The following is a 144,179-nucleotide window of genomic DNA, read 5'->3' on the forward strand; positions in this document are numbered from 1 at the left end:
AAGGCCTGGGATCTTAAAATCCTATTATATTACGTCGTGACCGGGGTTCCCCGAGGGCTGTGTTCTCGGTCCGTTCCTTTTCTCCCTGTACACCAAAATCTCTCTGCGAAAATAGCCGATCTGCTACGAGCTCAAAACGCTTGAGCTCGTAGATCGGTTGTTTTTGCTGAATGTCCGCCCCCAGATTAGGGGCGCTTCAGTTTAATTAATGAATTTGAATTAAGGAAATGATAGCATGGGCGTTGCGGTGAAGGTCAGGGACAACAGCAGAGTAGAGGAGTGCAGAGAGAAGAGATCCGCTGGGGAATTCCTCGCCAGGTTGTTGGAATTACTGGGATCGTCCGCTTGAGGATCCTGAGGGAGGCAAAAGATGCCAAAGTTTAGATTTAAATAAAGAGTCTGAGGTAAACACACTTTGAAAGTAGGCCTGGGCAATATATCGATATTTCATGTTGTGATATGAGACTAGATATCGGAATTGTCGTATCGTAATGATCATATGGCAAACTGTCAGTGTTGTCTCTGCATGGTTTCAATCAGTCTCATTTTAGACTTGCAATAATTGGCAGAAACGGTCAAAAATGGCTAAATAGCTGATCTAGATCAGCCCCCCCCCCCCTTTCATTTTTTTTTTTTGCCCATTTTTCTCCCCAATTTCGTCGTTATGCCAATTAATCACATTTGTGTGTTGTCAGTCTACCACTACCCCTAGACTTTGTGGTGGTGGGCAGCTACTTTACCATTGTGCCACCCGAGCGCTAGATCAGCAATTGTTTTCTAAATGTTTGAAAAATGAAAAAGAACGTTTTTATTATTATCACCATAATTATCAAAATCAGGGCATTTGGTCAAAGATAATGATATTTGATTTAGCCCATAATCACCACACAGCATTATTTGAAACTCATTAATGTATGTATGTTTGCTGTTGATGCAAATTGAGTTCGGAAATATCTGTCAATCAAACCTGTTCCATACTGTTTTACTTTATAATGACTTTGTGATAAAACAAATAATAACCTGAAAATGTTATATATTTCAAAGAGACAACCATGCACATTTGAATGACAGAACTATCAGCAGTAGTATAAGTTACAAACAAAGATTTTACATAACATAATGTACATAATAAAGAACAACAAATCAATAGACCCAATAACACAATAACACAATCTAAAAGAATAATATGAAAATGATCATAAGAGAAGAATTCTTACCACACAAAGACCACTGTCCACGGTTTGATTGGACTTCAGTTTCTGAGCCTAGGAAGGAAGAAAGAAAGAAAGAAAGAAAGAAAGAAAGCAGAGAGAGAAATAAATCATGAGGTTGTTTTATATGGTGGCTACGTAGGATAAAGTAATGTGTACAGTAAGGTAACCTTTTCTCTTTGGCTTTGATGGCAAACTCAGTGAGTTGTGAACGTTCCATTTACTTATTGTGAGAAAGTCACCGAGTACAGAGAGGCAAATGAAATTTATGATAATACGCTCTTTCTCACACACCTTTCCCGGCTAAGAGCAATGTGCACCGCACATATTGATCTGCTGTGTGTGTGTGTGTGTGTGTGTGTGTGTGTGTGTGTGTGTGTGTGTGTGTGTGTGTGTGTGTGTGTGTGTGTGTGTGTGTGTGTGTGTGTGTGTGTGTGTGTGTGTGTGTGTGTGTGTGTGTGTGTGTGTGCGTGCGTGCGTGCGTGCGTGCGTGCGTGCGTGCGTGCGTGCTTGTGTTCAATCAGCTTTGTGACAGTTCAATAAATTAAATTGTTTTTCCCCCCACCACCATCTCTTTAACCCATTCAAACCGGGAACGCATCGTTGTAACCACTTTAACCATTATTTTATACTTTGGCTATTCAAAAATAGCAGATCTACAAGCTCATGAGCTGCTATTTTTTAATAGCCAAAGTATAAAATAAAATGACACAGATGCGTTCCCGGTCTTAATGGGTTAAACCACACACACACACACACACACACACACACACACACACACACACACACACACACACACACACACACACACACACACACACACACACACAGATAGGGAGATGGGGTTCAGGGGAATGATAAACCGACTGCGGAGCACTTGGGGGACATAATACACAATAACCCACAAAAATGGTTCCTGACCAGAAATACTTGGACCTGGATAGTGAAAGAATGATTAATGGCTTTTCTAGCCACTCTCCCCTTTTCCTGGGAGAATCTCTTCTGCGCTGATAAATCATATTATCGCTATTAAAAGCCAATATGATAAATAGCCCTCCTTATAAAGAGTGTGATATCATCTCATTTAATAAAACTAATATATAAAGCCTATTGTATTTATCGGGGGGGGGGGGGGGGGGGGCTGGGTTGTTTGGTTAAAGCCATAAAGTTTTGGTCAACCCGAGTCTATTGAAAACAAGCCATTTAACTGTACTATGCAAGCGAATACAAGTATATTACTGTAAAATACATTTTAAAAAATCATGACTTTAACACATTAAGACGGGGAAAGTATTTGTGCCATTTCTTTAGATTTCTTTGGCACTATGAGCTTGTAGATCTGTTTTTTTTTTTTTTTTTTTTTTTAGCTTTTTGCCCTTTTGATAGAATACTATCAATACTTGATTGATAGGCTGACAGGAAATGGGGGAGAAAGATGGGGGGGTGACATGCAGCAAAGGTCATCGGGATCTGGAGTTGAACCCGCGACACTCTGTCAGGCTGGCATTGCAGCCTAGGGTGCCTGGACCGCCACGCTGCGGCCCAGCCCAGATCTGCTATTTCTTTGAAAAATCGTGAAAATGTGTGCAAATCTTTGAATATATATGTTTTTTAAAGCAAATTTTTTTACTCAAATCTTTGCTTCTGGGGATTGTACATATGTCTTCTAAAATCCTAACAGTTAAAAAATGTAATATCAGTGGTGCTCAAACTTTTTCATGTCAAGGACCCCCCAAAATTATAATGTATTTGGCCGCGGACCCCCGTCTCAAAATATTTAGTTCCAGACCCCCATGAAGCAAATATTTGAGTTAAAATTTTTCACTTTAAAAATGTATATGTTACAGGGTGAATGGAGAACCAGGGTGATTGAAGAAGGCTCGCTCGTTTTTACCACCCACCCAGCAATTCTGTAGAAGCAACACTAGACACTAGAGGGAGCCACAAGCCAGGCTTGTGCACAAGCATATATGGCCGCTACCACACACACACACACAGTCACACACACACACGCGCGTGCGCGCACGCACACGCGCACATGCACGCACACGCGCACATGCTTTCAATGGACTGTTAAGATACTTTTATTGTGTTCTGCTGGCTTTTGTTTTAGTTTCTCCCTGACACACACACACACACACACACACACACACACACACACACACACACACACACACACACACACACAGTGATCCATGAAAAGAACTATTCTGTCCCTATCGGTTTACAAATCAAACGGCGCTGAGTCGACTAGTGGAGCGTCGGCCGGTCAGTGCGGGCACTCGCGCCCGGAGGCGCGAGGGCGCACTTCCTCGGCCTCAAGCTCCACTAAGTCGGCGCGCCGTGCGTGTGAACGCGTGTTCAGCGTTCCCCTCATAGATATTATGGTTGCTATGTGGGGGGGAACAACAAAAGACAGGTCTCCACTCTCCGTCGGCGCATCAAAGCCCCGCCTCTCCGCGCTCTCCTTCTCCTCCTCCTCCTCGGAGGAGAAGGAGAGAAGGAGAGGACGGGACGGTTTAAAACGCGAGGAGGAGGAGGAGGAGGAGGAGGCTCCTCTTCCTCGCGAGCCTCGCGTAATAACCCCCCGCATCGCAGCGCCGTCCTCCTCCTCCTCCTCACGAGCCTCGCTAATAAACCCTGTCTCGAAAAGCCCCGCATCGCCCCGAAGCCCCGTGCCTAAAAACAAGCGCTCTGTCTTCAATCACCCTGGCTCTCCAAACACCCTGTGACATATATATTCAAAGATTTGCACACATTTTCACGATTAAAATAAATAAATAGCAGATCTACAAGCTCATAGCGCGGCACTCAGTAATGACTATCCCTTTAAAGTCACTTAAAGTTAGTTAAAGCTACTTAATGTTATTTAAAGTGGTAAAACCTCACCTGTAAGTTCCCACAGAAGTGGTAGAGCGGGTCGGCCTGCGCGTCTAGGCTGTTGGAGAAGGAGTCCAGGGTCTTGCTGGTCCTGTCTCTACCCTTCTGAGCGGTGCCGGGCTCCGGCGCCGTGGGCTGGATGGGAGGCTGCGGCTGCCACACGCCTACGTCAGTGCCGTTACCAAAGGCCTGGATGGCATTACCTGCAAACACACACACACACACACACAATATTCATTCATGGAGGTTCGCTATAGACACGTAAAAACACATTCAACTCAACTCCAAATACTCCATTATACTTTGTCGAAAGACGAATAGCGAAAATAGCCGATCTCCACAAGCTCACAATTTGTCGTTGTGAGCTTGTGGAGATAGGGGGGAGTGTTTTTTGTGCACTTTTTTGCCTAAAATGACATGCCTAAAATACAGTAGACCAGTGGTTCCCAAACCTTTTAGCTCGAGACCTAAAAAGGAAATGTGATGTCTCCCCCGGGACCCAAACTAGCGAAAATAGCAGATCTCCAAGCTCACAACGCTGCGTTCACGCTGGCAGATACTAAAGATACAAAGCTAGCATATTTGTAGCTTTGTATCTTTGTAGCTGAAGTTGAAACCAGCTCAACTGTTTTTGTAGCTTTGTAGTTGTTGTAGCGGCTACAAACGTCTGATGTATATCGTTGTATCTCCATGCCGCTGGCTTACATTGAAAACGAATGGTAGCCTATATCGGTGTAGCTGCCAGTATGAGCGCAGCATTAGAGGCTTTATGTGGTATGCATAACCTTTAACCACTAGGCCATCAGCGCCCCCAGGGTTAATTTGGTTAACGGCGTGTTCCAGACGGCAGTCAGTTGGAGTAACGTCATTGGGTGTTCTATATAATGACAACATCACGCAACAACATCACAATGTCGTCATCACAACCATGTCCTTTCAAATGAAACGTTTAATAAACAAAAAGGTCACTTAGAAACGTTTACCAATGAGTTAAAGCTGCCTGTATCTAGCACATTCCTCTGCCAATTAGCTGTCAACACTGCTGAACAATTTTCTAGTTTGGGAGATCAACAGTAAGCAGCTTCCTTGTTTGACCAACCCAACCCATCGGCTCTGCGGACCTTGTCGTGTTTGTGTCACTGAGCCAGGTTATTGTGCACACAATTTTTTACAGAGCAAAACTTTACGAATCCAACGTGATCTGTGGTGTGAGAAATGTTCCGCTGGACGGTACATCTGAATGTAGCACGACCAGAAGGATGGTGTTATACTGCTGTTGCAGTGGAGCACAAGGTTTACACATTTGGGAGAAGAAGTGACGCTGCCATGGAGCCGATTGATGTGAACGTCTTCAACACTGTGTCTTTACTCTGGATGAAGTTGCCTCCAGTGGCAACTGGGAGAGGAAAACGCCCTGGCTACGGCCACACATCTGTGCTGGTAGAAGATGTCATCTACCTCTGGGGAGGGCATTATTTCAGCAACGTGCTTTATGCATTTGATGTGGACACCCACAGATGGTTGAAGACCAATATGTCCGGGACAGTTCCAGAGGGGAGGTACGACCACTCAGCCTGTGTTTTGAGGAAGATCATGTATGTGTATGGAGGATGCAAAAGGAATGGATTCACTGATGACATCTACAAGTTGGACACCAACACAATGGTCTGGTCTTTGATTGACACCAGAAGCACTACAGCAACCGTTTCATCGGGTCACTCTGCCACCATCATCGGGACCAAGATGTTTGTATTTGGGGGGGAAAGCGATGAGGACGACTACAACAACGACATCAGAGTGTTTGACACAGAGACCAACTGCTGGCTGAACACATCTTCTGCACAGCTTCATTCAGAAGAAAGCTGGCATGACTCAGCCTTTACATACAATGGAGAGCTGTACATATTTGTTGATGGAAACTAACACAGGATCTAGCAATTATCTATGTAAATTCAACCCAGAGACCTTCTCCTGGAAGAAGGTTGAGGTCAAGGGGAAAGGCCTGCCTCAGATTAATTGTATGCGCTGTTGCATGGTTGGAGATCGTATCATCCTCATTGGAAGATGGAACACACCTGATGACCTGTACATCTTGGACGTCAGTCCTAGTCTTAAGACGTTATGCAAGCTAGTAGTTATTCAGTACAGTCTGGAGCAATCTGGACTCCCACACAACATCAGGTGGGAACTGGCAGCCATGACAACCAACAACAACAGAAACAAAAAAAAAAGAAAAACATAACAATTTAACTATTATAACGGCCAAGCCATGGTATTTGTGCCTTGATTAACAACAACTGGTGCAAAGATGTTAAAATCCTTGACAGCCACTGCTCACCAGACTTTAAACTTTTAATAATAGCCTGCCGTCCGTTTTATCTACCACGTGACTTCAGCATTGTGATCGTAACCGTCGTTTACATCCATCCTGGAGCTAATAAGGACACAGCAATGAGGGAATTACACCAGGCTATCAGTGCACAAGAGAATCATCACCCGGACTGCGCAGTCATCTGCCTAGGTGACTTCAACCGGAAGGATTTAAAAAAGGTCTTTCCCAGATTCCACCAGCATGTCACCTGCAGTACCCGTGGTGACAATATTCTTGACCACTGCTACACGCCCTTCAAAGATGGACACAAAGCTCTCCGCCGCCCACCGCTAGGAATCTCTGACCACTACTCCATCCAGCTGCTACCGGCCTACAAACAAAGGCTCAAAAAGGGAGCCAGTCGTTGAGAAGGAGATCCGAATCTGGTCTGAGGACACAGACGCTATGCTGCAATCCTGTTTTAGCAGACTGACTGGGGGATGTTTAAGAATGCCGCTGGAAATAATATCAATGAACTCTCAGACTCAGTCACTGGCTTTATCAGTAAGTGCATAGACAACATAGTAAAAAAAAAAGGCAGTTCAGATCTATCCCAATCAGAAACCATGGATCGACAGCGGAGTATGTGTACAACTGCATGAACTGTTTTTGGTTTGAACTGGTTTCAGATCCTGCAACGTGGAAACGCACAATGCAACACGTGCGGCCCTAAACAGTGCCACCAGGAAGGCGAAATAGGCCTACACTGAAAAGATGCAAGACTCAGCAGTGGCTACTCAGCAGTGGTGACATCAGGGGCACGTGGCAGGCGGTACACACCTTGACGGATGGCAAAGCGAAAACCAGAAGTGAGGTGAACCCGCCTGCCTCCCTCCCCAACGAACTGAAAACGTACTACGGCCGGTTCGAGACCAGCTCGAACCGCGGCAGTCAATCGGGGCCATCAGCAGCACCAGCAGAGGAGAACCCTCTAACCATCTTGGAGAGAGACGTGCGTACAGCCTTCGCACGGGTCAACATCCACAAGGCGGTGAGACCTGATGGGATTCCAGGCCGGGTCCTTAAGGCATTTGCAGACCACGTGGAGGGTGTTTTTGCTGACATCTTTAACCTCTTCCTCTCCCAGGCTGTGGTCCCTGGAGGGTTCAAAATGTCAACAATTGTGCCCATTCCCAAAAAGGCCAAGGTGACATGCCCGAATGACTGGAGACCTCTCGCTCTCACCCCGATTGTCAGCAAATGCTTTGAGAAGCTGGTGAGGGAATACACCAGTTCCACGCTACCTGCCTCGCTGGACCCGTGGCAGTTTTCATACCGCAAAAACAGATCCACCGATGACACTATTGCCATGGCTCTCCATACCGTCTTCTCGCACACTAGCTGCTGGAGGACAAATATGTATGTATGCTGTTCGTGGACTACAGCTCAGCATTCAACACCATTGTCCCAGCAAAACTCGACACAAAGCTCCGAGACCTAGGGCTACACCCAAGCATGTGTGACTGTACGGGCTCCGCCACCTGCAGAAGTTCGGAGTAGGACACCGCATCCTCAGGCTGTATTAAAACAGCTCGATTGAAGGCGTTCTATCAGGCTGTGTTACGGCCTGGTATAGGAACTGTACTGCCAGAGAAAAGATCAGCCTACAGTGAATAGTACGATCAGCAGAGCGCATAACAAGCTCCAAGCGCTCCAGGAACTGTACAAAAAGTGGTGTGTAGTCAAAGCCAAGCGCATCATCAAGGAGCCCCTAAAAAATTTAAATGTTTGGAAACTTTTGAATATATATATATATTTTTTTTAACATAAATCTTCTCTTCTGGCAGTCCCTTACGCAAAACATTTTCAGATGGGGGTCCGCAGCCAAATATTATATATGAGAAGGGGGATGCAAAAAGATGTTTATTAAAGGACGACTTCACCCATTTCACCCAGTTCATATAATTGGTCCTCATTAATGCTCTTTATGATATGGCACCATTTTTGTCTACTCGGTCTGTGTCTCAGAGGAGGGCTGTGGACAGTTCAGAAGCCTGCCTACCAGTGACATCATTGGTAGGCGGGTTTGGCCATTTCAAACCAGATTTCAAATGTGTTATTTTATCTGTTATTAATGCATGAACAATGGCTTCTATTATAGCCTGCTAACTTTCCAGGAATAGAAAGCCTGCAGTTCCTGTTAGCTTAGAATCCCCCAGCGAGTAGTAGGGCAGGTTTCTGAACTGTCCACAACCCTCCTCTGGGACACAGTCCAAAATAAACAAAAATGGTACCATATTATAAAGAGCATTAGTGAGGACCAGTTATATGAAGATGAAAATGGCTGCAGCAAACATACAGCATATTCACCTAGGCAAGGCCTCAGCCTTCACCTCACCTGTGTCAGTCTGTCAGTGCATCCCCCCCAAAGTCGCTTTCCTACCGGATCGCTGTAACCTGGCAACGCCCCTATGTGACGCATGCGGAACTGCATTAAATTCCAGGAGGATGGCACCATAATTTATGATTCTGTCCCTATCAGCACATAATTCGAACGGCGCTGAGGCGGCTGAGGCGGACTTGAGCAACGAGGGGCACCGCCGAGCAAGCCGTAGGCGATACAAATAAAAAACTAAGACAGTGAACTAAGACATGAAAAAAAGCTGTAGGCGATTAAAAAAAATAAAAACTAAAACATGACATATGGAGATACGTTTCTGTGCTCTTCTATTTTCAGTCATATGTTGATGAAAACTTATTAAACATTTTTTTAGGAGAAAAAAACTTTATAAAGGTGTTTGATGTAGAGCACTGAGCAAGTCACACTATTTTGTTTTAAAGAGCAATGGTTCTACAAGTGGTGGAAGAAGACACTTTTTTACTTAACCCATTAAAGGGATATTTCACTTTCAAACATGTTTGGGGTACTTTTAACGTCTACTCGGGCATAAAAGAGCACCTCAGACAGTTTTTAAGTTGCTTGATTCAGTATTTAGATATTTGATATTCATTTGATCAAACACGCGCCTTTCCTATACAAACCCATTGTAACTTCCAACTCCATTATAGCCACATGAAATTCATTGAAAACACCCGTACTTGGTGCTGGAGATTGATATTGTCCTTCTAATGTGTGAGGAGACCGTGTTTTTTTCCCCACAAAAATAAAAAAATGAATGAAAAACACGGAAATAAACTAATAAAATAAAGTAAAGTAGTTATTTACCACCCACCACTCTCTACTGGTGACATCAAAAAGGTATTTGAACACCATGTGAACCTTAGATACCCCACAGTGTCTGTGTTCAATATTCTAATGTGTTTTTAATATAGCAATCCATTCATTATCTCAATTATGCATGCAAGCCCCGAGAGCACGAGGGGAAGTGAAGGGGGGAGAGCAGCATCAAATAAATAAATGAATCATATTTACAGTTATCTTATATTTCTCTAAATATTTAGGCCTTGAATTTTATACCCTCAGGGATCAATAAAGTGAAATCTAATCCAATCGAATAATATTTACAATTCATGTGAGCCAAGAATTCCTTTTTAAAAACCAACACGAACATGAATAAATCATCGATTTAAATACATATAATTTTGGGGGTCCTTGACATGAACAAAGTTTGAGAACCACTGATATTAGAGCAACACAAGTTTTTTCAAAAAACTGTTAGTATTTAGAAGACATTTGTAGAATGGCCCAGAAGCAAAGATTTGAGTAATTAAAAAAAATATATATATTCAAGGATTTACACAAATTGTCCACAATTTCCCCAAAAATAGCAGATCTACAAGATCATAGCGAGGCACTCGGTGCTGCGCTATGAGCTTGTATATCTGCTATTTTTGAATAGCCAAATAAATCTATAAAATCACACAGACGCGTTCCCGGCCTTAATGGGTTAACCCATTTAGACCGGAGGCCGATTCTAAAAACACCTTCTAAATCCTGACCTGAAGTTTTCTGAAAAACGTCAAATATTTATTAAAAAATAACAACAAATGTATGTTGCCAAAAGGGGTTCCCGTCCTGAAAGGTATAGTTACAAATAGGGGTTCCCGCCCAAAATGGGTTAAAACAATTAACCCTTGTAAAACCCTTGTAAAACAATTAGCTTGTACATCTGCTATTTTTTTTGACATTTTAGAAAAATCTTGATAGTGCGAGAACTATTGATTTAGAAGGCATTTGTAGAATTGGCCTCAGGTCTTAATAGGTTATTAAACCATATATTTTCTCTACAAACGAGAGCCTTGAAGGAGGGTTGAGACTCACGCAGACATCGGTTGCTGGTGAAAAACTCGGCGAACTTGTCACACTCGGCCTTGCTGTTGCCTGCACTGCTGCAGTCGCACCAGGGCGACACGTGGATGGACGGGGACCGCACGTAGTTCGGGGTGATCACCGTACCTGGAGGAACATAACAAGAGTAGAACATATACATATTGGTTCCAGGGGTGGAAAAAAAGTACTCAATTGCTTTACTTAAGTAAAAGTATCAATACTGCAATGTAGAAATACTCTGTTACAAGTAAAAGTCCGGAATTCAAAATTCACTTGAGTAAAAGTACAAAGGTAAAAGTACTCATTATGCAGAATGTCCCATTTCAAGTTTTCAAATGTATAAAAATCTTTTGAAAATAGCTGATCTACTATTTTCAAATGGCCGAAATGTATACAGAGCTGAAGTGGTTAATGTAGGTTTTGTAATAATAATCAAAATCTACAAAGTAACTAGTAACTAAGGGTTTTCAAATAAATGTTGTGGAGTAAAAGTACAATATTTGACTACGAGATGTAGTGGAGTAGAAGTAAAAGTATTGGAAATTGGAAATACTCAAGTAAAGTACAACTACCTCAGAATTGTACTTAAGTACAGTGCTTGAGTACAAGTCTTTAGTTACTTTACACCACTGATTGGTTCTCAAAACAGGCCCAAAGCCTATTGTGTTTGCTGGAGCGCCGCCGAGTCAAGCCGAAGGCACCGTGACAGAATCAAACCCCATTCTCCACAGCGGCGAGACAGGAACTTTACCCCTGCGCCACCCAAACACCCCAAGGGCCTCCTAGTTTCAGGACGATAAAACTGGTGCTTTCAATCAAATCTCACGTCAACACAGACAGAGACATTCCCACGTAACGTGAGCCCAGAGCACTGCCGTGGATGTGGCATTCCTCGTGTGGTTTCCAATGACAATGTGCAAGTCTGACCCATGACACAAATACAGGGATTAAAGAACCCCCCCCCCCCCCCCACACATATGCACTTTAACCATTTTATTTATGTCCACATAATGGAGAATACAAACAGGGACACAAATATTATAGATGCAGTAGGGTTGCATTCACAAAATCATGTCATATGTTTTCATGATACAATATAGGCATGTCACTCAGTACTCTATGGGTGTAAGTAACAGCGTCTCCGCCGTATATGGCGGCTGCCAATTATAGCAGAGATAGCACAATACTTTGCCAGCCTTTTTGCCTCCTTTTTGGGCGTCCTAAGTTGTTGAAGCCCTCTAACAACTAATCTGTGGGTATGTCCCAGGCTGCCGAATATAAAAACAAATGGTCTGCACCTATAGCCCAGCTCTGAGATGGTAGGTAGGAGTGGTTGGTATTTAATGACCATGGTCATAAAGGCCTCCTCTAGGCTAAGGTCAAAGGTGCACGCTATCTCTAATAACACACACACACGCACACGCACACGCACGCACACACACACACAGGCCAAGTCATATTTCCCCATCTACAATTTGAGAGAGAAATAAATCATGGTTGTGTGTTTATTTTTGAAATGTGTTAATTTAAAGGAGAATTCCGGACTAGACTTTTTCTTACCGTTATCTGATGTTATTATATCCTAGAACGAGTGGTACAGTAGAACATTTTCATAACTCCATCCCGAGTCCACCGCAGCTAAAAACGTGAGCGGATGATCCTTGCGCTAAATCAAGAATTATTATTTTTAAAATCTGATTCCAAATGGGCTGCCGTAGTGTTTACAAGCGGACTTGGATGAAAGCACGGGTGAAATCTTGCATCTAACACAAACACTGTGGAGAGTTTTCTGTCAATATGAACTCATATGAATTTTCAAGCGTTAAAAATACGCAATTTAGTGCAAGGACCATCTTTCACGTTTTTAGCTGCGGTGGACTCGGAATGGAGTTATGAAAATGTTCTACTGTACCACTCGTTCTAGGATACAATAATACATAATCAGATAAAGGTAAGAAAAAGGCTAGTCCGGAATTCTCCTTTAAGGTAAGTCTAAAATCACAGGGATACTTGAAGTTATATTATGTATAAAGCAGGGGTCTTCAAAGTTTTTCTGGCCAAGGACCCCCTAGCTGAGAGAGAGATGAAGAAGGGAAAAGTTTCATCTGCAACACAATTGTGTAGTAGGGGGCTACTACACAATTGTGTTGCAGATTAAACTTTTCCAGAGATAGACTTGTTTGACAACACCATCATCAGTTATTGTTTGATTCATGTTAAGGTGTATTTTCAGACATTTAACCACTTAAACCCTCAATACTTAGTAAACCTGACCTTTCTCACTCTGTCTGCTCTTTTTTCCCTCTACACCAAACCTCTTTGCCCTAAGCGTGGTGAGCTTGTAGATCGGCTATGTTTGGCTAAAGTTCTCCTAGAAATAGGGATGCTAGGATTTACATTAGTTAATGTAAAAAAGGAAAAGTTCCTATCAAAGAAAGACAGGGCAGCCCCCTTGTAGTAACTCTGAGGACCCCCTGTTGAAGATCCATGATGTAAAGCATAATGATGTAATGTGTCTTATTTTGCTAGCCACAAATAGAGGCTTGCCTCAGAAAATAATGAATGAATTTAGGGGTGCAAACAGTAAATCTAACTAATTGACCAATTGGGTAATATTACTTTGGTAAAGGGCTTTTGCCTCAACAGAAGAACAGTTTTTAATGGTAACTTACCAATGAGTCCAGAGTAAGCCAGCAGACAGTCAGCATAGCTGTCTTTCAGACAGCCTGATATGGAGCGACTCTCCGGTTGACAGTTGCTCAGAAAGTCTGCAAGTCTTGACCTAAGATAGAAAAAAAACATACAATATAGGAATTGCCTAAATGACTTGGCTTATATGGGGGTCCAGGGGGGACCCGCAGGAGTCCTTGAGAGGGGGTTCCAGGTGGTCCCACCAGGTAAATCATTGATAATTAGGGTAGAAACGGGATAAAACACGAACATCTCTACTCCCTCTTCTTTCAATTGGCTCTATGCACAGCAGCCATATTGGAAAGAAATTGGGACTCTTTCTGACTTCCTTCACATGTCTTACCCAAGGCTCTGTTCCATTCAGGTCAAACAGAGTCAGGGTGCTGATATTGTGCATGTTGGCTCACTGGAAACACTCTGCTACACCAGTGGGTCTCAAAGTGTGGTCCAGGTACCCTCATGGTTCCTTGAGGGGGTTCCAAATGGCCCCTTACTGGTGTGTAACTCTACAAATGGGACCAAATGGACCTGCAAGGGTCCATATTTGGTGCCATTTGTACACTCTCAGAGTTATGGGGGTCCTTGAAATTAAAAGGTTTGAGAACCACTGTGCCACACTAAATGGAACAGAGCCTTAATTAGTATAATTGGTAAGACCTGTGAAGGAAGTAAGGAAGAGGCCCAATTTCTTTATTATTACCTATTACCATGATATGCGTTTTTGTAAATTATGGTCCCATTAATTAAAACATGTATGATAAAGTAGGGTATGCTTCTAGGGCTTCTACTGGCTCTACTGGGTGAAGACCCGCCCTCGCTGCCCTTCCAGCCAATAGCATAGCGTTTCCTGTTACTTTTCCCGGACCGGAAATTACAAGATGGTTGAAAGCTAGATACAGTAGATAGATACATAGATACTTTATGAATCCCTGAAGGGATATTCAGGTATCCCATACCTGATACAGGCCTACAGTAAGGTTAGTTAAAAACACAGCACAAAAAGAGGAGGCACAGGTCAAAGGGATAGTTCACCCCCAAAAGGACTTTTTTTTCCTACCGATTTAGTCACCCCATGGAGACTTGAATTCATGATTTTTATTTTTTTCCCCGCATTCCTAAGCCAAAAATGTGATGACCGGCAGCGGTTCCGGTAGGAGACACAAAGAGTCTCCTTTGTGTCTCCTACCGGAACCGCTGCCTACCGGTCCGCTGGTCATCAAATGATTGGCTTAGGAATGTGACAAAAACAAAAAAATACCCATGAATTCAAGCCTCCCTGGGGTGACTAAATCGATAGAAAAAAAAAATGTTTTGGGGTGAACTATCCCTTTAATAGTTGAATTCGCCGAAATAGTGGCTTCAAAACGGGTCTGTAAAAACCAATGGATGACGACAACGTTCCCTGTGTGGTGTGTGGTGTGTGTGTGTGTGTGTGTGTGTGTGTGTGTGTGTGTGTGTGTGTGTGCGTGCGTTCATGCGTCTGTGCGTGCGTGCGTGTGAGTGAGAGAGTGGAGCACAATGTAGAAAGACAAATTCCAATAGCTTTGTGCAAATGGACAATGAAGTCATCCTCTTTCTCTTTGGAGTCAAATAAATGTTTCTCTCTCTTCCTTTGAGCTTGTTCAGTGGATAATAAACAAGAGTTTGATAATGAAAACATCCATTATAACTTCCTGCATGCTGGCTCCAGTATTTGTCGAATTAAAACTTTGAAGAGAGGATGGGAGAGTTCCTACAGACAGCCTATTCCAGATGGTTCTCAAAGTGAGGTCCGGGGACCAACAATAGCCGATCTACAAGCTCACAACGCATCTGTTATTTTTGATTTTTGAAATCTTTTCAGGAAGTGAACCTAGTTCATTTGGTTCAGTGGTTCTCAAAATGGGGTCCGGGACCCCCAGGGGTCCTTGAGGGGGTTCCAGGGGCTCCCCAGCAAAATGTTTTAACTCTTTAGCTGCCATTTTGCTGTGGCCCACACCGTCAATGACGAGATTTTGTGTTTTCAGTGGTTTTCCACCAGATGGCGCTGTTTGCTTGCCTATGGGTCACTGTTTGGATCTCTGTGAAGGAGTGAAGCAGCGGGTCACGTGATCGCAAAACAAACCGTTCTCTCGATTGTTGTAATTCGATCTGGAAGAATGACTTTTCCGCTGTTTCTGTTGCTTTTTGGCAAAAACAGCCTACATTCAACTGCCCACAACTATGGAACGGATGATCGTGGCGGCTCGAAAATGTGTGTGGGGAGGAATCAATTGGCATAACGACTAAATTGGAGAGAAAAAGGGGTAAAAAGCTAAAACAAAACAATGGCTGAGGAAACCAGAACAAAATAATTACTCTTATATACCCCTCCCCCTACGCAAGATGTAAGAATGAAGATACCTTGAACCTTGACTTGAGTTGTGCCATCTCCACCACAAACACACACTGGTAGGTGTTATCATCGTAAAACAGCATATATCGTTGCTGTCGAGCAGAAACCTCGTAACTCCATATTTTAACTTGTGTTTTTTTTTGTAAATTAACGCCCTATACTACAGCGTCACATAAAAGTATCAAAAGTAGCAGATCCACAAGCTCGAAACGCGTCGCGAAGCGGCGAGTTTCGAGTTTGTGGATCTGCTACTTTTGATACTTTTGAATTTGAATCCTGAAAAGTAACAGTTTTGGACTATATGAGGTTTCCACCCGACAGAGATGATATGCAGTCTGCAGCCACCAGGTCACTGTTGCAACGGGCTCACCGTGATTCCATTTCAGATTGTACAACCCAGCAATAATACCGCTTTTGTCTCAAAAGAAATAAAATAATTGTAGACTTTTAGGGTTATCGTAGTTAAAGTCGTATTAGGCAGGTGAAAAAAAATAGATTTTTAGCAACCTCTGCTGATTACCGTCACTGCAGGTCTTTCGTTTATTATTTGTTTTCACCGGAAGAAGGAAGCGTTTCAAAAAGCGTTCTTTTAATTGTTTTATACTATCTGCGGATCGTTCCTCTTAGCCAGTGGAGCTTTAGTTACAGTGAGCTGTGCTTTCTTTTGCTGTTGTTTTTCCATCTTCAAATCCTATAATTCCATAAAGACATCGCAAAATTCCTTTTAGTTACTGCTTGGTAGTTCCGGGCCAAACAGGAAACCGGTGCATTTCCGTTTCCGGCCAGATGACGTCATTTTCGCGGGGAAAAAGCCCCTGTCCACTTTCAATAGAAAATATATTTATAAAAGGCTTTCGGGGGTGAAATTCATGGAGTGGGTGTTGTGAAACATTTGCCACTCACAAATGATAACGTCAAAACGATAAAAAAAATTTAAACACTTAAAATAAAATAACCGTGGCAACTGAACAGGCCGTTGCGCAACGGGCTCGCCGCAATTCCATTTCAGATTGCACGCCGCAGCAAATAACACCGCTTTCGTCTCAAAATAAATGAAAATATTCCTCTACCTTTTAGAAACCTCAATGGATCTGCATGGGTGGACACATGTATAATAATAATAATAACAATAAATTTTGTATGTGTACCTGTAAACCACTCAGAATGTTCATAAATTGATCTCACAGCGAGGTTTGCCTTGAAAGAATAAACCGCACACTGTAAAAGCTTCTATAATGACCGGGTCTCAAATAATAATCTCTTCAGCAGTACGTGCAGATTAAAGCCGTTCCGTCCCCCAATAAAAAGCCGGAGGAAATCTATTTTGGAAATTACCATGAGGGGCTCTGGCGGACAATTCAACACCAATTAGCATTTCAACAGCATGTAATTATTGGTAGCACAACAACGTTCACATGTGGCTGAAGGTGGGTGTTCCACAAGCGCAGACGGCTGGCGAGATAAGTCATCATCCAAAAAAAAATCTGACTAATGCCTTTTTTTTTTTCGGTGTAGCCGCTCCTATAAGTGGGGTTGGGGTCGCTGTACTGTGATTGGCTGATAAGTATTCATACCCTTTGCTCAGTACTGTGATTGGCTAGCGAGACGCATGATGGAATTCATAACCTGTACTGTGATTGGCTGATAAGTATTCAGACCCTTTGCTCAGTACTGTGATTGGCTAGAGAGACGCATGATGAAATTCATAACCTATAAATAGCACCACGCACTTCAAAAAAAATAATTGTGTGTGAGCTTCCATCACTGTGATATACACTGCTCATTTCACACTGGGTGTGATTTTTGGGCGGTGAAACCGCCCCTATATGTGAGGTTTGGACATCGACATTCGCTGCACTGTGATTGGCCACCATTGTACCCCCCCCACCTATTGCACCCCCCCAACCCTGCGCTGTGATTGGCCACCATTGTACCCCCCTAACCCTGCACCGTGATTGGCCACCATTGCACACTATGGTGGCCAATGCAGGACTATTCAGGACTGTGATTGGCTAGTGAACACATGACACATGTGCATAGCCCTATAAATAGGACTATGCACTTAAAAAAAACACATTTGTGTTTTTTTAAGTTAGGGGTGTACAATGGTTGGTCCACAATATTACTTTTCTTTAAGTGAACTTCCATCACTGTGATGACCACTGTGACCACACCGCCCACTTCACACTGGGTGTGATTTTAATTTTATAGCTGCATTCTGACTCTGATCCATTGTTAAAACACATTCACTGCCATTGACGGAGATCTCTGTTTTTCACACTGAACCAGGAGAGAACGCGATCCAAAGATTTACTGCTCCATTCACTTCCTGGTTAAAGTATTTGGGAAATATTCTGTATCTGAGCTTCTGTGTTTTACCATGTATTTTTGACAAAACATGCATTTTCAACTGGGTATAAAAAGCGAATGGGAGGTCAAAATGTTTTTGATTTTTGTTTTCACGGAAGAACAGTGAAACCCCCCGTGATTAGCAACCATCAGGGGATCGATCATACTGGAGATAAATATTCTGTGGTTCTTGAAAGATTAGTCAGAATGCTTAAAATTGCTGTCAGAAGCTACAGCCTGTTTAGTCAATACCCCTGGCAGTGAATGTGTTAATTTTTTTACTATTATTTTTTTCACTGACGAAAACCAAAAACTAAGCTATGATGACTAAAACTATGACTATATTGACAATTTTGTCAACAAATAAAATCTAGACTAAAATGTAATGGAGAAGAGATCCAGTATAAGTAAGGCAAGTCAATGTATGCTTGGTTGTGTGCGGGTGTCGCGCTCCGAAAATAGACGATCTACAAGCTCACAAAGCATGAGCTTATTTTTGGCAGGCAGCTACAGTAAGTATAAATTAGGCATTACGATGCCATAATGGCCCACCAAAAAAATATACAGTATTAGTCGACTAAAATGTTATGATATTTAGCAAATATCACACGGGGGATGTGAGGACTTGTCTGTTAGGAGGTAGTCCAAAATACTAAAAATGTTGCACAAAATCATCACTTGCTTTCATCCACTGTCAACCTGGCATCCTTATGTTTTGGCATATCATTATTATTGTAAAAAAAATCTCACAGGGTGAAGTAAATGCTGCCTTCGATGAGGTTATTACTTTGAACTGTACATGAACTAGAGCGGTGTTTCCCAACCTTTTTGGTGCCAAGGCACACCTGGCATAGCCAAAAGATCCCAGGGCACACGCGCGTGTGCGTATGTGTGTGTGTGTGTGTGCACGCAATGCACATTGTGTGACCACCCGCTCACCTCTCCCACCCCGAGGTCTGAACTCTTCTACCCCAGGAGAACGGTGGGGCCTTGTGGGAGAGACAGTGGTACTTGGCGGTGAGAGAGTCTCCCCTGACGGACAACCTGGACAGCAGGCAGTGGTACCGAGCGGACGGCTCGTTCAGTTATTTAGCAGCTTGATTATGAATGTTCTATACATATTTAATCCATAAATAGGTTATGTAGTTACTAGATATAGACAAGGGTCCTTCTGGCCGATCCACACGGTCACAACTTTTTTCTGTTCTGGCCCCACAGTGGTGGAATGAACTTCCCAATGATGTCAGGACAGCAGAGTCACTGCCCATCTTTCGCCGCAGGCTGAAAACCCACCAGGAAACACTACCCATCCTCTCTACCCATCTGGCCTACTTGTTGTTAACTAGTTGTACGAACGCTTGTTTTATTGTTGTATTGTTTTATTGGATCTTGTTTAGTCGATACACTTATTTGTTTTAGCTCCTGCTCATTTGATTTTGCTATTTTTGTCTCATCTGTTTAAGGAAATAGGTAGCTGATATAATGCACTTTTACCTTAGCGCTAGGTATACTCTTGGTTGCTTGTTTTTGCAGAAAATGCACTTAAGACTTCTGGTGATTAGTAGTTTTCGTTCCCTACCTATGTTGAATGCACTTATTGTAAGTCGCTTTGGATAAAAGCGTCTGCTAAATGACTGTAATGTAATGTAATGTATTTCTCATCTACAGCCGCTGTTTTAAAATTTTTACTTCAAAATGCGCATCTGTTCAAACAGCCCGTTTTGTCTCGGCTCAAACAAGCATACTAGCGGCGACTTGAGTGACAGGTACCTTGGACACGCCCAGTTTGATAAAAAAAAAGCTAATCCAAATGGATTTCTGCTTTTTTTTGTGTTCAGGTCAGAAAGCAGCTTAAGACTTTGTTTTTTTCTTCATAATTGATGATGTCATTATTAGGGGTGGGACGATATGGGTACCTCACGATACGATATATATCACGATATTAGGCCCATGATAACAATATATATCACGATATTCGACGATATTCGATATATTGCGATATCACGATATTCAATATATATTGCAAGAAATTTCACCAACGATATATCACGATATCTGAAAATATCGATATATTGCGATATCACGATATATTGCATGAAATTTCACCAATGATATATCACGATAGTCCTTGTATTCAATTCATAAACACATAAAATAGCACCAAACAGTTCAAAATCATCATTACACAAATACAGAGTAGGAAAAACAACGTATCAAAACAAAATAATAATAAAAAAAAAATGTATATCGATATTTTTCGGCAGTATATCGATTAGTTATCGTGGGAGAAAGTATCGCGATATATCGCGATATCGATATATCGTCCCACCCCTAGTCATTATGTCCTCCACTGTAATGACCAAATATGGACATCCATGACATACTGTACTATGACATATGACTTCCTCCCATCACGGGGAGCATAGTATAAAAGGAACGTGGAATATCTTTCACAGATCACATGAGCAATCGTTAAGACCTGACAACCAAAGTGCTCAAATAGCTGTTTTTGAAATCACATTGATAACAACATTTAAAGTGAATTCCCTGAACTTTGCATTCCTTTGTTTTCACACCCTCAGCCTGAGTATTGGTAAAGGTTGTGAGCTGAAACCCCTGAAGTGAAGTTATCGCCGCAACACACGCCATTGATCTAAATCCATTCCATCGTACAGTGAGTGGTAGGTGTGGGAATGCTGCACTGGACAGTTCATCTGAAAGGAGGACGGGAGATGAATCATGTTGCTGTTGCAGTGGAGCACAAGGTGTACTCATTTGGAGAATGCTCCAACAAGTGCTACATGGCCAACAAGTACCAGATGGAAGTGTACGTCTTCAACACAGTGTCTTTGGACTGGATGAAGATGCCCCCAGTGACATCTGGAAGAGGAGAACGTCCCCCTGAGGTTCCCTCCAGGCGTGTGGGCCACACAGCCGTGCTGGTAGAAGATGTCATCTACATCTGGGGAGGGGTTCCTTTCTGCAACAGGCTTTATGCATTTGATGTGGACACCCACAGATGGTCGAAGACCAAGGTTTCTGGGCCGTTCCAGAGGGGAGGTACAACCCCTCAGCCTGCGTCTTGGGGAAGGTTGTGTACATCTATGGAGGCACCAGCCAGCAGCAGACTATCCCTAATGACATCTACAAGCTGGACACCACCACAATGGTCTGGTCTTCAATTAACGCCAGGGGAATTCCACCACTTGTTTCAGTATTTCACTCTGCCAACATCATCGGGACGAAGATGTTTGTATTCGGAGGCGGGGGAGGACACAACAATATCAGAGTGTTTGACACAGAGACAAACTGCTGGCTGAACACGCCTCATGCACTGCTTCATTCAGGAGAACGATGGTTTATTTCAGCCTTTACCTACAATGGAGAGCTGTACATACTTGGTGGCTATAACGCTGGACAGACCTTTTATGATCTGTGGGAATTCAACCCAGAGACCTTCTCCTGGAAGAAGGTTATACCCAAGGGGAGCCGAAGGTATTGGAGGTCTGTTATGTGCTGTTGCATGGTGGGAGATCGTATCATCCTCTTTGGAGGATACAAACGCATGAACTCCACACACTCTGATGAGGGCCTGTTCATGCAAGCTAACAGTCATTCAGTACGGTCTGGAGCAGTCGGAACTCCCACACAACCTCAGGTGGGAACTGGTAGCCATGACAACCATCAACGACAGACAAGAAAGTTCCATACAAGAGATCAAAAGAAAATGATCTGTGGACTAATGCATGTCAAATTGGTTCTCCTTGAAATCAAAATGTGTGACAACCACTGCAATGAGTTGCAGGTATGTGTGTGCAACGCTATTCACTATCCTCACTCCTACAAGGTTATGTAAAGAAGGAATGCACATCTATATCAAGGTTATTATGGATAACGAAAACGAACAAAATAACGAAAACTAAAATGTAAAAAACATTTTCCTTAACTGAACTAAATAAAAACTATAATACAAAAAACGATAACTAACGGAAACTGTATTGTGTGTTTACAAAACTAACTAAAACAAACTGCCCTTTAGTCAAAATGCCCTTTGTTTTTGTTTCTCTCAATATTTATAAGCCTTTGGATTGAAATTAATTCGATTCATTTCCCCTACCAGTTTTATGGCAGTTGCAGGCACGTCCTCTGACGTAGCTCGCCCCAAAACACAGTCGTGTGGGGTCGTAGTAACGGTTCAACATCGGGGCGTAAATTACGAGGGTTGTCAGACGCAATCAGGACCGTCAAAAACCTGGTGCTCTGTTTTCAGCTTGCGCTGCACCAAAAAATGTGACGGAGACAGCAGAATCTGTTCTGCTAACAGCAGAATCTCTCAGCATCACTGCCCTAAACATGTAGTGTCTTTGTTAGTAGGAATAAAGAAGTCCCAGGGAGGAAGTGGACTAAGGACTAAGAAGGGGAGGAGCCAAACCCTAGTTCCTGTTTCTACACAAAAAAGGAGGTGGTGCCCCCAGAGGCAAAAAACAAAGGGAATGGGTTCCCAGGTTGGGGTTGGGGTTAGTGTTAGTTTTCGGGGAACATAGGGCTGAGGGAGCATAGGTTTACGTTCCCCCACAAAACAGGGAGCACTGAATTGTATGCTCGGGTGCTTGGGAAGAGGAGCGCACCAGTGCATCTTTACCAATCCAATCCAACTTTATTTATAGAGCACATTTAAAAACAACAGAGTTGACCAAAGTGCTTTACAGAAAATGTCGAAGACGCACAAATAAGAGTTCAAGAGACACAATAAAGCAGAGAGAATCGTATTAGTAAAAAGAACACAAATAAACTCATGAAACACAAATAAAACTCATCAAATAAAAGTAAAACTCAAACTGGATTAAAAGCTTGGGAATAAAAATAGTTTTTTTAAGGCCAGTCCACCAATGCAACTGCGACTCCTTGCAACTACTTGCAACCATTATCCCCAAATGGCAGTTTTAAGTAGTTGCATTGGTGAAAGGCATAGTTCACCCCAAAAATGACTTATTTTCTATCAATTACACACCCCATGAAGCCTTGTATTCATGGAGATATTTTAGTTTTTGTCACATTCCTACGCCAATAATTTGATGACCGGCGGAAAGATGCTAATGTCTCCGGTAGGAGACTCAAAGTTGACTATCCTCACTCCTACAAGGTTATGTAAAGAAGGAAAGGACGTCTATATGAAGGTTAAAGGTAACGAAAACGAACGAAATAACGAAAACAAAAATGTAAAAACATTTTAGTTAACTGAACTAGATAAAAACTAGAATAATAAACAAAATTATAACTAACTGAAACTGTAATGTGTGTTTACAAAACTAACTAAAATGAACTGAAATTATAGTCAAAATGACCTTTGTTTTAGTTGCAACTCGTTTGTTAACCACAAAAATGACTTATTTTATATCAAATACACACCCCATGAAGCTTGAATTTTTTTGTTTTTGTCGCATTCCTAAGCCAATAATTTGATGACAGGCGGAAAGATGCTAATGTCTCCGGTAGGAGACTCAAAGTTGACACTTTGTGTCTCCTACCGGAGCCGCCGCCACTCATCAAATTATTGGCTTAGGAATGCGACAAAAACAAAAAAATCTCCATTCATTCAAGTCTCCATGGGGTGTGTAATCTATAGGAAAAAAGTCAATGTGGGGGTGAACTACAGTATCCCTTTAAGAGGAGTTTTAAAAACAGAGAGTGAGGGGGCCAGCTTGACATGGAGGGGGAGTTCATTCCAGAGCTTTGGGGCAGCCACAGAGAAGGCTCAATACCCCTGAGTATAAGCTTAGACCTGGGGACTAAGGTGGAAAAAGTGCAATTTAAAGTAAAAGTATCAGTACTGCAATGTAGAAATACTCGGTTACAAGTAAAAATCCAGAATTCAAATCTCACTTCAGTAAAAGTAGGCTACAAAAGTATTGGTATCAAAATTTACTTAAAGTAACAAAAGTAGAAAGTGCTCATTTTGCAGAATATTTTCATATGTAAAAAATGCATATATATTTTTTTGTTGAAAATAACAGATCTACAAGCGTGAGCTTGTAGATCTGCTATTTTCAAATAGCGAAAATGTATAGGGCTGAAGTGGTTAATGTATGTTTTCTAATAATAATCAAAATCTACAAAGTAACTTGTAACTCAAGTTTTCAAATAAATGTAGTGGAGTAAAAATACAATATTTGACTCTGAGATGTAGTGGAGTAGAAGTAAAAGTATTGGAAATTAGAAATACTCAAGTGAAGTAAAAATACCTCAAACATTACTTTTTACCACTGCAGAGGAAGCTGGAGGCCATCAGGGCCAACCCCTCCACACGGAGATTGAAGAGCGAGTGAGCAATAGGAAGGACGTATTACTCTATTTTTGACATACGTCTAAGTATAAATCAGGCATTATGACACCATCGAGGCCCGACAAAATACAATTTTAATCGACTAAATCAGCTGTCAATTTAGTTGACTAAAACTAGACTAAAACTAAAACATTTCAGGCGACTAAAATAGGACTACAACTAAAATGAATATTGACATATGACATGACTATGACTACAAATAAATAAAAATTTGCTGTCAAAATTAACACTGTTTTCCAAACACAAGATGTCATTAACGATCTTGTGTGGAGAGAGATAGAGAGAGAGAGGAAATGTATTGATACAAACATATTAATATTAATTCAATATGTCAATGTCACCACGGGTTACCGTGTGAGCTAATATCCAATGAGTTGCGTCAAATATTTATTTTCAACCAAGGAGCAGGGAAACAGCAAACAAATTGCAGCAAACTACCAATGCACAAAACTATGAAGAAATTTACTTATATTATTGTTCTCTGTCACAATCAATGGCTGTATATCTGTTAACATCTTTTAAAACGTTGTTTTCAGGCCCCTTTAAGGAACTGTAACAATTTGGCGGCCGTGGAATCATTGCTAGTACTCCTAATTCTTGCCATGATTGATGATTTCATCATGTCCTCCACTGTAGTTGTTATGTGCTAGCACATATTCACACCTCAGTCTATCTTCTTTGCTGATGTGTTCACTAATGCTTATTTGTCCTGTGTTTAGTGTCTATCCTGCCTTGCTGGCTCTACTGCCCTGGTCTGGCTAGACACCTGTCACTCACCTGGGAGTGCTCTGGCTGCCCCTCCCCTTCTCAGCTGTGCTTCATGTGTGATTAGGGCTTCACCTGTTTCCTAGGCTTAACACTTCCTGTGTGTTTTCCACTTCCTGTCGATTTGATCCAATGAAATCCAATGAAACTGGTCAGATGACTAATGATATCCAATGAAATCCGACAGGAAGTGGAAAACACACAGCCTAGGAAACAGGTGAATAAGTGGAGCTGTAGCCAGCTCTCAGGGATCTCCCCAGCCGAGCACACCTGTGTATTTGATCCCTTGTGTTTGTTTGTTTATTTGTAGTTCTTTATTTCAGTTCAAATGGGCTGGTTGTGAGTATTGTTTGTTATGATTTTCGGTTTCTGGTTAGTTTAGCTTATTGTATGTTTTGGTAGTTTATGGGAGTCTGGTGAGACGACGGGCACATATTGCCTGGCTCCACTTTTTAGTTTGGCCAGCCCATTACTACTTTTGTTTGGTTAGGACATTTATTTAGGTCTTTGTTTTGGTTAATTTATTATACCTCTACCCTCCTGGTATATTTATTGACCTGGTTGCTCACAAGAACCCATTGCACATGTTTTTTCTGAATATAAAATAAATGTCATTTCTATTGAGACCTGATTTTTGTCCTATTATTATGTTATGGTCACTGGTGTTCGAGCCAAGTGTAGTGGCCGTAACAGTAGTGACCAAATATGGACATCCATGACATCCTATGACATATGACTTCCTCCCATCACGGACGGGGAGCATAGTACAGTACAGTTATAGGAGTGTACTAGAAGAAGTAGTTGGTCTAGTACAGTCATACAGTTATAGGAGTGTACCTGCAGATGTAGTTGGTCTTGCATGAGTTCTGCACGGTCATACAGTTGGGCGTGTCCTTGTCCTCGTAGGAGCAGATGGGGACGATGGTTTGTCGCCTGCGCTCGGCGCAAGCCGACAGGTCCCCCGGTGGACACGAGCAGAACAGCATGCCGTAGCTGTGTTTAGGAGGGACCTGGAAAGACACACACACAGAAAAATAGACACTTATACCCTATACTTAGACTGGGGCCAAGTCCACAGAATTACTAGTTTATGTCTTACTTTAAAAAAATAATAAAGCGCTCTAGGTAGCGATTTTTCTTCTTAAAAGGCAGCCAGTGCGAACACAACCAAAGCCAGTGGTTCTCGACCTTTTCAGGCCGTGACCATAGACTGTATAAAAGAGATGGACAAAGTGACGCCCCCAGACTCTACAGACCGTAAATGAAGCCTATTTTTCAACGATTTCAAATCCGCCATCTTTAATATATACCAAAAAGCAACCGGAAATCAATCGCTAAATGAATGCTATTGGTTGGGTAGCTTGTCAATCAAATCATCCCGTCAATTTTAAAATAAATGGGTCCATAATTTACCAAAACGCATATCATGATGATTGAAAGAAGACTTTAAACTAGCGACTGGAAGCATATAGTATTTATGACAATGTTTATTAAGGTAAGAAAATCAAGTCTAAAGTTTGTCAAAAACCCACCCACTTGAATGGAGAAAAATTCTTTCTGACACTAGCAGGGGTAAAACAGCAAAACTACAGGCCATTCATATGAACTGTCACTTCCCATATAGACTGAATTTTAAAGCAGGAAGCTGGGCCCTTGGCTGTGACCCCCCAAAAACAATCACATTTGAACTGGGGACCCCCCCCCCCTCTCACCCTGACAAGCACTTGGAATTGTAGGAGTTGAGGCATTACATTCAGTTTGACTCTGTTCCACAGATAAATATTGTGAAAATAGCTGATCTACAAGCGCTTAACGCGCGAGGCGTCGTGAGCTTGTAGATCCAGGGGGTCCCCAGCAAAAGTAGTTAACATAGCATCACAATCATTTTAACCACTTTATCCATTGGCTATTTAACAAAGGAACCAGGAGACCTGGTACTGCCAGACCCCTAGTGGTTGAAAGATCAGAGCACTACGTCACGCTAAGCTTAGCCAATCAAAAAGAGGACAGAAGACAGACCTCTTTTATGCCCATGTATGGATGAAAACGTTTGGAGAGGGGGACCGACAAAGCCTCATGTAGGCCCGACCCCCTCTTTTATGCCCATGTAGCCTATGGACGAAAACGTTTGGAGAGGGGGACCGACAAAGCCTCATGTAGGCCCGACCCCCTGGGTCTGGCAAAAATAGCAGATGTGCAAGCTCGCAGCGCGGCACGAAAGAGCTTGTACATCTGCTACTTTTGAAAATATCGGAAATGATTGGAAACGTATAAAAAATATTATATTATATATTTGTGCCAAACATTTTCAGATGGGTGTCCGTGGCCCGAATAAATATACATTTTGGGGGTCTTTGGCACAAACAAAGTTGGATAACTACTGCGTTTACCTTGTCAAAGAACTGTCGCAGGGCCTTGTGGCACTTGCGTTTGTTGCAGACCTCGGAGGCGGACACCCGGGTGGTGCAGGGGTTAATGTAGGCGGAGCGGTACTTCTTGCACGTGTCGTTCAGGTTGCACGCCTTGGCCGCGTTCAGACAGTTGTTCTCCTTGTTGGACGCTGGCTCTCCTAACAGGGAGGGAAGGGCAGAGGTGGAGAGAGGTGTCAGTGTCACTTACATTATGTGGTGACTATTGTCTATTGTAAGTCGCTTTGGATAAAAGCGTCTGCTAAATGACTGTAATGTAATGTAAAAAAAAGAATATTTTGGGGGAACTATCCCTTTAAATTATTAAGACCGGGGAGAGCATTGGTCATTTTTAGATTTCTTTGGCTATTAACCCTCCAAGACCCGCAGTTGTAATATTACAACATTTGTATTTTATCAAAAACATGGTATAAATCATTTGTTTTCCTGTTATTCTTTCACCTAAACATCATCATTGGATCCTATTGTTTAGTCTTGCAATGTCATTGGCCGGGATATTTGCATATAAATACCCCCCACAGAGGCAGGAAAAGTCACAACTTGAAAATCCTTGAAGGAAGAACAATCTCTTTTTCACTGGACAGGATTTCTCACAAAAAAGTAAGTAAAATGTCTGCAATAATTTTTTTGGTGATCATTAGAATGTCTAGAACATGTACATATGATATTATTGGGAAAGATATCCCCCAAATGTAAATTAGAGCATGCTTTATACTTGTTGTTTTTTTACAACTCTGGGTCATAGTGGTAGCAAATAGCAATGCCACCTGTTCACCTGGCTAAGTGGAGTCTTATAGTTTTCACAATACATTTATACAATTATGTGTATTTTCCCCACATTGCATTACTATATATATATATATACCACAAATAACCACAAACATTACCAAAATGTTTTGCTAAAACATTATAGGCAATGAAATGTTATAACTTATAAGCTAAAGCAGTATATTTGTCTTCGAGTACAATTGGTTAAAAACATACAAATTGGTATGTGTGTGTGTGTGTGTGTGTGTGTGTGTGTGTGTGTGTGTGTGTGTGTGTGTGTGTGTGTATATATATATATATATATATATATATATATATATATATATATATATATATATATATATACCAATTTGTATATTGTAACCAATTGTACTCGAAGACAAATATACTGCATCATTAGCTTATAACATGTCATTGCCTATAATGTTTTAGCAAAACATTTTGGTAATGTTTGTGGTTAGCAATCAGTGTATGGTAATTGTTCATATGGGAGTCGCCCAGTTAAGAATCTCTCATCATTGTTCATGTGATGGGTGTTGGGATTGCCCACTTACAGTCATCCCCAATCCCTTTGTTAGGCTAAGCATCATCATTCATCACTGATGGTGCTAAGTACCATCATCACTGATGCCACTTGTGAGGATAAGCAAAGTACAATAGGTTGGCCAGACAGTATTGTGTGACTTGTGAAATATGTACCTGCAGTGAGATGTGCTAGTACTAATGTACTAATGGTATTTCTTTATTTTCATTTCAGAATGCCACAAGCAAGGAGAGAGCCCTCGCTTCACTGCAAGGGATGTGTTAGGATATTGTAATGAATGGAGAGAGTGATGTGGACATCGACTTTACTGAAACTGATGAAGAGTCGGATGAAGAGGCCTGTGGAGAGGAGTCCAAAGAAAACCATCCACCCAGTGAACCCAGTGAACCCACTGACCCACTGCCCCCCCCCCAACCGGCCAAACACGCCAAACCCAGTGAAAGATATCAGTGGCAGAAGAAGACCTTCATCAGCCCTAATACAGACTTTTCTGGTCCACCTTTGACTGAAGATGTGAGTTCACTCCACACACCACTGCAGTACTTCCGCCGGTTTGTGTCCGAAGACATGATTGACTCCCTGACAACAAACACAAATGTGTACAGCCTTCAAACAACAGGAACATCAGTTAACACAAGTGGAAAAGAAATAGAGCAAATGATGGGCATGCATCTGAACATGGGCCTTGTACAAATGAATGGATGCCGAATGTACTGGGAAGCCAACACACGATATGCCCCTGTAGCTGATGTGATGCCACGCAACAGATATCAGTCTTTGATGACCTCGTTACATCTAGTTGACAACTTGACAGTGCCAGAGAGTGAAATATTAGCCCAATATTATTCATAATGTATACTGTTCTGAGGCCAAATGATAAACCATAACCATATAAATGAACCCTTAAGTTGTTTTAGTGAAGTATATAGACATTTGCCATGCTATTCTGACAGTGAGTAAAATGGCCTATAGGAAATTCTGCTACCCGTTAGACCCACTGTTGTAATATTACAACATTTCAATAAAACCTTACGAAAACTATTTTTTTTAAAAAACATTATATTTTCCTCTCCAAAGTACTCCTAAAACACCATCTGAAAGGTTGACAATTTTTTTTTGTAAGTAGAAATATATCCGGGTCTTGCAGGGTTAAAAAAAAAGAAAGAGAGCAGATCTACAAGCGTGCTATGAGCTTGGAGGGGGAGAGAGAGAGAGAGAGAGAGAGAGAGAGAGAGAGAGAGAGAGAGAGAGAGAGAGAGAGAGAGAGAGAGAGAGAGAGAGAGAGAGAGAGAGAGAGAGAGAGAGAGAGAGAGAGAGAGAGAGAGAGAGAGAGAGAGAGAGAGAGAGAGAGAGAGAGAGAGAGAGAGAGAGAGAGTATTAGGTACCCTTGTCCAACTGCTAATTAATGCTTACGTGCCAGCAACTGCAACTTTGACGCGTTGTGAGCTTGTAGATAGTCTACTTTCAAATAGCTGAAGTATAGGGCTGAAGTGGTTAATGTATGTTTTGTAATAATAGCCTAATCTACAAAGCAACTAGTAACTAAAGTTTTCACATAATTGTAGTGGAGTAAAAAGTACAGTATTTGCCTCCCAGATGTGGTGGAGTAGATGTAAAAGTATCTCAAATTGTACTTTATAGTATATAAATAGTACAGTACTTGAGTAAATGTACTGCAAAAACAAACAAAAAAACAAAGCAGTGCAGTAAATGTACACTATTTGGAACAACACTCCTGTGACATTCATAATTTGCATTGCAAAGTAGAGCTGAAGGGGGATATCCTATGTAATACTCACTATAGTAGTGGTTCCCAAACTATTTAGCTTGAGACCAAACACTGAAATTAGACATTTGCCTGGGACCAAACTACTGAAAAATCTATTTTTTCAAAAATATTTTCACTATTTCCTCGTTTGAATTTTTTTAATTTATGAAATACTTTAGAAAAATGCTGGAATTGTTTTTAACTGATGAAACTTGTTTTAATCTTTTGAAATATATATATTTTTTTAAATACAAAAAGAGGGATATTTACACACGACCAATACAAATTGGTCCGCAACCCAAACATGGGTCCCGACCCACTGTTTGGGAAACTATTACTATTACTGCTTCTGAGATCTTGATAGGTGGCGAAACTGGTGGAAAATGAGTCTACAAAGGAACGTAAAATGTCACCTGCATCTCCTCAGGTATAAACACAGTGACCTTTCAGAGTGCAGCAACCACCGGTTGCCATGTTGTACACAGCTCTGCGTCAGCGCCGCCTCCTAACCCATTAAGACCGGGAACGCATCTGTGTCATTTTTTTAAATTAGTTTTTTTTTTAAATCTGTGCAAATCTGTAGTTTGAATATATATATATTTAAAGCGAACATTTGTAACTAAAATCTTTGCTTCTGGGGGATTCAACACATGTCTTCTAAATTTTAACAGTTTTTGGAAAAAAATTATGTTGCTATAATCAGTGGTTCTCAAACTCTTTCATGTCAAGGACCCCCAAAATGATATGTATTTGGCCGCAGACCCCCATCTCAAAATATATTGTTCCAGGAACCCCTATAGAAGCAAAGATTTGAGTTAAAAATGTAAAAATGTATATATATTCAAAGATTTGCACAAAATGTTCACGATTAAAAAAAAAAATGCAGATCTACAAGCTCTACTAGCGCCGCGGCACTCGGCGCTATGAGCTTGTATATCTGCTATTTTTGAATAGCCAAAGTGGTTACACAGATACGTTCCCGGTCTTAATGGGCTAATCCACTCAGACTGACGCTAGTTGTGTAGTTTAAGTTTATCCTTTCTTTCCTTGTTCCCCTCACACTCTAATTACTCCCAACACTTATCCTGTCACCGCTTGACAAATGCTCCGGTCGCTTGCTCCGACTTTGCACTTTTGTAAGTCGCATCTGGACGAGAGTACTAAATTGGAAATGCAAATTCAAAACAAGCGTTCCACCTCTGTTCTCTAGCTTGTCTAGGCTCTATGCACAGCAGCCATATAGTAAAGAAATTGGGCCTCTTCTTACTTCCTTCACAGGTGTTACCAATGATTCTAACGAAGGCTCTGTTCCATTTAGTGTAGCACAGTGGTTAACAAACCTTTTAATTTCAAGGACCCCCTAGCCATGGTTCACATGACGCTTGTATACAAGCGTCATGGTGCCGAGTCCCCCTGGTCTAAAGTTGTGTTCGATTTTTTCACATTGCCATCTCTCACATAAACATAAACGTTCAGATTTCAAATATAAAGTGCTTACCACCGAGCCACGGATGTTACAAGGCGATGCGGACCGCGATGAGTACCCGTATCTCCCGTATTGTTCAATAAAAAGCATTTTAATCCCATCGCCGGCCATTTTCTTTTTTGTTTTATTTTTGTTTTGTCATGTATCAGAGTGCAATACACCTCCCAACCATTAGTGTCGCATGGTTGAAAGTATCGGAGACACTTTCTTTTAAACATACATAGACATACCAGTCCGCATTGGACTGGTATGTCAATACAAGCCTCTTCCGCAGGGCTACTTGACTACTGGCCAATCACAGCGCATTGACTACTGGCCAATCACAGCACGTCTAACTGACTAGTTGCTGCGCGGCTGCCTCTAAAGAAAAGACCCGCCCCACCTGCCTCTGATTGGCCTACCGAACGCCCCCTTATGTGACGCACACAGAAGTTTCCAGCTTGCCCTGCTGAAGCGGAAGGAAGTGGAAGCACGGCCGAGATACGCACGCCTCAGAGCCGAAGGAGGCGTCTACCTTTATATGTCTATGAGCCAACATGCACAATATCAGCACCCTGACTCTGTTTGACCAGAATGGAACAGAGCCTTCATTAGAATCATCAGTAACACATGTGAAGGAAGTAAGAAGATGCCCAATTTCTTTCCAATATGGCTGCTGTGTGGCGCCACAGAAAGAAAACCCATTCATTCTTTCCCATGAAATTTCCGGAAATTATTTTAAGCCTGGAACCAAGCCATCCAGGCTCCATGGTGAATCAAGACCATAACACTTGATTTGATTCCGTGTCAAAAAACTAAATTTAAACCGCAACATTTTTTATTTATTAAAGTATAATATAATTAAATATTCAAATGTTTTTTTGACACAGAATCAAGTGTTTTATGGTCTTGATTCACCAGGAGACTGCATGGCTTGGTTCCAGGCCCTCACATCTAGAGTTGGGGCCGCTACGTGGCCCTCACACCTACGTCGCACTGCCGATCCGACCAATATGTCATAGTGTCAGGGGCTTTATCACAGTACCCGTTACCCGTTTTTCGGTGTCCCCTTCATGCCTATATATTGAGATCACTGATGTCATCAGTATATGGTCATATTGCCATATACTGTATGGGCATGCCCCCTTGTGCCCATATGGAGCTAACTGATTTGTTTGCGTAAATGGGCCAAGGGGCAAACCCCCTTCGCTGGAATTGAAGCTCACTTCCGGGTTCTCGTTCTGCCTGCTGGTCCTATTAATGGCCCAGCCGCCCAGCAGATGTCGCTATTTCAACTTCTGCCGTTTGCAATACACTATAATCTCAATAGAAGTCAACGAGGTTTGGGGCGAATTTTACACTTAATTTTATTACCTTAGTAAACCTTTTCATAAACACTTTATGTTTTCAAAGTTTTTTTTTAAAATCATTAATAATGATAAAGTAGGGCTGAATCTGTCTTGACAGATTATCATATAGTAGCTGACTATAGTAGCTGTATGGAGTGTGTTGTCTAACCTCAACAAATCAGTCAGCTCCAATGACATCAGATATCTCCATATAAGGGCATACAAATGGACGAGGACTGACGGATACAGAGATCTCCATATATGGGCATATCAGCATGCCCAAAAAGTTAGAATATGGAGATAAGAGGACAATATGATCGTTTGTGTCCGTACTGTTTGTTAGAGTGTGAGTGTGTGTGTGTTATTCGAGGCTTTGACTGACTGCAGTCCTTCTGTTTTGTCCTCATCATGTCTAACCTCCACACATGGGAGGATTTTCTGTCCTGTCCCTGACACCATCACACACACACACACACACACACACACACACACACACACACACACACACACACACACACACACACACACACACACACACACACACACACACACACACACACACACACACACACACACACACACACACACACACACACAAATCATATGTGCCTGGAAATGCACGCATATGCAGAAAAAAAACACTCAATTACTGTGTACACACACGTTTGCATTGCTATACTTGTGAGGGCCACAACATTTGTGTGTGTGTGTGTGTGTGTGTGCATATCATTGGCTGCATACAGAAACGCACACATATGTGTGTCTACATACTGTAAGACCAATGTGTCAAGTCAAGTGTCAACATAATACACAATAGCTCAGGGCAGGAACACACACACGCGCACACACACGTGCACGCGTTGTGTGTTACTAGACTTATTTTATATGACAATTTCATGAATGCCAATTTTGCAATGTTTGGCAATCTTTAACCTCAAGTCAGTAGCCAAAAAATAGCTGATCTAGCAAGCTCACAACACGCCGCACAGCGACACGTTGTGAGTTTTTAGATCAGTTATTCTCAGTTTAAACTGGACATAACTCCAACCTCTAAAGGTAACCTCTAAAATGTCTAATCCTAAACCCCAACCTGAATCTATTTCTGCTTGTAAGTCTAACTTCTTTTAAACCATCATCAACTATCAGTCATAGTTCACCCCAAAATGACCTTTTTTCTATCGATTAGCCACCCCATGGAGACTTGAATTCATGGAAATTTGTTTTTGTCACATTCCTAAGCTAAACATTTTATGACCAACAGTGGGTTCCGGTAGGAGACACAAAGAGTCTCCTTTTTCTGTCTCCTACCGGAACCGCTGCCTACCGCTCCGCTGGTCATCAAATTATTGTCTTAGGAATGGAAAAATATATCCATGAATTCAAGTCTCTATGACTAGTCGGTGACAAATGACTAATGACAAAAACAGATTAGGGTGAACTATCCCTTTAAACAACCATTTCTCTTGTGAAACGGAAGCCCGACACGGGCGTCAGTACAAGGGCCGTCACCAGAGGGGATTGTGAGGTGCAGTCTAGACCAGGGGTGGGCAACTTTGATGATGGAGAGGTCCACTATATTTCCACACTTACTCCAGAGGGCCACATTGCATACACTGTCGGGCAGACACGTCTTATATCCGTATTTTTACTTTTTTCGTAAATTAATGCCATACTTCGCCATTCTATGTCACACAAGTAGTACACAAAAGTACCACAAATAGCCAATCTACAAGCTCAAAACGCATCGCACTGCGACGCATTTTGAGTTTGTAGATCGGCTATTTTTTTATTGGAATTCTGAAAAGTATTCTTTTTATTTAATTTCAAATGCATTTAGTTATACTTATGACAACTTTATGAACTTAAATACAAATACATTGGACATAAACAAGACAATAGAATTTTTATAGTCATTAAGCTACTAATATAGACTGAAGTAATTAAAGCGGGTCATGTTTGTATGTTTGGAATTGTAACAGCTGAAATGAATAATACATCAGTATTCCGATATTAACCTGCGGGCCGCATTAAGTGAAGGTGGGGGCCGCATATGGCCCCCGGGCCGCCAGTTGCCCATATATGGTCTAGACGCACAGCCTTTGCGCAAAATTCCATTTCAGTTCAATTTGGACACACACACACACACACACACACACACACACACACACACACACACACACACACACACACACACACACACACACACACACACACACACACACACACACACACACACACACACTCTTATTAAAAAAAGACAACCGAGCGTGAATGTGAGAATTACTATGCCATTTACCAAGGATAGGCAGCAGTTCTGCATTGTGTTGTTTTGTTAATGTTCCTGGGCGTGTGTGTGTGTGTGTGTGTGTGTGTGTGTGTGTGAGCGTGCGTGTCACAGTAAATCCACGTTGAACAGGTTTCATTAACTTTCTGCACGCTGCACATTTTCTATACCTTATAAACAGCTTCATAGCTCATCGATGTTGTCGGGTTGAAACCTTGTATGTCCAAATCTATTACTTTTCATGAAATGGAAAAAAAGTCACAAGCTCTTGTTAATACTTTTCATTAGTTCAATATTTATAAAACGATTTACTTTCACTTTCAAAATCTTTTGAGAAAATGAGAAAAAGCATCGCAAACGTGTCGCACCATGACTCGTTGTGAGTCAGAGAAAATGTACTGAATACTTGAGTATTTACTTCAGCAGTGGTGGACAGTAACTAAGTACATTTACTCAAGTACTGTACTTATGTATATTTACTTTACTGGAGTATTTCCAATTTCTTTTACTTTTACTCCACTACATATCAAAGGCAAATGTACTTTTACTGAACTACAATTATTTGAAAAACAAGAATGTTTTTGAAAACATTTGAAGTGAGAAATAGACGATGCAATAACCGAAAAGTGATTCTATTTGATCCACAACACTTCCTTGTTTATCGTGGCGCACCAACGCAAGCATAACAAAACACCCGCCCCAAAACACAGTCACCCCGGGGCAAATCCAGCGGTATCATACGCAAATCCGGTGGTAAAGAATGGGGGCGAGTGTGTTTTGGGGCGAGTCTTCCCGTTACCTTATGGACTACTGTCATTTGTTTTCCGAGGCGAACTTGTCCGCCCAGCCCAATACTTTCTTTGCCGTAAGCAAGGAAATACTTATTTTTGTTGTTACTTTTGGGTCAATTTATTAATGTATTTATTATGTTATGTTAGGACAGCAGAGTCACTGCCCATATTTCGCCGCAGGCTGAAAACCCACCTCTTCAGGAAACACTACCCTTCCTCTCTGCCTGACCTACTTGTTGTTAACTAGTTGTACGAACGCTTGTTTTCTATTGTTGTATTGTTTATTGGATCTTGTTTAGTCGATACACTTATTTGTTTTAGCTCATGCTCATTTGATTTAGCTATTTTGTCTCATCTGTTTAAGGAAATAGGTAGCTGATATATTGCACTTTTACCTTAGCGCTAGGTATACTCTTGGTTGCTTGTTTTTGCAGAAAATGCACTAAAGACTTCTGGTGATTAGTAGTTTTCGTTCCCTACCTATGTTGAATACACTTATTGTAAGTCGCTTTGGATAAAAGCGTCTGCTAAATGACTGTAATGTAATGTATTAAGTAGCCGTGTAATAAGCGGGATAATGTATGGGGAGGGGGTCATTATTGAAATTTAAAGCCCTTCAGGGTGATTAGATAAGATAATCACCCAATAATACATTATCCTTTGCTTATTGCAAGTCACTCTGGATAAGAGCGTCTTCTTAAATACCTACATTGTAAATTGAGCATTTTTATTTTGGCTGATTATCCTCCTTATCAGTGCTTTTTTAGCTCGAGACCCAAAAGGGAATTTATACGTTTGCCCGGAACCCCAGCTAGTGAAAATAGAATATCTACAAGCTTGTAGATCTGCTATTTTGACACTTCTTAAACGTTATTCTTTTTTATTTTATTTTTTTAATGGAAATGATTAGATTTTCTGATTTGATTCATGAAATACTTTTGAAAATGTTGTGATATTTTTGGTTTAAACATTTGTTTCAAAGTTTTCTGAAATATATATATATATATTTTTATATAGGAAACCAAAAAAGGGAATATTTACTCGCGAGCCACAAAATGGATCCCGGCCCACTGTTTGGTTATTATGATGACCTTGCTTATACATTCCAGCCCCGTAATCTAATAACAACGCTCATTACTGCACCAAATCAAATCATGAGAGAACTCCTCATCACCCCCTCTCCTCCCATCTGCCAGTAACTGTGTCCCTCTGGTGCAGGGGGGGGGGGGCAACCCTTAGGCACGGGGTGCCAACACTGGCACAGGGGAGGGTGATCGCTGGCACACTGGCATTAGTGTGAGCAGTGGTGGAAAAAGTACTCAAATGTTTTACTTAAGTAAAAGTATCGATACTGCAATGTAGAGGTACTCTGTTACAAGTAAAAGTCCGGAATTCAAAATGTGCTTGTGTAAAAAATACAAAACGTATCAAAATGTACTTAAAGTACCAAAAGTGAAAGTACTAAAATGTTTGAAAATAGACGATCAACCAGCTCACAACGCGTCGCGATGCCCAAGAGGGAAATAGCAAGAGTCGCATTCTCCGGTTTACTTCCCGTTTCCTTTTTAGGAGACAGGAAGCAAGTTGGAGTCTATTGATTCCAATGGAAGAGCGAACGTGAACACAGCTTCTGAACCATTCTTTAACTCCATGGTCACTGAACTAAATATTGGACCCAATCATCAGAAGCCACACAATATGTACAAGATTTTCATACTAAAATGGCTTTTTTTATAGACACAAATGAGGGGAAAATCAACTTTGTTATCGACTTTTCTCTATCCCAGCAACACACTCTTTGTGTACTACTTCGCCTCTAGTGGCTCCAATAGAGATTGTGTATCGTGTCCGGGTAGCTCAGTCGGTAGAGCTCTCGCCTTCAGACCACAAGGTCATGGGTTCGATCCCGGGCACCGCCAACTCAGCGCATGAGTAGCACGGCTTGGGTGCGGTAAGTCGTGCGGTAAGTACTGGGAGCTGAGGATAGGTGTGGCGCTCCACCTCAGCAATCCATCTCCCAGGGGTCTAGCGCATAGTAACGGGGACAGACTCCCGCGTGTTACTCGGCTGATACCGACAATAAGCCATCTCCCGACCTACTTATTGCTATATTAACAATCTTTGGCGATGCGACGCGTTGTGAGCTTGTAGATCTGCTATTTTCAAATTTAAAATAGGGCTAAAGTGGTTAATGTATGTTTTATAGTGTAATAATTTATATCTGCAAAGTAACTAAAGTTTTCAAATAATTGTAGTGGAGTAAAAGTATAATATTTGCCTCTGAGATGTAGTGGAGTAGAAGTAAAAGTATAGACAATTGGAAATACTACAGTAAAGTAAAAGTACCTCAACATTGTACTTAAGTACTACATTTATTTAGTTACTTTACACCACTAGAGGCAACCCTTAGGCACAGGGTAGGGTGATCACTGTTACACTGGCATTAATGTGAGAGAGAGTTTCTTTTTTCTTTTTTTTTACCCATTAACCCAGTGATTTTCAACCCCTTTCAATCCATATCAAGGTCCATTATTTATTGGGCATTTGAGCCATCGACCACCATTTCTCCACCAGCACACTGTATCTCTGTAGTCATGTGATCAAAACATTAGATTTGTCAGACTCCATTTAAATTGCCTACAATTGGCTTCGAAAGTTTGTGGCAGAGGCCCGATTTGCAAAAAAACAAACAAGAAATTACGCAAGCAAGTAGTTCGTTCGTTCGTGTAGGGCTACACAGGCAAATGGGACATCAGCCAAGAAGTGGTATCATCATCCAGTTCAATGAGGCCGCTGACTCCATGTGGTGATTTGAAGATTGGGCATTCATCGATAATATGTTCAACAGTCTGTGGTTTTCCGCATTCACAGAGATCAGTGACAGACACTCCGATCATATGCAGGTAGATTTGGGTCTTTGCTACTCCAGACCGAAGTCTGTTGAGGTTGACCCAGGCATTCCGTGGTAGGTCACACCCAGGTGGGTTGGTTGAAGGAGAGTTGATGAACTTCCTCAACGTGGATGTTGACTTGGACCATTGCTTGTTCCAGCAGTCAAGGATCCATCCAGGGTGTGGAGGGCTCGTGGTAAGGAGTCTCCTAGCTTCGGTGGAGAAGTGTTTGCGTCCAAGCAAGTAGTGAAACCCCTTGAAAAGTACTGTCTACTACACTGTTTCAGAGACATAGCGAATATCGTTCTTATTAAGCTCTTCATATTTATGTGATATAATCCTGACCTGAGCGCAGAGTTTCTGATGATCTAATAATTGAAGTAGGCTATTGTATCAGACAGAGCGCTGACAATGTTGTCAGATGGGGGAGGGGTGGTCTCCACTGGTGTAAAGTAACTAAGTACATTTACTGAAGTACTGTACTTCAGTACACTTTTGAGATTTTTTTACGCTGCGACGCGTTGTGAGCTTGTACATCAGCTATTTTCAAATGTTTTAGTAATTTTACTGTTGGTACTTTAGTAAATTTTGATGCCAATACTTTTGTACTTTTACTCAAGTAAATTTTGAATTCTGGAGTTTTACTTGTAACTGAGTATTTCTATATTGCAGTATTGGTACTTTTACTTAAGTAAAGAATTTGAGTACTTTTTCCACCACTGTGTCAGAGTGAAATCACAAGAGTTATGGCTTCATAAGAGGACCCGGCTGGCACCAATATCCATTTGATGATGGGTCTATGTTTACACACCAAAACAAAAAGAGTCCTTGTAATGCAGTCCGTTTGCATTTCAGGCGTCCAAACAAACATTGTAACCCTTATTTCCTATAGCTTGGTAGCGTTGTCCAGTCCTTCTGTGCCGTGGGAATGAGCGGGCTACACTTCTTCTTTGAATGGTATCTTCTTTATTCGACTCGAACCAACACAGCAGCACAGTACAATAATAGACATGAGTCTGGCCTGTCCCACCGCACTTTTATTTTACCTCTGGGGTGGAATCTGCCAATGCTTTGTCAATGTAAATGCGTGGATTCGCGCTCTTGTGCATATTTCCGCGTGTCGCGCACATCTTGAATTTATGCGCGCTATGCTGATTTTCCTCCTCTGTCCAATCGGGTGACTCAAAGGCGGACCGTCCCAAGACCGTCTACCAGCTACCACTTGCTTGTCAGTAATGAGCGAGCCACTTGAGATAATGCATAATGTTTGTAGATTTGGTATGAATGTTGCCGTTGCAGCCTAATTGTTTTAGTGCCTCCCACAGTTTTTGTGGGTGGCTTTTGTTTGCCTTAATGTTCTCATTTAAGAAATTATTTTTGGCATTTCTGATCAATTTAGTAACTATATTGCGTAGTTTTCTGCACTTTTCAAGTAGCTGCTCATTTTTGTTTTTCCTGAACTTTCCTGAGCTAATATCCAATGAGTTGCGCACAATATTTATTTTCAACCAAGGAGCAGGGAAACAGCAAATACCAATGCACACATTTTTTTTGAAGAAATTGACTTTTATTTGTATATTTATTATATATATTATTGTTCCCTGTCACAAGCATGTATGTATAAAAAAATCACACCCAGTGTGAAGTGGGCGGTGTGGTCACAGTGGTCATCACAGTGATGGAAGTTCACTTAAAGAAAAGTAATATTGTGGACCAACCATTGTACACCCCTAACTTAAAAAAAAAACATAAATGTGTTTTTTTTAAGTGCATAGTCCTATTTATAGGGCTATGCACATGTGTCATGTTTCCCTAGCCAATCACAGTCCTGAATAGACTGTGATTGGCCAATCACGGTGCAGGGTTAGGGGGGTACACTGGTGGCCAATCACAGCGCAGGATTTGGTGTGCAAATATCCAAACCTCACATATAGGGGCGGTTTCACCGCCCAAAAATTGCAGATCTACAAGCTCACAATGCGTGCATTGTGAGCTTCTAGATCGGCTATAGCCGAAATGTACATACGGCTGAAGTGGTTAATGTATGTTTTGTAAACATCAAACATCAAAATCTACAAAGTAACTAGTAACTAAAGTTTTTAAATAATTGTACTTGTACAATAAAGTAACAGAGTAAATGCACTTAGTTACTTTTCACTGGCAAACAGGCACGGCCAGCTCTATAACCGCTTTTTTACAGTATGGACCCCTAATTGTTAAAAGACAGTTGTTAAATGTGAGTGACGTGTGGTTTTTAAAAAGTCTGCTGATGTCTGGAGGCCATTAGGTCTCACATCACCTTACTGTACATTATACTGTAGGTCTTACAGTATGCCATGGTCACCACATCATAATTAAGGGGGAAAGGTTAATTGTCGCAATTGTACATTTGCACACATCTGCAATTTGAACCCATCCAATCTATTAACCACTTAAACCCTATAGCCTATTCTTAGTCGACCGGAATCCCCCAGGGCTCTACAGTATACTAAGGCCCCCTCTTTTTTTCCCCCTTTACACTAAGGGGCCTATCTTGCATGCTGCCTTACCCCTTATCCTTAAACGTTTTTGCTATTTTTTTGCTATTTTGAAAAACATTTTAAAATAGTTAACACATTCCCTGCCATTGGCGTAGATCTACATAATTTCAAATCCAACTTTTGACTGCCATTGAAGTAGATGGCAACCTATGCTCTTTTGCAACCTATGAATGATCCCTCGACTGCGAGAGAAGGAATGGACGGATATGACGTCATCCCAACAAGATTCACTTCCGTCCACTCCTATGTTATGAGATGTAGAAAAACACATCTAGCTCGGAACAATTAATCAGCTTTTATTTTCAATGTTATCTCTATGCAAATCAGCTTTATAATTTTTTAATGAGCTTTTAAAAGATCAAATAGAAAAGCTTGCATTTTTTTCTCCCTAGACCTCATTCTTGAAGCTGCTTTTTTTTTTGCCTTTCGAGACGTCAACTTTTTAAAGCTGAATTCTAGCCAATCAGAACACAGCATGATCTGAGTAGGCGGGGACTAGCTCATTCAGCCAAGAACAATTCAACCCATGTCTCGCAGCAGACGGAGGATGGAGGAGTTCCGAATAAAATTTCGATTTATGTAATATTAATGGTGATTTGGCAAGAACATGGCATATTTATGGTCTGAAATAAAAGGATATACAACCAGTCGTGGAAGCGGTGAAAACCGGTTATGTTCCGGGAGGCCCCTCTCTCCACCAGCTCTCCCGGGGTAGATGAGAGCGGGCTGGGGGAGGACTGTCACACGGTCCGCCGTGCCTGGTTCACACCGGGCGGAGCGGGGTATTGCAGCATATGTGACCATTGAACACCGGAGGCCGAACACACACCCACAAAAGCGAATATTAAAGTTACATACTACTACATACTGTCATTAACCCATTAAGACCGGGGACGCATCTGCGTCTCATTTTAAGATTTCTTTGGGCTATTCAAAAAAAAAAATTATTATTACTATTTGAAAAATCTTGAAAAAATATTTTCCAGATTTTTTTCAAAAAACTGTTGAGATTTAGATTTTTTTAAGAATGGCCTCAGGTCTTAATGGGTTAAATGAATGATTATTTAATTATAACCAGGGGTGAAAGTGGGCCGGAATGGTCCGGAACAGCGTTCCGGTAAAAGATTCGGTACCGGAACGCCGTTCCGTTAAGAAGAAGTCGAAGGCAGCTGTCAAAATCCCATATTAAATAACCTGCCACAGACCCATAGCCATGTTCAAGAAGAAAACATAATCTACTAACGTCAGATTAACATACACAAGTGTTATTAGTTAAGTTTTCTAATAAAGTGCTTTTGAATTGTTCCACTGTGTATTTGTGTCAGCTTAATCCGTGCCATTTTTACGGTGTTATTCTACGGAGCCGAGAAGCGTCTCATCTTCTCCAGCGAGTCGCGTAAATTTGCGCATGCGTGCGTGTGGTATATGGACAGTGTGCAAGTTAAAACATATTAAGAAATGATATAAGTCAGTTTACTAAAGTAAGAGAATCATGAATGTGTTGTGAGCCAGCCTGCCATCTGCTACTCAGAGTGTGACTGGTGAAATTGCTATATTCTAACGCAGCAACAGCTGCAGCTGAGCCAAATGGCCATTGTGTTGCTCTTATTTTAAGTACATACCTTATATGGCTATTTAGAATGGCATCTGTGGTAAATGCTCTACTATAAGAACGGTGTAAGATGTTTGTTTGGGATGATGGTCGTGCCCAGAGGAGGCTGTGTGCTGGAGAGGGCTCTCTGCCCTGGATTCTAGGATGATGCTGTACTTGAAGGAATGCTGAATAAATGAATGATTGGAAACCTGGAAACCCTGACGTCGTCTCTCTTCTATTCTCCTCCATATTATTACCACCAACGGGCCTGATAACACGCAGTTTAATGACTCAAATACACGACATATTAATGTGGTATCTGAGTCATAAGGGAACCGGCAGAAATACGGATCCATTTCCGGAGGCGGGGAATAAAGAATCATCGCTCAGAGACCGGAGCTTTTCTTTCTTAACAATTCCATTTTATTGTCAGAGTTCTCAGCATCCCATACATACAAGTCAATTCGACGTACAGTGCATAGTCCATAGATCCATTTTATCCTGTTGGACGCGACATCTGTGTGTAGCCCAAAAACACAGAGTCCTGTTTGCTTCCAATGCGAGCCATTATATACAGACAGTTTAGTATAAATAAACTACCTGCTGTCTGTGACCGTCAATCACAAATAGGCTCCTTGTCTAAACAATGCTTGGCCCGCCTTCTCCTCCCAGGACACTGAAAATAGCTTCTGCCTTGATCTGAACACATGACATCATTCCCTTAAACCTTATCTATAAGACTGTACTTTTCCATATGTTCACATTATGACATTATTCTACAACATTTTATTAGCTTTGAAATAAGTCTAAACAGTAATATATCCGACGTTGTATGAATGGCCTAGATGATTAAAGTTACTTAAAAGAAAAGCGCAACAAACCTGGGACTGGGATCAATTCACTTTGCAGGTTGGAGATCCAGGATAGGACGGATAGGGAAACTGCCTTTGTCCATGCCTATGTGTGTGTGTGCAAATGACCGGATAAAGCAGGCGGGCTCTATGACAAATTAAATTCCACCAACGTTCAAAACATGTTTCTGGTTGGCTGACAGACTAGCATAGTTGGTTCTGATTGATTCAACATGTCTTTTCTGGAAAAAAGGAAAATAAAAGAACCACGAGGGGAAATGAACACGGTTATGATGAAGAATGCAATTTAAAAAAGTAAATGAAGCACAATGCAACGAAAACTAACTGAGACGTTCAAGAGAAAAGAAGAGAGAGTTGAAGAAGCTGATAATGTGGTTAAAAACAAAGTTTGTAGAACAACGCCCAGCAGGTACAGTGGTGGAAAAAGTACTCAAATGTATCAATACTGCAATGTATGTATGTAAAGCACTAAAATGTTTGAAAATAGCAGATCTACAAGCTTGTGAGCTTGTAGATCTGCTATTTTGAAATAGCCTAGGTATAAAATAGGGCTAAAGTCTGGTTAATGTATGTTTTATAATTTAATAATTTATATCTGCAAAGTAACTAGTAACTAAAGTTTTCAAATAATTGTAGTGGAGTAAAAGTACAATATTTGCCTCTGAGCTGTAGTAGAAGTAAAAGTATAGACAATTGGAAACACTCCAGTAAAGTAAAAAATACCTCAAAATTGTACCCATAATCTATAACTTATAGGTATAACTGTGCCCAAATCAAAATGCAGTTTTCTATGAATTTTTTTAACAATGTTTTGGGGGTCAGACCCCAGAAAAGGGCCACTTTCACCCCTGATTATAACCTTTATCACCGACACACACCGGTGTGTGTGATGATGATCACTCTGGCCTGCTCTGAAACGACATGTGTCTCTCCACCCGCCGTAGCACGTCTTCTGCGTGTCTGCGTGTGTGTGTGTGTGTGTGTGTGTGTGTGTGTGTGTGTGTGTGTGTGTGTGTGTGTGTGTGTGTGTGTGTGTGTGTGTGTGTGTGTGTGTGTGTGTGCGTGCGTGCGTGCGTGCGTGCGTGCGTGCGTGCGTGCGTGCGTGCCCCAGTGGTGGAAAAAGTACTCACATGTTTTACTTAAGTAAAAGTATCAAAACTGCAATGTAGATATACTCTGTTACAAGTAAGTCCCGTATTACATTTTTTATTGAGTAAAAGTACAAAGGTATCTGCATCAAAATATACTTAATGTACCAAAAGTTTAAAAAAAATACTCATTATGCAGAAAGTCCCATTTCACAAGTTTTCAAATGTGTAAAATGAATACAAATCTTTTGAAAATAGCAGATCTGCAAGCTCACAATGTGTTGCATCGCCACGCATTGTGAGCTTGTAGATCTGCTATTTTCAAACGGCCAAAATATATATATACTGTAGCCTACGGCTGTAGTGTTAATTAGTGTTTTGTAATAATAATCAAAACCGACAAAGTAATAGTAACTAAAGTTTTCATATAATTGTAGTGGAGTAAAAGTACAATATTTTCTTCTGAGATATAGTGCAGTAGAAGTATTGAAAATTGTAAATACTGAAGGAAGTAAAAATACCTCAAACACTTAAGTACAGTTACAGTACATGTACTTAGTTACTTTACACCACCGCTGAGCACAGAGGACTAAAATAAATCGGTTGCAATGCACATGGTCTCACATTGTATTACTGTATAGTAGTAGAGCTGTTTAACTCCCGTTTTTGAGCAAATCGTGCACTTTTTGAAAGAAGCGTGAAACTTTCAGCATAGTTAGTATATGCCATAATGTTCATTTTCAGACGGGTAGGGAAGTCAGATTTGACCTCTGAGGACCGTGAGGTCAAATCCAAAATGGCCGCTAGTCCAACTTAAGTTTGGAACCAAACACAGTAGAGAAACGTTTAAAGTATCATTTCCAACTAAATAGGGGATGCCTTTTCATGTGATAATACTATCGAGATCACCAGATTTCAAGGAAATGCAATTAGGTCGAGGTCAAGGTAAAAATGTGCCCAAAAATGCAGTGATTTCCTCAGAATCAACAAATGGCAGTGTAACAATCAATGGTCTCATATATAGGCAACACCAACAATGACACACCTGATGTGGTTCAGACAATTAATTTATTAACATTCCTCTAGTAGAGGGCAAGGAACTTCATGCAACCAATGGGAGTGGAGTCCTCAGTTCTCCTGCTGATTCAAACTTGGCCTGCCTTGCCCCATATGCAGATGCAGATGCTGTGCAAAAGGGGTGTAAGAAAGTGACCATACACACTGTTGATACTGATGTGGTAGTACTGGCTGTGGCTTCATTCATCAAGATAGGTCCTGATGAGCTGTGGGTTGCCTTTGGTGTTGAATCAAGCTTTCGGTACATAGCTGTTCATGAAATGGTTGCCACAATGACTCCAACACAGTGTCTGACTCTCCCAGTCTTTCACGCTTTCACCGGGTGAGACACTGTATCTGCGTTTGCTGGCAGAGGAAAGAAGACTGCCTGGGAAACTTGGAAGTCATTCCCAGAGGTGAATGAGGCTTTCAGTGAACTCCTACAGTTGCCAAGTGAGGTCAGTGAAGGATCAATGTTCCTGCTAGAGCGATTTGTGGTGCTCATGTATGACCGAACCAGTGAGTGCATGGAAGTGAATGATGCCAGGAAACAGCTCTTCACGAAGAAGTCAAGAACACTAGAGAGCATTCCTCCAACCCAGGCAGCACTCAAGCAACACATCAAGCGCACTTGCTACCAGGCAAACTGCTGGAACCAGGCATTGGTACTGGAACCAGAGATGCCAGAGTCATCTGAATGGGGCTGGACAAAGGAAACAACTGGGTGGCAACCATTTTAGACCACTCTCTCTGAAGCTTCCAAATCGTGCCATGAATTAATCCACTGTCGCTGCACGATAGAGTGTACTGGACGATGCAAGTGTGCCAAAGCTGCACTGAAATGTACTGCACTGTGCCTCTGTTGTGGAGACTGCTAAATTTTGATTATTACCATTATCATTATCACAACTTTCTTGTTGAGATAATCTTGTTTTTCTCTTTCCTGTATAGAAGATGTGACAATAAAGAAGCCTAGAACCTTGAAATAGTCTGGAGAATAAAAGAGTGCCTGAGTCGTGGAAGGGTGCTCTCGTCCACAGAATCCCCAAAAAAGACAATATCCCGGACAATCCATCAACCTGGAGAGACATTTCACTTCTTCCTACAATCTACAAGGTGTTTATGAAATGTATTCTTGCACGTGTTTTGCCTTGGCTTGTAGATGAAAATATTTTATCTCCCAAGCAAAAGGCTTATATTAACAGGCAAGGCATGAATGAACATGTGTTTTGTCTAAAAACAGGTATTGATGATTTTAAACATGGGTCCAGTAAATTGTTTACAGTTTTTTTGGATTTCCGTAATGCTTTTGGAACCCTAGCACATAATGTCATGTTGAGAGCCCTAAAGGAAATACATCTACCCCAGGTTTTTATTGACATGGTTGGGGATGTTTACTCTGGTTCATATATAATGATTTGTGGCAAACAGCTCACAGTCCCAATCCCACTCCAAGTAGGTATAAAGACAGGCTGTCCCTGGAGCGGAGTCAATTTCGTACTCGCTATCAACCAATGGTTGAAATGGCTTTGTAGTTGTGCTCCCCCCAATGTAATTTCCCCTAACCCCGTCCAGGGGTATGCAGATGATGTACTGTAGTAATAGCCTCCACGCAGGAGGATGTCATCAACACCATGCTCTCCAGAACTGACTCTTTTCTAGAGTGGTCTGGATTAGAGGTTAAAGATACAAAATGTGCTGTTTTCTATGAGCGACGGAGCGGAGGAAACCGCTGGTACAGGACAAAAACAGATGTCATTCCCACATTTACAGTTAATAACAAGCCACTAAGAGTCTACGCACGTCATGAAACATATAACTTTCTGGGGCATACATTTAACGTGGCAGGGGAATGGGAGGAGCAAGTGAATGAAATTGTCTCTGATTATTCCGGGAGATTAGATTTAATTAATTCATCACCCCTGCCACTCATCATGAAACTTGAAGCAGTCAGACAGATAGCCCTGGTTAAAGTTCAGCATTTGTTTTCCAATGTACATATTCCCTGTAAGTTTCTTTGTGAAATGAACAACAGGACTGTGCATATGGTGAGAAAATGGACCGGACTGAACACTCACTCAACACGAGACATCATCTTCCATACCAAGCAGGAGGGCGGACTGGGCGTTCCCAACTTTGAATGGACTTACATTGCCACGAGACTCAGCCATCTCCTCAACATGCTGAACAGTGATGACCAGCACGTCAGAGAGCAGGCCAGAGCCTCTCTGTTTCTGGACCTGCAGAGGCGCAAGGTCCCGCTGGCACGTGGGTCGGAACCAAGCTTCCTGGGCAACCGGAAGAAACTGAGTGGCAAGCTGGACAGCCGCGCCGCCGGATTTGGGGTGTGGTCAGATTGGCTGGACTTGAATGACCTCTGCGGCTGGTCAGATGTGACCCTGGAGTGGGTGGGGCCGGACTCCGAGGCGGTCAGCGCATCCGAGGAGGTAATCTCTGACCCCAACATATCTGTAAAGGCCACTATCAACATCTGTGGATCAGGGTATGAACTGTCACTCACCAACGCCCGTGGTCACCTCATGTCAGCGCAACAACAACGTCAACGGAAGCACTGGACTGAACTTAGACTGCAAGGAAAGCTTGCCTGTCTCCTGGCCACTGACCACTCTGTGTCTCATACAGTGTTTAAAGGTGTAGCTCTTGATGAGGCCATCATCACCTTCACCTTAAAAGCTAGGCTCCAGGTTTTACCATCTAAGCTTAACCTTTCCATCTGGCTCCCTGACAGCCATAGCCCACACTGTATACATCACGACCACGCACAGATTACTGAAACCATGGCCCACATCCTCAATGGTTGTCATGCATACAGAGGGCTTTACATTTGTAGGCACGATAGAATCGTGGATCTGATTGCAGACAGTATCATTTCCACATTCAGGTCACCTGCACCAATGCTGTATAAGCACTCCACTGTGAAGCCGAGTATGTTCAATCTGTGTAGTGATGTCTCAATGTTCTCTGATATAGCAGCAAACACCCCCGATATTGTTGTTGTTGATGAGAATCGTAGAGAGGTTCTCATTCTAGAGGTTGGCTGTACGTTTGACCACAGCCTAGAAGAAGCCTTTATAACTAAGGTGATGTTGAAGTATCAACTGCTAGAGCAGACCATGTCGCAACTGGCAACTTTTAGTTTTCATATTTGGCAGCCTGGGCCATGTTCATAAGCTCGTTGTTAGAGGCCTTCAGATGGCTGGTCTCTCAAAGAGAAGAGCCAAACAGCTAGCAAAATATTGCTCAGTGTCAGCTATCATTGGCAGTCGCGCTATTTGGAGACAGCGCTGCTATCTGCAGGGCCGTAGGAGACGGGGGGGACGGGGGGGACTCGTCCCCCGCGGGCCGCGGAGCGGCCTCGCGTGGGCCGCGAACCGGTATTTGGGCCGCGAGGCCACGGGGAAAAAGAGGAAGAAAAAAAAGTCTCAAATGAGGCCGGCACTAGGACCCCGCGGCCGCTGCCTGGAAGGGAGGGCTGCTGGCTGCTGCTGTGAGCTGCTGTGAGCTGCTGTGAGCTGCTTGAAGGTGGAAGAGCGGCACAATCACATTTATTAAGAGTTATAAAAAGAAATAACCGCAAATAATCTTCGCGCGCGCGCGAGGATGGGGGTGCGCACGCGCGCTGCGCACGCGCACGCAACTTCGTGGGCCGGTACAAATATGTCCCCCCCAACTGGGAATAGCTTCCGACGGCGCTGGCTATCTGTACCCTTAAGCTGTATACTGCCTGTTTGGCCCTGTGATTGCCTTTGTCGGCACGTATGCCGTAGTAACCCACAGTGTCAAATTGCACTACGAGTATTTGTGTCCTTTAGACCTTGTATTTATGTGGACATAAATAAAGAATTTAAATGTGTGTGTGTGTGTGTGTGTGTGTGTGTGTGTGTGTGTGTGTGTGTGTGTGTGTGTGTGTGTGTGTGTGTGTGTGTGTGTGTGTGTGTGTGTGTGTGTGTGTGTGTGTGTGTGTGTGTGTGTGCACGCAATGCACATTGTGTGACCACCCGCTCACCTCCCCCACCCGAAGGTCTGAACTCTTCTCCCCCGGGAGAACGGTGGGGCCTTGTGGGAGAGACAGTGATGCTTGGCGGTGAGAGAGTCTCCCCTGACGGCCTACCTGGACAGCAGGCAGTGGTACCGAGCGGACGGCTCGTTCAGTTATTTAGCAGCTTGATTATGAACGTTCTATGAATATTCAATCCATAAATATGTTATGTAGTTACTAGATATTGACGTATTTCTCATCTACAGCCGCTGTTTTACATTTTTGACTTCAAAATGCGCATCTGTTCAAACAGCCCGTGTTGTCTCCCAGTTTGATAAAAAAAAGCTAATCCAAATGGATTTCTGCTTTTTTTTGTGTTCATCTTTATTAGGTCTGAACGCAGCTTAAGACTTTGTTTTTTCTTCATAATTGATGATGTCATTATGTCCTCCACTGTAATGACCAAATATGGACATCCATGACATGCTATGACATATGACTTCCTCCCATCACGGCGAGCATAGTATAAAAGGAACGTGGAATATCTTTCACAGATCACATGAGCAATCGTTAAGAACTGACAACCAAAGTGCTCAAATAGCTGTCTTTGAAATCACATTGATAACATTTAAAGTGAATTCCCTGGACTTTGCGTTGGAGTATTGGTAAAAGTTGTGAGCTGAAACCCCTGAAGTGAAGTTATTCCCGCAACACACGCCATTGATCTAAATCCATTCCATCGTACAGTGAGTGGTAGGTGTGGGAATGCTGCGCTGGACAGTTCATCTGAAAGGAGGACGGGAGTGGAACCATGTTGCTGTTGCAGTGGAGCACAAGATGTACTCATTTGGAGGCTGCTTCATGGCCAACAAGTACCAGATTGAAGTCTTCAACACAGTGTCTTTGGACTGGATAAAGTTAACCCCAGTGACATCTGGAGGAGGAGAACGTCCCCCTGAGGTTCCCTCCAGGCACTGGGGCCACACAGCCGTGCTGGTAGAAGATGTCATCTACATCTGGGGAGGGTATCCTTACTGCAACAGGCTTTATGCATTTGATGTGGACACCCACAGATGGTTGAAGCCCAAGGTTTCTGGGACCGTTCCAGAGGGGAGGTACGACCACTCAGCCTGTGTCTTGGGGAAGGTTGTGTACATCTATGGAGGCATCAGCCAGCAGCAGACTATCCCTAATGACATCTACAAGCTGGACACCACCACCATGGTCTGGTCTTCAATTAACGCCAAGGGCATTCCACCACCTGCTTCACAATATCACTCTGCCAACATCATCGGGACAAAGATGTTTGTATTCGGGGGCTGGGGAGGACACAACAATATCAGTGTGTTTGACACAGAGACCAACTGCTGGCTGAGCACGTCTTCTGCACAGCTACATCCAGAAGAACGATGGTATCATTCAGCCTTTACCTACAATGGAGAGGTGTACATACTTGGTGGCCATAACGATACCCAGACCTTTTATGATCTGTGGAAATTCAACCCAGAGACCTTCTCCTGGAAGAAGGTTGAGCCCAAGGGGAAAGGCCTGTATGGCAGGGCTGGTATGTGCTGTTGCATGGTGGGAGATCGTATCATCCTCTATGGAGGATACGTACACATGACCAAAACACCCTCTGATGACCTGTTCGTCTTAGACTTGAGTCCTAGTCTCAAGACACTATGCAAGCTAGCAGTCATTCAGTACGGTCTGGAGCAGTTGGAACTCCCACACGATGTGAGGTGGGAACTGGTAGCCATGACAACCAACAACAACAGAAGAAAAAGTTCCAGACAAGAGAACACAAGGCCCGTGGACTAATGCATATCAAACTGGTTCTCCTCCTCATTAAAACGTGTGACAACCACTGCAATGAGTTGCGGTATGTGTGTGCAACGCTATTCACTATCCTCACTCCTACAAGGTTATGTAAAGAAGCAAAGGACATCTATATCAAGGTTATTATCGTTAACGAAAACGAATAAAATAACAAAAACTAAAATTATAAAAACTAGAATAAAAAAAACATAACTAACTGAAACTGTATTGTGTGTTTACAAAACAAACTAAAAGGAACTGAAATTATAGTCAACAGGCCCTTCGTTTTCTTTTTACTCAATTTTAAGCCTTTTGGATTGAAATCAATCCGATTCATTTCCCCTACCAGTTTTATGGCAGTTGCAGGCACCGATCTCTGACGTAGCTCGCCCCAAAACACAGTCGTGTGGGGTCGTGGTAACGGTTCAACATCGGGTCGTAAATTACCAGGGTTGTCAGACGCAGTCAGGACAGTCAAAAACCAGGCGCTCCACTCCAAAGATCTAACCGTTTCCAGCTTGCGCTGCACCAAAAAAATGTGACAGAGACAGAGACCAGACAGATTCAGCTAACAGCAGAATCTTTTCTGCTCTGTTTTAAATCTAGTCTCGCGATACTTCCGCCCTCGGGTCTCCAGAATGGCGGGCGGATATATATCGCGAGATGAGATTTAAAACGTGATTTCAGTAAAACAGATCTGTACACAACAATGGTGGCTCCCATGTAGCAATAGCTTAGCAGTGACATCAGACGGACCACACACTACAGATATACAAGAAAAAACTATTTGAGGGACGGAAATAAGCGGATTTATCCAAGATCTGAAGACGGCTGTTCTGAGCTGTGGTTTGGGGGGTCCCCGAAATGGAGAACTTATGAACTGGGGGTCCCGGACCACTATCATCATGACTTAACAACCTCAAATCAAGGTAGGAAAACACAAAATTATCCTTTAAGGTAATAAAATCAAGTCTAAAGTTCGGCAAAAACCCATCCGCTTGAATGGAGCCTAATTATTCCTGACACCAGCAGGGGTGAAACAGCCAGACTACAGGCCATTCATATGAACTGTCGCTTCCTATACAGCCTCGATTTACAACTCAGAAGCTGGCCCCTTGATTGGAACACATGTTTTTTTTTATATATATATTTTCATTTCCTGAAAAGTTACAGTTTTGGACATGAATGGTTTCCACCTGACAGCGAAGATATAATCAATTTATTATTTACAATTTAGGCATTTAGCAGACGCTCTTAACCAGAGCCACTTACAGTAAGCAAGGTAAACACATACATCAAATTCAGAGTGACAGTGTAGTGCCTCAGTAAACCAGGATCACGAGTAAACCAAGAACCTAGCATCAGTCTAAACAATTAATTAATCATCTGTGCGTTGAAACTATACTGGATACCAGGTAAACAATGAACCATCTGATCCAAGCATAATATGCAGTGGTGGAAAAAGTAGTCAAATGTTTTACTAAAGTGAAAGTATCAATACTGCAATGTAGAAATACTCTGTTACAAGTAAAAATCCGGAATTCAAAATGTACTTGAGTAAAAGTACAAAAGTAGAAAGTACTCATTATGCAGAATGTCCCATTTCATAAGTTTTCAAAAGTACAAAATGAATACAAACTTTTGAAAATAGCAGATCTGCAAGATGCGACGCATTGTGAGCTTGTAGATCTGCTATTTTCAAATGGCCGAAATGTATATAGCGGTGAAACAAGCCTAAACAATTACTATATAATCATCTGTACATTGAAGCTATACTGGTTACCAGGTAAACAATGAACCTATAGCATCTGATCCAAGCATATATGTTTCATCTAATATTCATGGGACTGGTGGTAAATGGCCTATAGCCCTCAGAGACACAAGGAATACCTGTGAAAGAACGTATATTACTGCTAATAAGCTGAGTTTGACACACGACTCGAGTTTCACCGACGTTTTATGAGTGTGGTGGACATTACAATAGAGGACCTTAAGCTTCTCATATTCTCTGTATTAGCAAGGCCCATCACCTCAGGACAACATCATTAGCCTCTTAGGATTAGGATTCCCATCCGACCCATTATGTCCGAGCAGTGGTGGAAAGTAACTAAGTACATTTACTTAAGTACAATTTTGAGGATTTTTTTTTACTTTACTGGAGTATTTCTAATGTTTTGTACTTTTACTTCTACTCACTACATCTCAAATATTGTACTTTTACTCCACTACAATTTTTCGTTACTTTGTAGATTTTGATTATTATTACAAAACATACATTGACCGCTTCAGCCCTACATACATTTTGACCATTTGAAAATAGCCGATCTACAAGCTCACAATGTGTCGCGATGCAATGCATTGTGAGTTTGTTGATCTTTTCAAAAGCATTTTTTTAAAAACATTTTATACATTTGAAAACTTGTGAAATGGGACATTATGCACAATGAGTACTTTCTACTTTTGGTACTTTAAGTGCATTTTGATACCAATACTTTTGTACTTTTACTCAAATATGTAGACTTTGCATTGCAGTATTGATACTTTTACTTAGGTAAAAAATGTGAGTACTTTTTCCACCACTGTGGTGTGTCCGAGTTATAGTCAGTCGTGCACACTGAAAATAGACGATCTACAAGCTCACGACGCATCGTGACGCATCGTGACGCATCGTGACGCATCGTGAGCTTGTAGATCAGCTATTTCCGATTTGTGGCACTGCTTTATTTAACACAGGATTTTTACCGGGGGCTGCCTTGTCGGCCTGTCAGAAACCGTCTTTTGTGTCGGGGGGGGGGGGTTTACAGGTCACAGGGTCAGATTCCGCGGTGCATGTCTGCCTGTTGTTGTCACCTGTCACTTATCCTGCATGGGTATCAAAGCTTGGCCCGGTGGCCTGGCTTCAGGAGGATGGGGGGGGGGGGGGGGGGGTATTGCAACGTGACACTCAGGGTTTGTTCTGGGAGAGAGGAGAGAGAGAGGAGAGAGAGAGGAGAGAGAGAGGAGAAAGAGAGCGGTGGGGTTTGAATATACGGGAGGCGACACTTTGGCCTTTCTGAACCGATGGGGTTGGATATAGAAAAGTGGGTTGTTAGCAGAATGTGAAAATACCCTGGAGGGATTTTACCAACACTGTCGTCTACCAGCAATCCCCCTCTATCAGCGCACGCACGCACGCACACACACGCGCGCACACACACACACACACACACACACACACTCGTGCACGCGTTTGTATTACTATCCTTGTGAGGGACGCCTATTTTAATGCCATTTTAACAATTTCTGAAATTGTCAACCCTAACCCTGAAGCAGTGGTGGAAAAATAACTTGCATGTTTTACTTAAGTAAAAGTATCAATACTGCAATGTAGAAACACTTTGTTACAAGTAAAAGTCTGGTATTCAAAATGTACTTGAATAAAAGTGCAAATGTATTGGTATCAAAATATACCTAAAGTACCAAAAGTAGAAAGTACTCATTATGCAGAATGGTCCATTTCACAAGTTTTCAAATGTATAAAAATCTTTTGAAAATAGCAGATCTACAAGCTCACAATGTGTCGCGATGCGACACATTGTGAGCTTGTAGATCTGCTATTTTCAAATGGCCGAAATGTATAGGGTTGAAGTGGTTAATGTATGTTATCTAATAATATTTTGTTTTTAAAAGTATCAAGTAACTAAAGTTCTCAAATAATTGTAGTGGAGTATAAGTACAATATTTGCCTCTGAGATGTAGTGGAGTAGAAGTAAAAGTATTGACAATTGGAATACTCCAGTAAAGTACAAATAACTCAACATTTTCCTTAAGTACAGTCCTTAAGTAAATGTACTTAGTTACTTTCCACCACTGCCCTGAAGCCAGAAATAATAATAGTAACAATAATTTGGTCCCTGCTAATTTTCTATTTTCTGTGCATGACACCGGTTTGCGTAACTCCAACCCTAATCTCTACCCAACTCTAAACATTCGTAGACATAACACAACCGTTTTCTCTTTGTCCTCACAATGGCTACAGTATTTCTCGCACTATACTGTACATGTGGGAAAATTTAGCCCTCACAAGCACGCACATGCGCACGCACATGCACACGCACACACAGGTATACTATGGTACAATGCAAGCCGCTTCTGGGAAATGAGTCCATATTTCATGGCTGGCATGTTAGTCTACACACAGCGTAGAAAGCGCTCATCATAATTACCAGCACACGGTGACATTTTCACTCTGTTCATTTACCTGGACCCCAAAAGGTCCATTAGACACTGTCTGGTCTCTATTTTGAGGTGTACATGTAAACACTAGGGGTGGGACGATATGGGTATCTCACGATACGATATCTGTGGCGATATTAGGCCCTCGATAACAATACTATCACGATATTCGATATATTAAGATATCACAATATTCGAAATATTGCAAGAAATTTCACCAACGATATATCACGATAGTCCTTGTATTCAATTCATATACTTTACACATAAAAAAGCACCAAACAGTTCAAAATCATCATACAAATACAGAAAAAAAAACAACACTATAATATGTACAGAGTCGAAAAAACAACGTATCACAAACAAAAACAAAAAAAAATGCGGGATGAAGTATCGCAATATAATATATCGTCCCACCCCCAGTAAACACAAAGTGCAGTCATGACGCAGATCTGAGCATTCCAATATATGGGCATAATACTGACATCAGGGATCTCCATATGGCATAACAGGGACACAGGTACTGGTAGATATGTGTTTGTTATAATAAGACTGCACGATCATAATGTGTGTCAATGTAACTTTTTCAATGCTCTGCCATTATCTTGGCCAGGCCTCGCCTTGAAAGAGAGACTGTAATCTTTCCAGCAGGCCTTTTTTTTCCTGGTTTAAATAAAGGTTACACACACATATCCGTGTTATGAACTATTGCGCAGACAGCAGGGGGACAGGGTAATTATTACACTGATTGTTGGCACAATGACATAAAAATAGCAGCAGCTGCTGTCCCATTAGCTGGGATTAAGGGACAGATACAGATTGATAGCAGGGTTGGGAGATGATTGAGTGAGATGTCATGTGGGCTAAGTGTAACATAATAGTTAGTGTAATATTAACGGCCTGACCAGTGACTATGCATTTCAGAATATAAGGAGATATTTCCTGTCAACGGTGGTTCTTTGAGGGGTCCTTGAGGGGGTTCCAGGGGGTCCCCCACCGATGTATTAATATTTGGGAAGTATAGGACTCAAATGGACCCGTACAGGTCTGTAACTCAGAGAGTGTTCAAATGGACCCGTACAGGTCTGTAACTCAGAGAGTGTTCAAATGGAACCCAATGAATTAAAGAGATGGTTCACCCCCAAAATGACTTTTTTTCTATCGAATAGTCACCCCATGGAGACTTGAATTCATGGATATTTTTTAGTCTTTGTCGCATTCCTCAGACAATAATTTGATGACCGGCAGCGGTTCCGGTAGGAGTCACAAAGAGTCTCCTTTGTGTCTCCTACCGGAACCGTTGCCTACCCGGTCCGCTGGTCATTAAATTATTGGCTTAGGAAATGTGACAAAAACTAAGAAATATCCATGAATTCAAGTCTCCATGGGGTGACTAATCGATAGAAACATTTTTTTTTTTTTGGGTGAACTATCCCTTTAACGCTGAGGATTTTACTGTGTAGATTGGTGTCCCAGTCTCAGAGATAGAAATGTGTGCACCCACTTAAAAACAAATAGCAGCATCAACAAAGAAATACAGTACAGAGCAACCTTATGCCATAAACTGTTAGTCCATCATAGTTAAGTCACCATAGTCTGTTCTTATATAAAAAACAGACATAAATAATACATACCATAATAAAGTTTTAGGATACAAATCTTGAAATCTTAAAATAAGGGGAGACCACGGGGAACCATCCACTAGATACAATATTGCACTTGGCATCATAGACAAAGAGAACAGAGTTTGTCTGTGTGTGTGTGCGCGTGTGTCTGTGTGCGCGTGTGTGCGCAAATACAGTGTGTATTTGGGGAAGAATAGAGCACCGAAGTCCTGACGTGACTCGTTCATCCCCAGGTTTGCGGAAGTAATTTCTCTATGGAGAATAACATTGGGTCATCTTAGAATCGTCTCATATAAGAATTGTGGTCCAAAAATAAACACCGCGTGTCGGCGTTATCGTCAGGGAGGAGGTTCTGTATCGTTTATGATAGTCAGTCACTTATATTTGATACAGTCTGTTTCTGGCGAAAATGTAACTAATTCGGCGGAAGTAACATTAGCGTTTTCTCACCGTCAGTTGATGCTTCATATCCATAAGAGTCAACACGCCGGGGTCATTTGTTTATTTTTGGAACACAGTTCTTATTTGACGCGATATAAAAAATCGTCTATGGGATTCAGAACGGGGGTGGAAAACTGCGAACCAGGTAGACAAACAAAGGATGTGTAAATGACGTCACACTTCGGCGGTCTATGAGGCTATGAGTCCACCAATGCTGTCACAGTTCTTGGAAGAAGCTGTTGTTTTCCAGTCACTGACGCATACATGGAGAGAATGGGATTATGAATGTGAGTGTGTGTGTGTGTGTGTGTGTGTGTGTGTGTGTGTGTGTGTGTGTGTGTGTGTGTGTGTGTGTGTGTGTGTGTGTGTGCGTGCGGAGTTATGAATCCAACAGTGCTTTCACAGCAAACTGGGGGTCCTCGAAATGAAAAAAAGTTTGAGAACCACTGCCCTTGAGCTGACTATTCAATTTCTCATCGCAAAGTACAAGTTTCACTCAGTGAAATCCAAGCCTTCTTCTTGTGTCTTGCTGAATCACGTTAAAAAGAGAGTGGTTCACAAACATTTTCCTGTCAACGAAAATGTTTGAAATAAAAAATTGTCTTGGATGGAAAATATTTGGTTCCAGGGACCCCCCATGAGATTTATTGTTTCAAGATTATTCCACATTAAAAAAAAATCAAATCTAAAATAGCAGCTCTACAAGCTCACATCGTGATGCATCGTGAGTTTGTAGTAAGCCTTGCGGAGCCATGCGGCCCATAGGGCAGGAGCCTATCTCCTGTTTCTGTAGCGTGAGGCAGGACGCCAGCATGTCACATGATGTACAAGTACACCCCTTGGACATGCAGGGACCAGTTAAAAAATAATAGAGGGGTAACAAAAATCCCCGCCCATTCACTTGTATGGAGTTGCTCACCCAGCTCATACTCCCTTTTCACCCCTTCTTCCGGATTGGGAAATGTGACGGGCGGGGCCTATTTGGGGCCTATGTGACGCCTATTTTGCGTCACTCTGACTTATCGAGTCCATTGGTCGAAACCGTTTTCGCTCGTTCATGTCTCTGGCCCCAGCCGTAGTAAGCTGCAGTACCTATGATTGGCCACCATGTCCAATGCGCTTCACTGCTCCCTCTCGGTTCTGGGGGCTTGGCAGGGACTTACCCCAAAACATCCCTAGCACGAGCCTCCAGAGGCTCCAGTACATTTCAAAACGGCGCTGCAAGGATCCCGATGAGAGTGCGAAAATACGACCATATCACACCCATCCTCTGTTCACTTCACTGGCTCCCCAAACAGGACAGAATACAAGATCTCCCTTCTCACACATCAATGCTAGCCTGGAAACCAGACGAATCTGTCATTGCAACAAACAAAAAAATTGCCCTCGGCAGATTTGGTCTGGCACCGCTCAGTTGTGATTGGATTTCACTCCCTCCGAAGTAGTGAGGGACCAATCAGGGCCCAGTATGCAAATATGGGGCGGGTTTATCACCAGAGGCATTTTTTCTATTTGCCCCTTGGAAATGCAGGTTCCACGCAGAGATTCCAGACTAATAACTACGCAGTGATATTAGTCGGGCCATGCCAGGCTACATCAGTGCATCCACGGCAATGTCCCCCCCCCCCTCCCCCCCCACCTCAAAGAACTCCTTGCCCCCAAAACCCACCACTCGAAGCCTCCGCTCTTCCAACACCAACCTTCTCCTTGTCCCCAACACCAGCTCCGCACCATGGGCAACCGGGCCTTCTGCTCTACAGCCCTGTGTCTGTGGAATGCCCTCCCCAAACACCTGAGAGCACCACAGTCCACTGATGCTTTAAAAAATTGACTAAAAACCCTACTTTTTTAACAAAGCTTTTCTTAATTATTCTTGGGCCTCTTTTTTTTGTCTTAGTTGGGTCCCAAGTAATTGTTTGGTTGCCTATGCTGTTTTTATGCCATGTTTTTAAACCCGCTAGCACTTTGAGATTTGCAAGAATGTAAAGTGCGTTAAAACCAAAAATGACGATAAACCCTTGATGCTGAATTCCAAGCACAGAGGCATTGGGTCCCACTGAGCTTGTACATCAGCTAATAATGCATTCTTGCTGCGAAGCACCATCGCGATGCTGCATTAAACAGGGCTTAACTACTAAATTCATAATGTATTTTCGTAAGTTCGGGTCCAAATTTATCGTTTGGGTCTCAAGCTGGAATGTTTGGGAACCGCCTGTCGTAAAGCAATGGCACTCATAATGCCAGGGTTTCAAACGCATACAATATCACACAATACACTCGGAACACTAAATGGGAAAAATATTATCTTTCACTGCACTCAAATGCATCATTATATGTAGAAAGAAATAACGTTCAAAAACTTTTAATACACCGACTTGCATATTTGTAAACAAGTCTTTAGAGAGCACGAAAAACCATAGCGTAAGAGAGACATTAACCAATTAAGACCGGGAACGCATCTGTGTCATTTTTTTTTCTTTGGCTATTCAAAAATAGCAGATACAAGCTCATAGCGCGGCACCGAGTGCCACGCTATGAGCTTGTAGATCTGCTATTTATGTTTTTATGTCATGAAAAATGTTGCAAATCTTTTTTTAAAGCGAACATTTGTAACTCACATCTTTGCTTCTGTTTTTTTTTAAAAAAACGTACGTGGCTATAATCAGTGGTTCTCAAACTTATTTTGTTCTATTCCAGGGACCCCCAGAAGCAAAGATTTGAGTAAAAATTAATCACTTTAAAAAATATTCATATTCAATGATTGGCACAAATTTGAATTTTTCAGCTCATAGCGCGACACTCGTGCAGCGCTATGAGCTTGGATATCTGCTATTTTTGAAGAGCCAAAGAAATCTTAAAATGACACAGATGCGTTCCCGGTCTTAATGGATTAAAAGTCAAGTCCTAATAACAAACAATCAAAATGCACTTTATGCACGCCGACAGCCGAGCCGCTCCTTAACGACGCGCCATTAATCTTTTAACCTGCGCCGAGTTATTACATGCACTTTAACAACGCCACGACAATTATGGGCAACTCACTTTATCTGCGGACAACAAAAGGACAGGCAGAATATGGCTGAGGGGACAGCGAAATGAGCATGTAATTAATGTTCACCTTCACAGCAGAGCCACATAACTCTGCTCCTCTCTGGGAAGAATGTTCTGTTTCTCTCACGTCTCATTCAGAAGGCTGGTATACTAACAATTATATGCATTTGGCCGCGGACCCCTATCTCAAAATATTGTGTTCCAGGGACCCCCGGAAGCAAAGATTTGAGTTACAATGTTCGCTTTAAAAATATATATATTCAAAGATTTGCAAGTGGTTAAAATGATAGTGGAGCTATATTAACTAATTTAGCTGGGGACCCCCTTGTGTCCCCCCAAGGACCCCTGGGGGTCCCCGGACCCCACTTTGAGAACCAAAGCACCAGAGCACTGGTTCTCAAACTTTTTCATGTTGCGGACCCACAAATTGAGACATGTTGAAAAGATATGCCAGTGTCGCCCCAAAAGCTGAACACATATTTTCCAAAATGCAATTTTTTTCTCTATGTCTGGGCCTCTCACAAGCTCACAACGCGTCGCAATGCGACGCGTTGTGAGCTGGTAGATCTGCCATTTTCAAAAGTTGTTTTTATGTATTTTTAATGGAATTTAGATTTTTCTTAATAATTGTGAAAGGAAAAACAACATTGAAAGTCTTTGGAATATATATATATATATATATATATATATATATATATATATATATATATATATATATATATACATATATAAGCTCACAACGCGTTGTGCAGCTTGTAGATCGTCTATTTTCAAATAGCCTAGATATAAAATAGGGCTAAGGTGGTTAATTTATGTTTTATAAGGTAATATATTTATATCTGCAAAGTAACTAGTAACTAAAGTGTTCAAATAATTTTAGTGGAGTAAAAGCACAATATTTGCCTCTGAGATATTAGTGGAGTAGAAGTAAAAGTATAGACAATTGTAAATACTCCACTAAAGTAAATTACCTCAAAATTGTACTTGAGTAAATGTACTTAGTTACGTTATACCACTGGACACATAACAGGTCCCAAGTAAAATGATTAATAGGAACCAAATGGACTCTTATGGCCTGTTATAGCCTGAATATCAAAGCTTCAGTCTGACATTGCCTCCATTCTAAGCGATTACAAAGGGGGGGAAGGAGATTTGATGTTCCCTAACCAATCACTAGAGATCAACGTACGTTTGGGGCCATTGGTCAATCAAATAAAGCTGTTACATACATTGTTGAAACGTGAGGCACATTTCGAGAGCGCGACGCAACGTGAGTTGCCTGGTGTTTGGATGCCATAGCCTGAGGGGACGTTCAGCCGATTGACCCAGTCAGTCAACGATGCTGTGTTTCGGTTCAGTGAGTGTGATACACATTACAGGCAGGGGCTGTCACGATTACAAAATTAAAGTTGACGATTAATTGTCATACAAACAATTGCGAAATAACAATGTAATGTTTTTGGCAGTGGGCATTGGAACAGATAAAAATGAAATTTCTGTTTGCCTTTCAGGCTTCGTAATCAGAAATTGCACAGGGCAGACAAATAACTATAACTTATATACAAATACATATCTGACATATTTCATATTTTTATACTTAAAGGGATAGTTCACCCAAAAAAACAAATACATATCTGACATATTTCATATTTTTATACTTAAAGGGATAGTTCACCCATTTTCTATCTATCAGTCACCCCATGGACACTTGAATTCATGGATATTTCATGGATATATAGCCAATAGTTTGATGACCAGCGGATCGGTAGGCAGCGGTTCCCTGTAGGAGACACAAAGGAGACTCTTTGTGTCTCCTACCGGAACCGCTGCCGGTCATCAAATTATTGCCTTAGGAATGCGACAAAAACAAATATAATATCCATGAATTCAAGTCTCCATGGGGTGACTAATCGATAGAGAAAAAAAAGTCATTTTGGGGGTGAACTATCCCTTTAAAGAAAAAATCACGCTGTAAACTTGTAAATCTGCTATTCCTGCTCTTTTTGGAAAATGTTGGAAAATGTACAAACATTTTTCAACGTGGAAGCGATTATGACAATTATGCAATTATGTGACGGGCCTAAACGGAGGCGGAGCTCCAGCCCAGCACTGAATGCGTTGTGAGCTTGTATAGTTCGGCCGTTTTCGCGATATGTATCTGTGGAACTGAGTCAACTCCTACAATTCCAAGTGCTTGTCATGGGGTGGTCTTGGTCTAACGCATATCGTCGCTGTCGCTGACACACAAAGTAAAAAATATGGAGATACAAGGTTTCTGCCCGACAGTCACTAATATCAAACAGAGGGTCCTTGAAGGTAAAAAAAGGCAGAGATTGAGCATAACAGAAACGCGTGCGACGGATCAAAGTCAAGAGTCCAGCAGAGAGACGACAACAACGTCTGCATGACAATAAGGGAACGTCTGGCCTCGTAACAAACACTGGTTTAGCCCCTTCAATCCTGGAAACGCATCTGTGTCTTTGGCTATTAAAAAATAGCAGATCTACAAGCTCATAGCGCGGCACCACTATGAGCTTGTAGATCTGCAATTTTTTGAAAAATCGTGAAAATGTGTGCAAATCATTGAATATATATATATGTTTTAAAGCGAACATTTGTAACTCAAATCTTTGCTTCTGGGGGATTCTACAAATGTCTTCTAAATCCTAACAGTTTTCTGAAAAGAACATATGTTGCTACAATATCAGTGGTGGTTAAAACCTTTTTCATGTCAAGGACCCCCAAAATTATATGTATTTGGCCCCGGACCCCCATCTTAAAATATGTTGTTCCAGGGCCCAGAAGCAAAGATTTGAGTCAAAAATGCTCCCTTTGAAAAATACATATATTCAAATATTTGCACAAATGTTCAAAGTATAAAATATATATTAAAGTGGTTGCACAGATGCGTTCCCGGTTTGAATGGGTTAAAACACATGGATGCATTTTATTTCACCCCGTCTAATAAATACTGTGGAGGAAGGTCACTGGTGGAAAGTAACTAAGTACATGTACTCAAGTACTTTATTTAAGTACAATTTCAAGGTAGGCCTACGTTTACTTTATGTGAGTATTTCCATTTCAGACAGTACCAATGACTTATGATTCTGAAATTCTTAACCTTTCGTACATTAAGTATTGATTGATTGAATATTTTATTAGGCAAAAAATGTAAAACAGCACAGTTACATTTAAAATACTTTGTCTAACAGGTCCGTTCATAAAAGTCCTTGCGGACTTGTTTCCAATGAGGGCCTTGGTATGTACCTTGGTATGTAGGTAAGTACATTTGGATGTTAATACTTTTGTACTTAAGGGCGGCTTCACACTGGATCCGTTTGAATCAAACCGTTTCCGAGTACGCTTGGCTGGCCAGCATTCACACTGGCCAAGACTCGAGACCATTTCATTTAACAGTAATGGTAAATATGTGCCTCATGGGGGCGCTGTGGACTATGGGGCTTTGGGAGATAGAATGTCATTCACAGAAGAAAAGTCACTCTAGAGTGAATAATAAAGTTTGACTGTGTTCCTGACGTTGTCTTGAGTTATAATAACAACAGATCAACAATACACAACCAAAGCAGTGTGTGCACTGGTCTTTGAAACCTCGAAATGTAACGTCGTCTGTTAATATGATATTGGCGTCACGGACGCATCCTTGGTATGATGTCACGGACTAATCCTTGGTGTATTTATCCTTATAAATACGTTCGCCACACATGTGTTTTTTGTTTATTATTTTTCACGGCTCGCGCTACTCAAACACTAGCGGGATTATTATTTCTTGTCAACATTCAAGTAGAACTATGAGAAGGTATAACCCAGCTAAAATAATGCGTCATTATAAAAAATATATAAATGATATATGATTAGCAGTCCACTACCTTCTCTTGGTACGGATGGATTCACACTGCTGCGTTCCGTTCCCGACTCCGCAGCAATCGGACCCGAGACTACCTCCCAAGGTGGTTTCGGGTAAGGTACGGTGATGCGTTACAGGGAACGGTTCGCTACGTTCACACATCCACAACATCTGCCATGTGGTCCGGGGTGCGCACCCGGGACCATAGTGTGAAAGCGCCCTTAGATTCAACTGCAGGACTTTTACTCGTGATCAACAATTTTCAATTAAGTTTGACACATTTTGAGAAGATTTGTAGGACTTTTTGCACTTTTTCAAGTAAACATTTTAACACAGGACTTTTAGAGTATTTTCGTATTGTGGTATTGCTACTTTTACTTAAAACGGCACTATGCAACTTTGTTTTAATGAATAAAATGCAATGTTGTCCAATCTGTATGGTAGAGTGTGTTACTAATATGTTATTTATATGTAATTGGGGTGGTTGTATTTTGTCTTACTGCTCTTCTATGGAGACATTTAGATCCATGTGTCTAGGTGAGACATGAACTTTGACAAATTCCTCTTTCTGGTTTATATTTGGCCGCGGACCCCCATCTGAAAATGTTTTTTTCCAGGGACCCCCCCCCCAGCCCCCCCCCTCTCAAAAGCAAAGATTTGAGTTACAAATTCGCTTTAGAAAATATTCAAAGTTGCAAAAATGTTAAGTGTTCTTCCAGCCCAGAGGAAGTAGTGGTCAGCGACAGCAGACCACTGTGTACTCTCAGAAGCATAAAGGACGTCACGTACCCCACACTCTCAAGGCCCTTCGTGTTCATTGATTTATAAATGAGGCAGCGTTTAACCCATTAAATCCGGGAACGCATCGGTGTCATTTTAGATTTTTAGCTAGAACCATTATTTTATCATTTTAGCTGTTCAAAAATAGCTCTGGTAGATCTGCTATAAAAAAAAATATCGTGAAAATGTGTGCAATTCTTTGAATATATATTTTTATAGCTAACATTTTTTAACTCAAATCTTTGCTTCTGGGGGTCCCTGGAACAAAACCTTTTAATGTCAAGGACCCCCAAAATGATATGTTTTTGGCCACGACCTGCATCAAAATATGTTGTTCCAGGGACCCCCAGAAGCAAAGGTTTGAGTTACAAATGTTCGCTTTAAAAATATATATATATTCAAATATCTGCAGAAGTTTTCATGATTTTTCAAAAATAGCAGATCTACAAGCTCATATGTATATCTGCTATTTTTGAATAGCCCAAATAAATCAAAAAATGACACACAGATGTGTTCCCGGTCTTAATAGGTTAATTCCACAGTCCTTTTTTCCTGGAGGATTTATTCCTGCCGGGCCATTGGACGACGGCGCGTCACACAGCTTTCTGCTTTGGATTAATGAGCTTATAAACACTGTGTTCACTGGAGAGGTGCTAGGCCAATAGGAGCGTAGCGGAGTGGAGCCCTTGAGGAAGAGGGTTTTCCCCTCTGCCCTCGCTCTCTAAATTGGAAAAGGATGTTTTGGCTTTTGTCACTCTATTGGCTACAGGGGCGTCAATTGGGTATGGCAAGGTATGGCAGGTGCCATACCTTGGCTCCAAAAAAAAAGGTTATAGGTATAATGCATAGTTGTCTATGCATTTCGGGGCCCAGGATTGGTGTCCCTTATTTTAATCTCTGGGAGTTGGCAACCCTAACCTTGCCATACCTTAGCTTTTGCTGAACTGACGCCACTGATTGGCTATGGAGACTCATTTTGATTAATTGGAGATCACCTACTTCCCCCTCCCACACTCATTGGATAAGAGACATCCTGCACCGTCTAAAACTAAAGATTAGATGCTCATTAAGTGGCTCCTCCAGTAAGTTTGGGAAGGTATGGGGTCCATTCTTTCGGTTCGTCCAGAGTTTGAATCCATCTCTGATTGGGGACACATGAGGTGTTGTGCTGTTGTGCGGATTTTAGATGTGTCATGGATATGTACAGTTTGAATGATGTTGTTTTGTTTGTGTTTATCTGACATTTTTTATTTAACCTGAATTTCCTGTATGTTTTGAGTTTTTGGGGCGATATTTCAATCTGTTTACCGTTATGTTTTTTATTTGATGGATTGCACTGGAGGAAGCTTTTACGTATCTGTATAAGTACCAACTTTTTTATGTTGTTGCTGTGGAAAATCCAATAAACAAAACTTTAAAAAGCAAAAATAATAATCAAGAAGCGTGTTTTTCATTCATTTAAAAAAACAAATCTCCACCAGGAGCTTGTTCTCTTTTTTTTGTCGCCTATAATGATACAATACATTATATTTCCCCCCCAAAAAAATCCATAATTTATTCAAATCAATAAGTTGGTATAATCTTTTTGTTTTGTTTTAGTTTTTTAGAATCAATTAAATCAATACGCTCGATGGAACTATCTCATCTCACGTGAAATTCAGTCATCCATTTGTAGATCTGAGATGAGTGGCCAATCTGTTTCTGCACTGTTCAAATCAATCCTAATCAGGTCACATCTGTGAAGGAACCAGAAGGATTGAAGTGTGTCGATGTGTATGCACTCTTATACACATGTCCCTTCAACTCATTGTTATACCATCAAACATTTTCCTGTCAGGGACCCCCAAATTAACATGTATTTGGCTGCGGACCCTCATCTGAACATATCATTGTGCCAGGTAGTGGTGTAAAGTAACTAAGTACATTTACTCAAGTACTGTACATGAGTACAATTTTACTTTACTGGAGTATTTCCAATTTTCTGTACTTTTACTTCAACTCCACCACATCTCTTACTTTGTAGATTTTGATTATTATTACAAAACATACATTAACCACTTCAGCCCTATATACATTTGGGCCATTAAAAAATAAACGATCTACAAGCTCACAATGTGTCGCGGAGAGCTTGTAGATCTGCTATTTTCTAAAGATTATTTGACATTTTTATACATAAGTAAAACATTTGAGTACTTTAGAGTACTTTTTTACACCACTGGTGCCAGGTGCCCCCCATACAAGATTTGCGTTGTCAAAATGTTTCAAAAACATTAATTATGAGCTTGTAGATCGGCTATTTTCAAATTTGTATATACAGATTTTTATGCCATATTAACTATTTTGCTAGGGACCCCCTAGAACCCCGTAAAGGGCCCCTGGGGGTCCCCGGACCCCACTTTGAAGAACCACCGCCATAAAGAACCGCTAAACATTAACACGACACAATGGATTTCTGTATTCAAATAATACTGGAAGGAACCAAAATCTCCAATTTAAACCAAGGAGAATGGCGTGTCTTAACAATTTGAGCCAATTAACTCTATTGTGTGAACTTGTGGACCAGAGCTATCTTGGCACACTCTGCCCAAGGCCTGGCTTAGTTACACAGCAGGAATGAGGTCACCTTATGGCAAATGGATTTATGAATAATATTTCCCGTTAAGTGGATATTTTTTCTTTTTTTCCTTCTTCTCCTCACAGCCCCTCGGGCTGTTTACAGACTGCTATGTACATTAACCAGGCTACTCTATAACCATCTCCGTATCGCTATCCGTCTTACTCTCTCCTCCGACGTGGAGTTTGGCTGATACATCATCACGATGCCCCGGAACGGCGAGGAGAAATGCATTTAAGTTCGACGCGTCTTCGGTCAAAAAGGGCTCTGCAAGTCATTATGGTGTCAAGGAGCTGGATTTGATGAAAGAGTTGGGGGTTTTCAAACTTATCGCTGAGTTGATTCAGATTTTGAACGACGACAGTCCACACTGTCGGTTTTTGACCGCATTTTACATGTTCACATAAACGTCATTTAACTTAACCCATTTTCAACTTTTTTTTTAATGATTGAATACTTTATCAGTCAAAAATGGAAACAGCGCGTGGCACAGTCAGACATTAAAGGGATAGTTCACCCCAAAAAAAAAAAAGTTTAGTCACCCCATGGAGACTTGAATTCATGGATATTTTTTGTTTGTTTTTGTCGCATTCCTAAGTCAATAATTTGATGACCAGCGGTTCCGGCAGGCAGCGGTTCCAGTAGAAGACACACAGGAGACTCTTTGTCTCCCCTACCGGAACCGCTGCTGGTCATCAAATTATTGGCTTAGGAAAAATAAAAGAATATCCATGATTTCAAGTCTCCATGGGGTGACTAATCCATAGGAGAAAAAAAAGGTAATTTTGGGGGTGAACTATCCCTTTAAGGCTAAAAGGATAACACAAAAACATCCTGGGGACATGTTTCCATTGTGGTCATATGTACTCAATTAATCAACGTAGCATTAAAAAAGAAAAAGAAACGGCAGCAGTGAATGACACCTCCTTTCTATGGGAAATTGCATTTATCTTCCCATGTGGTCTCTGGATAGGTGATTTTTCACCAATTAGATGAACATAGGTTGGAAAATGTGTCTTAAAGTGCTCCTTTGAGAGTTGTGACCTTCAACACCAACTCTCAGCACTCTGCGGATGAGGCAGTCTCCCTTGGCCTCGATGAACTGCCATTATTCTGTGTTTTTAGTCTTGATACAGTGAAGGTCACAGCATTGATCAGGTGGTCAGAATGTTGTCTGCCTTACTCGATTCCTTTTGAGTGGTAAAAGAAGCTATTCTAAACCATAATGCACAGGAGGAGTCAGACATCGTGGCGACAGCATGGCTCAAAAGACTTGATTCATACGTTGTTGCAAACATAGCCGATCTACAAGCTCACAACTAGGGATGTTAACAATTAATCTATAAACGATTAATTGCCGTTAATAGTTTACTCGATTAAATTGATCGATTTTCAATTAATTGAAACAAAAATGAAAACAATAACACTTTTAGAATTGTTTTGTTGAAAAAACTTTGTTGAGCTAGTGAAAGTTACAGGTATGATGTGTGTGTGTGTGTGTGTGTGTGTGTGTGTGTGTGTGTGTGTGTGTGTGTGTGTGTGTGTGTGTGTGTGTGTGTGTGTGTGTGTGTGTGTGAGAGAAATGTGAGCTTACCGTAAATCACAGTAATACTAAATCATATGCCATCCTATTCAGGGGCTTTTGGAGAGAAAAGAGAGACTCCATAGAGCACTGCAGAGGGGAGGTGTGTGTGTCTGTGTCCAGCTGATGCTAGTTGACGCTCATTAAAGTTATATACATCAAGGCAATTAAGTTTCTGCACTAATTTTTGGTTTCGGACAAGAATTTTTCTATTAGTCCTAAAAAATGCTGCTTATCAATTAATCGTTTAATCAATCGATAAGGTTATCAACTATCAATTCATGAATTAATCGATCATTTGCATCCCTACTTACAATGCCCTAGCTTGCAGATTGGCTATTTTCGGCGCACGTCACTGGCACACAAGGAAGTATAAATCAGTGCCATTCTTATTTATGGCAGTTTGGTTCTGAGTGCCACAGCCAACATTCATTGTAAAAAAAAAGTGCTCAGGAGCCGAGATACAGCCTTTTTCAGTAAGAAGTAAGAAGTCTTAGACGTCATGTGGCACTGAATGAGTTAATGCATACCGCATACCAAAAAAAAAAAGGATGCCTTACAGTGTGGTTTGAGTCTGCTTCACTATGTCATATCTTCCATGTCTCATTTTTCCTGCGCTGACCAGAGTGCCACACAGAGGTATAGAATGGAATAAGCCTACACACATTACCAACACAAAGAACATAACCTTCTGAAAAAAGACAAAAATGCCCCAACCGCTGGTCAGCCACTAAGACGAGATGAATATCAATGTGCATAATATAATATGAGTAAAACTTCAACCCTATTTTGCCCTCCAAATCCTTTTAAAAAACAAACCAAACATTAACAAATTGAAAATATACATTTAAAATTTAAAATCATGTTCACTTTAGGACTGGGCGAATATGGACAAAATCAAGAATGATATGTTCAACCAAATACCTCAATATTTATATTGTGACGATATTGTGGGGATGACGGGCACTTGCCCGTCGGGCAAGTAAATGCCACGTTCTACTTGCCGTTCAATTTAACACTTATTTTTTTACTTTCTACTTGCAAATTGTGAGGCTGCGAAAAAAAAGTCATACCTTAAAGGTTTCATGACGTTCAGTTTTACCAAACATTAAAAGTCTTTGTCATGGTCCTTCAAAAGTGTATAGAAAGTTTTAACAAAAAATTCCACTCCATTGATCCATGGCAGGTGTTTTTCTCTCACATTTCTAAAGCCTTTTCAACTGCAATGAAAAAATAAATCTTTGGTGAGGGATTTTGCCTGTCAATCATCGCCTCTGCTCCGCCCCCCCCAAAGGAAAGGATAGGGGAGGGGAGGGGCGAGGAGGAGAGTGGGCGGGATTGATGGGCTGTGACCTCACTGCCGAAGGGCCAAGCTCAGATTACTTTTCAGCCTAATTATTCAGAAAACCCCAGACCACAGAAAATCCACTGAATGTTCAAAGTTCAGATTTTTTGGGTGTAATTGAGTTGTTTTTTTTTTTAAAGTGAAAATGAATGTCAAAGACCTTTAATATTTATGCCAAATATCTAAATAGCTATGAATATGACAATTTGTTTTGAAAAATCGTGCAATCTTTGAATATATATTTTTAAAGCGAACATTTGTAACTCAAATCTTTGTTTCTGGGGGATTCTAGAAATGTCTTCTAAATCCTAATATTAGTGGTTCTAAAACTTAAACAAGGACCACCCAAAATGATATGTACAGTATTTGGCCGCGGACCCATTTTTCAAAAATAGCGGATCACTGTTTGGTTTGTTTGTTCCTGTTTTTATTAGTTTAGGTAAGTAGGTTTGTAAATTGTATTTTGACTCTTTCTTTTTGGTCAGGGTTTGGTAAGGGTTTCTTCAGTAGTATAGGAACATTTTGGATTCGTTGTAAAGCAGCACCCTGCATTAGATCAACTGGGGGATTTGGCAATTGTTTTGGGGGGGCACTATACCCACATGGTTAGCTGTGTTGCTCATTCCACGAATGCACAATCGTTACAAGTTGTACCTCGTTGTATAGGTGACTAATCAGGCTTTCCAATTAAATACAATACCATTTTTTTATTGAAGGGAAGAAATAATCAACCAAAATAACGTTTCCAAACCTTTTAGGAGTTTATATATATGATATATATATATATACACTGTATGATATAATATAGTGTATTTATGTTGTTAGCACAGTGTTGAGGATCTTGTCACACTAACATTTCAGTACTTGTTCATAAACCCTCTTGATTGTTGATTCTTTGCATAATTTCTTTCTCTTTCTTTTGTTCCTTTGTCTGGAACTCTTTTGTCTGTTGTTGTTGGTTGTCATGGCTACCAGTTCCCACCTGACGTCGTGTGGGAGTTCCGACTGCTCCAGACCGTACTGAATGACTGATAGCTTGCATAGCGTCTTGAGACTAGGACTCAAGTCTAAGACCAACAGGTCATCAGATGGTGTGGAGTACATGTGTTTGTATCCTCCATAGAGGATGATACGACCTCCCACCATGCAACAGCACATACCAGCCCTCCTATGTAGGCGTTTCCCCTTGGGCTCAACCTTCTTCCAGGAGAAGGTCTCTGGGTTGAGTTTCCACATATCATCATTAAGATCATTCAAGGTCTGGGTAAACTTATACCGACCAAGCATGTACAGCTCTCCATTGTAGGTAAAGGTTGAATGATACCATCGATCCTCTGAATGAAGCTGTGCAGAAGACGTGCTCAGCCAGCAGTTGGTCTCTGTGTCAAACACTCTGATATTGTTGTAGTATTTCCACCATCCCAAGCCCCCGAATACAAAAATCTTTGTCCCGATGATGTTGGCAGAGTGACACCGTGAAGCCGGTGGTGGAATGCCCTTGGGATTAATAGAAGACCAGACCATTGTGGTGGTGTCCAGCTTGTAGATGTCATTAGTGATAGTCTGCTGCTGGCTGATGCCTCCATAGATGTACACAACCTTCCCCAAGACACAGGCTGAGTGGTTGCGCCTCCCCTTTGGAACGGTCCCAGAAACCTTGGGCTTCAACCATCTGTGGGTGTCCACATCAAATGCATAAAGCCTGTTGCAGTAAGGATTCCCTCCCCAGATGTAGATGACATCTTCTACCAGCACGGCTGTGTGGCCCACACGCCTGGAGGGAACCTCAGGGGGACGTTCTCCTCTTCCAGATGTCACTGGGGTTAACTTCATCCAGTCTAAAGACACTGTGTGGAAGATGTGCACTTCCATCTGGTACTTGGCCATATAGGACATGCTGGAGCAGCCTCCAAATGAGTACACCTTGTGCTCCACTGCAACAGCAACATGGTTCGTCTTCCATCCTCCTTTCAGATGAACTGTCCAGCGCAGCATTCCCACACCTGCCACTCACTGTACGATGGAATGGATTTAGATCAATGGCGTGTGTTGCGGCGATAACTTCACTTCAGGGGTTTCAGCCCACAACGTTTACCAATACTCAGGGTGAGGGTTCGGAAACAAAGGAATGCAGAGTCCAGGGAATTCACTTTAAATGTTAAAATGTTATCTATGTAATTTCAAAGACAGCTATTTGAGCACTCTGGTTGTCCGGTCTTAATGATTGCTCATGTGATCTGTGAAAGATATTTCACGTTCCTTTTATACTATGCTCCCCGTGATGGGAGGAAGTCATGTCATGGATGTCCATATTTGGTCATTACAGTGGAGGATATAATGACATCATCAATCATGGCAAGAAGTAGGAGTACTCGATTCCACATTGTTACAGTTTCTTAAAGGGGCATGAAAACAACTTTTTAAAATATGTTAACAGCTGTTGCTTGTGACAGGGAACAATGGATATTAGGATATTAGCTCACACGGTACCTTTGCGCTGCAGTGACATATTTCATCTCATATGAAAGCAGGGAATCATAGCTACAAATTGACATTTGACCCACCAGTTTGACCCACCAGTTTTCGAGATATGGCTTATAGAATGATGCCTTGTAGAGATTCAGTGAGATTCATTGAACTGAGGAAACAGGCCTCAAAGTGTCTCTTCTGTGATCTGTGAGATGTGAACACTTATCCCAGCATGCATTGCTGAAAGGTGGGGGTCTGAGGGGGGCCATCTGCTGTCCAAGGGTGCATTGTTCTCAAATCAGGGGGGGGGGGCTTTGAAACTTGATAGCTTGGAGTTGGAGTTCAGCTCCCAGGGAGCTCACAAAGTGACTTAGTTGCTACTGGCATAATACCTTACATGAAAAATGTTGCTACAGTAACCTTGGTTATTAGTGTTTATTCATTCATTTTAAACAGGGCAGTCATGTTAAAAAAAACTAATGTTTTACTTAAGTAAAAGTATCAATACTGCAATGTAAAAGTACTGTTACAAGTAAAAGTCCTGAATTCAAAATTGACTTGAGTAAAAGTACAAAAGTATTGGTATAAAAATGTACATAAAGTACCAAAAGTAAAAGTACTAAAATGTTTGAAAATATTTACACCACGGCTACTGAACATCAAGTATGATCCACCAGACTAAAATCTTGACTGTGCACATTTAAAAAAAAGACTTTGTGCAAAAAATCTAAAGTGCTCAAACATCATCTCAAACATTTGCAAACATACAGTAAGTAACAAAGGTACAATGTTACATTAATCTGCACCTGATCACCTGCAAATTGGCCTAGTTGAAAGATCTATTTGTATCTCCATCACAATTAACTGGAGTACTTGGTCACTAAGTACTAGTGCATTCCTGCATAACCAGTCAAGAATACAGTTGACACTAAAGTTATTATTATTATTATTTAGCCTTTATAAAAGTGAAGCTCACAACTTGTCTTTTAATTTCACTGTTTGAAACAGGGCTTGAGTTGTTAATGCATAAATGCAAGTTTGCCCTTTTCACTACTGGCTTACATGAAAAAAATACCCAAATGGGTCCATTGGGTTTCATTATTGTCTTTTCTAAATAAAGTATTCAATCAAAATAAAAAATAGCAGATCTACAAGCTCACAAGGCGGCGACGCCTTGTTTCATGAAACATGCTTTGTTTCTAACTAGTGTTGCCATGTATACTAATTATAAGCGACTTCGTTTTCTGTAGAGTTGCTTGCAAATATTGGTAGTTGCTTTTTATTAAGGTTTCGAGGCCTATCAGGCTCGAAGCCTTATTACATCTCTACACTTTTGCTATTCTTCCGCCACTTTTGGCAGTTCTGGCCCAACCGTGCATACGCTTTTTACGAAACTCTGCAATATGGTAGAGGGCTATGCCAAACGGCGAAGACCCGAAAGGGTGGCGCTGTAGCACTCAATTGAAAATGCCAACTTTGAACAGGTACAACTCATGCCCTTTTTGACCTACAGCCATGAAACTTCGATACACACATGCGTTTGACTTTTGACCTCTGACCTTTAGATCTCCCACCATTTTGAATTATACGAAAAACAGTAAAAATCAATCTCCTCCTGGGATCTTTGAGCAATCTGCATGAAACATTTTACACATGAACTTTGGACCTATACCAACAAATTTATTGGAGTGGATTTTTTCTAAACGTTAAGCTTTTAAGAGCCAATGAATATTGCAGTTTTATGAAAATTATTCGTCTGCCCCTAACACGTACATGCAGACTCACATTTGTTTGAAACTTTGCAATAATGCAGAGGGTCATTCCAAGTATCACTGAAACCAATCTAACTCCAATTGGTCAAAGGGGGGCGCTATAGCAATTTTTTGAAAATGCAAACTTTAAACAGGCAAAAGTCATGCCTCGTTTGGCCGACAGCCGTGAAACTTTCTTACACATGTGCCTTGACTCATGAGGAACACATCTATCACTTTGACCAGTAAGCTCCACCCTTAGATTTTACGCCATATTGAGCAGTTTGAAAAACATTTAAACCCAGAATGTCTGAGCAATTTGCGTGAAACTGTGTCAAATGTGTGAGCTCCTTTTTCACCAGTTCAGGTCTGTTGGTCCAATGGCTTGATCGCTTAATCATCTGCCTTGAAACCACAGGGTCGCCAGTTCAACTCCCACCTCATGCAGACTTCATCTCAATTGCATTGCACACAACATGACTGTATCAATGAATAAACGTGCAATTGTTAAAGGACGACTTCACTGATTTTCAACCTATCTTCATATAATTGGTCCTCACTAATACTCATGATAAAATGGTACAATTATTTTCTACTCGGTCTGTGTCTCAGAGGAGGGCTGTGGACAGTTCAAGTCCCGTCTACTAGTGACATCATCAATGGGGAATCCAAGCTAATAGAAACGGCAGGCTTTCTATTCCTGGAAAGTTGCAATGCAATAAAAGAAGCCATTGTTCTCGTGTTAATAAAAATCAAAATAAAAAATGTGAAATCTTGTTGGGAAAAAAAATCATGCCTAACGATGATGTCACTGGTAGACGGGTTTCTGGACTGTCCACAGCCCTCCTATGAGACACAGACCAAGTAGAACAAAATGGTACCATTTTATCATGAGTATTAGTACGATACGATAATACGATAATACTTTATTGTCAGTTCACACTGAAATTTGTCTTGCGACCCAGCAGCCATGTATGCAACAATAAACAGTACACACATTTGACATGACACAAGAAAACAAAACAAAATTCATACATAAAGACATACAAAGACAAGAGCAATGTCCACCTCTCAGCCTACCCCTGGCCTATAACTCCTGATTAAGCCTCAATGTCGTCTGATGGACAAAGGACCTCTTCAGTTTGACCTTATTGTATGTAGGAACACTGTATCTCCTTCCTGAAGGCAGCAACCTATATTCTCCATACAAAGCATGGCTAGTGTTTGAAGTGATATTCCTTGCCAACCTTATCATACTGTCATTATACGTAGATGTATAGAGCCTCTGAAGTGGTTGTCCAACAATCTTTGAACAAATGTTCAGTTGCTGCAGCAGTTGTGATTTTAAGGCTACAGACAGACATCCATACCAGGTGGTACTACAGTACTGAAGAACACTCATAATAACAGAAGTGAAAAACAAAAGAAGAATCTGTCTACTAGCACCAAAAGATCTCAGACGGCGAAGGAAATAGACTCTTTGCTTTGTCTTCTTACCCACTAATTCAATCTGGTCTTTCCATGACAGAAGGTGGTCAATTACTACTCCTAGGTATGTATACGAACATACCTGGTTGATCTGTTCACTATGAATAGTAATGGGGGATCTGTGTATCTCTAGTGGGGCACCAAAAACAATCTCCTCTGTCTTTTTTGTGTTAATGATAAGAGCGTTGTTATCACTCCACTCCACCACCTTATTTACTCTGTGTTGGTGCAGTCCAGGATCACTGGAACTATCCAAAAGAGAAATCAAAACTGCATCATCAGAGTACTTTAGAATGTATTGGTCTGGTTTGTCAGTGCGACAGCTGTCAGTATAAAGGGTGAAAAGTACAGCTGAGCTTACACAACCCTGGGGAGCACCAACATTAGTAGTTAATGCTGCGGAGAGGGTTCTGTTCACTTTCACCCTCTGTACTCTGTTAGTAAGGAAGGAAGCATACCAGTGAATTAAGTATGGATTCAGTTCCAACTGTACCATCTTTGACACCAGAATATCAGACTGTATTGTATTGAAAGCTGAAGAGAAGTCTAAGAACAGCACCCTTGCATGATTCTTATTAGACTTATCTAGGTGTTTTGTAATGAAGTGGACCAGTGTGACAACCGCGTCCTCTGTACCGCAACCTTTCTTATAACTGACAGGGGTCGAATTTGTCTTTAGTTATACTTACAAGATGTTGTAACAGTATTCTTTCCAGTGATTTCATGATCACTGAAGTGAGAGCTATGGGTCTATAATCATTATGTTCTTTTGGACATTGGATTTTGGGTAGTGGTTTTATGCGTGAGGTTTTCCAACACAGAGGAATTGTGTGTGTCTACAGAGGTTTGAAATATTGGTTGCCACACAGGAGCCAACTCAGATGCAACGTTTTTTAGGAGAAAAGCACTGCACTCGTCCGGCCCATTAGCTTTCCTTGTGTTAGTACACCGAAACACTTTTCTGACATCCTCTTCAGTGATGACAATTCTGTCTGAGGGGGCAGGTGTTACAGCCTTAAGTATTTCAGTGCACTTAGAGGAATCGCCTAATGATTCGAATCTGGCAAAGAAAGTATTTAGGTCATTAGAAAAGCCAAGTTCATTATCTGTCACAATAGGTTTGGTTGGGGATGACATTCCTGTCATGGATTTCATAGTATCCCACGCCTTTTTGTGATTTTTGGCTTTAAACGCATCCTCTAGATGCTGTCTATGTGTCAATTTTGCCTGCCTCATTTTTGTTTTTAGTTTTTTTTCCGTCAATTTAAGTGCACCGAAGTCTTTGTTTATGAAGGCTATTTTCTTTCCATTTATTACATCTTTTATGTCCTTGGTCACATATGATTTATTGTTCGGATAGATTTTAATTTCCTTTGTAGGAACAACCAGCTGTACACAAAAATTAATATAATCATTTGTAACAGTGGTTATTTTGTCCAATGAGCCATCTCTAAAGGTGTCCCAATCTGTACAGTCCAGGCATGCTTTTAGTTGTTCCTTGCTTTCATTTGTCCATGTCCTAACTACTTTCTTCTCCAGCTTTCCTCTCTTCAGTTTTGACTTATAAACTGGAGTCATGCACACAACATTATGATCAGAGGTCAATATAGGCGTCTCAACCGTGGCAACATATGCGTTTGGAATGTTCACATAACACTTGTCCAGAATGTTATTTTTCCTAGTCGCATCCTTAACATACTGTTCAAATCCCGGCAACACAGTGTCCAGATAGCACTGATTTAAGTCTCCAAGCTCGATTGCTGGTGCCTCTGGATACTGCAGTTGCAGTCCGTGCACACAGTCAGCAATGGGTTTTGCTGCTTGTGCAGCTCTTCCTGGCCCTTTAGGAGGCACATAAACTAGAAACAGTAAAATGCACCCAAATTCGCGGGGAAGATAGAAAGGTCTTAAAGTCATGCCTAGGATCTCCACGTTGGGATCGTCGCATATCCTAAGTTTGACGGAGAAGGATCGACACCAGAGATCATTTATGTACACACATACACCACCGTAACCACTCCCTCCACCTCTGTCCAGTCGTACCAGAGTGAATCCGGGGACTTCATAGAGTGAGTCTGGTTTTGATGGCTTTAACCAGCTCTCAGTGAAACAAAACAGTGATGCCTCACGAAATTCATGATTGTACCTGGCGTATGTCCGTATCGTGCCTATTTTGTTGTGCAGGGAACGCACGTTGGCCAGAACGATAGAAGGGAGAGGGGGGCGGGTGAATCTCCTCCGTAGTCGGTTCCGAATTCCCCCTCTTTTTCCTCGTCTCCTCTTCCTTTTTCCTCGGATCAACTCCACAGGGATGTTATCCAACACCGGTAGGTGGACGTGGTTTGCCGTTGTGTTCGGCTCCGGCGGCCGTAATGCCAGCAGTGCAGCTCGGCTGTACACACAGGCGATCCTGGTCGCGCCGTCTTCACGCCAGATGTTTGTGTTGAGTTGAGTCTGTTCGACCGACAAGCAGGAGTTGATAGTCCATAGGATCAGCAGAGCTATTTCTACTGCTCTCATCTTGTATATCATGACATGTAACGACATATAGGCACAATAAAAATAACTAAACAATAAGGCATACAAGGCACTCTGAGATCGCGGTGCTGCCGCAGAGCAGCGCACACGGAAGCAGCAGCTCTGCTTGTGAGGACCAATTATATGAAGATAGGTTGAAAATCGGTGAAGTCGTCCTTTAAATTAAACGCTTATTTGAGGGTAGTTATTTTCAATGTATGACGTACTTCATCCCCCCTTTTGTTTTGTTGGATTCTCCTTTTTCACTGACCAAGGCTGTGGATTGAATAGCTTGATCAGTAAAGTGTTAGCCTCATCTTCTGAAGGTCCCTGGTTCAAACCCCACTCATTACAGTTTACATTTAAATTGCATTGTACAAAACATGACCCTGTTAAATCAGACATGTGCAATTAAAAAAAAAATAACATTAAATGCTTTTTTGAGAGTAGTTGTTTTTTATGTATGACATACTTTCTTGTGAAAATAGCCGATCTACAATCTCACAACTTTTCAGATAGCAACGCGTTGTGAGCTTGTAGATCGACTATTTTCACTAGTTTCCATTCCGAGGAGACAAAACAAAACTTTATTGGTAAATGTTTTGTGAACCAGTGATCTAGAGTATTTAGCGAAACAGAGGCTTGGTTCATAACGGACGGAAAAACCTATAGATATCAACAGACACCATCAGGGAGGATATATCTCTAGCTCAATGAGAAGAGAGGCAGCCTATGAATCCATAGGTCGCTGATTCGATCCCTTTCCCCAACAATCAGTCATAGCTGTCTCTCTCTCTAGAAACCGCTTGCAGCTATATTTTGTTATTATTATTTTGTTGTGAGCTTGTAGATCGGCTGTTTCCAAATCGGCTATTTTCAAATAGCCGATGCATATAGGTTTAGAGTGCTCATGTAGCCTAATAGTCACTTAAATCTTTGGGCTTGTTTTCATTGACCTGGCTGCTTATTTCTCTCTCAAAAATCTGGCAACCGTGTCATTGTTTAGACCAACGACCAAGACCAGTGAAAAAGACACAGTATTATGTTGCGAAAACATTAAGTCATTACAGCACCATAGCATGGTTAATAAATGTACAATACATGAAAATTACGGGAGTAAGAACGCGACTTGCGTCGATAACTAATGGAGAGCGGACATTACCGCGTTTGGCTAAAAACAGTGTGTTAGAAACGACATTAAGCTAACTATTAGCCAAATTCGGCTAAAGCTAGGAGGACCACTGTTATTTTCGATTCCACTTTACATTAACTCATTTATATCATATTTACATGCCGAGTTAAGCTCTGACATTGAAGTGATATGTAGCCTGATATTACCAGATTGCTATAGTGGGTTTAGAATATTTTAGACGTTTTTTTTTTCTTTTTCATCTGCTCATTTCAGCTCTGCTGGACAATGAGCCTGCCCGAGAAGACTGTCCGCCCGTCAAAAACGGTCACATATTGATATGTTTTGATCTCTCTCTCTCTCAGTTTAATTTTTCCCATGTCTGGGCACTACTTTTTCAATGCATTTTTCTATAGACAATTGTTCCCGATTCACTAAGCTGGTCGTACATAACGTGTAAATAAAGTGACTAAAGGAAAACGTTCATGTGGAAGATCCTTTGCATATCTCCACGCCCCCATTAAGACCATAAAGATGTTTACACTCAACATATGGGTGTAAACAGCTTAGTGAATCAGGCCCATATAATACCCTTCTGGACTTTGGGTTAAATATCCTGCAGTTTCTTGTCACAAGCCAGAAATGTATATAAAAAAACCCCAAAAAACTTAAATATTGTGCTGCTGTTTTTGCTTGTAAATGTAGTTATATACATTTAGGCAACATCAAATCTCTCTCAAACTGTCATAACTACATACTACCTAACATCTGAGACAAGTATTGGTGCCTTAGTATACTCATATGTGAATATAGATCATGAAAAAGATAACACTCCAACTTAAGTGATTGGTACCCATCACAATGAAACACAATAGTAAATTTAACTAAAAACTTATATTTTATACGTATAAAATGTCACATCCTACTCTGTAATGAAAGGGGGGAAAGAAATGGCTGAAAATCTATCAAAATGCTACCACGTCCCCCTAAATTGTAATAATGCCAAAAATGGACAAGTCTAAAATAAATACTCATAGCGCCATGGGGATGGTAAATAAAGGTAAATAATGCGTAATTACAACTCCCCACACTAGAATGTGCACGATATCTGAGAAATTGAGTCAACACAGAAAAATATGTGTTGGAGAATTATTATATGAATGTACAGCAGTATATAGATTATATGGTTCCTATGCCTCACACCCATATCATGTCCATGACATCAGTATGTCAGTGAGCGAGGCCAGGAGCATGCTGGGAAATGTAGGCCCAAGTAGTCCAGTGCTCTTGTCACACAACCCCCCTGTTCCACAGAAAGCAGACAGATGGTTAATTGCCTCCGTGTTTAATTGAGCTCCCTGTGATCGTACCAAATCCAGACACGAGCGTCCGCTCGGCGAGTTCATCCAACTCCCCATCTGCTGGACAGTTGGGACATCATTTAGAGCTTTTTAGATTCAGAGAAGCGGGTCAAAATATGCACGTGATTGTGAAATTATGTATTTTTTCTGAATTGTAAACATGATGTTGAATTGGCCTCCATCCATATTGTTGAAACCCAAAATCTCCTCCACATGGAGACTTAATTAAAAGTATTAATACTGCAATGCAGCAATACTCTGTTACAGGTAAAAGTCCGGAATTCAAAATGTGCTTGAGTAAAAGTACAAAAGTATTGGTATCAAAATATACTTAAAGTACAGAAGTAAAAGTACTCGTTATGCACAATGCCCCATTTCAAAAGTTCAAAATGTTTACAAATCTGTGTGTCACATCACAACACATTGTGAGCTTGTAGATCTGCTATTTTCAAGTGGCCGAAATATGTACATATAGGGCTGAAGTGGTTAATGTATGTTTTGTGATAATAATCTAAATCTGCAAAGTAAATAGTAACTAAAGCTGTCAAATAATTGTAGTACTCTCAAAGTACAATATTTTCCTCTGAGATGTAGTGGAGTAGAAGTGAAAGTATTGAACATTGGAAATACTGGAAGAAAGTAAAAAAATCACACCCTGTGTGAAGTGGGCGGTGTCTTGCTAGCTAATCACAATACTGAATGGAGTCAACCAATCATGTACAAAAAATAAGTGAATAAGTGATGGAAGAAACCATAACTTAAAGTTTTTTTTAAGTTATGGTTTCTTATATAGGGCTATGCACATGTGTCATGTGACACTGGCCAATCACAGTCCTGAATAGACTGTGATTGGCCAATCACGGTGCAGGGTTAGGCGGGGTACATTTTTGGCCAATCACAGTGCAGGATTTGGTGTACAAATATCCAAACCTCACTTATAGGGGCGGTTTCACTGCCCAAAAATCACACCCAGTGTGAAGTGGGCGGTGTGGTCCACAGTGGTCATCACAGTGATGGAAGAAGTGATGGAAGAAGTGATGGAAGAAACCATAACTTTAAAAAAACAAATGTATGTTTTTTTTTTAAGTTATGGTCCTATTTATAGGGCTATGCACATGTGTCATGTTTCCCTAGCCAATCACAGTCCTGAATAGACTGTGATTGGCCAATCACGGTGCAGGGTTAGGGGGGTACATTTGTGGCCAATCACAGCGCAGGATTTGGTGTGCAAATATCCAAACCTCACATATAGGGGCGGTTTCACCGCCCATAAAAACACACCGAGTGTGAAGTGAGCGGTGTCATCACAGTGATGGAAGCTCACTTAAAAAAAAAAAGGATTATTTTGAAGTGCCTGGTACTATTTATAGGTTATTAATTTCATCATGCGTCTCGCTAGCCAATCAAAGCAAAGGGTCTGAACTGGAAAAGGGTGTGAATAGAGTCAGCCAATCACAGTACAGGGAAGGACGGAAAGGGTGTGAATAGAGTCAGCCAATCACAGTACAGGGAAGGACGAATTCCCAACCCCACTTATAGGAGCGGCTACACCGCTCAAAAATACCTCAAAATTGTACTTAAGTACAGCACTTGAGTAAATGCACTCAGTTACTTTACACCACTGTGTAATAGTAATCCCATTATAAATCCAGTCCATGATCCATGTTCCCATTCATTCATCCATCCATTCATCCATCCATCCATCCATCCATCCATCCATCCATCCATCCATCCATTCATTCATCCATCCATCCATTAATTCATCCATTAATTAATTAATTAATTAATTAATTCATTTGTTCGTTCGTTTGTTCGTTCATTCATTCATGCTTTCACTCATTCAACACAAAAATACTATGCAGCACTTTCTTCTTGGCTGCCATCTACTGAACATCACATGTCTGTGGCTAATGTAATTGGACCTACAGTATGACAATGCGGTTTTGCACTTGAGCCATATTGCACTTTCAGGTAGTTTAGATTTATAATATAATATATATATAATAGAGATTGTGTATTTATTCATACAGCTCAGCTTTTTAACAGGTCACATTTAGCACTGAGATTTTAACATCTTAAAGGGATAGTTCTAACCTCACTCTGTCAAATGGAAGAAGCTTGCGACACACATTTTGTTTCACAGCGTACTTGCATCTGAGACTCCGGGCGCAGAATCGATGACAGACGGAGTTTCATTTTTTCAAGCTACTAGGCAGGTGATTGGATGATCCCGCCCCTAGCAGCCGCTGATTGGTTCGTATGCGCAGCGGTTCGGGCAGCTTTACTCTGTGAGCAATCCCAGACCCTCCTTCCTGAAACCAAATGCAAATGAGATTTCCGGAGGGAGGGTGGGTTTACCAGGCTAGGATAGTTCACCCCCAAAATGACTTTTTCTCTATCGATTACACACCACATGGAGACTTGAATGAATGTGACAAAAAATCTATGTTTTTGTCACATTCCTAAACCACTAATGTGATGACCGGCGGCGGCTCCGGTAGGAGACACAAATTGTCAACTTTGAGTCTCCTACCGGATACATTAGCATCTTTCAGCCGGTCATCAAATTATTGGCTTAGGAATGTGACAAAAACTAGAAAATCTCAAGGCTTCATGTAGTGTGTAATCGATAGAAAATACGTAATTTTTGGGCGAACATGGTTCACATGCCTTTTACTTTGTATTGGTATTGTATTGTTGTCAAAACCAGTGGTGGAAAAAGTACTCACATGTTTTACTTAAGTAAAAGTATCAACACTGCAATGTAGAAACACTCCATTAAATAAAAGTCCAGAATTCAAAAATGTAGTTGAAAAAAATATATAAAGTACAAAGGTGTTGGCATCAAAATGTACTTAGAGTACCAAAAGTAGAAAGTACTCATTGTGCAGTATGTCCCATTTCACAACTTTTCAAATGTTTTGAGATTGGGGTCGTCCACGGCCAAATACATAATCTAACAGTTGCTATATCAGCGCTGATCCAACTTTTCCATGTCAAGGACCACCCAAAATGATAGGTTTTTGGCTGCGGACCCCCATCTCAAAATATATTGGTCCAGGGACCCCCAAAAGCACAGATCGGAGTTGAAAAAAAAATCGCTTTAAATTTATTTTCGAATAGCCAAAGAAATCTTAAAAGGACACAGATGCGTTCCCGGTCTTAATGGATTAAGAAACCACAGCCACTCTCATCAGCAAATCACATCCACGGCGATAGGAGAGCAACTGCAGCAAGCTGCCCACCTGATCGACGCATGCGAGAATACAGAGGATTCTCAGCGTGCGCGCCCTATAGGGATTTGAAGTCAAAAAAGTCATTAGATCTTGTACAGCGCTCATTTTTCCAACACGACATCTCGTCTGCAGTCACCCCCGACCAACAATAGACCGTTCGCACTCCATTATCCTCTGGAAAAACGGCACCGGAGACATCAAAGACATCCTGAACCTATTAAGACCGGGAACGCATCGGTTGTCATTGTTTTGTCACAAGATTTCTTTGGCTATTCAAAACTAGCAGATCTACAAGCTCATAGCGCGGCACCAAGTGCCACGCTATGAGCTTGTAGGTCTGCTAGTTTTTTTTTATCGTGGAAAATGTGTGTGAATCTTTGAATATATATATGTTTTAAAGCAATTTTTATTTTTATCCCGCGATTTTTGTAACCCATTTTTTTCACCCGGTGCCAATTTCCTAAGTGATCTTGGGCACTACACCAGCCCTACACCAGCGCTACACCAGTCCCCCACAGCCTAGGGAGGCCAGGGCCGAGCTCATGCTTCCTCCAATGCATGAGAGCCAACTGACCTTCTTGTCACCAGACAGGGGGGAGTTTCCCCGGTAGGACGTAGCGCGTGGAAGGAACACGTTATTCCAACCAGTTCCCTTCCCCTCCATCAGGCGCCCGGCTGTCATGGGGGAGGCGGTATAGCGACCAGGATTACTACATGTTTTTGTGAGGGTATTAACTACCCTAGGAGACACGGGGCGAAAAGAGAACATTTTTAACTCAAATCTTTGCTTCTGGGGGGTCCCTGGAACAAAGCTTTTTGAGATGGGGGTCCGCCGCCAAATACGTATCATTTTGGCCATTATCAACGGCCATAGCCATCCTTGTCCAGGTATACTTTTTGTGTAAAAAGCCCATTGAGATTGGGCTGTTTTTAGCCCAAGGAGTGGTTTTGGTGCAAAACAAATGCTTGCAATGGATTCAGAATCATAAAAACACCCTAGTTTGACCCCTCACATGCTACTTAAAACAGAAACGGAAATGGTGGGTACCCCAACTTTCAGCAGCTGTCAAAAATTCTCCTAGGGAAACTGAATTTCTTTGTGAGATGTGTTACTAGACACCTTTACAAACACATTGGTGAAGATTTCTTTTGGTAAGGAATTTATTCCAAGATTGGAAATCTTTCTGCTAATATCCCCTGACTGTCATTGGGTTCCGGTTTCATGACGCAGATTCCGTTTCCGGTTCTCATTTTTTCCCACGGTCATTTTTGGCCAGAATAGGGAAAGTCACGGTTTTTCACACGGTATAAAAAACGGTCTACTTCTATTCTCTTTGGTCTGGGTGACTAACAGTCATTGTAGTCGTGTATCACATCGTAATTTAGCCCGATCAGCGATTGTCGAAAAAATCACATCCGGTTAATGACCGGATGTGACGTAAGCCTGTTTGGGAGGGGGCGAGCGAGTCAACGAGGCGATCAATGTGTCGATTTGCTGCTCTCTACTGGTAGAACTGTCGTAAGTGTTTAAAACCCCAATCAGAGAATTTATTTGAATGAAAAATTACAAAATTAAAAAACACGCAAATCGCTGGCACTGGGGGAGTACTTTATGAAAATACTCTTGGCAGTGAAAGAAATAAAAGATTTGCACAAATGTTCACGATTTTTCAAAAATTGTAGATCTACAGTACAAGTTCTTTTTTATAGCCAAAGAAATCTAAAATGACACAGATGCGTTCCCGGAATGAATGGGTTAAGGCAGAACCATGTAACTTTCCTCTTCTACCCTGGATTTGAACCTGGTTTTCTGCTTAATGATGACAGTGAAGTGACAATTTAAGCCTCATTATTAGGCCTACCTAAAAAAAAAAAAAGACAAAGAAAGGAAAACATACCATTACTAAACCAAAAGTAAACTATACAATAAAAATTGGTCAAACATTGGCCAAATTGTCAAATAATATTAGAAAGAGGCAAAACAATAAATAAATAGCTGATAGCTACAAGCTCATAACTCCTCGCAACGAGTCTTTAAATTAAAAAGATTGAGAACCACTGCTCTATCAGCCTATTTGTATGTTTTGTTTATTTGTATCTGCACTGTAGAGGAAGCTGGACATACAGTAGAGGAATTTTCCTGCCTGCCATGTCTACTACCAGCTGTACTATTCATCCATGTGACATTAAAAAACACTTGATCAATCTCTCACTTGACAATAATGGACTTTAGCTCAATCTAACTGCATCAGTCAAGGAGCTGTCCAGCACTGTGGTGCTGAATTATGGATGCCTCGAGGAACTGTCCGCTATTTTACATTTTAAGACCCAAAAGAGACACGTGGTGTCTCCCCGGGACCTCAAACGTACAACAAAATTGCAGCTCTACAAGCTCACAACATGTCGCGACACATTGTGAGCTTGTATATCTGCTATTTTTAAACATATAAATTGGAAACAAAATGTACTTTTACAAGTATACATTGATGTCAATACTTACTATTTTTATATTGTGGTATTGCTACCTTTACTTAAAGTGGCACTATGTAACTTTTTTATGAATAAAATCAAGTGTAAATTTGTCCAATCTGAATGAACTTCTTCCACCGCTGATGATAAGACACCCTCACACCACTCTGCTGTTCAGAGTTCCTCTGTTCAACATAAACAGCTTTAGTCTGGCTCACACGATATCAAAGCCCAGGAGCTAAATTAAACTCGCAAAGGCAGAGCGACTTCAAAAACATTTCCTTTACCAATGCTGTCCGGCAGCTGAATTATCCACTGTCTAACTTGTAAACAAAATTAATTCTCCCTTTCACCCTAAGAGCTCCAATCTCACCACTAACCTCCCTGTAACCCCACAATGTTTTTCAGAACCAGCTTTAGCAAACTCTCTAACTCTTGGGCGTGTTTGATTTAACTCCAGTGGTGGAAGAAGTACTCAAAATGTTTTACTTAAGTAAAAGTATCGATACTGCAATGTAGAAGTACTCTGTTACAAGTAAAAGTCCGGAATTCAAAATCTACTTGAGTAACATTACAAAAGTATTGGTATCAAAATGTACTTAAAGTACCAAAAGTAAAAGTACCAAAATGTTTGAAAATAGCAGATCTACAAGCTCACAACACGTCGCATTGCGATGCATTGTGAGCTTGTAGATCGGCTAATTTCAAATAGCCTAGGTTTAAAATAGGGCTAAAGTGGTCAATGTTTGTTTTATAATGTAATAATTTATATCGGCAAAGTTTAAGTAACTAGTAACTAAAGTTTTCAAATAATTGTAGTGGAGTAAAAGTACAATATTTTCCTCTGAGATGTAGTGGAGTAGAAGTAAAAGAATAGACAATTGTAAATACTCCAGTAAAGTAAAAGTACCTCAAAACTGTACTTAAGTACAGTACTTGAGTAAAAGTACTTCACACCGCCATTGACGAGTCACTCGTCGTGTGGTGATTTCATTGGTTTACGATAGAGGGCGCTCCTCCGTAGCCTGTGAATCATGATGATGATGAAGAGTACAGCCAAAGATCACGTTATCACAACAAAAGCAATCGCGCAGCTCGAGGTTATGGCTATTTAGGTGTCCTGGGCGTCGAACGTTTGTGACACCCCTGCCTTACATCCTTTATCGACAACGGCAAAATAAAATGTGAACAACATCCCACTGGCCACGCTGCAGCAGCAGGGAAATTAGTCAATCCTTAGTCGTGAGACGAGGTCAAGGTGGGGTCAATCCCCCCTGACGGACGGCGTGGGTTCACGGGAACACAGAGGAGGCAGAGATATGTGATTTAGGACAGTGGTGGAAAAAGTACTCAAATGTTTTACTTAAGTTAAAGTATCGATACTCCAATGTAGAAGTACTTTGTTACAAGTAAAAGTCCGGCATTCAACATTTTCTCCATGCGACACGTTGTGAGCTTGTAGATCGGATATTTTCAAATAGCATAGGTATAAAATAGGGCTGAAGTGGTTAATGTATATTTTATAATGTAATAATTTATATCTGCAAAGTAACTTGTAACAAAAGTTTTCAAATAGTTGTAGTTGAGTAAAAGTACAATATTTGCCTCTGAGATGTAGTGGAGTAGAAGTAAAAGTACTGAAAATGGGAACTACTCCAGTAAAGTAAAAAAAATCCTCAAAAGCATACTTAAGTACAGTACTTCAGTAAATGTACTTAGTTACTTTATACCACTGGATTTAGGAGAAGGACACAAGGATGTGGGGGGGGGTGTATTGTTGAACCTGCGATAGGGGGGCGTGCTGTGATAGGCTAAAGGGAAAACAAGGTATTATTGATCTCCCACAATGAGATGGAGGCGCGTGTGATGATTTTGCACGGCGCGAAGCCGGATTTATATACTTCGAAAAATAGCAGATCTACAAGCTCACAACGCGGCGCGGACGCGGCGCGTTGTGAGCTTGTAGGTCGGCTATTTTCGGTACGCGACACGTCTTGTGACGGATCATAATATTGTCTTGACGTTTGGGTGGCTCAGGGGTTAATGTAGCAGTAATGCGCGAATGTCCCCCAACCTTGATGATTTTTCGCACGGTGTGTGTGACGCTCGGTGGCTCAGGGTTAATGCAACAATAACGTGACAACGGTCTGTTCGCCAGCCTTCGCCGTGAACTCCATTTCGCCGCTTCAAACGTTCTTCATTACGCTTTATTGACAATAAGAAATGGAAACATAGCAGGACACCACAGTCGATGGGTCTTTCTACTTAAATGGCTCAGCAGCAGGGAATAGAAGTGGTCCATCACAAGTTGTGGACCACTTAATGTAAGCCCTATATTTTATACTTCAGTGTATGAAGTATAAAATAAAGTAGTATAAAATGGGGGGAAATGGCAACAATTCTCATTATACTACTTTGCCACCACAATGTGGAATGCCCTCACATCATCTATTAAAGGGTGTGAATCACCGGTTTCTTTCAACACTGACCTTAAAAAATAACATGGTGAGGTAGATTTGAATTCCCAGGAGGTGTCATTCACTTCCTTGTTCTCCTTTGTACGTCTAGTTATTTGCATTTGTCGGTGACATGTATTAGCGTGTTAGTATGCCATGGTGATGAATTGAATTCATTAGGGCTGCACGATATGGACACAATTTCATATCTCGATATTTATGCCAAATATTTCGATATCGATACAATGTACGATATTACCGTTAAAATTTCATATTCTATATTTTAAGTGTTGCAACGTCAAATTATTCAAAAAACTGCATAATAACAAGTCAATATCACTCTTAATTGTAAGTGCTATTGGGTTCACACACTTGTTATTTGATATTAGTGTAGCAATTAGTGTAGATATAAGTGTAGCAACAATGAAAACGAATCATTCTTCAAAAATAAATAGCATCCAGTGCCACTCTTATTTTGAATTTATTTAATTTCTCTTTGAATTTCACCCTCTCTCTCTTTTACAATTGAGCCTCCTGGCGCTTGCTGGGGGTCCACGCCCCCCCCCCCACACACACACTTTGAAAACCTGTGATCGAGAATGTCAAAACTCACTACAATGATATAGTTCCACTGGTTATTTTCCTGTATTTCTTTTTTTCTTTGCCGCGTGGCACCTGAGCAGTGTTAAGATGAATAGCCCCTGCCGCAGTAACACCCACCGAGCAGCGAACACCACCCGCTAAAAAAACAACAACAACACAGACATCTCCTCACAAAATGAACAAACTCATTGAAACCCAGTGCATGAAAACATCTGATCCCCAAATCTGTGCTATACTGGTGGAAATGAGCACCTCCCAGCCAACCCAGCACTGCAGCCATTAACGCATTAAGACCGGGAACGCATCTGTGTCATTTTAAGATTTTGTTGGGCTATTCAAAAAATAGCAGATCTACAAGCTCATGGCGCGGCACTCGGTGCCGCACAATGAGCTTGTAGATCTGCTATTTTTTGAAAAATCGTTAACATTTGTGCTAATCTTTGAATATATATATATATTTTTTTTCAAGCGAACATCTTTAACTCAAATCTTTGCGTCTAGGGGGTCCCTGGAACAATATATTTTCAGATGGGGGTCCGTGGCCAAATACATATCATTCTGGGTGCCTTTGACATGAAAAAGGTTTTGAGAAACACTGATGTAGAAACGTACGTTTTTTTTTCTTCAGAAAACTGTTAGGATTTTGTAGAATCCCCCAGAAGCAAATATTTGAGTCACAAATGTTCGCTTTAAAAATACATATATTCAAAGATTTGCACAAATATTCACGATTTATCTAAAATAGCCCAAAAAAAATCTAAAACATGACACAGATGCTTTCCCGGTCTGGGAACCTTCCGGTTGCCATACGGCCACTGCCGCCACTTTCACATCTTTCATCGTTTAGTAAAAAACTATCTGTGTACCACAGCCACAAACAAAACAGACATCGTCTCCCGAAAATGAAAGCTCATTGACAACCAGCTCATGAAAGCATCTGATCCCCAAAACCTGTCCTATACTGGCGGAAATGAGCACTCCTCCCATTGGTAACACTATAGCAGCCATTAGGTAAAGAAATAAATAAAAAAAAGAAGCGTCAGAATCTGTCATTATCACTTTGAGAGAGAGCTGAGTGAAGCACCGAATGACTGTGTTTTATATATATAGAGCAGGTCAGAACGGCAGATAAAAAAGGCGCTGGGGACCGGTAATGGAGGGCTGTGAGGGCTGAAAAACCTTGCAGACTGCAGCACAAATGGAAAACCGCTGACAGAACCGAGAACATTTTTGCACCTACCTACATGTGGTCACTTAAGCCAGAGATTTTCAGCCTTTTGAAATTCGTGGACCCTCCTGGTTTGATATGCATCAGGCCACGGACCCCCATTTGATAGCTTCTTTTTAAATCTGTGGGACTCCGATCACCAATACACTGTAAAGTCCTTAGATTTGACCCCTGGTGGCAGTTGTGTAAAGTAACTGAGTACATTTACTCAAGTACTGTACTTAAGTACAATTTTGAGGTACTTTTACTTTACTGAAGTATTTCCAATTTGACATACTTCTACTTCTACTCCACTACATCTCGGAGGCAAATATTGTACTTTTACTCCACTACAATTATTTGAAAACTTTAGTTACTAGTTACTTTGCATATATACATTATAAAACATACATTAACCACTTTAGCCCTATTTTATACCTAGGCTATTTGAAAATAGCCGATCCACAAGCTTGTAGATCTGCTATTTTCAAACATTTTAGTACTTTTACTTTTGGTTCTTTAAGTATAGTTTGATGCCAATACTTTTGTACTTTTACTCAAGTAAATTTTGAATTACAGACTTTCACTTGTAACGGAGTACTTCTACATTGCAGTATTGATACTTTTACTTAAGTAAAACATATGAGTACTTTTTCCAACACTGCCTGGTGGTCCCCGGACCCATGGTTGAGAACCACGGACCTCAGTAATGTTTCAAAGGTAGAGACACACTTTACTTCAACCATAATTTAGAATGAATCCAGAGCAATTTAAGTGCAAAGAGAACAGTGTAGAGCCTCAAGAAACTATAGGATGCCGGGTAAGCCATGAACCCAGCATCTGTCTGAAACAACATACTACCTAAATGACAATCTGTACATTTGAAACTATAGAATACCAGGTAAACAATGAACCTGGGATCTGTCTAAATAACATTCTATACAAATAAATGTGCTTTGCCGATCTATACATTCTTAAAAGGATCCTTGGCTAATAAGCCAAATATGCCTTAACACATGATACTTGTCCTCTATAACTAAAATGTAAAATTAAAATCACCTTGCATATTTTATTTATTTTAGAAATAGGTCATTGTTCACTCAATAGGGGGCGATGCCCGTCACAAGTTGATCTTAGTTAGTCAAACTTTTTCATGTCAAGGACCCCCAAAATGATATGTTTTTGGCCGCGGACCCCCATCTCAAAATATGTTGTTCCAGGGACCCCCCGAAGCAAAGATTTGAGTTACAAATGTTCGCTTACAAAAATACATATTCAAAGCTTTGCACAAAAAATGACAGATCTACAAGCTTGTAGATCTGCTATTTTTGAATAGCCAAAACATAAAAGCTTGAAGTGGTTACAATTTTTGTGATGCTATATTAACACATTTTGCTGTGGGGACCCCTGGGGGTCCCCGGACCCCACTTGAGAACCAATGTGCTAGGGGGTGTGAGGTGGAGTCCGAAGGGGGCTACATTCTCCAAATTAATCAATCTACCCACCGAACTGGGTGGGTGCATAACTACAAAATGAAGCAATTTCAAATCCACCATCTTTCTATATCCTATGGCAACGGAAATTAATGCGATTGTTTGGGACCAGAGCGGGGGTGGGGAATGAATGCTATTGGTTGTGTAGCTTGTCAATCAAATCATCACAAGGTAGCCACACCCCTCCAACAGCATACCCTACTTTATCATCAATATTAGATAAATGGGACCATAATTTAACAAAACGCATATCATGGTGATTGATAGAAGACTTTAAACTAGCAACTGGAAGCATAATAGTATTTATGACAATGTTTATTAAATTGGGTGCCAAAAACGTATATATACGTTTTTGCAAATACACCCTCTGAGTGCCAAAAACGTATATTTACGTTTTTGGAAAAGAATATGAAAAAAATTAAAAAACATTTTTTTTATTTTCTTTATTTTTATTTTATTTTTTATCTTCACAGCACCAGGAGATATCATTTTTCGAAGATTTAGACTCCAATCCACTTCCTGGTTAACTTATGACTTCAAAAGCCTGTATCTCGGCTCCTGTGTACTTTTTTTTTTTACAATGTATTTTTGATTATTTTCAACTGGCTGCAACTATGGAACGGATTACCGAATGTTTTAAATTTTTTCCCCCCGATTGTACGAGACCTGTATGTGTGTAATGAGGGGATCACCGTGAGGACGGTGATCACTGAAAATATTTTGTGACTACTTGAAAAAGGTTCAAAAATTGTAAAAAATCCCGGCACTCAACGTATAATATTTTAATAAACCTCTGGCACCCCAAGTGTTAAGGTAATACAATCAAGTGCAAAGTTCGGCAAAAACCCATCCGTTTGAATGGAGTCTAATTGCTTCAGACACCAGCAGGGGTGAAACAGCTGCGCCAGCAAGAGCAGGTTCTGGTGTCGTGATCATAGAGCGCTCCCTCCGTTCTTATGACAGCCACTGGAGGCGGGGTTTTGAGGACAACTGCTTTGAATTGCTATTATTGTTTACACACAACAGAAACCAAGAAATATATATTTCATGAGCGAGAGATCAGAGTAAAAATCCTAAGCATTCTTCCTCCACACTGGGAGAAAAACAACATCTGAAAGTTTGATGGGATGCATTTTTACACGTGAGGCTGTGACCACTTTTACATTGCATCTTATGAGAGGTGGGGTTCATTTGGTGCCGGCCTGCGCGCGCATTCTGGTTCTTATCAGTGTGACGTTGTCTGTTAAGGCGTCTATAGATCCCTTAACAGACGACGTCACACTGATAAGAACCAGTATGCGCGCGCAGGCCGGCACCAAATGAAACCCATTCTGTCAGGTCTCGCTAAGGTGCGCAGCACTAGCCAACACACAAGAGGGGGTTGGGGTGCGTTGAAAACAGCATACCCCGAAACAACAGGTTGAGAATTGATTGCATGAAACAATCACCTGTGCATCCAGTCTCAATAATAACAAATAATTGGTCTATTGGAAGCAGGCAAGGATTTGTCCCCTTCTAGTGGCCATGCATAAACACAAACTGTCAAAGAATAGCAACACATCCCACCTCTGTGACAAAATGTCCAAATGTCCGATATCCAGGTATTACAATATCCACGCTAGATGTACACAAACTGCTCAGGACAAAGCAAGCTACACAGGTGTCATTAAAGGTAGGGGTGAGTGATACGTTTCGGTTTAAACAAAACGTTTTGTGTTAAAAGGTTAAAGCTCTATTGCTATAGTGTGTCTGTTCAGTCACAGGAGTCTGCCTGTCTCTCCAGCTCTTTAATAAACAGAAAATACATTTTCAGGTGGGTTGCAAATGTCAGCCAATCAGGAGAGAGTGCCCATTTATCAGTGTCATTTTCATAGTGTTCCAGTTCCAATTTGTTTGTGTCACCACTTCCAATGTCACTTGTTTAATCTGTATCCTGACTGAGTTCTCTATCCTGATTGGATAAAATTGGTATTCCGACCTGAAAATGCATTTAGTGTTTAATGAAGAGCTGGAGAGACATGGAGACTCCTGTTACTGAACAAACACTCTATAGCAATGAGTACTATCAGAATATAGAGCTATTTAGTTTTTCACATTTTTTTCACGTTGTTTCACGATTATCTCAAAACAAAAACGGCTTTCTCAAAACGGCACACACAAAACTGAAAACCTCACACACAAAATGCTAAACCCTACACTGCCTTCGCAAGATGACTCTTTGCCATCAAATCTGTTCACAAAATGGAACTTGTGTTTTCATTTGGTACACAGCCATATTTTCAAATGACACACACACACACACCATTCATTACAGTACACACAACTAAGCATTTGCTGCACACTACCAAGCATTTACAGCACACTGAAGTGCAAAATCGAAAACACAATCATAGAAATGGAACATACCATATGAATGACTCTGGAGAATGAGACATTTCTCCTTTTGTAAAATGACTCAGTGTAGGCCTACTTGTTTCATAGTCAAACATAAAACAGCACACAAATATGAAGCCCTACATGATTTAGGCATCACGCCTCTGGTTCCTGTCTGGCCAGAGGGCCTCATCCACATCACAGCTGTTCTCCCTGTCCAAGCAGCGTTGGAAGAAATGCCTCGAGTGGCGCCCCCGACAGGCCTCAACACCGACGTTGCCACAAGCCTCTGCCATGGCCTGGAGCAGTGGCGCCCGGCTCTGTGGGTTCCGTTCATTTTCGCTTTTTGTGTGTTAACAATCGCGAAAACATGTATTTTAACCAAAGAATATCACTTACCCTACCTTTAATTCCATCAGATTACTGAGTGGGGGAGGGGAATCACCTAAGTTATCAGTAAGAAACGTTTGGTGGATAAGTGATAGGAAGAAAGTTATGACTTGGGATTTTGGAGAGACATTGGGCCTCTTCTCACTTCCTTCACAGGTGTTACCAATGATACTAATGAAGGCTCTGTTCCATTCTGGTCAAACAGAGTCAGGGTGCCGATATTGTGCATGTTGGCTCACTGGAAACACTCTGCTACACCAGTGGGTCTTAAAGTGTGGTCCAGGGACCCTCATGGTTCCTTGGGGGGGTTCCAAATGGCACCTTAAAATGTGTGTAACTCTGAGAGTGTACAAATGGAACAAAATGGACCCGTAAGGGTCCATTTGGTTCCATTTGTACACTCTCAGAGTTATGGGGGTCCTTGAAAATAAAAGGTTTGAGAACCACTGTGCTACACGAACTGGAACAGAGCCTTCATCAGAATCATTGGTAACACCTGTGAAGGAAGTAAGGAAGAGGGCCCGATTTCTTTCCAATATGGCTGTCGTGCATAGAGCCTAATTTGGAGAATGTAGGCATCTTGAGGAGACGTTAGATCTTACCAGAAATGATGGGAGCCAAGTGCAAGATGTCTGACAGCCGGCTGTTGACCGCTTCATAGGGTGACTCCTCCAACAGATCATTGCCTGGATATGAGCAGTGGACATCGATCAATAACACGCGGGCATCGGGGCGTGTGTGTGTGTGTGTGTGTGTGTGTGTGTGTGTGTGTGTGTGTGTGTGTGTGTGTGTGTGTGTGTGTGTGTGTGTGTGTGTGTGTGTGTGTGTGTGTGTGTGTGTGTGTGTGTGTGTGTGTGTGTGTGTGTGTGTGAGGGAGAGAGAGTCAGAGAGAGACATAGAGAGATACAGAGAGAGGGGCGGGGGAGAGTCAAAGAGAGAGAGCGCAGAGAGAGGGGTCAGGGGGAAAGAGTCAGAGAGAGAGCGCAGCGAGAGAGAGACATAGATAAATAGATAGATACAGAGTGTGTGAGAGAGAGAGATAGAGATAGAGATAGAGATTGAGTGAGTGAGAGAGAAAGAGAGAGAGCGAGAGAGACAGACAGAGAGAGGGGGCGGGGGAAGGGAGTCAAAGAGAGAGGGAGCGCAGAGAGAGAGAGACATAGATAGATAGATACATAGATACATACATAGATAGACACAGAGTGAGGGGGCGAGATAATCTACAGTACGACACATGTTTTTCATTTTATTCATAATATGCTATTCATAAAAAAAAAATATTTCATGTCAAAATCCTGTTTTTTTTTCTTCTTTAAAAAAACAGGGAAATAAGTAGGCTACTGTATCTAATTTCTGGTATTGTTTGCCATTGGTTTAGTGAAGTATGGATTATTCTAGCGCAACCAAGACACAGTAGACACACATGTAAGCCACTAAGCCCTAATCAATACTTAGTTGCATGACAATACAATGTACAAATATAAATATTGACCCCTTACAGTGGTGTAAAGTAACTAAGTACATTCACTCAAGTACGGTACTTAAGTACAATGTTGAGGTATTTTTCACTTTCTTCAGTATTTCCAATTTTCGATACTTTTACTTCTAGCCTACTGCACTACATCTCAAGAGGCAAATATTGTACTTTTACTCCACTACAAGTATCAAGACATCTTTAGTTCCTAGATACTTTGCAGATTTAGATTATTATCACAACACATACATTAACCACTCATATATATATTTCGGCCATTTGAGAATAGTCACATTGTGAGCTTGTAGATCGGCTATTTTCAAAATATTTTTATACATTTTAAACGTGTGAAGAAATGGGACATTCTGCACAATGAGAATAGTTTTACTTGTGGTACTTTAAGTATATGTTAATGCCAATACTTTTATACTTAAGGGTAAGACCACTTTGGTAGAGGTTTGGGTTGTGTAGTTACCTTGCCATGATGTAACTCCAAAGGTGGGCAAGAAATCAAAAATAATTGCTCCATTGATTAGAAATTGATAGTTATTCTTTTAGCACATAAATGAACCCAAACATAGCTGATTCAGACAATAAAGAACATCACCAAACCCAGTACTGTTTTTATTTTAATAAAAATGTCAACTTCCTGTTGATTTTACTATTTGAAGATCTGGATCCGGATCTGCGGATCCAGTCCAGGTTTTCTACAAAATAGCAAAATCATCAGGAAGTTGACATTTGTATTTAAAAAAAACAAACAGTACTGAGTTTGGTGATGTTCTATATTGTCTGAATCAACTTTGTTTGCGTTCGTTTATGTGCTAAAAGAGTGACTTTGAGAGCTGTTTTACCGTACAATGTAAGTCAATGAGGAGCATATTTTGAATTATCAATTTCTAATCAATGGAGCAATTATTTTTGATTTCTTGCCCACTTTTGGAGTTACATCATGGCAAGGTAACTACACAACCCAAACCTCTACCAAAGTGGTCTTGCCCTTTAAAGTACCAAAAGTTAAAGTTCGAAAATGTTTCAAAATAGCCTAGGTATAAAATAAGGCTAAAGTGGTTAATGTATGTTTTATATTGTAATAATTTATAACTGCACAGTAACCAGTAACTAAAGTTTTCAAATAATTGTAGTGGAGTAAAAGTACAACATTTGCCTTACATAAGATGTAGTGGAGTAGAAGTAAAAGCACAGACAAATCGGAAATACTCCAGTAAAGTAAAAGCACCTCAAAGCTGTACTTTCGTCCAGTACTTGAGTAAACGTACCTAGTTACTTTACACCACTGGTAATACACCACTGTGTTAATAATAATACCTTGCAGGCTGTGGAAGATGCTCCAGAAGATCCGCAGGCAGTTCTTCTCCTTCTTCATGCCTCGCCTGCACCGGCAGTGGTAGAGCGGGCTCTGCCTCATGGCGTCGATGGCGCTCCGGCACTCGCCCTGCGCCTCGGGCGCCGTCACGGCGGTCGCGTTGTTGGCGCTCTCGCCGCCCGCCACGCACTGCCTCATGGTGCGGTACCGGGTGGAGCAGCCGGCCTCCTTCAGGCACTGCTCGCTGGCCTTCACACAGTCCAGGCGATGGACTGGGGGGGGGACGGGGAGGTGAGGAGACGAGCGAGAGGCCGTGGTTCTTCCATCACCACCGGCACCCTTTAATGTGGATGCTGAATCTATGAAAGGAGATTCGTTATAAGTTCAGTGGTGGAAAAAGTAACCTCAAAGTAACCTCATAGTATTTAGTCACTATGAACGTCAGATCTCACAAATCAAAATATGCGATCTAGCGCAAGGCCTACAGGCTCGCGTTTTTAGCTGTGGCGGACCTGGGATGGATCTATGGATTTTTTTCTACTGTACCATTCATCCTAGGATATCATAACATCATAGAAAAGGTAAGAAAACCGTCGTCCAAAATTTCCTTTAAAGAGGTGATGCCATGGTTTTGCACTTTTTTTGTCTTTCATATGTCTATGAGGTTGATAGAACTTCATTAAGCCCCCTGGTGGTGTTTTTATGGTGTTTTATGTCTTCTCTGACTATTTTGAGTTTCTTCCTGGAGGCTGAAACCTTGAGGGTCAAACGTGCCAATAGAAAAACTGCGCTTTAATGACGCAGTAGAAATATACCCTCCACCTCATTATCATAACACAACAGGTGTGGGCATGAGGAGGAGGAGGGACTAGGACAGGAGGCGGAGGGACTGGTTCAGGTGGGAGGTGCTAAGGTGAGAACCAGGTATACTTAATGAACTGGAGGCGTGCGCGTCCACATAAAAACTATTATAACACTTTCTGTACACTTTTTTGAAAAAAATCTTCCTCCTAGTATAGCCATAATACCTGATGATTATATTTTAGGGGGGGGGGGGGATCACTGAAAATCACGGCACCCCTTCTTTAAGTAAAAGTATCGATACTGCAATGCAGGAATTAGGCTACTCCACTACAAGTACAACTCTGGAATAAAAAATGTGCTTGAGTAAAAGTATCAATAGCCTACTACAAGTGAAACTCCGGAATTCAAAATTTACTTGAGTGAAAGTACAGTATTGGCATCAAAATGTACTTAAAGTACCTAAAGTAAAAGTACTCCTTATGCAGAATCTCCCATTTCTTCACAAGTTTAAAATGTATAAAAACATATTTTGAAAGTAGCCGATCTACAAGCTTGTTGTGAGCTTGTAGATCTGCTATTTTCAAATGGCCGAAATACATACGAGTGGTTAATGTATGTTTTGTAATAATAATCTAAATCTACAAAGTAACTATAGTAGCCTGACTAAAGTTTTCAAATAATTGCAGTGGAGTAAAAGTACAATATTTGTCTCTGAGCTGTAGTGGAGTAGAAGTAAAAGTAGGCCTAATTAAAATTTGAAATACAAGTAAAAAATACCTAAACATTGTACTTAAGTTCAGTACTTGAGTAAATGTACTTTACACAGGTCTATAAGCAGCATAGAGGGGTTATTACTATGAAACTTTGATTGCACACACACACACACACTGACACACACACACACACACACACACACACACACACACACACACACACACACACACACACACACACACACACACACACACACAGTCAACTTCTTGAGCAATTTTGGCAAAAAAATAAATACATACTAAAATGTGTTTCAAATCACTCGAAGCACATTTTGTAGCCAAAATTGCCCTAATCTACAGATGAATAAGTTGCAGCAGAAACCTTAATTGGAGGTTCTATTGGTAACAGGATAGGTGGCACTGTAGACATCTGGGCACCTCAATGTAAAGTAGGCTATTTTGTCCAAAATGTAAAATAAATAAATAAATGGTCTTAAGAAAAGTATACATGATTAGAACATGCTTAAACATTCGACAATAAAAGGTCTAATATGTCTACAAATTGCTACAAAACCTGTATTTTGGGGCATAAACCAGAAGTTGAAGGATAACATTACGTCTGATAATGATTACCGTGCATGTTCACATCATATACTTTACATCATTGGTTCTCAAAGTGTGGTCCGGGGACCCCCGGGGGGTCCCCAGCAAAATGTGTTAATGTAGCATCGCAATCATTTTAACCACTTTATCCTTTTATACTTTGACTATTAAAAAATAGCAGATCTACAAGCTTATAACTTGTAGATCTGCTATTTTTGAGAAATCTTAAGAATGTGTGCAAATCTTTGAATATAAAGCGAACATTTGTAACTCAAATCTTTGCTTCTATAGGGGTACATGGAACATAAATATTTTGAGATGGGGGTCCGTGGCCAAATACATGTAATTTCGGGGGTCCTTGACATGAAAAAGTTTGAGAACCACTGCTTTACATTACTTAAGACCATATTTCAAATATTAGATTTTTTTTAACATTTTGGACAAAATAGCATATTTTACACAGAGGTGCCTAGATGTCCCTATAGTGCCCACCTAGCCTGTATCCCTATAACTGTACTACATTATATCAGGGATCAGAGTAGTTTGACACAAAACGCAACATAATTAAAAACCCGTCAGATTACTCACCCAGCATGGACAGCATGATGAGAACAGCTGCTAAAAGCATCGCGCTTTGAGGTATAACAGGAATATAAGGTTGGAAAAAGTGGTGGTGTCTCAGAACAATCCAACATCCAGGCTGTTTATCATGTCCAGAGTAGGCTACAGATCCGTTGCGCATTCTCTGCCTGCAGGTTGCGATGCATTCTGTCCGGTTAGATCCACACACAATGAAATGATCATGCAGGAGGAGGTGGAGATCTACTGGATCTCACAGTGGGAACACATGGGGAGGAGAGAGAACGCGTCGACTCTCTCTACATTGCAGTTTAACTGAACCGTAGATAGGACAGAATATAGATCACTTATTGGTTCCGAAAATAGCAGATCTAGCTTGCAGATCCGCTATTTCTTAAACGTTTTATTTTTTATTTATGGTAATTCATTTGATTTTATTCATGTTGGAATTGTTTTTAATTGATGAAAAGTTGTGATTTATTCTGTATTCTGTTCTTTTTTTTCAATCTTTAGAAATATATTTATATTTCAAAACGAAATCAAAATTACACGCGACCCATAAAAATCGCTCCGCGACCCAAAACACGGGTCCCGACCCACCGCTTGGGACACAGTGGACCAGATCGTCCCACTCCACTCCAGCGGCAGCTATAGAGCTCGTACGAGGGGGTCCGGGGATGAGCTGATGATGATGTTGAGGTGGTCCCTGATGTTTTGTCCCCTCCGTGTCCCAGCCACTCTCCTCTGGGGGTCCGCAACAAGCACGATCGATCACACGTCCCAAGGTTGAGAACGGAACGATCGCGAGGACGCACGAAAAATGTGCGTAATTTACATTCCCAACATCGCGATTAACTCGGGTTTATTGGATCTATAAGTGCCATTTTATTAAAACAAGCATCGTCGTTCATTGGGATGTTTAAAAAGGTGTGAAAAACACGCTCTGGATATGAATAGTTTGTTTGTTTGGTGGTGGAGGATGATGATCCACTGGATTCCACTCGGTCTGTCTCTCCAAAGCGATCCAAAGTGAATGGCGAGGTTTTGGGGGTTTGGATGGGAGACTGTGCGTCACAGCCGTGTCCGTGCGTGGCGTCGATCGTGCGCTCAAGGACGTGCGCGTGATGAAGTTTATTGAGTGTTCAGCTAGAGACCAGTGGTGGAAAAAGTACTAATTTTTTGCTTGAGTAAAAGTATCAATACCGCAAAGTAGAAATACTCTGTTACAAGCAAAAGTCCGGAATAATCAAATGTCCGAAATGTATATAGGGCTGAAGAGGGTATTGTATGTTTTGTAATACTAATCAAAATCTACAAAGTAATTGGTAACTAAAGTTACAATAATAGTTCAAATAATAGTGGAGTAAAAATACTATATTTGCCCCTGAGATGTAGTGGAGTAGAAGTAAACGTATTGAAAATTGGAAATACTCCAGTAAAGTAAAAGTACCTCAACATTGAACTTAAGTACACTACTTGAGTAAATGTACATAGTTACTTTACACCACTGAAATTAACCCAACAATTTTAGCTGGTTTATGCTCTTATTATGAAGGAAGGCAGTCACACACTCGAAGCCACAATGCCAGATTTTTTTTTAATAAAAGCTACCAATGTTTCAACATGACACGTCTTCTTCAGGGGTTTGAGGGACATATTATATCACTTCATCAGTCATATCTAGGGGACAGGAGGGACACAGGTGTGTTTTTTTTAATCAGTTAAAGGCAGTGGTGGGAAAAGTACTCAGATATTTTACTTAAGTAAAAGTATCAATACTGCAATATGGAAATACTCCGTTACAAGTAAAAGTCTGGAATTCAAAATGTACTTTTGAATTCCAGACTACTTCAAACAAAAGTATTGGTATCAAAATGTACTTTGATAAAAGCACTGAAATGTTTGAAAATAGCAGATCTACAAGCTCACAACGCGTCGCAATGCGACACGTTGTGAGCTTGTAGATCGGCTATTTTCAAATAGCCTAGGTATAAAATAGTAACTAGTAAGTAACTAGACGCGTTGTGAGCTTGTAGATCGGCTATTTTCAAATAGCCTAGGTATAAAATAGTAACTAGTAAGTAAAGTTTTCAAATAATTGTAGTGGAATAAAAGTACAATATTTGCCTCTGAGATGTAGTGGAGTAGAAGTAGAAGTAGGCCTACCGAAAATTGGAAATAGTCCAGCAAAGTAAAAATACCTCAACATTGTACTTAAGTACAGTACTTGAGTACATGTACTTAGTTACTTTACACCACTGGTTAAAGGGGACATGACACAGGTGTGTTGTATCAGGGGAAGAGTGTCCTCAATCAACCATCACCTCCACAGCAGGGACCAGTCAATCATTCACCCATATGCCAACTAAACATCAACTCAAAAATGCATTCAACAAGCATTTTAGATTATAAAATGTATCAAACAACATCTTACAATATCACAGAATCAGAAAACAGCGGAGCATCTCGAAGGCAACTGGAATGCTCACCCAGCGGTTCTTGTATTTGTTTTACTGAGGTTACTGAGGACAGACAGACAGACAGACAGACAGACAGACAGACAGACAGACAGATGGACAGGACGGACAGACGGCCAGATGGACAGACGGACGGACGGATTGACGGACGGCAACCCGACAGACGGCAGAGCAGACGCCTCCGGGCCTATTCACCCGTTTCCTAGGCTGTGTTGGCATCACTTCCCGTCGATTTCATTGGATATCATTGGTTATCTGACCAGTTTCATTGGAACAAATCGACAGGAAGTGATGCGCACACACAGCCTAGGAAACAGGTGAATAGGGTATTAAAGGCGGAGGCACAAAATGCTAAATGATATGAAAAGTTCAGAGACAAGATAGAGTGAAGACTCCTAGTCTACATTGTGTTAGACCAATGGTTCTTAAAGTCAGCATTCCTTGAGGGGGTTGGGTTCTAAATGGACCCTTATGGGGCTGTAACTCTGAGAGTGTACAAATGGCACCAAATTGACCATTTTGTACACTCTCAGAGTTATGGGGTCCTTGAAATGAAACCGTTTCAGAACCACAGTGCTAGACCATAAGCTCTGTAAAATGCCAAAGAAAAGTTTTTTTTTTCAATCAAAAACATTAAAGCCATTAGGGCCAAGTCGTTCAATGAATAGATCCAGTAAGGCTCTCTTGTCAATAGCATCTTAGCGAAATCTCTGCCTCTTCTAGGAAAAGCTTCTTTCTCTCTATGCCCCTGAGAGCACAGACTGCGTGCCCAGCATCAATATACTGCGCGCTGCAACAGGATAAGTGCTATATTACTCTTTACAAACATTAAACTACCCTGAGAATCTTTTTCGAACACACAGAGTCCCAGCAGCCTGGTTTAATTTGGTTTCGTTTGTCTGTTTTTGAGATCCAAAAACTTCTAAAACTATGACAAAATCTCTGCCGACTACCTTTTTTCACTGGCAAAAAGATCAATAACAAAATAAAAACATCCCCAGTAGGCTGCAGGTGTATAATGCAGGTAATCAGTGTGTTATTTTGCAAGAAAAAACAAGCGGCCAGGTCTATGAACACAAGGCCAAAAGAAGCAACTAGGCTAAGTTCTACCACTTTACATCGGCTATTTGAAAATAGCAGATCTACAAGCTCAACGGGTCATATCACGTTGTGAGCTTGTAGATCTATTTAAAAAATAATATTGGGGAAAAAAGATTGGGAAAAAATATTTTGAAACATCTTAACACAAAGCTTGTGTGGGGGTCTGTGGTAAAGACAGAGACTGCCTTTCCCACTTTACCTTTATAGCCTCACATGTAGCATTACATTTCTCATGATTACATATTATTGTCTATTTACAGCATTCTTCTTATCATATTATTTCAGCATGACTTTTTGTTACAGCCTCATGGTCAGCATCAAACACTTGTTTGCTACAATGCTAGCTACATGGTAATTGGGGCGTTTGTATTCACATCTTGACCCAGTTCAATACATCAACGTTAATTTCATATTCATTGCATTGTTACATACAACAACACAGATGCAATTGGTTGGTTGAAACATAACCACTTTATTAAAGGTATCATGACATTCATTTTCACTTTTTTTATTTTCAATGTTTTATTTGGGGTTTTATGACCTCAATTACACCCAAAAAACCTGAACTTAGAACATTCAGTGGATTTTCTGTGGTCTGGGGTTTTCTGAATAACTAGGCTGAAAAGTAATCTGAGCTTGGCCCTTCGACAGTGAGGTCACAGTCGATTAATCCCGCCCACTCTCCTCCTCGCCCCTCCCCTCCCCTATCCTTTCCTTTGGGGGGGGGCGGAGCAGAGGCGATGATTGACAGGCAAAATCCCTCACCAGCGACACCCGCAGGCAAAGATTTCTTTTTTCATTGCAGTTGAAAAGGCTTTAGAAATGTGAGAGAAAAACACCTGCCATGGATCACTGGAATTGAATTTTCACTTAAAACTTTTTGTACACTTTTGAAGGACCAGGACAAAGACTTTGAATGTGGTGTAAAAGTGAATGTCATTAAACCTTTAATCTCAACAGTTTAAAGCGCATCATCATTCCTAAACACACATACTTGCCATGTCCTCTTCCTGGTCTGGGGATCAGAAAAGAATACCACATGACCACAGTGCTCCTTACATAGATAGAGGGGTCTGGTAATTGGGGCATACCACTTGCCAGGGGAGTGTGTATTTTTCTGTATAATATATATTCTGGAGGAAAAGAGTTGTGTTGCTAGAAACATGAGTAATACTTACCTTGTGGATTATATTGATTTCTGTAAGGTTTGGGAAATGTTTCCTTTGCTGAGTTTTCACTAGCGATGTAGGTGAAGGTGTTGAGGGAACCTGTCCTTTAAGACAGATGGTTGGTGCCACTAAGCAGAGGCCCAGGTTATTATTTGAGTCAGTCTGTTCTCAAACTTCTCAGGCACGAGTCAGTGAACATGGGCACAATATTCTGCTGAGGAGCTCTGCCCTTAAACTCAGTCTGTTAGAGTCAGTGTATGCTCTAGTCTAGACTGTTTGCTTGCTTGAAAGCATGTAAGTTCATTGTTTTGTATTTTTTTGAATTGCATTTTTTTTTAAACAATGTTTGAACATTATTTTTGGAAACATTTATTGAAAATAAATCTGGATTATTGAACATTTGGTTTGTCCATTCTGTCCACCTAGCCCTCTTTTACAGGGTCCCTGCCATTTTCAGATGGGGGTCTGTGAACAAATGCATAGGGCATGACCTTTGGGCCAGTAGAACATGACCTGTACTTGCCTGACAGCAAGTGCCTCTGAGACCTTAGTGTCAACCCCTGGAAGCTGGTCAGCAGTGGTGTAAAGTAACTAAGTACATACTCTGTACTGTACTTGAGTACAATTGTGAGGTACTCTTACTTTACTGGAGTATTTCCAATTGTCTATACTTTTACTTCTACATCTCAGAGACAAATATTGTACTTTTACCCCACTACAATTATTTGAAACTTTGTAGATATAAATTATTACGTTATACTTATAAAACATACATTAACCACTTTAGCCTTGTAGATCTGCTATTTTCAAACATTTTAGTACTTTTACTTTTGGTACTTTAAGTACATTTTGATACCAATACTTTGTACTTTTTACTTTTAATTTTTAATTCCCGACTTTTACTTGTAACAGAATAGCCTAATTCTGAATTGCAGTATTGATACTTTTACGTTTGAGTACTTTTTCCGCCATTGCTGGTCGGTCACTGCCATTGACACCATGGAGCTCCCAGCAGTGCTGGCCGGCTAGCCAGATGTATGGAGGATGGAGATGACTGGAGACCGCTGGAGGGCTCATCCAAGGATGAAATAGATAGAGAAAGGGGGGGTGTCTCTATCTCTCTATCCATGGGTTCCAAATTTTGACCCTGACCATCACTTACACAACTGATGAAGTCAAGTAGAAGATTCAAGGTAGGAGGAACTTTTTTTTTTTTTTTTTTGCTACTGCTGCTTATGTTGTATGCTGTGTGTAGGCCTACTAATGTGATTTAAGCTGTTGTACTATTGCTGACATTTTGGAACCCAATGGCCCTACAAGTTCAGTGACTGTTTCTGGCTCTGGAATTGAATGCTGATTTGTAAAAAAAATAAAAAAATAAAATCTAGACTAAATCTAGACTAAAACGATCAGGGATAGAAATGACTAAAATGTGGCTAAAACTAATAAGCCTTTTTGTGTAAAAGAGTAAGACTAAATGTTCTGCCAAAATGAACACTGCTTCCAGGAGGAGGCTAACGAGTTTTGCATCAAAAGTTACAAATGTACAAAAGTGTAAAGTCCCTAATAGGCTGCCTAGTTCCTCCATTTTGATATGTAACCATTGTTTTCTCTGTCAGCTTGTCACCGTCTACAAACTTGGTTCATTGTCACATCACACAACACAATTGCTTTAGAATACCAACATTCAACGACGGTTAATAATACTGCCATCTGTTTGTCTGAGGACATTTGGACAGTTATCTACTATCTAGTAATTAGATTTTCAACTGAAATATCAACAACCAACCCATATACTGTAGGGAGAAGTACTGCAGACATAAATAACCACTTTCAATTGAAACAGCTGAAGTGAATCATTATTTCCTCTTGTAATGTCTAGACTGCACTCTCCTTTGTAAGTTACTGACGTCCATTGCTGTCTAATGGGAACTCATATGAACTGGTACGATCACTTTATGTCATTTTCACCAGTTTTTGTTTTTGGACTCAAATGCGATGCACACAACAGAATCCTGAGCTTCTAACTGACAAAAGTGGCAGCTAGGACAAAACAAATGTCTGTGGTATTTCAGAATCAGCCTTTATTGTCACATCACAGGTTTACTGGTGTAAAGACGTGGGTGAAATTATTATTTTCTTTTTGTGTTTTTGTGAGAGGTAGAGTGAGAGCAGGAGAGAAAATAAAAAATCATGACAGAAACAGGTCAAACTAGAAAAAGTGCTCCTCAGAGCACAGGTCTCCGCCAGGTCAGGTAGGTTATCGTGGCCTCCTGGTGGCGCTATAACAGGCCAATGTGGAAAGGGTGGCATTTTTCCTCAACGCAGTGCAAATGTGCGTGCAAAGTTTCACCGCAATCGGTTTATGATTTGCGGCATTCCTGCAAGCTTTAGATGTCAATCTTAGCCAATCAGGATGGAATATGAAAAATCTAACCGTCTTGATCACATGACTATAGAGATACTGTGAACCGATTTGCATGACGTTTGGCCAACATCTGTAGGAGTTCTGTCACAAAATGTGTTTTGCAAAAAGCGGCCTCCTGCTGGCGCAATAACAGGCCCATGTGAAACATTTGGGGCAGAGGTTCTGAATTGGCATCCAGGGAGTGTGTGTGCACAGTTTCACTGCGATCAAGCCAACGGTGCAGGAGATTAGCTGTTCACAGACGGACGGACACACACGGACACACAGACACACACACGGACGGACGGACAGGGTGCTAAAACATACTCTCTCGGCCTGGCGGAGACAATAATCCAAAGATATATCCGATACAATACATACTGTTACAGATAGCATATGCAGTAGTAGCAGGTATGTAGATGATGTTTAGAACAGGGGTCTTCAATGTTTTTCAGGCCAAGGACCCCACTACATAATGTATACAATTGTGTTGCCGATTACACTTTTTGTTTGTTTGTTCACCCATAATCTTTTCTATTAATATGTTGGAATCATGTTAATGTGTATTTTCAGACATTTAACTACTTAAACCCTCAATACTTAGTAAACTTGACCTTTGGCTCTGTACTTGGTCTGCTCTTTTTTCCCCTGTACACCAAACCTCGTTGCGGTAAATACAAGCTCACTGAGTTGTAGATCTGATATTTTCGGGTAATGTTCCCTTCAGAACAGTGATGCAAGGGTTCAAGTGAAAAAATAAGTTCCGCAATCACACAAAGATTTGGCCGGACTCCCTGTAGTAACTCTGAGGACCCCCTAGGGGTCCCAGACCCCCTTGTTGAAGACCCCTGGTTTAGAATATTAGCATCACATGCAGGAGTGTACGTAAACATGCCCCCATGAGATAAAACACAAAGTAGGTGCTATATGGTACATCTGTGGTGCATCTACAATACATCTATGGTTGTAAAGTTGTAAAGTTGATAAACAGAAATATGGAGAATGTCTTAATTTATGTTTGCATAATATCTTTGCATTTTTATGCTGTGATCAGTGACATACCCAGGGTGTACTTCTGGCTGAGGGGGTGGAGCCAAAAGTACACCCTGCGTGTGTCACTGATCACATGACCTCAATCAATTATCCAGTTCTAGGCAACATAGAAGGGGGGGGGGGTACTTTTTTCTTATTTCCACACAACAGCTCTAAGGTGTATTAAAGACACGTTCAATGTTGAAAATTAGTGGTATTCCCCCTTTAAGATGTTTTTTGAGGTGGGGAGAAATAACTCATACAAAAAAAAAAAAAAAAAAAACCCTTGGTTATTCATTAAGACATTTTTATTTCAAAAAGTTGAAAGTCTCTGAAAGTTGTTGTTCTTTCCTATATTGCACCAGATGCAGATTCAAATTTTTATAGGTGAACTATTGTCTGTTTGTTGTATTGTAATTGTCTGTGGATGTGTATGATTTGTATTGTGGGGTGTGATGAACTCCAGGAAAGAATAGCCACGCTTCGGCAAGATCCATAATAAAGTAAAGAAGGTATACTGTCATGAACCACTTGTCATTCTATACTCTTGTCAAAGTCTTGATCCTTTTGAGGAAATTGAAAGCCTTTCACAGGTTTGGGAATAGAGCGGTGTCTGGTCTGTGCAATCATTTGATCATGTCTGAGATGTCCATACTGCATAATGGTTTCATATTCAACTATACCCGACTATACCTTGAAGTGTATCTCGTTGTGTCTTTAGATGGGTCAGAGCTGTTGATAATGCCTACGCATCATCCTGATTATGTGCAAACTGATACAAATGGGTTATTTCTTATATATTTTTGAAGTTTGCAATATGCATGGCTGTGTATCTGATTTATCGAGTTATGTCTGTGCGAATTATTAAAACAACTATAAAGCCAAAGTGCAGTAACAAAAAAAAAAGAAATCACTGAAAAATGAGTTTAAAAGTGATTCAACTGGTCAGCCAAATGAGATATTGGCATATAAGTGATATTAAACTAATTTTACATCTGTTCTTGAGGTAATTGTTTATCCCCCAAAATCACGAAAGGCTAATTTGGCCTTTGGGATACACAAATAAGTGTCCAAAAACGTGGCTTTGTAGAGCAAATGTACTTAGTTACTTTACACTACTGCTCACTGGCAGGTGAGTCAATAGGCTACGACAGCAATGACAACACATAAATGTGTGTGGGGAGGAATCAATTGCATAACAGAAAAAAGGGGTAAAAAGCCCAAATAAAAAGCAAACAAACTGGAGGTCCTTAACCCATTAGCTTGTAGATCTGCTATTTTTGGAAAATGAAAATGCGTGCAAATCTTTGAATATATATATATGAATTTTTTATTCAAATCTTTGCTTCAGGGGGGTCCCTGGAACATATTTTGAGATGGGGGTCTGAGGCAAAATACATCATTTCGTGGGTTCCTGACATGAAAAAAGTTTGAGAACCACTGATATTATAGCAACATAAGTTTTTTCAAAAAAGTGTTTAGAAGACATGTGTAGAATCCCCCAGAAGCAAAGATTTGAGTAAAAAATGTTGGCTTTAAAAATATATATAAAAGAATGTGCACAAATTGCATGATTTTTTTTTTTTTTAATAGCAGATCTACAAGCTCATAGCGCGGCACTCGGTGCCACGCTATGAGCTTGTATAAATCTTAAAATGACACAGATGCGTTCCCGGTCTTAATGGGTTAAAATGAAAAAAGATAATAAAAATGGAGAACCACTGACATATTGACTATGCAGATGAGAGCAAACTACTGGCCGAGAATTCCGCCGGAAGTGTATTGTTCACAAAGGCCTGCACGGTGTCAGTCAAGTGTCGGTAATGCATCTGTCCGTGTAACTCTAACTGGTGCAGCATGCATTCTCCACCTCGGTGATTTGAGCGCAGAATAGCTTGATACAGTAGAGGCCCTAAATTTAGCAGGAGGCTCTTCTGTTCAGTGGTGTAAAGTAACTAAGTGCATTTACTCAAGTACTGTACTTAAAGTACAATTTTGAGGTACTTTTACTTTACTGGAGCATTTCCAATTGTCTATACTTTTACTTCTACTCCACTACATCTCAGAGGCAAATTATAAGTATTAAAAAGCGCTTCTGACAAAACCAGCTAACTCCATTGGATCCTCAAAGCTAAACCATGCAGCTAACTCCACCAAAGGGGGTGGAGTTAGCTGGATTTGCTGACTCCAGGCTCCACCCCCTTTTGACCTCCAACCTCATTGTGAGCTTGGAGGTCCATTCAGCTGTTCTTATCAATGATGAACAAAACCTCCTAACTCCACTTTTAGTGTAGTTGTTTTCATTTCCTGAAAAATGAACATTTAGGAGTTAGCTGGTTTCTGCCCCACAGCAGAGATATATATTTTTAACCTGGCCTGCCTATTTTGGGCATCTCATTATAAGTGACAGTTCTAAAGAGCTTTCCTGCAGTTGGACGTGAAGTTCGTGACAATGTAGGCTATATTATAGATGTCACAGACAGAAGCATGTTTACCCAAGTACAAGGACCAACGCAGAGTTGCTGAATGAAGTCCTTTATTTGCAGTTCAGGCTGGGAATCAAACTAGGAACAAAGATTTAGGAACATTACTGTAGAGACAAACCGAAAGCGTGGGATGTTCAACAAACAAGCACTACAGGAACAGACAGGTATACAGGGGATTCATCACAGGATGAGACACAGCTGGAGTGTACAGAGACCAGAATTAACAGGGAAAGGATTGGGAACAATGGGGGGATTGACAGGCAGTGATGGAAAAAGTACTCAATGTTTTACTTAAGTAAAAGTATCAATACTGCAATGTAGAAGTACTCCGTTACAAGTAAAAGTCCGGAATTCAAAATGTACTTGAGTAAAAGTACAAAAGTATTGGCATCAAAATGTACATAAAGTACCGAAAAATGTAAGTAGAATGTCCCATTTCAAGTTCTCATTCTTCTCAAATGTCTAAAAATCGTTTGAAAAATCACTCATCGTGACGCATTGTGAGTTTGTAGATCAGCTATTTTCAAATGGCCCAAATGTAGGAATGTAATGGTTAATGTATGTTTTGTAATAATAATCTAAATCTTGTGACGGCCCCATGGCCTATGTCAGGGTTTGTGTGTGCCTTGCTAATATCAATGGCCGGGTTTCCCAAACGAATTTGAGCTTGTGCGTAGCCTAGAAGCTGCGTAAGAGCCTCCACGCACCTGCGCAGTAGCAACCCCGCCACGCACTATCTTCGTTAGTAGCAGCTGTGTGTGCCCTACGTGCCATCTAAACTGGCTTCAGGAGATACCATCGTCGTAGGTTCTCAAGCGCACAGCGTTACGTGTGTGCTAAAACTACATTTGCAAGACAGCATGCATAGTCCATGAGCCAGACAAGATTTCATTATCGAAAGAGTGGGCAAAACCATACCTATATTAAATTGTTCATAGGGTCAATACGAGTAAATAAATATATGATAACCCCTCCACAGGAGCAGCTTTTTCATGGTTATCACACATTTTGTTATTTTCCCCATACGTACAAGACAGGTGAAAAAAATGACAAAATTTAAAAAGGAGTTATCATAATGAAACTTCCTGAGTTGATTACTTACATGAAGACAATGATTTATCGTATTACAAGTTTTCTGAAATTGTATATTTAAATATGCAAATTAGGCATTTAGTCCATGAGCCAAAGCCCCAAAATTGAGCCAGATATTGAATATTCCCTCGTTAAAAACCTTTGACTCCAACATCTTAACAAAATGAAATAAGTATGTTGACTCTGGCTTTGTCCAATGTTCCAATGTTGATTCTGGAAAGTTATGCAAATGTGGGCATATTTTCCTAATGCCTAATTTGCATATTTAAATATACAATTTCAGAAAACTTGTAATACGATAAATCATTGTCTTCATGTAAGTAATCAACTCAGGAAGTTTCATTATGATATCTCTTTTTTATTTTATTTTATTTTTTGACCTGTCTATGGGGACGTATGGGGAAAATAACAAAATGTGTGATAACCATGAAAAAGCTGCTCCTGTGGAAAGGTTATCATATATTTATTTACTCGTATTGACCCTATGAACAATTTAATATAGGTTTGGTTTTGCCCACTCTTTCGATAATCATTGCTCAATTTTGGGGCTCTGGCTCATGGACTAGCATGTAAAAGACCTCCTGGACGAAGCCTACGTAAGGCCTACGTAAACTGCGTAGTGCTGTCCTACGCTACACAGCAGTTTAAACTCCCTTTGCGAATATATACAGTGAAATGGATCATAAAAATACCAGAGCCAACTGTCAGATGTCCTGAAGCAGTCCACTCCAAATACAACTTTTGAATAATATATTTATGAATTAAATTACAGCGGTGAGGTGACATCTGCAAGGTAAATAAAACACTAAAGTGTCCCCATTATGCAAGTAAATTAAATATACTTAAAATACCAAAAGTAAAGGAATGCAGAATGTCCCATTTCCCAAATTGAATATGTATTAAAATCCTTTGAAAATAGCAGATCTACAAGCTTGTGAAGCGTTGTGAGCTTGTAGATCTGCTATTTTCAAAAGATGTTTTAACCATTCATAAACATGGCGAGCGCAACAGCTGTCACTTTGTGAGAGGAACTGGGGACTTTCATCATAACGTTTAACTATAAAACTTCTAAATTAAGGAAACATGTTTAGCTCAGCATCATTTATATACCTTTAGTTAACTTGGCATATGCTTAATATTTTTATCAGACGATCGGATCATCCGTGAGAGTACAATTTGTAAACTTCGGGTTCATGCATAGAGGACGAAGCAGCGTAGCCCTGGTTCAGAGCGTTAGTGAGTTCACTAACGCTCTGAACCAGGGCTGGAAGCAGCGCAGCCGCCCGCCCTGTGTGTGTGTGTATATGTATGTATGTATGTATGTATGTATGTATGTATGTATGTATGTATGTATATATATATATATATATATATATATATATATATATATATATATATATGTGTGTGTGTGTGTGTGTGTGTGTGTGTGTGTGTGTGTGTGTGTGTGTGTGTGGTCGGTCTTTTCATAGATCTATTTCGCTATGGTGGGTGTTACGAGCGCCCCAGGGCGCTCGTAACAAACTGCTGCGTATGACAGCACTCAGGGCTACTCCTCTAGGAGGAGAGTAGGATACCTGCATGCTGTTGCCCGAATGTATTTGAGCAGACACGTGAAGCCAGTTTAGATGGCACGTAGGGCACAACCAGCTGCTACTAATGAGGGTAGAGCGTAGATTTCGCAGAGTCCCAGCTGTGTAGGAGGCTCTTACGCAAGCTGCGGAGGCAACGCATGACCTGAAATCTACGTGCCTGCTAAGGTACTGCGCAGCCTGTGTGGACACACGTAAGACCCGTCGTAGAACCTGCGCAGATGCTCAACGCAGCATCTCTACGAATCTCTTTGGGAAACGCGGCCAATGTCTTTTCAGTGTGCTGGGACCTGGTTGGAGAGTGGTGGCAATCAAGGATTGGAGGCAGCTGGCCAGGGCCTCCAATCGCTATAAAAGAGCCACCTTGCCCAGTGCTTCTTTCTCTTCCACCTGGGCCACACCCGAGCATGGCCACACAGAGCATATTGTTTGTTTGATTCAGTCCCTTACTTTGTATGGCAGTTTAGTTTCCCTGCCAGGTTTTTGTTGGAGACATTTGCTTTATCTCTTTAAATTCATTATTCTATTTGATAAACATTTACATTTTTGCATTTATCCCTTGCCTGTTTCCCTTCTTTGTTGTGGTCTGGGAGCCGGACCATAACAATCTGCAAAGTAAAGCTGTCAAATAATTGTAGTGGAGTAAAAGTACAATATTTGCCTCTGAGACGTAGTGGAGGTAAAAAAATATTGAAAATGGGAAAACACTAAACTAAAGTAAAAAATCCTCAAAATTGTACTCAAGTACAGTACTTGAGTAAATGTACTTAGTTACTTTACACCACTGGGTAGAACATAGGGCTGATTGGGGCTACACCTGGGAGAGTGAGGGGTACAAGAACGTAACAGATCCAACACGAAACGATGCAAACACAAAACACTCAAAGTCCCAAACATAAATCGGTAGGCCTATCATACATCTAACTGAAATAACTTATGAGCTTGTAGATCAGCTTTTTTGTGGTTAACATGTCTGAAAAAGTATGTGTGTGCGTGTGGGGAGGTTTCAGCTTTTGTCAAATGTAAGATGGGGGGCTTGAAGAAAAACTAGAAAAAGTGCTCCTCGGAGCACAGGTCTCCACCAGGTCAGGTACGTTATTGTGGCCTCCTGGTGGCGCTATAGTAGGCCAATGTGAAAAGGGTGTCATTTCTTCTTAGGCCTTTCACGGCAATCGGACACTGCATTCATGATTTCAGGCATTTTGTTCTAAAAATGTGTTTTGCTAAATTAGACCTGCTGGTGGCGCTATAACAGACCAATGTGAAAAGGAGGGCATTTCTTCCTCGGCCTAGTGGGAATGTGCATGCAACATTTCACAGACATCGCACACTGCGTTCATGATTTGAGGCATTTTGTTAAAAACGGACCTATCCTGCAAACTTGATTGGAAGCCAATGTTAGCCAATCAGGATGGAATATGGGAAATCGGACAGATCCGTGTTGATCACATGACTATAGAGATACTATGTACTGATTTGCATGATGTTTGGACAAAATCTGTAGGAGTAATATCCAAAAATGTGTGACGGACGGACAGGGTGCAAAACATAGTCTCGGCCATGCCTTTCGGCCTGGTGGAGAAAAAAAAGTCTGGGAAGCACTGGTTTAGACAATCTGTGGCAAAATTGGATCGTGCATGAAACATAAAGTATTGACCACTCAAGCCCCCAGAATCAGAATCAGAATCAGCTTTATTGTCACATCACAGGTTTACAGAAGTAAAAATACCAACTTGAAGTGATCTCAAAGACAGAAATCAAACATAAGGGCACACATACGTCAGAAGTGTCCGCATCCCATTCACTTCCTTTCTATGGGAGTGAAGGGCTGGATCGAACTGGATCTGATGCATTGGCCACAAAACATATGAAATCCACTGCTATAATAAAAAAGATTGTTTTATTCATTAAAATAAGTTCCAGATTGCAGCGTTAAGTTCTAGCTCTTTGCTGTTGCCGATATTGTTTGTGGTGAATGGTTCTTTTTTTAATGTGTTCGATGTGAGTTTGGTGAATGTACTTTTGTTGTCATTAATCCATTAAGACCGGGAATGCGTCGGAGTCACTTTAGATTTCTTTGGCTATAAAAAAATTGCAGGTATACAAGCTCATAAGTGCCGCGCGCTATGAGCTTGTAGATCAGCTATTTTTTTAAAAAAGAATTGTGAAAATGTGTGCAAATCTTTGAATATATATACATTTTTAACTCAAATCTTGTTCTGGGGGGTCCCTGGAACAAAATATTTTGAGATGGGGGTCCACGGAGAATACATTTCATTTTGGGTGGTCCACCAACCACTGATATCATAGCAATATTTAGAAGACATTTGTAGAATCCCCCAGAAGCAAAGATTTGAGTTAATAAATGCTTTAAAAACATATACATGCAAAGATTTGCTAAAAAAAAAATCATTTTTTTTTTTAAAGAAAAAAATAGCAGATCTACAAGCTCGTAGTGCGCCACTCGGTGCCGCGCTATGAGCTTGTAGATCTGCTATTTTTGAATAGCCAAAGTATAAGATAATGGTTAAAGTGGTTAAAATCTAAAATGACACATTGTTTCCCGGTCTTCCTGGGTTAAGTGAGAATATTTGGTTTCTGAAAAAGACATATGGACATGTTGATAGCTTTCTCTGTGTATTAGATGACTCCGCAGGCAGAGGTGAGAAGCAGTGCTTACATAAGTCTATATCGAACTGTTTTCCTTCATTACAGACTTTCTCAGACACTTCATGTTCAGCTACAAGTGTGTCATTCCACCAAAATGGATTATTCCCTTAAGACCGGGAACGCTGTGTCATTCTAAGATTTCTTTGGCTATTCAAAAATGGCAGATATACAAGCTCATAGCGCGCTATGAGCTTGTATATCTGCTATTTTTCTTTAAATCGTGAAAGATAGCAGATATACAAGCTCATAGTGCCGCGCTATGAGCTTGTAGATCTGCTATTTTTGAATAGCCAAAAGTATAAAACAATGGTTAAAGTGGTTAAAAATCTAAAATGACACAGATGCGTTCCCCCGGTCGAAATGCATTAATCAATTCAGTGTTTGTGCCTCTGCAGAAATAACAGCTTGTTATCTCTGAACATGGCCTCACTGGCTGGGCTGGCTGTTCGCTTTAGGCTGTTAGGTTTTTGTTCTGAAATTGCCCGAAGATGAAACCATAATATAGTCTATAACCCACTGTTTCTCAACCAGCGGTCCAGGGACCACTTGTGGGACCATGGCACGGATACAGGTGGTCCATGGAAAATGTTTTGACAATTTTTGAAAAATATGGTGTACCTTCGGTAAATGCATCAACAGTGTTGTAAAGTACACTTACTCAAGTACTGTACTTACCCTTTTTTATAAGTAGGCTATTTGAAAATAGCAGATCTACAAGCTCACAACGTGTCACATCGCAACGCGTTGTAAGCGTGTACATCTGCTATATCAAGCATTTAAGTACTTTTGGTACTTTAGTACATGTTGATACCAATACTTTTGTACTTAATACTCAAGTACATTTTGAATTCTGGACTTTTACTTGCAGTATTGATACTTTTACTCAAGTAAAACATTTGGGTATTTTTTCCACCACTTGGTTAACGTATCAAACGTATGATTAAACAATATTTCATAAATCTACGCCATGAGTAAAAGTGAAATATATTTTCCTCTGAGATGTAGTGGAGCAAAAGGAAAAGTATTGGAAATTGGAAATACTCTAGTAAAGTAAAAAGTAACTCAAAGATTTATGTACTTTCCACCACTGCACTGCCATATTAGTCCTGGAAGAACACAATAACTTTGAGGAGAGCTTCAAAGCATATAATGAGCGTGGCACTGCTCTCTTCAGGCGGCTCACTATGACATCTGGAAAATATATACCTCACCAAGGCTGTCTATAATAATAGGCAACACAAGCAGTGGAGCCGGATGAAAGACATCATATATTGCTGTGAGTGGGTGGGGTGGTCCTTGAAATAATCTAGTGGTCCAGACTCCAAAATAAGTTTGAGAAGCAACTGATCTGAGCGGTTAAACCGGAATGTTTGGGAGGAAACTGGAGAATAGCGTACCCAACAGCTGCCTTTCAATGTACAGGTGGTCTTCACAACATGCTATAGTCCCTGTGTTCAGTGGTGGAAGAAGTACTCAGATATTTTACTCAAGTAAAAGTAGCAATACCACATAACGTAGTCTCGGCCCTGCCTTCGGCCTGCCGGAGACGATAAATTGCTAAGAAAGCAGATCTACAAGCTCACAAGCAGTGGTGGAAGAAGTACTCAGATATTTTACTTAAGTAAAAGTAGCAATACCACAATATGAAAATACTCCGTTACAAGTAAAAGGCCTGTGTTAAATATGTTACTTGAGTAAAAGTGCAAGAGTATTGGCATCAAAATATACTTAAAGTATCAAAAGTACAAGTACTAAAATGTTTGAAAATAGCAGATCTACAAGCTCACAACGCGTCGCGATGCGAGCTTGATGTCGGCTATTTTCAAATAGCCTATTTTTAAAATATGGCTGAAGTGGTTAATGTATGTTTTATAATGTAATCATTTATATCTGCAAAGTAACTAGTAACTAAAGTTTTAAAATAATTGCAGTGGAGTAAAAGTATAATATTTGCCTCTGAGATGTAGTGGAGTAGAAGTAAAAGTACTGAACATTGAAAATGCTCCAGTAAATTAAAACATACCTCAAAATTGTACTTAAAAGCGCTTGAGTAAATGCACTTTACACCCCTGCCTGTGTCTACTAGCATAGGGACTGTTTCTGTATTTTCAGAATATGCCTTGAATGGGGGGCGTTGTTTTTTTCCCTCTTGTATGAAAGATTCCCATTTCCCTTGAAGTTCTTCTTTTTTTCTCCGTGTTGTCTCGGTTGTTTTAAGCTGTGCCCTCAATTTGTCAAGATTGCTTTTTTTCACCATGTCAGAATTTCTTTCACTGCCGAGTACAAGACTAGACGTCGAGCACAATAGAGACATCAAGTAGAATAACAGACATCTAGTACAAGACACAATTTCACGTGCTTCGTCGAGGCTCGTCGCGTTCGGCAAGAATAACAATGCACGTTCCAAATTGATGCTTTCGTTTTTTTTTTGCTTTAGTGATTTTTACAAACCTCGCGCGCCTGTCGCACTGAATTACTTTTAAAAAAACGGTGCAGTTGTCTAAAAATCCTGTCACTATATACTTTTTTTTCGAGCAACTCCTCTAATCCATACTGGTAATAGTTCCCACCGAATGCATTCACAGCCGCTCTTCAACACACCCATCACTGTTTATTTGCAAGGAGCAGTTGTTGTGGAGTCAAACAAGCCTCTTTCTGTCATTGTTACACTGAGTGAAAAGTGATTCAACAGCGCCTTGGGAGTGCTCTGCACTGACTATAAATGCTCGAGGGCTGAAGCTGATTCTCAGTGGTGGAAAGTAACTAAGTACATGTACTCAAGTACAATTTTGGGGTATTTGTACTTTACTTGAGTATTTCTAATTTCCAATACTTTTACTTCTACTCCACTACATCTCAGAGGCAAATATTGTACTTTTACTCCACTACAATTATTTGAAAACTTTAGTTACTGGTTACTTTGTAGATTTACATTATGATATTATGAGACATACATTAACCACTTTAGCCCTATTTTATACCTAGGCTATTTGAAAATAGCAGATCTACAAGCTCGTCGCGACACGTTGTGACCTTGTAGATATGCTATTTTGAAACATTTTAGTACTTTTACTTTTGTTACTTTAAGCACATTTTGATACCAATACTTTTGTACTTTTACTCAAGTAAATTTTGAATTCCAGACGTTTACTTGTAACAGAGTACTTCTACATTGCAGTATTGATACTTTTACTTAAGTAAAACATCTGGTGAGTAGTGATTCAACAGCACCTTGGGAGTGCTCTGCACTGACTATGAATGCTATACCGAGGGCGGAAGCTAAACCTGGGGTGTTTGGTTACAAGACATAAACTACTAAATGCAATTCTTATTGACTCGATTATGCCTCACTGGCAGTGTTGTAAAGTAACTAAGTACATTTACTCAAGTACTGTGCTTAAGAACAATTTTGAAGGTATTTTTTGCTTTACTAGAGTATTTCCAATTTTCAATACTTTTACTTCTACTTCACTACATCTCCGAGGCAAATATTGTACGTTTACTCCACTACAATTATTCGAAAACTTTAGTTACTAGTTACTGTGTAGATTTGGATTATTATTACCAATCATACATGAACCACTTCAGCCCTTTCTATATATTTCTGCCATTTGAAAATAGCCGATCTACAAGCTCACAATGAGTCGCGATGTGACACATCGTGAGCTTGTAGATTGGCTATTGTTTTTAAATGATTTTGTTTGTACATTTTGAACTTGTGAAATGGGACATTCTGCACAATGAGTAATTTTACTTTTGTACTTTAAGTATATTGCGATACTTTTGTACTTTTACTCAAGTACATTTTGAATTCTGGACTTGTAAGGGCACGCTCCCACCAAAACATGGTCGGCTAGCGTTAAACGCAGGTTGTGCGCGGCCACAGTTTTTTGCAGCCAGCGGATTCTAAAAAACGGGAGTGACGCGCCTGTCACTCACTTTCAGGACCCTCCCCGTAGCCCGCAACGCCTGCTGCCTTGAGCACCATGGTGCTTCCTGAGTCTTGGGACGGTCTGCCTTCCACTCACCCGATTGGACAGAGGGGGAAAATCAGCTCCTGCCTCCAGCAGTTTTCTGCTTCAAATGGACAAGTCGTGTAGAGCGGATAAACGCAAGGTCTGCGCGACAGGCGGAAAGATCCGCTCTTGTTGAATCCACGCATTTACATTGACAAAGCATTGGCAGATTCTGCCCTAGAGGTAAAATAAAAGTCCCTAAGGGCGCGCTCCCACCAAGAGTTGGCTGGCCGCTGTTAAACGCAGGTTGTGCGCGGCCACAGTTTTTTGCAGCCAGCGGATTCTAAAAAACGGGAGTGTCGCGCCTGTCACTCACTTTCAGGAGCCTCCCCGCTATGGCCCGCACCGCCTGTGCCTGCTGCCTTGAGCACCATGTTGCTTCCTGAGTCTTGAGACGGTCCGCCTTCGACTCACCCGATTGGACAGAGGGAGAAAATCAGCGCCTGCCTCCAGCAGTTTTATGCTTAGTCGCGGAGAGCAGATAAACGCAAGGTCTGCGCGACTAGCGGAAAAATCTGCTCTTGCGTGAATCAACGCATTTGCATTGACAATGCATTGGCAGATTCTGCAAACAGCGGCCAGCCAACTCTTGGTGGGAGCGCGCCCTAACAGAGTATTCTACATTGCAGTATTGATACTTTTACTTAAGTAAAGAATGTTAGTACTTTTACCACCACTGCCAGAAGTCCATATGTGGATCTGTGGGTGTTTGGTATGTCTTGTATTGCTAACACTGTCATCAGGGTTCTGGTTGGATAAAGTGCACCAAAGTGGCAACATCTCATCCTAACATAAAATACTGATGTCACACTCATACTGCCAGGACTTTCATTAACGTGATGTATATAGATGTGAAGTGCTTTTAGCCGAGTCATCTTAAGCAATTAACTGGATGGGATTGTGTGTAATTTCAGACAACATTGTTTGGAGTATAAAAGCATGCAATTTTCATACTTCTGAGTGTCTGAACTCAAATACACATTATAAGGAACTGTCTGAGTCTGAGGCGTACCGTTTTCATGTTGCAGTCGCTGCTACGTGATTATCAGAAGTGTTCTCAACGTGATGTGAAGACCTACTTTCAACTGACGAAAACTAAATAAAGTCTAAATAAAAACTTAGCTATAAGATGACTTAAAGCTATGACTAAATATAGTGACAATTTCGTCAACAAATAAAAACTAGACTAAAATGTTAGGAAGGGACGAGTGGAGAAGAGATCCAGTAGAACTAAGACAATATGATCCAGTAGAAGTATGACATTGTCGTGAAAAGTAGCAAAAATAGCCGCTCTACAAGCTCCCAATGTAACACATTGAGAGCTTGTAGATGCTATTTTAACTTTTATTTTTAAAACATTTACCAAAAAGAAAAGAAAATGTTTGAACATTTTCACCTATAATAACAGGCCTACCAAACTGGGTAGGCTAATGCCAGGTTGAAAGTGTTTCTGTGGATTTTAGAAATATTGCACCAATTAAAAAGCATTAAAGGAATAGTTCACCCCAAAATGACTTTTTTCCTATCGATTAGTCACCCCATGGAGACTTGAATTCATGGATATTTTTTTGTTTTTGTCGCATTCCTAAGACAATAATTTGATGTCCAGCAGCGGTTCCGGTAGGAGACACAAAGAGTCTCCTTTGTGTCTCCTATACTGGAACCGCTGCCTACCGGTCAGCTGCTTATCAAATTATTTTCTTGGGAATGAGACAAAAAAAAAATGGGGTGACTAATCAATAGAAAAAAATATTTTTTGGGGGGTGAACTATCCCTTTAACAAGACCAAATTATAACGACATTAGATCCATTGGATCCATTTCCTGAAAAGTAACAGTTTTGGACATAAAGTTTCCACCTGACTTGTTCACAAGTTGTACATGACTAGACTGAACATGAATAATTCCAATAAAGTCATTGCATACCTGGGATTATCTGGAGGGGTTACAGATACAATACACTGACTTCTAGGCTGGTATTAAACTTCCCACATACACTTTGTTATTGATGTTTTTTGTTAAATAAAGTCTTTGTTCGGATTAAATATGTCCCCATCACAAAGACACTGTCCTTTATTTGACCAGGAAGTCCCTATTGAGATCAGAAATCTCTTCTAAACAAGAGAGACTGTATAGTAACTCTGCCAGGCTTGCTGGAGCTTGCAGAAAACCTTCTGTCTCACCTACAGTATGGGTCCAAATGTGGATTATTCAGACACAACACAATACCAGGATCATAAAATAACAGTTATGAAGAACAATCCAAAGTGTAAACATTGATGAAAGCCTGAGGAGCTGAAACATATCCGTTTGACTGCTGCTGCGGTAAATTAAAAAAGCATTTATTAACATTTATTTTGTCACTGGTGGACAAATTACTCAGATTGTATTTAAGTAAAAGTATCAATGAGTGAGGATTGTTCCTTAAAGGGATAGTTCACCCCCAAAATGATTTTTTTCCCCTATCGATTAGTAACCGGGGCGGCAATGGCTCAGGGGTAGAGTGGCTGGGTAGAGTGAACTGGAAACCGCAAGGTTCCCAGTTCGATCCCGGGCTGAGGCAGGCTCCCCCAGAGTTAGTGTCGAAGTGTCCTTGAGCAAGACGCTGAACCCCTAATTGCTCCCGATGAGCAGGTTGATGCCTTGCATGGTTTCCTCCGCCATCGGTGTGTGAATGTGTGTGTGAATGGGTGAATGTAATGCTCAATCTATGTAAAACTCTTTGGATAAAAGCGCTATATTAATGCACCATTTAGTAATCCCATGGAGACCCATTAGTTTTTGTCACATTCCTAAGCCAATGATTTGATGACCGGCAGAGGTTCCGGTAGGAGACGCAAAGAGTCCGCTGGTCATCAAATTATTGGCTTAGGAATGCGACAAAAACAAAACAATCCATGAATTCAAGTCTTCATAGGGTGACTAATCGATAAAACCAAATATATTTGGGGGGCGAACTATCCCTTTAACCCTTCCATTGTGTTAGGGTAATTTTTTACCCGTTTTCAAGTTTAAATAGGTAAAAAGTACCCTTTACATTTCTTTATTGGAACAAGGCTTCATGATATCCTCAGAAACAGCTGTTTTAACGCAACAATTCTGATGGTCTTAAAACAAAAAGTGACATCTGTGGTGTTAAAGGAGAAATTGTAAGTGTTATATTTGATGTGTTGCTAATCACTCACCATCATTGAAAGGGACGTTGAGTTATTCCAGAGAGTTCCCTTTCGTTCAGTCTGGCAACCCCCTCCGTTGGCATAATGGGAGCCCGTGTAAGAGTGAAAATCGTTTATTATAACCGATGCAAAGTTAGTTTTTTCTCTACTACTGCTCATCGTGGAGTCTCATGATACTCAAACATGCACTGAATGTCGCGAACGAGCTATCGTTCGTGCAGAACGAGATGACGCTGGTTGCTTGTTTCTAATCAGCCTCATGGGTGGCGCTATAACAGCCCAATTCGTGTTTTTACCTATAACTGCACCAATCTCTGTAAAACTTTGTATGCACACTCCCTAGAGGTCAAGGAAAAACCTTTGCCCTGCATTTTTTGAATCTACCTTTTATAGCGCCACCAGGAGGCCGACTTATGTAAAACATATTTCTTTACATTACTCCTTCCGATTTTATCCAAATTTCACGCAAATCGGTACATATGATCTCTATAGTCATGTGATCAAGACGGATCTGTTTAATTTTTCATATTCCATCCCGATTGGCTAAGATTCACAGTTTGCAGGATTGGCCCGTTTAGAACAAAATGCCGCAAATCATGAATGCAGCTTCCGATTGCGGTCAAACTTTGCACGCACATTCACACTATGTTGAGGAACAAATGCTACCCTTTTAACATTGGCCTGTTATAGCGCCACCAGCAGGTCTAATTTAGCAAAACACACAAAAACATTTTCTTGAACAAAATTCAAATCCTCAAATCATGAATGCAGTGTCCGATTGCCTTGCAAGACCTAAGAAGAAATGGCACCCTTTTCACATTGGCCTATTATAGTGCCACAAGGAGGCCATAATAACCTACCTGACCTGGCGGAGACCTGTGCTCCGAAGTCTTTTTCTAGTTATCCATTGTCTTCATTATGAAATGTAATGAGAATTTCTTTTTAACTTAAAATTTTTATCCCACGATGTTGTAACCCCACTTTTTACACCCAGTGCCAATTGTCTATGTAATCTTGGGCACTACACTCCCTCTGCCAACCTAGGGAGGCCAGGGCCGAGCTCATGCCTCCTTCAATGCATGAGAGCCAACTGACCTTCTTGTCACCTGACAGGGGAGAGTTTCCCTGGTTGGACGTAGCGCGTGGAAGGAACACGTTATTCCAACCAGTTCCCTTCTCCTCCAACAGGCGCCCCGGCTGGCCAGGGGGAGGCAGTATAGTGACCAGGATTACTGCATGTTTTTGTGAGGGTACCTACCCTAGGGAACACGGGGAGAACATGCAAACTCCACACAGAAAGGCCCTTTCGCCAACCCCCACCATGTAATGAGAATTTTAACATGTTTATAATTGAAAACGACATATATTGAAAGATGAAACTCTAACCCTAGCCCAAAATAATATTTTTCACATGGATATGAATGCATGACAAGAGGTGGGAGAAAAAAAATAATGGAAAAGAAAATATTTTTTTATAGTTAAATCACGGGTCAGATTTGACCCGTTAATACCAAAAGTGTATGCAGGTTTCACACACTGCAAGGGTTAACCACTTCCAATCTGGCGTCCCTATATTTTTTGCATCTTCTTAGGCAGAAATGTGTTAAAAACTGACTTACAACAGTGAAAATAGCAGACCTACAAACCCACAGTGAATCAAGATTGTAAACAGGCTATTTTCGCTGTTTGTCATACGACAAAGTATACAGTACAGGGCTTAAGAGGATAAGGTTTGAGAAATGTTCTCTCAATATCTGTGAGGGCGCCAGAATGCTAATATTTTTTGCTTAATCTACTTCCAGGCCACCCTCTGTCACTTTAGATGGAGGGAAATTCCCTTTGGCTTGGAAGCAGCTTTGTTAACCGTTTAAGACCGGGAACTGTGATCTTTTTTAGATTTCTTTGGCTATTAAAAAATAGCAGGTATACAAGCTCATAGCGTGGCACTCGAGCTTGTAGATCGGCTATTTTTTGAAAAATCGTGAACATTCTGTTCTTCTAAATCCTAACAGTTAAAAAAAAAAAAAAAAACCTATGTTGTTATATCAGTGGTTATCAAACTTTTTCACGTCAAGGAGCCCCAAAAAGATATGTATTTCACCGCAGACCCCCATCTCAAAATATTGTGTTCTAGGAACCCCCCGGAAGCAAAGATTTGAGTTAAAAATGTTCGCTTTAAAACATATATATTCAAAGATTTGCAGATCTACTAGCTCACTCAGTGCCGCACTATGAGCTTTTAGATGTCTTCTAAATCCTTTTTTTCCTGTTAAACTTATGTTGCTATATATCAAGCGGTTCTCAAACTTTTTTCATGTCAAGGACCACCCAAAATGATATGTATTTCAATTTTCATCTCAAAATATTTTATTCCAGGGACAAAGATTTGAGTTAAAATGTATATATGTATACATGATCTACAAACTCAAGCTTGTAGATCTGCTATTTTTGAATAGCCCAAAATAAATTAAAAAATGACACAGATGCTTCCCTGGATTGAATGGGTTAATGTTGGTTTGGTGTGCTGCAATCACTGTCAATAATGAGGTTATTAACAGAGCACATGTTTCAGTCTTATCAGTATGAATAAAGATGATTATTTGCAGTTGAGGAGTTTAAGCATGTCCCTGAGACATATACCAGCTTAGACACAATGTTTCGTAGTTCAGTTCCATACAACTGGGTTTTAACCAGTGGTGGAAAGTAACTAAGTACATTTACTCAAGTACTGCATACGTACAATTCTGAGGTACTTTTACTTTCCTTGAGTAAGTCAATTTTTCAATACTTTATACTTCTACCCCACTACATCTCAGGGGCAAATATTGTCCTTTTTATTCCACTACAATTATTTGAAAACCTTAAATTACACGTTACTTTGTAGATTGAGATTATAATTAGGCCTACAAAGCATACCGTAACCAATAAAGCATTCAATTTGTTTATTTAGACTGTCCATTAAAAAATAGCGGATCTACAAGCTCACAACGCGCTGCGATGTGACACGCCGTGAGCTTGTAGATTGTCTATTTCCGAGTTTGACAAATATTGAAACATTTGTGTTCTTTTACTTTGGTAGTGTAAGCTTATTTTCATGCCAATATGCAGTAAAAGTCCAGAATTCCAAATTTACTTGAGTAAAAGTACAAAAGTATTGGTATACTTAAAGTACAAAAGTAAAAGTACTCATTATGCAGAATGTCCCATTTCACGGTTTCAAGGTTACAAATGTATAAAATGTATACACATCTTTTGAAAATAGCAGATCTACAAGCTCACAATGCGTCGCATCGAGACGCATTGTGAGCTTGTAGATCTGCTATTTTCAAATGACCGAAATGTATATAGGGCTGAAGTGGTTAATGTATGTTTTGTAATAATAATCAAAATCTACAAAGTAACTAAAGTTTTCAAATAATTGTAGTGGAGTAAAAGTACAATATTTGCCTCTGAGATGTAGCAGAGTAAAAGTAAAAGTACTGAACATTGGAAATACTCTAGTAAAGTAAAAATACCTAAAAATTTGACTTAAGTACAGTACTTGAGTAAATGTAGTTAGTTACTTTCCACCGCTGCCTACATGTTGTACTTTTACTCAAGTCAAATCTTAAATACAAGCTGTTTACTTTTTTATATTGTGGCATTGATACTTTTACTTAAGTAAAATCTGAGTAATTTGTCCACCAGTGAGGATGATATTGCTGCTGTGTAATCACAAGATAATAAGCACTGATCATATTCATCAGCTGTAAAATCTGCTGTGTTTGTTTGTCAAACACATAAACGTATGCAAACAATTACAAGCAATACAAACGATTCTGTGCAACCGGCATAATCAATACTGTAAACCACAATAATCAATGCAGTACATAGTAAACAACTTGTACCGTCCAAAGCCCAATTGATGTGGAATAACAATTGCAGCATGATTAATGGCATTTAACCCATTAAGACCGGGAACGCATCTGTGTCATTTTAAGAGATCTTTGGCTATTAAAAAAATAGCAGGTATACAAGCTCATACCGCGGCCCCGCTATGAGCTTGTAGATCTGCTATTTTTTTTAAATCGTGAACATTTGTGCAAATCATATATATATTTTGAAAGTATTTTTTTTTAACTCACATCTTTGCTTCTGGGGGGTCCCTTGAACAAAATATTTTGAGATGGGGGTCTGCGGCTAAATACATATAATAGCTGAGAGGCAATTCGGCCAAAATCATCAAGATCGTGCACTTGGTGACAAGTTTTAGATTTTTGATATGGACATAAGGTTTTCAAAAACCACCGCAAGCAAGTTGGGATCGCCCCTAGTGGTCTGCTTACAATGATTCCAATATTAGATTGGTCAGTATATGATTGAAAATCCAAATAATTGATAGAAAATATTTTTCAATGGATTCTGTTACTATTGGGCATTCTAAAAAGCATACTAAAAATCTAGGAAAATCTGAGTTGTGGAAAGGCATTATTTTCAAGATGATGTCCACGATGGCTGCCGGGAGCTTAAAATGGCTATAAGCTGGAAGGGAATAATTATGTAAAAAATCATACAAATTGTGCACTTTAGATTTTTGGCATGGTGCTATATGGGCATAAGGTTTTCAAGGGATTTCAATGGATATATATATGATTTGCACTAATTTTCAAAAATAGCAGATCTACTTTTGGTGCTTTAAGTACATTTTGTTGCCAATGCTTTTGTACTTTTACTCAAGAACATTTTCATTTCTGGACTTTTACTTGTAAAAGAGTATTTCTATATTGCAGTATTGATAACTTTACTTAGTAAAACATTTGTGTACTTTTTCCTCAACTGCGCCACACCCTGACAAGCACTTGGAACTATAGGAGTTGAGGCATTATTTGACTCGGTTCCACAGAAAAATAGCCGATCTACAAGCTCACAACGCCTCGCAACGCGAAGCGTTTCGAGCCATGTAGATCGGCTATTTTCAAAAAAATTGGCTCTTTCTAATATTTGACAATTTGGCCAATGTTTGACTTATTTTTATAGTACATAAGTTTGTTGATTATTTTGGACACAGTAATGGTATTATTTTGTATTTTAGCTCTATTAAAAAGGTCTTAAAAGTCCTTAAATCGTAACTTTAGAAATGTGCAGACACCCTGCATACACTTATACTGTATGTTGGTTTGCTTACTGTTTAAGTGAGATAACAATGTTGAACATTAAGCAACTATAATGTTGGGTCCATCTTGGTTTTAGCAGCAGTGCAGTGGTGTAAAGTAACTAAGTACATTTACTCAAGTACTGTACTATTTTTATACATTTGAAAACTTGTGAAATGGGACATTCTGTATAATTTTTACTCAAGTAAATTTTGAATTCCGGACTTTTACTTGTAAGGGCGCGCTCTCACCGCGCTTTTATTTTACCTCTGGGGCAGAATCTGCCAATGCATTGTCAATGTAAATGCGTGGATTCACGCAAGAGCAGATTTTTCCGCTTGTCGCGCAGACCTTGCGTTTATCTGCTCTCCGCGACTAAGCATAAAACTGCTGGAGGCAGGAGCTGATTTTCTCCCTCTGTCCAATCGGGTGAGTCGAAGGCGGACCGTCCCAAGACTCAGGAAGCACAAGGCAGCAAGCGGTGCGGGCTACGGGGACGGTCCTGAAAGTGAGTGACAAGTGCGTCACAGCGTTTTTTTAGAATCCGCTGGCTGCAAAAAACTGTGGCCGCGCACAACCTGCGTTTAACAGCGGCCAGCCAACTCTTGGTGGGAGCGCGCCCTAAGGGTGCGGTCCCACCGCACTTTTATTTTACCTCTGGGGCGGAATCTGCCAATGCTTTGTCAATGCAAATGCGTGGATTCACGCAAGAGCGCATCTTTTACGCTTGCCGCGCACATCTTGCGTTAATGCGCTCTATGCAGCTTTTCCTCCTCTGTCCAATCGGGTGAGTGGAAGGCGGACCGTTCAGGACTCAGGAAGCGACATGGTGCTTTGCAACTGGTTGTAGCTGTTGCATGGGAGGGTCCTGAAAGTCAGTGACAGGTGAGTCACTCCGTTTATTTAGAATGTGCTGGCTGCAAAAAACTGTGGCCGCGGCCGGCCATGTTTTGGTTGGACCGCGCCCTAAGGGCACGGTCACACAGCACTTTTATTTTACCTATATGGGCGGAATCTGCCAATGCTTTGTCAATGCAAATGCGTGAATTCATGGTCTTGCTCGTACATCGTTCTTGCGAATCCACGCATTTGCATTAACAAAGCATTGGCAGATTCCAGATTCCAGATTCCATTGGCAGAATGTGAGTGACAGGTGCGTCACAACGTTTTTTTGAATCCGCTGGCTGCAAAAAACTGTGGCCGCGCACAACCTGCGTTTAACATCGGCGAGCCAACTCTTGGTGGGAGCGCGCCCTAACAGAGTAATTCTACATTGCAGTATTGATACTTTTACTTAAGTAAAACATGTGAGTACTTTTTCCACTACTGCAGCAGTGACTAAAATGTGTAGGTACACTACAATTAGCAGATACAATACCATAAAGTGCAGTGCAACATAAAACATCTGGCATGTGCCCAGCAAACGGAAGCTAGCCCTGGACACACATAGGTTGATGTGAATGAATAGCCCGTTATGTTAAAACAATTTAGCTAATGGACGGCCTTTGTGTTCGGCCAAAGTGGATCAATTAGGACCGTGATTGCTCAGTCGATGGTTAGTGTCCAGTGGATTATATTGTCTCTGTCAGGCTGGAAAGCTCATATCTCCATGTTATTTTTTTTTTTTTTTAATGATCAACACTTTAGGCTATTGAGTTTTACTTTTAGCAGAACAAATAATAAGACAAATATACAAATAAACATATTATTAAAAAAAGTATATTCAAAGAATCAAAATAACAAAAAAACACAAACAACTGCAGTTATAATACAAATGCGTGTATATATGCATACATATGGAAAGCGCAATAAGAAACATAGAAAACAAAATGCGACAAGATAAAACAACCTATTGATTGATTGATTGAATACTTTATTATCAGTGGTGGAAAATAACTAAGTACATTTACTTAAGTACTATTTTGAGGTATTTGTACTTTACTTGAGTATTTCCAATACTTTAACTTCTACTCCACTACATCTTGGATCCAAATATTGTACTTTTACTCCACTACAATTATTTGAAAACTTTAGTTAGTAGTTACTTTGCAGATTTGTATTATTATTACAAAACATACATTAACCACTTCAGCCCTACATTTCAGCCATTTGAAAATAGCAGATCTACAAGCGCACAATGCGTCTATTTTCAAAAGATGTTTATACATTTGAAAACTTGAAATGAGACATTCTGCACAATGAGTACTTTTACTTTTGGTACTTTAAGTACATTTTGATGCCAATACTTTTGTACGTTCCCTCAAATACATATTGAATTCCGGACTTTTACTTGTAACAGAGTATTTCTATATAGTGCAGTATTGATACTTTTACTTAAGTAAAACATGTGAGTATTTGTGTGACCACTACTGTTTATTATACAGAAATGTAAACAGTGCGAGATATTTAGGCTTAAACGATAACTCCAAAAAGTCCCAGGGGACTTGTTCCCATTGTGGTCCTACAGTATGTATTCAATTAATCAACATAACATAAAATAACACAAAAATACATAATCAACAAATATAGAATACTATATAACCTATAACACAGCATCATCCACCATAATGTATGAAGATATAATAACAGCGAACAATAAAGAGGGCATTTGCATCGTCATGTTTCAACTTTTTAAATGAATCCCCTACTTCATCATACATCATGTCGCACTCTTTTAAAAATAGCCAAAGCTCACATACATGACGCGTTGTGAGCTTGTGGATCGTCTATTTTCACTATTTTAAAACGTTTTTAACCCATTAACCCATTCAATCCGGGAACGCATCTGTGTCATTTTATATTTGAGCTATGACCATTATTTTATACATTGGCTATTCAAAAACAGCAGATCTACAAGCTCATAGCGCGGCTATGTGCTTGTATCTGCTTTTTTTTTTTTTTTTTTTTGTGAAACAAATATTTGAATATATATATATATTTTTTAAAGCGAACATTTCTAACTCAAATCTTTGTTTCTGGGGGTCCCTGGAACAAAATATTTTGAGATGGGGGTCCGCGGCCAAATATGTATCATTTTGGGGGTCCTTGACATGAAAAAGTTTGAGAACCACTGATTATAGCAACATACATTTTAAAGAGTTACAAATGTTCGCTTAAAAAATGTACATATTCAAAGATTTTCACGATTATTATTTTTTTTGCAGATCTACAAGCTCATAGCGTGGCACTCGTGCTATTTTAGAAAAATTGTGAAGAAAAATTGCAAATCATTTTAAACTAAAATCTTTGCTTCTGGGGGGTCCCTGGAACAACAAAGTGTGAGAACCACTGACATAGCAACATTTAGAACGTTTAGAAGACATTAAATGTCCATACCCATTAATACCTGAGGTAAATTCTACTAATTTAGTAGACTTTTGTAGAATTCAGGTATTAATGGGTTAAAACACTGATGATACGTCCCAGGTGCATCCATGTGATGTTTTCTTTATAGTTAGTGACTCTATTTATAGTGGATCATACAACCAGAAATAGTTTGGTGACCACCGGAGAGACGGGTGACAGCCGGAATGTAGATGGCATCCCGGGAGCAGTATGGGTAAGCGCCCCAGCCTGTGTCTTCCGTGAGGAAGAAGCCCAACAAACCCACGGTGAGGCCTTTAGGAGGGCCATTCAAGGGGGGAGTCTGGTGCAACGCTCAGGTCCTGGACCTGGTGAGACGAAGGAGGAGCCCGGCCAGGAGGCCACCCACAGAGCCTAGTCCCTCCACATGCCAGAGCCTCTCCTCTCCCACAGTCCCGGCAGAGTAGTTCCGGAGAAGCGGACTTAGGGGCCCTGTCTTTCCCTAAGAGGACTGACCGTGGGTAGCTACTGTACTGGGACGTAAGTCGGGGCTTGATCAACCCCGGCTGGGTCACCTGGGCGAGGGTGTATGTTGTTGCGAGACCCGAAACATCCTATGACCCCAGGCTACAACACTGATGATTCGTCCCAGGTGCATCCATGTGATGTTTTATTTATAGTTAAAATAATAATAATCAAAAGAACGGTTTGGGACATACACGGTTTCCAACCCGACAGGGACGATATATATACAGTATATAGCTGCAGCTATCCCTGAAAGCCATGGACTTCAATGTAAATCACTCAGCAGACAGCGTAGCATTGTGCAGCACAGCCCGGCCTAATGGCAGGTGCTAATGACGATGATTGATCTCTGTTGTTGTAGAGCGCAGCATTCATGCTACGTGGATGTACAGAACAATACAAAATGACAATAATTATTTATTATTATCAGTGGTGTAAAGTAACTAAGTACATTTATTTAAGTACAATTTTGAGGTATTTTTTACTTTACTGGAGTTTTTCCAATTTACAGTACTTTTACTTCTACTCCACTACATCTCAGATACAAATATTATACTTTTAATCCAATACAATCACTTTAGTTACTAGTTACTTTGCAGATATAAATTATTACATTATAAAACATACATTAATCACTTTAGCCATATTTTTTACCTAGGCTATTTGAAAATAGCAGATCTACAAGGCCTCAACGTGTCGCATCGCAACGCGTTGTAAGCTTGTAGATCTGCTATTTTCAAACATTTTAATAGTTTTACTTTTGGTACTGTAAGTACATTTTGATACCAATACTTTTGTACTTTTACTCAAGTAAATTTTGAATTCAGGACTTTTACATTGCAGTATTGATACATTTACTTAAGTAAAACATTTGAGTACTTTTTCCACCACTGATTATTATTATAAACACAGGTAAAATGTAGGGCTGCAATTATAATTGTACATTTTTCGTGATTATTCTATTGATTACCTTTTTGATTAATCAAATAATCAAGAGGCATTTTTCAAATATATTTTTTATAATAACAACAAATTGATTAACCACCTAAGCGTTGTTTTAGACTTTGTCACACAACAGTGTTTTGATATATATATATTTTTAAGTGCAGTGAATATAGCAGATCTACAAGCTCTACAAGCACATCTTAGATCGGCAATTTTCAAAATGTTCTGACATTTCTATTCTTTGGACCTTTTTGCCTATAATGACCTTGCCAAAATATGGGATTGATCACTAATTGATAATTTTATTAAATTATCGATTGATCGTTTTTGATGATAAATTAAATAGATTAGTTCAATGTCTGCCTAGTCAAATGCCTGCAGAGACATCCAAGTCAATGCAAGTCATCTCATAGCAGATATAGGCCTACAAGCTTGCGGCGCGTCGCTTAGTGCCGGGAACACATCTGTGTGTCATTTTTAGATTTCTTTGGCTATTTTTGAAAAATCTTTGAATATATTTTTGAAGTGAGCATATTTAACTAAAAAGCCCCCCCCCCCCATCTCAATGTTGTTCAGAAGCAAATATTTTAGTTACAAATATTCAAAGATTTGCACACATTTTCAATAAAAAAATACATAAATGGCAGATCTATATCTGCTATTTTTGAATAGCCAAAGACATCTAAAAATTACACAGATGCTGTCCCGGTCTTCATGGGTTAATCTTCTCTTCTGGGGGTCCCCGGCATAACACATTTTCAGACGGGAGGTCTGCTGACCGAATTCATTTGGGGGTCCTTGGCATGAAAAGGTTTGCGAACCACTGTATTAGAGCACTACGTCAACAGTAGAGGCCTATGTAGGCTGTCCTATGTGTGAATGTCTGAGTACAGTGTCTTCATTAAATATTCATGAGCCAACAGTAAGCCTACCAGTTCATTGTGATGAGGTGAGATATGGATCTATGGAATAGACCTCATTTGCATTCCAAAAAGGACCCAGTTGATTTATGATGCAGTCAGCGTCACATGTGCGACTGTCATTCATATCAGTTGAAAAACCAAATGAACCCCTTCCCCATTCCGCCCAGGAAATGCAATAAGCAGTATATTCATAACCATATTCTTGGATAGAATAGAACAGTGGTGGAAAAAAAGTACTCAAATGTTTTACTTAAGTCAAAGTATCAATACCGCAATGTAGAAGTACTCTGAGTTGAAAATATCAGGTCTACAAGCTCACAAGGCGTCGCGATGCGACGCGTTGTGAGCTTGTAGATCGGCTATAATAAGAGTGATGCGCGAAAGAAGTGGAAATATCTACAATTTATATAATATCCCCCCCCCAGAATATGGATGCTGGGGTTCAAGTGGTTAAGTGTGTCTGTGGGTTTCATATATATAGAACCAATGAGAAATATTAACAAAGAGCTTGTAACTAAATAATAACTATTGGATTCACTGTATCACTTTTTTTTTTCTTTCATAAAAGCAGTGGTGGAAAAAGTACTCAAATATTTTACTTATAAGTCAAAGTATCAATACTGCAATGTAGCAAAACTCTGTTACAAGTAAATGTTCGGAATTCAAAATGTACTTGAGTAAAAGTACAAAGGTATTGGTATCAAAATGTACTTAAAGTATCAAAAGTAAAAGTACTCGTTATGCAGAATGTCCCGTTTCACAAGTTTTCAAATGTATAAAATTCATGCAAATCCTTTGAAAATAGACGATCTACAGTACAAGCTCACAATGCGTCGCATCTCAACACATTGTGAGCTTGTAGATCGGCTATTTTCAAATGGCCGAAATGTATTTAGTTAATGTATGTTTTGTAATGATAATCAAAATCAACAAAGTAACTAGTAACTAAAGTTGTCAAATAACAGTAGTGGAGTAAAAGTACAATATTTGCCTCTGAGATGTAGTGGAGTAGAAGTAAAAGTACTGAAAATTGGAAATACTCAAGTAAAGTGAAAATACCTCAAAATTGTACTTAAGTAAATGCACTTTGTTACTTAATACCTCTGCTTACAAGTAACCGTTTTGGACATTCAAGGCTTCCATCCGACAGCGAAGATGTATCGCATGATGTGGCATAATTTCAGAATCTAATGTCTTAATAATAATTGCAGCCTATAAGGAGGTGATCTATGGTATATCACCAATCACTAAAGCCCCCCCGAGAGGAGAGTAGAACAAAAAAAATCCATTACATGGCTGTTACTTGAACTTATAGAGAGCGGCTTAACCCTTTAAGACCGCGAATGGATCTGTGTCATTTTTTGATTTCTTTGTCTATTCAAAAATAGCAGATCTACAAGCTCATATAGTAGCACTACGAGCTTGTAGATCTGCTATTTTTTTTTTCTTTCTTGAAAAATCTTTGAATATATATATATATATATATATTCAATATTTTTTAAAGCGAACATTTGTAACTCAAATCTTTGCTTCTGGGGGGGCGGGGGGGTCTCTGGATCTACAAGTTCATGAGCTTGTAGATCTGCTATTTTTGAATAGCCAAAGGAATCTTAAAGTGACTCAGACGCGTTGCTGGATTGAATGGCTTAAACAAATGTAAAATCTATAGAGAATTAGCTACAGGAAGAGAGCTTCGAATTCATTCACACCAGTGCTGCTTTATTACCACAGAAACTGCCTCTCTCAGCATAGCCTCTAAAGCTTAAATTATACCCCATCGTGCAAGGGTGCCGCACGCCAGAAATAGCCGATCTACAAGCTCACGAAGCGTTGCGTCCGCGACGTGTCATGAGCTAGTACATCGGCTATTTTTGCGACGCACGACACCATCGTGCGACAAAGTATAATTCAGGCTTCTTTGCGACAAATTTATGATGATATCAATTGGACTGATGTGTCTCTTATGAAGGCTTCCAAGCGCTCGCGCTGCAAGAATAGCAATTTGCATGGGTGGATTTATTAGGCGCTGATCGATACGGTTGTACAATAAATGTATATAGTTGGAACATCATCAGCTCTGATGGCTCTGTGCTCTCCCCGCACATCCTGTAATCCAATCTGTGCTCCACTGATATAGGAAGCCACACCTTTAACCCGTCCGTCTGTTTATAAAAGCATGAGAGAGAGAGAGAAATATACACTTGATATTTATTTGAGGGATGCACTCTCTGATGCACCGTTTCATTGATGTATTTATTTCAAGCGGCACTGTGCCTACATTTTTTATGAATAAAATGTAGGCTAATTGTGTCCAATCTGTTTAATTAAGGTAGGGTAAGTGATATTTTTTGGTTAAAACAAAAAGCTTTATGTTAAAATTTTATAGCTCTATATTGTGATAGTAATCATTGCTATAGAGTGTTTGTTCAGTAACAGGAGTCTCTCTGTCTCTCCAGCTCTTTAATAAACAGAAAATACATGTTCAGGTAGGTGACAAAATGTCAGCCAATCCAGAGAGAGTACCCATTTATCAGCTTCATTTTATAGTGTTCCAATTGTGTCTGCTCATTTCTTAGTGTCATCACTTCCAATTTCACTTGTTTAATATGTATCCTGACTGAGTTCTCTATCCTGATTGGATAAAATTGGAATCTTGACCTGAAAACGCATTTTCTGTTTAATAAAGAGCTGGAGAGACAATGAGAGACTCCTATTACTGAACAAACACTCTATAGCAATGAGTACTATCAGAATATAGAGGTCATGTCTCACCTAGACACAGGATCTGACACAGGATTTTGACCTGATGGTCAAGATTCAATTCATCCCCTGAGCAAGCAGACAGGCTCTATTAGCTCAATGGTAAAACAAAATAATAATCTGCACTTACGCAGGAAACCGGGTTCAAATCCGGGGTAGAAGAGGAAAGTTACATACCGGTATGCAGAAGACACATGCTAATGTGAATTCATGCGACCCAGATGGTTTAGATGGCATGTAGATCTGCTAAAATAGCAGATCTACAAGCTCACAACACGTCGCGACGCATTGTGAGCTTGTAGATCGGCTATTTTCAAATAGCCTAGGTATAAAATAGGGCTAAAGTGGTTATAATGTATGTTTTATAATGTAATAATTGATATCTGCAAAGTAACTAAAGTTTTCAAATAATTGTAGTGGAGTAAAAGTACAATATTTGCCTCTGAGATGGGGAGTACAAGTAAAAGTACCTCAAAATTGTACTTCAAGTACTAGTACTTGAGTAAATGTACTTAGTTACTTTCCACCACTGCTCTAACCATACAAATGTATTCAAAAATGTTTTATTAATTAAAATAAGTTCAGGACTGCTGCTCAATGCTAATTTGAAACTACTCAAAGGTCTGGAGTCTCTGAACCAAAAGCAGACTGAATTAAGTAAAAATCAGCATGATCAAACATAATTCAATGTAAACACCAGAGATACATGGAGTCTAAGGGTCTGTCTCTATGTCTCTCTGTCGGTTTTATGAGACATATAGCTAACTCAGCTAAGGCATAATAAATTAATGTTTACTTTATTAACCAGATGTTTTAAAACAACAAACACATGGGTAGACTAGAGGCTGCATCTTGCCACGAGTGACGATACTGCCATCTGGTGGTAAAGATGGGCCATGTGTGTGGTGAGCTGTTTAATGCTGCACTGTGTCAATAGGTCTGAAAATATAATATAATAATGTTTGATGGTTCCATTGCGATATACTGTAGTCTAGACTGATACAGTGCGTGCACATGCACGCTTTGGATCCCAAAGTTGTAGATTGGCTCTTTTCTGGGTTTTTTTGCACAACACTGTTGTGTGATGAAGTATAAAATAGGGTACATTTAGTTCATTATTTTAAATATATATATTCAAATTGCAAACATTGTATTTATATTTTCTATTGATGTTTATTAAAAAAAGAATAAACACAATTATTAAAAAAACATAATAAACTCAACCTTCCGGCCTTGTGGAGATAACAGTACAATATATTTACAGTCTGCTGCTCCCCCACCTCTGATCAAGGTGGGTGTTATTATTTTTGAGCATTACAGACAATGTATACGTATGATCTAGATCAGGGGTCTTCAACGTTTTTCAGGCCAAGTAGCTGAGAGAGAGAGAAAGATGAAGCAGGAACCCCTGCTACATATCATCGCCTTGCTAAACTAATGGCCTAAGTCATTTTTAAAACGTTTTTCAGGAAAAATAAAAAACAGATCCAAAACAAAATGTTTCTTAATCATTTCACCCAAATTGTTTATAACAAATTATGACTATTTAAATAGAAATAACACTGTCTGTCAGTTATGTAACATAAGAGATTTAAATAGGTTTAAGATTAAATCTGATTTAGGCCAAAAAATAAAGCATACAAAATGGCCTAAATCAGTAAATAATTTGGCTTAAGTCACAAAACCATGTGAAAAAAATCTATTTTGGCCTAAGTCACACTAGGGAGTTAGGCCATTATACTAAAAGGGGAGTGAACAGCATGATCCTTTTTAATTAGGAGATGGGCGAGGTGGCCAGTGTCATGAGGAGCTGACGTAGGCAAAAAATATAATTTTCCTCAAAAAATGACTTAGGCCATTAGTTTAGCACGGTGACAGTATTTGGGTTGCAGAATACGTTTTTTCACAGATTTCATAGATGGCTTCATAGACTTGTTTGACAGCACTATCATCAGTGTCTTGTAGATTTGTATTTTGTTGTTTGTTTACGCTTATATATATATTAATAATAATAATCTATTAATATGTTGGATTCATGTTAATGTGTATTTTAATATTTAACCACTTATACCCTCAATACTTTGTAAACTTGACCTTTGGCTCTGTACTACAAGCTCAAAGTGAGCTTGTAGATCTGCAATGTTTGGCCGAATATTCCCCCCAGAATAAAGATGCTATGGATACTATGGATCACACAAAGATCCCCCCCATAGCAACTCTGAGGACCCTCTAGGGGTTCCGGACCCACTGTTGAAAAACCATGATCTATTATAATTATTGACTAGAAACCGTATATATACAATCTATTACTGCTTATTGATTATGTAATATGGACAGTAGATATGACCCATAACATTACATAATCTATATATGTTGATGCCATCACAGATTAGTGTGTTGCTTATAAACATTTGTTCATGTTGGATGTCCTCAGCCACAACGGAATGATATAAATTCTAAAATGAACTGCTATTCGTCCTTTAAAGACTTAATTTGCCTTCATTATGATATTCTGAATCATCTTCATTATCATCATCACATTTATCTTGTTCATCACCTTAGTTGCTGGATGTCCTTTATATCCGATGATGACCAGTGGTGGACGAAGTACTCAAATGTTTTACTTAAGTAAAAGTATCAATACCACAACACAATGTAGACATACTCTGTTACAAGAAAAAGTCCTGTATGCAAAAAAAACTTGAGTTAAAGTATAAAAGTATCAAAATGTACTTGAAGTACCAAAAGTAAAAGTGTTCAAAATGTATAAAAATCTTTTGAAAATAGCAGATCTAGAAGCTCACAATGAGACACGTTGTGAGCTTGTAGATCGGCTATTTTCAAATAGCCAAAGTATATAGGGATGAATTGGTTAATGCATGGTTTGTAATAATAACAAAGATCTACTAAGTAACTAATAACTGAAGTTTTAAAATAATTGTAGTTGAGTAAAAAGTCCAATATTTTCTCTGAGATGTAGTAGAGTAAAAGTTCTGAAAATGTTAAATACTTCAGTAAAGTAAAAATACCTCAAATTTGTACTTAAGTAGTTAGTAACTTAGTTACTTTCCACCACTGATGATGACCTTGATCTTCTCTTATTTGTGAGTCATTTGGTGGCTGAATAGTCCGATCCTGGATCCACAGTTGCGGTTGCAAACCGGGCATGTAACAGCGGTACTGAGGGGAGCAGGGGTGGCTTGATTATGGTCATCATCATCATCGTCATCATGTCTAACTACGTCGTCCAGATTTACACAAATGGTCCCTGGTAAGATCTTCAGGGGGAGAGTGAGAGCAGTGTAAACGAACGGAAAGACCGCGCCAGTGAAGGCGTGTGTGAAGGTGTGTAGGTGTGTGTTGCCAGTGTTGGCATCGGGATCGGAGAAGGACAGCACTGCTTTGTCATAGTCCAGCTGGACTCTGATCCTCTGAGGTTTCTGCTTCACTGAGAGGTCAATGCCTGACCCCGGGGAGGAGAGTGCTGTGTATTGGCCATTAGATAACCTCATTCTCATGAAATGACCTATTCCTTTTCCCTTTCTCTGATCAGACTCTGTTACCACACCTACCGACCAGTGTGTATTGTCTCCGACCTCGACATCCCAGGTGTGTGTCCCTGAGTTGAAGCCCTCAGAACCCACGACACGGACCCAGTGGTCAAACCTCTCCGGGTTGTCAGGAACTTCTGTTTGCTTATTTGTTAGGAAGTCTGTTAAGGACTGACATCTCACACTGGTCAGATCGTCTGACAGGACGAGTCGTGGGTGGGCAGTGTTGGGGTCCAGAATGACGGGAGTGTAGGAGACAATGTCCTTCATCTTGTTCCACACTCTGAAGGTCAGGTTGCCCAGATGTTTGGCCACATCTATCAGTGCTCCTGAGACCGGCTGTGGGTCCTGCAGTGTGAACTGGACTCTTTCCATTGTGGTCTTGTAGTTCTGCAGGAATGAGATGTGTTCAGCTCTCAGATCCTCCTCTATGGCTCTGATTTTGTCTGAAAGGGTTAATATGTCTTTGTTCAGAGCATCAATCTTCTCCTTCATCATCTGACTCTTCTGCTGCTCTTCTTCCCTCAGTGCAGCGATCTTGGCCTCCTCTTCCTCTTGTAGAAACTGATGCATCTTCTTGAACTGCTCCTTAATCTGCATCTCTATGTGCCTGGTCTGGAATGTAATGTTTCCTGCTGTTTGACTATAGTTTGATTCAAATGTATTAAAGACCTTCCGTTTGTCCTGTAAAGGCTTCAGTGATTTCCGCACTTCCTCCATGTAATCCGGGGCAGCTTCATCGACGGGTCTGAAACTGTGGTCAGTGTGTTTTTTTGAATCTCGACACACAACGCACGCCGGCTGTTGACATCTCAGACAGAACAGTTTGAGTTTCTCAGCGTGCAGACTGCAGAGATCCTCCTCAGACCCTGACGGAGTTCTCTTTCGTTTCGAAGCTCTCTGATGTCTCTCCTGTACGAAGGCCTCACACAGGTTCTTCAAAGCCAGGTTTCTGGGTGGATCCATCAAATTAATCTTCCTGCAAACCGGACATTCCCTTGTGACCTTCTCTCGCCACCATGCCTGCAAGCAGGCTTTACAGAAGCTGTGGCTACACGACAGGAGCACAGGATCTGTGAAGATGTCATGACACACAGGACAAGAAAAATCTTTTTCTGGAAGAGACGACGTAGAAGCCATTTTTTTCTCCCAGTGAAACGACAAAACAAGACAAGAAATAGTGTTTTGCCGTGGTTACGCTCCCTCCTCTAGAATGTTCACTGAAATGTACTTTCACTTTGAATCCTGGTTCTTGTTAAAGAAGTCCGACAGTCAGCAGCAGATTCAAGTCATCTGGGACAGCATTTTGTCTCGTAGCTGTGGTAGGACAGTCTGTGCTCCCTCACTGGAAGTTGTGGGTTTGATTTGAAAGTGAATCTTATCTTTCAGTGTTG

At 40.6% G+C, this 144,179-nt stretch overlaps 2 protein-coding genes across 2 annotated transcripts in view; both read right to left on the reverse strand.

Moving 5' to 3' along the window:
• Positions 1-219: 219 nt before the first annotated feature.
• gfra1b (gdnf family receptor alpha 1b) lies at positions 220-102,481 on the reverse strand (the record flags this gene model as incomplete). Its single annotated transcript, XM_080454809.1, has 10 exons — positions 220-354; positions 1,218-1,265; positions 4,101-4,294; positions 10,685-10,819; positions 13,366-13,475; positions 26,053-26,225; positions 27,606-27,784; positions 97,535-97,618; positions 99,736-100,005; positions 102,442-102,481. The coding sequence occupies 10 exons, from the start codon at positions 102,479-102,481 to the stop codon at positions 220-222; spliced, it is 1,368 nt and encodes a 455-aa protein (XP_080310935.1).
• A 38,087-nt stretch (positions 102,482-140,568) lies between these two features.
• Positions 140,569-144,179, reverse strand: part of LOC308104795 (E3 ubiquitin-protein ligase TRIM39-like) — a 3,720-nt gene continuing 109 nt past the window's right edge. The window contains exon 1 of the mRNA XM_080455321.1: positions 140,569-144,179. This exon is cut by the window's right edge and continues 109 nt beyond it. Within this exon, the coding sequence (XP_080311447.1) occupies positions 142,333-143,925 (1,593 nt within the window). The 5' untranslated portion in view covers positions 143,926-144,179 and the 3' untranslated portion in view covers positions 140,569-142,332.

This window comes from Gymnoscopelus braueri (genome assembly GCF_963280865.1).
Source record: "Gymnoscopelus braueri genome assembly, chromosome: 17".
Classification (NCBI taxonomy): Eukaryota; Metazoa; Chordata; class Actinopteri; order Myctophiformes; family Myctophidae; genus Gymnoscopelus; species Gymnoscopelus braueri.